The sequence below is a fragment of the Rhinichthys klamathensis genome, unplaced genomic scaffold (genome assembly GCF_029890125.1).
Source record: "Rhinichthys klamathensis goyatoka isolate OS25496 unplaced genomic scaffold, OSU_Roscu_1.1 h1tg000040l_1, whole genome shotgun sequence".
NCBI classification, from domain to species: Eukaryota; Metazoa; Chordata; class Actinopteri; order Cypriniformes; family Leuciscidae; genus Rhinichthys; species Rhinichthys klamathensis.
The window spans coordinates 6,826,137-6,970,315 of record NW_026606587.1 but is presented as its reverse complement, the minus strand read 5'-3'; the positions used below and the strand labels follow the sequence as shown (position 1 = coordinate 6,970,315).

The 144,179-nt window shown below is 41.8% G+C and overlaps 3 protein-coding genes and 2 long non-coding RNA genes across 5 annotated transcripts; 1 reads left to right on the top strand and 4 right to left on the bottom strand.

Moving 5' to 3' along the window:
* The first annotated feature begins 71,298 nt into the window (after nt 1–71,298).
* On the top strand, nt 71,299–73,686 carry LOC130081820 (uncharacterized). The gene is made up of 2 exons (XM_056246517.1): nt 71,299–71,503; nt 72,455–73,686. Exons 1-2 carry the CDS (start codon nt 71,305–71,307, stop codon nt 73,675–73,677), a joined length of 1,422 nt encoding a protein of 473 aa, XP_056102492.1. The 5' UTR covers nt 71,299–71,304; the 3' UTR covers nt 73,678–73,686.
* Nucleotides 73,687–81,224: 7,538 nt separating this feature from the next.
* Nucleotides 81,225–139,730, bottom strand: LOC130081996 (uncharacterized). The gene is made up of 2 exons (XR_008806732.1): nt 139,700–139,730; nt 81,225–81,429 (listed from the first exon to the last, which is right to left on the bottom strand). It is a non-coding gene; the product is annotated as an uncharacterized LOC130081996 (long non-coding RNA).
* On the bottom strand, nt 117,441–118,387 carry LOC130081995 (uncharacterized). The gene is made up of 2 exons (XR_008806731.1): nt 118,165–118,387; nt 117,441–117,894 (listed from the first exon to the last, which is right to left on the bottom strand). It is a non-coding gene; the product is annotated as an uncharacterized LOC130081995 (long non-coding RNA).
* On the bottom strand, nt 118,955–131,733 carry LOC130081991 (eukaryotic translation initiation factor 2 subunit 2-like). Its single transcript, XM_056246734.1, has 9 exons — nt 131,585–131,733; nt 131,103–131,280; nt 130,820–130,920; nt 129,653–129,785; nt 125,052–125,146; nt 124,780–124,928; nt 123,872–123,928; nt 123,700–123,785; nt 118,955–119,324 (listed from the first exon to the last, which is right to left on the bottom strand). Exons 1-9 carry the CDS (start codon nt 131,597–131,599, stop codon nt 119,149–119,151), a joined length of 990 nt encoding a protein of 329 aa, XP_056102709.1. The 5' UTR covers nt 131,600–131,733; the 3' UTR covers nt 118,955–119,148.
* Nucleotides 135,311–138,736, bottom strand: chmp4bb (charged multivesicular body protein 4Bb). Its single transcript, XM_056246737.1, has 5 exons — nt 138,452–138,736; nt 137,620–137,797; nt 137,426–137,540; nt 136,787–136,919; nt 135,311–136,313 (listed from the first exon to the last, which is right to left on the bottom strand). The coding sequence occupies exons 1-5, from the start codon at nt 138,633–138,635 to the stop codon at nt 136,249–136,251; spliced, it is 675 nt and encodes a 224-aa protein (XP_056102712.1). The 5' UTR covers nt 138,636–138,736; the 3' UTR covers nt 135,311–136,248.
* Nucleotides 139,731–144,179: the final 4,449 nt, after the last annotated feature.

Below are 144,179 nucleotides of genomic sequence, written 5' to 3'. Positions count from 1 at the left end.
TTTCAATACGTTTGAATTTAATGAAGAAGACAGGGACAAAATCAACCCTCTCAAGCAAAAGTTCAAGAACTATTGTGAACCTAGAAAAAAACCTACCTTACATTCGTCACATATTCTTCACGAGGGCACAAGGACTGTCAGAGAATATCGATTCATACGTCACTGATCTAAAGAACAAAGCAGAAGACTGTGAGTTCGCAGAACTGCATGGTTCTTTAATAAGAGATAGAATTGTGTGCGGCATAAGAGATGACACACTGAGAGCCAGATTGCTAAGAGAAGCAGATCTCACATTAGCAAAAGCTGTGGACATTTGTCGAGCGAATGAAATCACGTCCAGTCAAGTGAAAGCACTAAATGAAGAAGTTGACATGCATAAAATAAAGGCTGTAAAAATGAAACAGAAAAGTCATTGGATGCCAAAAGAAGTGCAACGTGACTTGAGTGACGACACAAAATGCAGTCGATGCGGTTACAAGCATGAGCAGAGAAAATGTCCCGCCTATGGTCAAACGTGCAGGCTATGCAGTAAAAAAAATCACTTCGCAAAAATGTGCAGAATGGAGCGTAAACAGCCAAGAAAGATGCACACGCTGGAACAGGCAGAAGAAGCTGACAAAAATGTGTTTCTGGGCACAGTGGACGTTCAAAGAAACAATGGGAAAAGTATTCAAGCTGTTACCACAAAAACACGAGAAGAATATGAAAAGTGGTCTGAATGGTTAAAGATAAGAGACAAGAAAGTGAAATTTAAGTTGGACACTGGTGCAGAATGTAATGTGCTCTCGTTAAAAACGTACAATTCGCTGGGTATAACAGAGAAGCTGAGTAAATCTACCTGCAAGTTACTTACATACTCTGGACACCAGATGTCGCCATTGGGACAGAATCAGTTAACGTGAGTACAAAGGTCAGAAACACATTATACAGTTCCAGATCGTTGAAAGAGATGCTCCTGCGCTTCTAGGAAGATCCACATGTCAACCATTAGGCTTGATAAAAAGGATACATGAAGTGTCTGTTGAAAAGGATGACATGAAAAATTATGAAGATCTGTTCAGTGGTCTAGGTTTAGGATGCATGCCAGGATATCATCACATCCAAATTGATTCATCAGTAAAACCAGTTGTACATGCTCCACGGAAAGTTCCTGTCGCACCGAAAGAAAGAATAATTAAAGAATTGCACAAGATGGAAGAAATGAACGTCATTGCAAGACAAACAGATCCGACTGATTGGGTGAATAACATGGTGAGAATTGTCAAGCCAGACAAAATTTGAATATGTCTCGACCCACAAGATTTGAACAAGGCAATCAAACGTGAACACTACCCACAACTCACAGTAGAAGAGGTCGTATCTAACATGCCAAATGCTAAAGTGTTTTTTGTGCTTGATGCTAGCCAAGGATTCTGGCAGATTAAATTGGACGATGACAGTTCCAAGTTGTGCACGTTCAACACTCCTATAGGAAGATACAGATTCCTGCGTTTGCCATTTGGGATATCTTTGGCATCTGAAGTATTCCAAAGAGCTGTAGCACAGATGATTGAAGACCTGGATGATGTGATAAACAGCGTGGATGATTTGCTGGTCTGGGGTGAAACCAGAGCATGATGCCAGACTGAGAAAACTGCTCAAGAGGGCAAGAGTGTACAACCTCAAACTTGATCACAAATAAAGTATATTGGTCATGTACTGACAGCGGAAGGACTGAAACCAGACGAAGAGAAGGTGAGAGCTGTAGTTCAGTTACCTACACCAGAAGACAAGCAAGATGGTAGTGGTGGTGGTGATGGCGCAGTGGATAAGACACATGCCTTTGGTGTGAGAGACCCGGGTTCCCGGGAATCCACTGTGAGACACCAATGTGTCCCTGAGCAAGACACTTAACCCCTAGTTGCTCCAGAGGCGTGCGACCCCTGACATATATAGCAATTTTAAGTCGCTTCGGATAAAAGCGTCAGCTAAATGAATAAATGTAAAAAAATGTAAATGTAAGATATTCAAAGATTTCTGGGTATGCTGCAGTATCTTGCCAAGTTTATTCCCAACTTGTCAGAAGTAAGTGCCCCGCTCAGACAGCTGCTGGAGAATGATGTTGAATGGTTCTGGGGAAGCGAACAAGAGAAAAGTTTTCAGAAACTCAAAACTCTAGCAACAAATGGACCAACGTTGAAATACTACGATGTAAACAAACCGTTAACATTGTCAGTAGATGCCAGTTCTGAAGGCATGGGTGCGGTTTTGTTACAAGATCAGAGACCAGTTGCATATGGATCAAGAGCACTCACAGATTGTCAACGTCGATATGCACAAATTGAGAAGGAACTGCTTGCGATAGTATATGGATGTGAAAAATTCCATCAATATGTATATGGGAGAGAGGTTCATGTAGAAAGCGACCACAAGCCACGGGAGTGCATCTTCAAAAAACCTCTACATCAAACTCCATTGAGACTACAAAGAATGTTGCTCAGACTTCAAAGGTACAATCTAAAAGTCAAGTACAAGCCAGGTAAAGAAATGCACATTGCAGATGCATTGAGTCGTGCTTACCTTGATGAATGCGACGAAGAACTGCTTGAAGAGGAGTTAGAGGTAAATTTCATCACATCTCAGCTGCCTGTGACGGAAAAGAAACTGCATGAGTTCAGAAAAGAAACAGCTGAAGATCCTGAAATGCAGAAACTGAAAGAATACAGCATAAAAGGATGGCCTACAGAAAAAAGGGCTGTACACAAAGACGTACAGAAGTATTGGACACACAAAGAGGAAATAAGTTATACATCCGGACTTGTGTTCAAAGCGTCAAAACTCGTAATACCAAACAAAATGAGAAAGCAGATGTTGGATAAAATTCATGAGTCACATTTATTGGCCGGTGTTACGTTCCACGTGGGGGTTTGTTTTGTTTTCACTAGTCTGTGCACGTTGGTATACTTCGCACGTGTTGATAGTATATGCTCATTATCTGTTTCTGTTTCTAGCTCACTCTTGGCTGGCAGGCTGCTGTGATTGGCCTAGCGGGACGTCACTCATCGTTGGGGCGGCGCCCGGGAGCCAATCAGAGTTGACCAGCTGGGTTCAAAAGGATGGCGCTTTCATTCATTCGATCTCTCGGAAGCGGCCATGAGCTCGTGTAGCGTTGTGAGGTTACTAAACCCGTGACTGGAGATTCATATAGTGATGTCTGGCTCTTTGTAGTGGAATGAGTTGGGTGCTGTATGCTTTGTTTATCTGTACCTTGATATTCAGTATGTTTTAGTTGTAGAGATCATAGTTTCAATGTGTATCCCAGTGTGACGCTGTGGGGTCCTGTAATTCGACTCTCTCTCTGGGAAAGAGAACGACAGGTCAGTATGCCGCGGTATACATAATGCCCGTAGTGTTTATTTGTTAGATACACTAGGTTAGGAGTGAGCGCCACTCTGTGTATGTTTTGTTAATAGTTAGCTTATTTAGGTGCCGAATGCACTGAAGATTCGGTTTTCTTTTCACCTTTTTCTTTGGTTAGGTTTAGGTTTAGTTAAGGCTTGTTTTGTTATATTCTGTTCTTTTCTTTGGCGCCACTTTTTGGTTCTCTTTCTTATTATTTGATTATTGTAAAATTTGTAAACATTGTAAATAGCACACTCATTTTTCATCCAAACTGGAACTAGTGGCTTCGGCTTTGTGACAATAAAATCCAGTTTGTTTCTCTTCAAGTTGAGTCTGTCATGGTTTTCTCTCCACCGTATTCCTCCATCAGCAGTACTAATAAAACAAATGTTGCGTAACATCTCCTAGACTTTAAAAGATCGTAACATTTAATGGGGGCTCGTCCGGGATAACTTTATATTTTTATTGTTTCCCGAGTTATTATTTACTGCTGATGTGAGTGGTGGAATGACCATGTTCAGTACTTTCCTTGTAGAGTGGTAATTCGCGAGGCAGTGATTAGTGGATGGGCTGGTTGATTGTATGGTTAGTGATTCTGATAAGAGTAATGGCTGATTTTGATTTAGACACCTTTTTGAGTGCACCTACGGTTGAGCAGTTAAATAAATGTAGGAAAGATGATTTACTGCGGATTGCTGCTCATGTTCAGGTTACTGTTTCGAAGCAGCGGCTTAAAAAAGAGATTAAGTTTGCTGTATCCCAAAGGTTGGTTGAACTTGGTGTTTTAGTGTTGCCTGCAGGTGGTGGGGAAGTTTTTCCTGGTGCTGATAGTCGCCTTGAGGAGGAGGAGCAGAGCGAGACGGCTGAGGTAGAGGGTTCTGAAGCCAAAGCTGTTTTGCCGCCCTTCGAACCTTTCTCGCCGGACTCAGATGAGTCTATAGGAGGTGATGCGCGACTGAAGGTTCGTATAGCGCGACTCCAGATGGAGACACGCGAACGGGCAGAAGTCCGTCGAGCGGATTTGGATTTTCGACTGGAAGTCCGCAGACTTGAAATCGAGGCGGAGACGCAGATTAAGCTGCGTGAACTTGAATTGAATGCAGCCAAAGTAACACCTGTTCCAGTTGTGCAACCTTTACCGCCCGCTGATGCTTCGGCAGGGGCTGGGCCGGTGAGAACCACCTTTGAGGTCAGTAAGCATATTTCCCTTGTGCCGCAGTTTCGAGAAACAGAAGTTGACTCATATTTTAGTGTGTTTGAGAGGATTGCTTCCATACTCCATTGGCCTAAAGAGGTTTGGCCTTTGCTGTTGCAGTGCAAGCTGACCGGTAAAGCTCAAGATGTTTGTGCTACGTTGTCCTTAGCGGATAGCGTGAATTATGAAGTAGTGAAAGCTGCGATTTTGCGTGCATATGAGCTGGTGCCTGAAGCTTATAGACAGCGTTTTAGGGGTCATAAGAAAAATTCTAGTCAGACTTTTGTTGAATTTGCAAGGGAGAAAGGCACTTTGTTTGACAAGTGGTGTACATCTAGTAAAGTGAATGATTTAAAAGACGTGCGGGAGTTAATTCTTTTGGAAGAATTTAAGAATTGTATTCCTGAACGTGTTGTCGTTTACTTGAATGAACAAAAAGTGACGTCTTTGTCTCAGGCCTCCGTTCTGGCAGATGAGTTTTCATTGACGCATAAAAATGTGTTTGCTGCTGCGCGTTTTGAGAAAGCTGCTGTTCAGGTGAGCTCGAGTAGTCCATCTCGACCAAAATCAGGTACTCCAAAATCAAAGGAAGATCGAGAATGTTTTTATTGTCACAAACCTGGCCATTTAATTGCCGATTGTTTTGTACTGAAACGAAAACAGTCAAGTTCTGTACCTAAGAGTGCTGGTTTTGTGAAACGGATTGATTCTAAAAAAATTGAGTGTAACGACAAGCCTGATTCCAGTTACGTACCTTTTCTGTTGGAAGGGTTAATTTCCGTTGCGGGAAATTCTGAGGAACGGGTAAGAGTTCAGATGCTCCGTGATACTGGGGCCATGCAGTCCTTTATTAGTGCTGATGTACTGCCGTTCTCGGAGCAAACTTTTTGTGGCAGTCATGTTCTAGTACAGGGCATAGAGATGGGTCTCGTTCAAGTTCCGTTGCATCAGATTCACTTAGAATCAGAACTATGTACGGGTTTTGTGAAATTAGCTGTTCGTGAACGTTTACCGGTGAGTGGGGTACAAATTATTTTGGGCAATGATTTAGCCGGTGGAAAAATTATGCCTTTGCTGGAAGTCTTCGACAAACCAGTGGCGCTCGAACAGCCTGATGAGTTATCCCAGTCATATCCAGAAACATTTTCAACTTGTGTAGTGACGCGGGCTCAAGCTCGTAAAGCGGATGCTGATGATTTGGCTACATCTTTTATCGCACCTATTTTTATCAGTGATGTTGTATCTGATGACGTTAAAGCTGTTGAGAATGCGCATGTTCCAGATACTATGAGTGTAAAGCTGCGCGTGACGCGCGAGAGACTTATTGTGGCTCAAAAACAGGATAAAAGTCTCCAGAAGTGCTTTGCTGCTGCTGTTTCCACAGAGAAAGCTCAAGAGAGAAAAACTGCATATTTCGTTGAGGACGATTTATTGATGCGTAAATGGTGTTCGGAGACTGGAGATGCTGAATGGAGTAGTGTGTATCAGATCGTGATTCCCTCATTTTACCGACAGCAAGTTCTATCTTTAGCTCACGATCACGACCTGTCGGGACATCTAGGAATTAAAAAAACTTATCACCGAATTTTGAGACATTTCTTTTGGCCTAGAATAAAAACTGATGTCACACAATTTTGTCGCACTTGCCGCACTTGTCAGATCGCTGGCAAACCGAATCAAGTCATTCCGTGTGCTCCACTTGTTCCTATTCCAGTGTTGGGAGAACCGTTTGAGCACGTTATCGTCGATTGTGTCGGCCCTTCGCCTAGATCTAAGACCGGTAATCAGTTTTTATTGACCGTAATGTGTACTGCCACTAGATTTCCTGAGGCGATCCCATTGAGAAAGATCACGGCACCTGTCGTAACTAGAGCACTTGTTAAGTTTTTTTCTACGTTTGGTTTACCAAAAATTGTGCAGACAGATCAAGGCACCAATTTTCTGTCAAAAATCCTTTCTCAAGTGTTGTCGAGTTTAAATATTTCCCATAGGGTAGCAAGTGCATATCACGCGGAGAGTCAGGGGGCACTCGAACGTTTCCATCAAACGTTAAAGTCAATGCTTAGAAAGTACTGTATGGAAACAGGGAAAGAGTGGGATGAGGGGGTACCATTGCTTTTATTCGCGATCAGAGAAGCAGTTCAAGAAAGCCTTGGATTCAGTCCTGCTGGACTAGTATTCGGACACACTGTCAGAGGACCTTTGAAAATGCTTAAAGAGAATCTATTATCTGTTGAGTCTAGCCCGAAAATGAACGTGCTGGATTACGTGAGTAAGTTCCGTGAGCGCTTGCATCAAGCTTGTTCCGTGGCAAGAGAGTCACTTGAAGTGGCTCAGGGTAAAATGAAGAGTCTCTATGATCGTAAATCTGTACAGCGTACCTTTAATAAGGGCGATCAAGTGTTGGTGTTGCTGCCTATGGTAGGGTCTGCTTTATCAGCGCGGTTTTCTGGACCATACGAGGTGGTAAGAAAACTTAGTACTACAGATTATGTAATTGGAACTCCAGATAGAAAAAGGAAGACTCGAGTGTGTCACGTGAATATGTTAAAGACTTTTTACAGTAGGGAAGCTGTTCAGAATGTGTCACTTGCAGAAGAAATCATTGCTCCTGTGTTATCTCCTGTGTCATCTCCTGTGTTCACTTGTGCTGCTGTCGAGATCACTGATCCGGAGGATGATGGAGTCGTTCTTCGTCACACACATCAACAATGTGCTCGACTTAAGAATTCTGAGGTATTGTCTGATCTTACATCTCATGTATCTCATTTATCTGAACAACAAGGATGTGATATTATGCAGTTGATTGATGATTTTCCTGCTTTGTTTAATGATGTACCTTCTCGCACTACAGTTTTGGAGCACGACATTAATGTGGGTGATGCTACCCCGATTAAACAGCATGCATACCGCGCAAATGCAGCGAAAAGAGATGTGATGCGAAATGAGGTTGAGTATCTAGTAGAGCATGGACTTGCTCGGTTCAGCTGTAGTCCCTGGAGTTCTCCATGCTTATTAGTGCCGAAGAGTGATGGCACAGCGCGATTTTGTACTGATTACCGAAAGATAAATGCGGTGACGGTGCCCGACTGTTTTCCTTTACCGCGCATGGAAGATTGTGTTGACAACCTCGGTTCAGCCTGTTATGTCAGTAAGTTAGACTTGTTAAAAGGCTACTGGCAAGTGCCTCTTACGAGTCGTGCTTCTGACATTTCTGCATTTGTTACCCCTGATAGCTTTCTTCAGTACTCGGTAATGGCTTTCGGTATGCGTAACGCTCCGGCTACTTTTCAGCGGCTTATTAACATCGTGTTGTCTGGAGTGCCTAAGTGTAATGCCTACTTAGATGATTTAGTAGTTTACTCGACCGATTGGATAGAACACATTTCGTCATTGCGAACAGTTTTCGAGCGTTTGGAGAAAGCTTCGTTGACTTTAAATTTAGCCAAATGTGAGTTTGGGCAGGCCACTATTACGTATCTCGGGAAGGAAGTCGGTCAAGGGGAGGTGCGCCCGTTAGAAGCGAAAGTTACGGCTATAGCTGAATTTCCTGCTCCAACCACTCGACGAGAGCTCCGTCGATTTTTAGGGATGGCTGGCTATTATCGTGGCTTCTGTAGAAACTTTTCGACAATTGCACATCCATTAACTGCGCTTCTTAGTCCATCCCGTGCGTTTCTATGGTCTGATGATTGTCAACATGCTTTTCGTACGATCAAGGATCTTTTGTGTAATACACCTGTTTTAGCCGCACCAAATTACGACACTGCTTTTAAACTTGATGTAGATGCGAGTTCTGTTGGTGCTGGATCTGTATTGATTCAGACGGGTGAGGATGGAATTGATCATCCGGTCTGTTATTTCTCACGTAAGTTCAACAAACACCAGTTGAATTATTCAACGATCGAGAAGGAGGCATTAGCACTTTTAATGTCACTTCAATATTTCGATGTGTATGTCGGATCGAGTAGCATTCCGGTCACCGTATTTACTGACCATAACCCTTTAGTTTTTTTATCACGCATGTATAATCAGAATCAGCGTTTGATGCGCTGGTCTCTGATTGTACAGGGTTACAACTTGGTGATTAAGCATAAAAAAGGTGTCGATAATATAATAGCCGACGCACTGTCTAGAGCTGCCTATGGTGGCATTTGAGCGAATGCATTTGATCAACTATTTGTTGAGTTAATCCATATAGTTGATTCTTAGGGGGGGAAGTGTTACGTTCCACGTGGGGGTTTGTTTTGTTTTCACTAGTCTGTGCACGTTGGTATACTTCGCACGTGTTGATAGTATATGCTCATTATCTGTTTCTGTTTCTAGCTCACTCTTGGCTGGCAGGCTGCTGTGATTGGCCTAGCGGGACGTCACTCATCGTTGGGGCGGCGCCCGGGAGCCAATCAGAGTTGACCAGCTGGGTTCAAAAGGATGGCGCTTTCATTCATTCGATCTCTCGGAAGCGGCCATGAGCTCGTGTAGCGTTGTGAGGTTACTAAACCCGTGACTGGAGATTCATATAGTGATGTCTGGCTCTTTGTAGTGGAATGAGTTGGGTGCTGTATGCTTTGTTTATCTGTACCTTGATATTCAGTATGTTTTAGTTGTAGAGATCATAGTTTCAATGTGTATCCCAGTGTGACGCTGTGGGGTCCTGTAATTCGACTCTCTCTCTGGGAAAGAGAACGACAGGTCAGTATGCCGCGGTATACATAATGCCCGTAGTGTTTATTTGTTAGATACACTAGGTTAGGAGTGAGCGCCACTCTGTGTATGTTTTGTTAATAGTTAGCTTATTTAGGTGCCGAATGCACTGAAGATTCGGTTTTCTTTTCACCTTTTTCTTTGGTTAGGTTTAGGTTTAGTTAAGGCTTGTTTTGTTATATTCTGTTCTTTTCTTTGGCGCCACTTTTTGGTTCTCTTTCTTATTATTTGATTATTGTAAAATTTGTAAACATTGTAAATAGCACACTCATTTTTCATCCAAACTGGAACTAGTGGCTTCGGCTTTGTGACAATAAAATCCAGTTTGTTTCTCTTCAAGTTGAGTCTGTCATGGTTTTCTCTCCACCGTATTCCTCCATCAGCAGTACTAATAAAACAAATGTTGCGTAACATCTCCTAGACTTTAAAAGATCGTAACAGCCGGGAATGTCAGATAAGATTGAGAAAATGGTATCTCAATGTGCAACACTCATCGAAACAGTCACACAAAAGAACCACTAATATCTCATGCCGTGCCAGACAGACCATGGGCAAAAGTAGGTACTGATTTGTTTCAGCACAATGGTTCTGAATATTTAATGTGTGGGAACTACTACTCCAAGTTTCCAGAGATTGCAAAGCTGAATGACACTACCAGCAGAAGTGTAATACTTGCAATGAAATCACTGTTTGCATGACATGGTAATATCATGTGGTAATATCAGATAATGGTCCACAATATGCCAGTCGAGAATTCAAGTGTTTTGCAGAGCACAAAACGTCTAGTCCGAGATATGCTCAATCCAATGGACAAGCAGAAAGAATGATCCAAACCTTCAAGAGAATGCTCACAAAGTCACAAGATGAGAATGGAGATCCATATATTGCGCTGCTGGAATACCGCAATACTCCACTAGATGGCATTGGTTTGTCACCGGCACAACTTCTAATGGGAAGAAGATTGAAAACTAAACTGCTAACTTCGAGCGAATTGTTGACTCCAAAAGGATGTAAGAAAGTTCAAGAGAAACTCAAACAGAGGCAGTCAAAGCAAAAATGTTATTATGACAAAAACACCAAACAGTTGCCAGAGATATCACCAGGAGACAAAGTGAGAGTGCAGCAAGGACAAATCTGGAATCCTGCAACAGTTTTGAAGAAACATGACTCGCCGAGATCGTATGTTCTTTGCACACCAGATGGAAGGATCTACAGGAGAAACAGAAAGCATCTGTTAAAGACAAAAGAACAAAACTTTCCATCAGCAAGTGATCAGCATGACTTTAACACCGAGCAAGAAACAAATGCAAATAAGTCAGAGAGAGAGATGAATCCTGATTTACCTGTCGTGGTGAAACAAGCACATCGAAATGGTTCAACTGAAGAACAGACAAAGCCAAACATCCTCACAAAATCAGGAAGAGAGATTAAAATTCCCTCTAGGTTTAGAGGCTATCACATGCACTAGCATTGAGTACAATGCATCAGAGTAAATGTTTAATGTTATACGTATTAATGCCTGTTTGTGAAAGCATTAGTAAACGTTGAAATAAGTTAAAGAGTTGCAGAAGAAAAAAAAAGGGGGGGATGTAATGTATTCTATGTAACGTGCAATACGTACTGGGTGACGTAACAGGAAATAAAGAAAGGAAGCGGAGAGTTCAGAAGCAACCTGCTTTGTTTAAGTAAAACAAACGATAATACACTGCACTTCTGCTTCCCTCAGCAGTGCAAAACGAGACTGAGAACTTCATGTATTTAAAATACATTACAAATACATTACTTCAACATTACATGAAGTATTTTGCTCAGTGTGCACATTACTCATATAAAGTCATTAACACTGTCCAGAAAATATTAAGCATAAAATGCAACAAATCCATAAACACAATGTATATGTTTCCTTAAAGAAAATAGCATAACAGGAACACCCGGTGGGCTGAATAAAAAGTGTGTGTGTGAGGTAACAGAGACAATGAAAATTACATTAATAAACAAAAGTACTAAGCGACCAAATCTTGACCTAACCTGTGTGAGTGCACTAGGGCTGTCAAAATTGCTCAAAAATGACGTTCGAATATTCCCTCTAAAAAAAAAACATATATTCGAACTATTCGAATATCTGGTTGCGCATTTTGTCAATGACGCGCATTACGTCAATAACAGGACAAATTAATACAAAGAGACACAACTACTTGTATAGGTAGTTTATTTAAGTTTAAACATATTTGACAACGTATTAACTTACACAAAACCAAGTAAATCAACTAATGGCCAAGACCGCAGACCTTACTCTCGCTCGCACTCGCAGGCACTCTTTCTCTCTCTCTCTCTCTCGCCCTCACGCTCTCTGCGCATAACGGTTTAAATGAACAACAATAAACAAATGCTGAGTGCTGATCAAGAGTTTTGTGCAAGCAATTTAAGGTCGCGACTCTTGTCCTAAATATAGCAGGCTTCATTCGGTGATTGAAACAAATATTATTAACATTAATTGAAGTTTTACAGTATATAGAACCGACATTGAACGCTCCGAGCGAGCTGTGCTGTGGTAAACTGCAGCTAGCCTGCTACTATGGCTATTTCGAGGGCGTCTGGCCACGCCCCCATTGGCGGGCTCTGACGTGTCTGATGTAATGCTAGCTCATTGGCGCACACGTTGGAGGCGTCCGTGCCATTGGATGTGCAGTTGACGCAGCACAGCCAATGAGTGAGCCAGACACTCACTGTGCTATCTGTCTGTGCAGCTGGAAAATGCGTTTTACATTTTAAGCTTCAGAATTTTGCCACTCGCAAAGCAGACAGCCGCGCCTCTGCTACCGCGGGCGTGTTTTCCACATGATTCGAATATTAATTTTCACCTTCGAATTTCTGTTTTTTAAAACTATTCGAATATATATTTGAATTTAGAATATTCGTTGACAGCCCTAGAGTGCACTGGAGTCCCCAGAGTGCATGGGTGAGGTCTGAACAGTAGTGTGTAAAGTGTCTGACAAATTGTCTGCCTGTGTTACAGTGTCATGAGTGTGGTCCGGTTGTCTCAGGACGTCCACAGCAGTCACAAGTTCAGAGTAATAAGTCGGGTTGTCCTCAGGCAAGACTGGGGAATCGTGAGGGTCACGGGTCACGCTTGTTACATCAGCAACATCCACTTCTGACTGACTAGGTGCAGACAACTCCGTGATCCATTCTATGGTTATTCTCTCAGAGTCCACAGGCTCTGGAACAGTCAAGGGTCTCTGTCCCTCTAAGACAGTCGGGGGGGCGCTGTTGGACACCGAGCATGTAGGACGTGTCTCCCTTTTGCTCCGCGAGTTTGTTTTTATTTTAACTTTTTAACACAGTTTCTTTTCACTGAATTGGCCGGCGTACATTTGTGACAAGTACTGGGTCAGTTTTGGTGTGTTTTGGGGGAATTTCAATCGACAATGTCAGCTGCACGTGGAAACTCGGCTTGCACAGGCCGTGCTAAGGCTTCTCCCTCGACTGAGCCCGCATCTCCGCCGAAGGTGGTCACGGACCCCGAGTGCGCGCCCAATTTGGATCACCTACGGGCTATGTAAGACCAGTTGAAAGAGGACATTTGCGGAAAAATAGACTCGCTGTCTTGCGAGCTTCGTGCGGACATTTCTTCGGTAAGAGAGGAGCTGAGACACGCAATTGAACCAATGCAACAAAAACTTAGCTCTCATGATCAAACTATCACAGAGTTGCAGCGCGCGTGCACTGATCATAGCGACCTGCTAACTTCACTGGATTCAACAGTTTCCACGCTGAAAGCCGAGGTTAAACTGCTGGCCGACAAATGTGAGGACTTAGAGGGTAGAGCGAGGAGGAACAACATACGGCTGGTAGGTGTGCCGGAGGGGGCCGAAGGTGGGCGCCCAACCGAATTTATTGCTCAGCTGCTGATGGACTCCCTCGGCCTGGGGGAGTTGCCCCTACTCGATCGCGCGCACCGCACTCTCCGATCCAAGCCCAGTGACGGTAAACCACCCCGACCCTTTGTGATTCGTGTGCACTTTTTTCACGTGAGGAATGACATTTTGCGCCGGGCTAGCGAGGCTTCTCTTCTCCATCAAGGCAAGAAACTGTTTCTCTTTCCTGACTACACTTCGTCAGTTGCGAAGAAACGCGCTGCATTCACGGATGTCAAACGTCTGTTACATACGTGTTCTGGAGTGAAGTTTGGATTGAGGTTTCCCGCGACTTTAAAGATCACTCTTCCCGGTGGAATTACACACACCTTTGAGGACCCAGCCATTGCAATGGACTTTGTCAAGGTGAACTTAAAGTCTGGTGTCTCTTCTGGAGCTACAGTTTGAAAGCGGCTGGCAGTTTGTTGGGTAAACTGGGGGTTAATTTAACCCAGTTTCTGATGTTAAGCTGCTTCTGATTCTGATGTTAAGCTGCTCTAGTTCGTGTCACTTTGACTTGAGTCACTTTTCATATTTTGCTACTGTGTTTGTTTATATATTTACTTTATGCTTTATTACAAACTCGCACAAGCACTACTGGTTTGTGCTGTTAACGGAGCGTGTTAGGATGTTTTTGGTAGTTTGTGGGATTTGCACGCGTCTTATTTGGGAAGACGCTTCAGCTCGTGGGGTGGTTGGTGGGTGTGGCAGGAGTTCTCCTTTTTCCTTTCGTTGTGTGTTTTGTGTTTTGTTTAGTCAGGTCGCCCATGTTTTAATTTATTTTTGTGACTGTTATACTTTCCATGCTGCAGTGTACACTAATAGGCCTTGACTGGCATGCAGCAGTCTAGGATGCCTCGACAATCAGGGACAGGACTCAAATTTGTTAGCTGGAATTGTAATGGTCTAAATCAGCCTATTAAACGTAGCAAAGTTCTTCACAATCTTCAACAATTAGGAGCCCACATTGTTTTCCTTCAAGAAACTCACTTAAAATCTTCCAGCCATATTAGATTAAAGGGGAGGTGGGTCAGTCAAGTTTTTCATTCTAGTTTTAATTGTAAATCTAGGGGTGTTGCAATTTTGAATCACAAATCGGTTCCTTTTGTGTGCTCTAATGTAATATCTGACCCCAATGGAAGGTTTGTTTGTAACGGGTCAGCTATATAATAATTCTGTGATTCTGGCTAATGTGTACGGTCCAAACTGGGATGATGACAATTTTTTCCATCAATTGTTCGCCAAATTACCTGACATGTCCACACATCTACTGATTATGGGGGGTGACTTCAACTGTTGGCTTAATCCGGTATTAGATTGCTCTTCTACTAGACCAGGAGTGCCCTCGAAGTCTTCTAAGACCATTTTATCCTTTATGGATGAGTTCTCGATCTCTGATCCATGGCGCTTTCTTAATCCGTGTGGTAAAATGTATTCTTTTTTCTCTCATGTACATCACTCCTTTTCTCGTATTGAGTATTTTCTCCTGGACAACCGCTTTCTCCATTCTGTTCAGTCTTGCTCTTATGATACTATTTTAATATCAGATCATGCCCCGACCACACTGGAGTTATTCATACAGGAGCGCGAATGTACGTGTCCCCCTTGGCGTCTCAATACGCGCCTGCTATCTAATGAGGATTTTGTTAAGTTTGCTTCTAATCAAATTGACTTTTTTCTTACTACCAACAGTACTCCAGGGATCTCAGCCTCCCTTCTTTGGGAGACATTGAAAGCATATATTAGAGGTGAAATTATTTCATACAGCAGCTATGAGAACAAACAAAGGAAAAAAATGAAAGGAATTGAGGTTACGAATTTCCCAGCTTGATAACATCTATGCTTCCTCCCCATCCCCATATATAAGGATCGTCTCTCTCTTCAGGCTGAGTTTGATGTTCTTTCTACTAAAGAGATTGAGGAGCTCTTATTTAAGGCTAAATATTGTTATTATGAATCTGGAGATAAGGCGACCAAACTGTTGGCCCATCAGCTTCGACAGGCTTCCTCCTCTCAGCAGATTTCACAAATTTACACTCCTTCTGGCGTCACTACTGATCCCAAAAAAATTAATGATAAGTTTAAACGGTTTTACTCTTCTTTATATACTTCTGAAGTTGGGTCTGATCTGTCTGCCCTGGATACTTTTTTTGACTCACTGGAGTTGGTTAAGGTAGATGCTGATATTGCTGAGCAGTTAGAGGGCCCAATCACCATAGATGACCTTAAACGGGCAACATTTTCTATGCAGTCAGGAAAATGTCCAGGCCCGGATGGTTTTCCGACGGAGTTTTACAAGACCTTTTTGACAAATTAGCACCAGTTTTGATAGAAATGTTAAAGGAATCTCTTACTCTTTTTAAATTACCTCAGACTCTAAATCAGGCCTCCATATCATTACTCTTAAAAAAGAATAAGGACCCTCTGTCTTGCTCAAGTTATCGTCCAATTAGTCTTTTATCTGTAGATGTTAAACTTCTGTCCAAATTATTAGCTATGCGACTGGAATCAGTTTTGCCTTTAATAATTTCTCCTGATCAGACAGGTTTTGTCCAGAAGAGACATGGGTTCTTTAATCTCAGACGACTTCTCAATGTTGTTTATAATCCTTCTACATCAATGGGGCCGGAAGCCGTAATCTCATTAGACGCGGAGAAGGGTTTTGACAGAGTGGAGTGGAACTACCTTTTCTATGCTTAGGATAAATTTAGTTTTGGCCAGGAGTTCATTTCTTGGATTAAGTTGCTCTATTCATCCCTTCAGTCAGAACTAATGACACCCATTCAGAGTATTTCCCTTTGCACCGCTCCACTCGTCAAGGCTGTCCTCTGAGTCCTCTTTTATTTGCTGTTGCTATTGAACCTCTGGATATTGCGCTTCGTTCAGAGCCACCTGGAATTACAAGATATGGTCTTGAACAGAAGGTCTCCCTCTATGCCGATGACTTATTACTATATGTATCCAATCTCTCTATCTCAGTTCCAGCTGCTCTTGGCATCCTTAGTTCATTTGGTCAGATTTCAGGCTATAAACTAAATTTGGACAAGAGTGAGCTGTTTCCTTTAAATCAAGGTGGCCAGAATGCTGCTCAGGGTTTCCCATTCAAAATTGTTCCTTTTGGCTTTAAATACCTTGGTATCCGGATTTGTGACCGATTTGAAGATCTGTTTGATTATAATTTTGCCCCTTTGTTAGATCAGATACGTATGGACTTTCAACGGTGGTCACTGTTGCCTCTTTCCCTTGTGGCCAGGGTCAATTCGGTTAATTCTTCCCAAATTGTCTTATCTCTTCCAGTGCATACCTATCTTTCTCCCTCAGTCTTTTTTTCACAAATTAGACAAATTAATCACTGAGTTTATCTGGAACGGAAAGGTCCCTCGTTTGCGAAAGGAGCTGTTGCAGAGACCTAAGACCCTTGGGGGCTTGGCCCTTCCTAACTTGAGGTTTTATTACTGGGCTTCCATCCTTAGAGTAATTCAGCTTTGGATTTCTCTGGAGGGGGCACCAGATTCTCCTACATGGTTGAGTATGGAGATGTTTTCTGTTAAACCTGCTTCATTGACTGCTCTCATCCACGCTCCTCTTAGCTTTTCTCCCTCCCTTTTTTGCAATAATATCTTAGTTAAATCCACTTTTAAAATTTGGAAGCAATTTCGACGCTATTTTGGGCTACAGACCTTCTCTTTCCTAGCACCTTTATCAGCTAACCTTGTTTTTCACCCTTCCTTAATCGATGGGGCCTTTTCTTTGTGGTCTGACTACGGCATCAAGGCATTTAGGGACTTGTATATTGCTGGTACATTTGCATCCTTCCAGCAACTCTCAGAGAAATTCCATTTGCCTAGGCAGCATTTTTTTCACCCCTCCAGGGGTTCGGGCCAGACAGCATAGACAGGAAATGTTCAGCTTCTGGGTCTCTGTCAGGGCAGGGGCCGGACACTGTCTCCCAATAGGACTCACATAGTTTAGACTGATGCAGGATGTGCCTTATAACATTGGTTCCTAGTATCAACTCATCATGTTGTCCTGGAACATCAAGCGTGGGGACTAACACTTTACAGCCATACACTTCCATTTCCACTTCAAAAGCACACTTTGGCTTAACACGAACTCCACCACATCCAACAAGTACAACATTCACATCCATCAGGTTTTGGTCTGTTATCACTCCGGCATCTCTCAATTTTGTCTCAGCTGCCTCACTAATGCTGCAAGCCATTGAACCACTGTCCAACATTCCGCCCATTTTCACTGAATCACCCATTATCACAGATGTGTAGAAAAGACTGTCACTGTTGCCAACTCTGTGAATGTTCTGATAAACAACAACAACTTCAGAGTCATTACATGAGTCTTTCACAGATGTGTAAACTGTCTCAGCATCAAACATATCATCGATGTGGGAGTCTAAAGAATGACCCGTACTAACTCCCTCTGGATACAGGTCCTCTAGTTTCCCTCAGACTGGGATTGGGAGGAGTTGTTAGCAGGGCAATCCTGTCTGGTATGGCCTGGAGCAAGGCAGACAAAACACAGTCTCTGTGCAGTGGGAAATGGTGATGTGACTGGACCCATTACAAACTCTACAAGCAGCTTCTCTGGGACGCCTGTCTCGCGCTGTGCACTGAAATCTCCCACCTCGGATGGGCTGGGAAATATTGCGCTGCTGTATTTTATCCATCATCTCCTGAAACATGTCGACCATTTGAGTGAGAAGTCTATCCTCTGACTGTTGGAGGTTTTGAGCAACACCTGGGACAGAGGCATGGCTTGGAGTAAGTTGGAGCTCACCTTGAAATGGGACAGGTGCTGGAGAAGAACAAGGAGGAGGATGACACCCATGGCGCTGAGCATGGAGAAAGGAAAGCGAGGGGCTCGAAGCATGGCGTTGCTCTGACTTTAAGGTGGTAGAGAGGCCTGCTCAGAGGTGATGGTGGTGATTTGGCTTTTCAGCTGAGCAGTGCCAGTTGATCTGCAATTACCCCTCAGCTCTCTCTGATAATCATCAATGCTCAGCTGAATATCACGTGAGGTCCACTCATTAATTGGCTTACACTTTAAGGTGCAGGACAGCTCTGGGTCGGGGCAGTTTTTGACAAACATGAGGGCCACATCATCATTCATATTCTCTGTCTGTTTCCCTGGTCTGTGTAACCCTTCAAGGGCTAGGTCTGCTGCCTTGTTCAGTCTAATCCAGTAGTCGACTGGGTTTTCCCTGTGTTTAGGTAGAGTAGCATAAAAGTCTAAAATAAAAGAGACATGAGGGAGCCTCACTGAAATAGTGGAGAAGCACATTGTATATCAGTTCTACCAGAAAGACTAAATAAAGTCTTTCTGGTAGAACAGAATAAATACTGTAACAATAAATACATTTATTGATAGCCCAGCAAGCAATAAAGTTCTTTGGCGTAGGCCCCATCCATAGCTCGCAATCAGTGTTGTGCTAGTTACTAAGAAATAGTAACTAGTTACAGTTACTAGTTACTTCATTCAAAAAGTAACTCAATTACTTTGTTGATTACTTACACCAAAAAGTAATGCGTTACTGTTAAAAGTAACTTTTTAGTTACTTTTTTAAAGAAAGTTCTTAAATGTTCCCATTAATGCCCTTTTATGCGTTATGGTCTATACAAACACAAAACTGACTTAAACAGAAAGTAATTTTTAAACACTGTTTTATTTAAGTCAGACCAGCACAAACTGAATATATCAAGGATTTCTGAAATAAATAACAAAACAAGCATTTTTAAAGCTAGTGACTTGTTTGCTTTCTCAAGATTGATATGTTCATGCAGCTGACAGTATACGTTTTTACCACTGTGGTTTTTACTGCATGAATTAATATTTGAGCAATACAATTGTACCTTGATCATTCTTGTTAGTTCATAGTAGGCCTACATTAACTAAGGAGATACAAATACATCTAACAATGAATGATACTTCTACAACATTTATTAACCATATTTAATGCTAAAATTGTAATCTTATTGTAAAGTGTTACCATTTATATGATTCAAGCTTAAAGAAGATGGCCATATTTAAATATCTGCAAAGGCCAGAGCATGTAGACCTATATTACATGTACAGTCTTTCACTTTATTTGCTTAAATTTTAGAACACTTGATTAGACTTGATGTCGGCTGCATGAACATATCAATGTAAGCAATCAATCACGTCACTAGTTTTAAAAATACAACTTCGCCGGCTAATGAATGCATAAAAGTGACCAGCTGGATATAAACTAATGCAAATAGATGGTAACAATTGCGACATAAAACATGTGGGTCAGGTCTGCGTGTGTTTTTGTCACATTGCTTTAATCGCTTGAGGTAAGTTAGCCGTTACTAATGTTATTCCTCTCAGACTCGACGGCAAGCTTCTGTTCTTTCTCTGCTGATGCAGCATCTAGTCAAAAAATTAATTACTTTATAATGATATGGCAATGTGTACTTAAGTGTTCTGTATTCATACCGTTTCGCTGTCTGTGTTTTAAATGCGCATCAAGTGCTCAGCGCTCTCCGTGCAGCTTGTAATCTCCGTGCTCGCGCTGCCTCACGTGTACGTAAACAACTCAGCCAGTGAGTTTGTTATGTGTCCTCAGGTGTCCTCTCGCTCTGTATAATGCTAGCAGTCTCTTCGGTGCTCTCGTACTGTGTAATGACAGCGCACACTTCTCTGCCACTCCAGCAACTAATTAATTTTAAAAAGTAACGGACAACGCGCCATATGGTAACGGAGTTAATTTATTTAAAAAGTAATGCGTTACAGTATTAGTTACTGTCAAAAGTAACTGCGTTACAGTAACGCGTTACTGCCCAACACTGCTCGCAATCCGAGGGTCCGGACTCCAGAGGTGGAAAGAGTAATAAAATATTCTACTCAAGTAAAAGTACTACTACTTCAATTAAATTTTACTTAAGTACAAGTAAAAGTACCGGTCTAAAAATCAACTCAAGTAAAAGTAAAAAGTAGCTCATTTAAAATTTACTCAGAGTAAAAGTTACTGAGTAACTTTTTTAACAGCGGGGGTGGGGGACTCTCCCGTGTAGGCTTGTAATGGTATGAGATTTTCACAGTATGATAACGTCTCAGAAAATATCACGGTTTACAGTATTAATCAATTATTAAATAAATAAACTGTATTATTAAATTATGGGTATTATTATTATTATTATCATCAGTTAAAATGACAGTTAAAGTTAAATTAAAGGGTCACTTCAGGATTTAGCATTAAGCTTTGTATCAGTAGAAAACCTGTAGTATTTTCGAATTACCGTGTCAAATTCCCGCTCCTCCGTGAGAGATACGAGACCGGTGCGTCTCACAGGTGTCTCTCATCGGTAATCACGCCACCGGCCTCGCGCCGTTCTCCCGCGGCCCTCACTCGTCCTGCTCGCCACAGTAAACATGACTCGTGCCATTCTCCCGCGGCCCTCACTCGTCCTGCTCGCCACAGTAAACATGACTTGTGTCGTTCTCCCGCGGCCCTCACTCGTCCTGCTCGCCACAGTAAACATGACTCGCGCCGTTCTCCCGCGGCCCTCACTCGTCCTGCTCGCCACAGTAAACATGACTCGCGCCGTTCTCCCGCGGCCCTCACTCGTCCTGCTCGCCACAGTAAACATGACTCACGCCGTTCTCCCGCGGCCCTCACTCGTCCTGCTCGCCACAGTAAACATGATGAATGGCGACTGTAGAACGCAAAAGCCGAATCCTGGACATTATGGGCGATCTCGAAAAACCCGGGCAGACTCATCACACTCAAACAAATGCCTTTTATTATAACAAACTTGAAACCATTTGTTTGTTTTGTTTATTAAAATTTCAATAAAACATGTCCAATCAATTAAATTTAATAATTGATAATGAATTAGATTAACAACTTATTTTTAACATTAATAATTTATTAAAATGTTTAAGAAAAATATTGTCCTATGAAATGTATTTTATTCAGAAAATGTATGTTTCTTTTTATGATTTAATCCAAATATATGATCAAAAACGGTTGTAATCAAATGTAAATTTAAAATTGTGTCCTTTTATTTTTTGGGGAAGCGCTGCAAAAACAGATTTACTAAATTAAACCATGGACAAAAAATATATTCCTTTAAATAATGTTTAAATAAAATGTATTGTTGTTATTATTATTATTATTTAGAGAAGTAGGCTACGTTCTATTGTATGCCTATAGTAATATATTTCTGTCCTAATTTCTCCTAGTAAAACCAAACTTTTATTTTGACGGGTTGTAGTGAAGACCAAAAGTGTAAAAAAGTGTATTTGACAATGGTTTATCTCAAATAAAATTATGAAAATGCTCATTAGGCGTTCTCTCAGAGCAGCTCTGGAAATGTTCATGTATTCATATCCTCAAATTGTTTGTGAGACTCTGAATGTCACGTGTACTTGAGTATGTAGTTAGTAGACAAAGCGGCGCAGCTCAGCAGAACAAATAGGGTTATATTTACATGCAGTATTTTTGTGCTTAGCTTAAATATTCACAGACCATGTCGCGATTGGATTTATTGCACAGTTCTACTTTCCATGTATTCATCCATCCATTATTTTGTGTGTTTTACGTGACATCTGCGTTATGTAAATTTCATTTTCATGACTGGATTCCGGGGTTCCCTCTGCATCACGTAAATCGGGACATACCTTGGCTTTATCTGCAGGAGGGATGGTGTCCTATTATATATTCCTTTTGCAGCCACTTTGCGTCCACATTTTTTGCAAATTGGATATCTATCCTCGAGGACAACCACGCTTTTTTTTCTACAAAGTATTTTCATACTGGCCATAATTCGCTTGGTGCTTCGGTTTCAGCTTCAGCTGGGTCTGCGTCACCTTTTTTGCGCGTTTGTTCTCCCGCCCTTCAATCAATGCAGTAGTTTCCGGAGTGTGTTTTTTTTCTTTTCTTCTTGTATTATTATTTTTTACTCAGTAACGGATATGATTTCAAATGTAGCGAAGTACAATACTTCAAAGAAAACGTACTTAAGTAAAAGTAAAAGTACAGATTTTAAAAACTACTTAAAAAAGTAGAAGTACACAAAAAAACTACTCAATTACGTAACGCGAGTAAATGTAATTCGTTACTTTCCACCTCTGCCGGACTCTGCATTTCCTGCCTGAAGACGAAGGCAGGGGCGCAGCCGACCCCCTGTGAGGTATAGGAAGGGACCATCCTGGTGGTAGTGGGGAGGATGGAGGGGAAGGGACCATCCTGGTGGTGGTGGGGAGGATGGAGGTGAATGAAAGCGTCAGCATCTGCAAACTCAAACATGTGTAAGTACTGGTATTTTATACCGCAAGTATTAGACACGATTGGATAGATGAGAAGGTAATAAGTGACGTAGCAATTGAGTCTTCCTGGCAGAACTTAACGCTAAAGCTTCCATTTCTACCAGAAAGACTCGGGAGAATAAATACTGTAACAATAAATACATTTATTGATAGCCCAGCAAGCAATAAAGTTCTTTGGCGTAGGCCCCGTCCATAGCTCGCAATCCAAGGGTCCAGACTCTGCATTTCCTGCCTGAAGACGAAGGCAGGGGCGCAGCCGACCCCCAAAAATAGGTGGAAGATAATTCCACCAGGACGGAGCCCACCCCCAAAGAACGGTAAAGAAAAGTATACCCACCAGTCGTGTATCCTGTAGAGCCTAAAATAGAAAGAAAAGGGAGTTAATAATGGGCATGAACATGAAATGTGGAAAGCCTCGTAGCCAATAACTAATTAGTAAGAGACGACTTCATAGTGAGCCTGAAAGGTACTATGAGAAGACGTGAATAATGCATTTATGCATTTATGTTCTGCTGCTGTATGTACATTAGCATTTATCCATGCTGACGCTTTCATCCAGAGCGACTTATGTTTTGAGACGCACTTACGTCTGATCTAAACCAGTTTCCCTGTGAATGAGTTGGAGGGAAGCAAGTGTTGTGGAATAGTGACTTAAACTGAGAATGAGGCTAACTTAGGACATAGGGACAGGTCATTGGAACAAAAGCTGTTATAGGACCACAGAGAAAAGGCCACCTTGGCCATACAGAACCGGCCACATGGGACAAGGCCGTAACAGAACGCACAGAGACAAGGCCTCGATGGACCACGCAGAGCCAGGCCACCTTGGCCACACAGAGACACGGCCGCGATGGACCACACAGAACAGCCACATAGGGCCAGGCCTCATGGACCACACAGAGACAAGGCCGCGATGGACCACACAAAACAGAGCCACATTGGGCTAGGCCTCATTGGACCACACAGACAATGCCACATTGGGCCAGGCCTCATTGGACCACACAGAGCAGGCCACCTAGGGCCATACACAGAGCAGGCCTCCTTAGACCGGGCCTTATTCAAGAACCGCTATAAAGCCAAAACAATCTCTGTTACCTTAAATGATATGTTTATCTCTTTAAAGCTGCTTTGAAACAAATCCATTGTTAAAAGCGCTATATAAATGAAGATGACTTGACTTGACTTGACTTGACCGCAAACTGGCCACATTCGACCACATGGCCATGATAGACCACAGAGACAAGGCCGCCCGGCCACATGGCCTTGCTAGACCACAGAGACAAGGCGGCAATGAGCCACAACGGCCTCTAATGCCGCACATAGAACGAGGTAGACTGGACAAGGCCGCAAGGCCACACAAAACCAGGTCGCAAGGACCACAAGACCACATGGCCATTTTTTAGCGAGGCAACAATGCCTCAAGGCCGCTTGGTCACACAGACAACGGCCACTAGGCCACATTGAACCGCGCCACTAAGGGCCACAGACCACTAGCCATTTTTTACATACAGGACAAGGCAACTTTGTGCCACAAGGCCTCTAGACCCACACAGAGACAAGGCCCGCTGGGCCACAAAGCTGCTAAAGCCATACAGAGACAGAACCACTCATAGACAGGGCCTTAGGCCACATAGAACCAATGCCATAACTGGCCACAAGACCACGGGACAAGGCCACATTAGGCTACACGGTCACAGTAGACCGTATATCGTAAGCCCACACTGAGACGAGGTCACACAGGGACAACGGCCACTAGGCCACACAGAACCGAGGCCATAAGGGCCACAAGACCATGTAGGCCACACATAGGACAAGGCAACATTATGCCACAAGGCCTTGAGACCCGCACAGAGACAAGGCCCGCTGGGCCACAAGGCTGCTAATCCCACACGGATACAAGGCCAACGAGACACAGCCACTAGGCCACACAGAACCATGCCATAACTGGCCACAAGACCACGGGACAAGGCCACATTAGGCTACACGGTCACAGTAGACCACACTGAACATGTATATCATGCACTTGCATGATTTTTATTTTTAAAAAATTTTTAAGACCATAAAGACCACATGGGACAAGACCACAACGGCTACTACTGCCACATAGAGACAAGGCCACATTAAGACAAGGCCACTAGGCCACATATAGACGATGACTCATTGACCATTTGTAAATGCAAGCAGAATTTAAGACCAATTGTGAGAATGGATTATCATGGCACCACCACCAGTAGTTGCAAAGGTTATTTACCTGAACCGTTTTAGTGAAGAGCTTGCTGAGCTTCGAGGATGATTTTGAATCGGGTCTTATATAGACTCTAATGTAGAGGAAGACCATCTGCCCAGGATCTTAATAGCTGAAGTAGAAATGCCATGATCAGCTGCTGTAGTGGCTGCCCCGATCCTGAAGGAATAACCAGTATACTGGGAGGGAGATAGACTGCAGCTTTTGAGGACAGAAACTGATGAGTCCTGAACTAGGCTTAGAGAGAAGTGCTCCGTTAGTTAGGATAAAAGGAGGGGAATTAAAAAAATTAATCATAGATGAGAAGGGACAGAATTTATTACTAATTAAGCATAACCAACATCTTCAAGGTTACAACACTCAAAGTTCAAGCAATGGGAAAAATTGATTTAAGAATTGCTTTTTAAAGACTACAACAGCACTGAGAGGAGCTAACGGAATTCCTCCTGGGATAGTGCATCACAACCTAAATTTACATGAATCCTGCCCACGGGACATGATTTAAAGAATATCGAGACAGAATAAGCTAATTAGTGACTAGAGATAGCTACGATGAGCTACATAATTCATCAACGACCATTCGGAATGTTGTCTATATGTTGACACTTCTTGAGTCTCTCCATCTTGAATGATTCTGGTTGAACAAAGTGAAAAGTTTAAAATTGTTGGTGAGAGGTAATCGAAGCTGCAAAACGAGCTGTTGAAACTCCGACCCCTGTGCTGGGAGTAGCAGCCCTGCCACATCCAAAGGGATAGACAAACGATATGCTTAAATCACCTTCGAAATGACCATTCCAACATGCTATTCAAAATTATCTGTGGGGCATTCCGAGCCAAACCCCGCATACACACCAGAGACCCACCACATATCCTGCGAAAAGGGCACAATTATACACATTTTTTATCTTTGTGATACAATGTGATTGGCAGGCGTTTATCGGAGGTTTACTACAGGTCTTGGCTCTGCCTTAAGTAGCAAACAAAGAGAAGGTACGGTGAACAGACTTGGATAATTAGTATTAAAATACTTGCGTGAATTTGAATGCCTGCGAGCAAACTATGAATGGAAGAAATATTAAATTACGATTCGTAATTGTAGACGAGGAAGGAACAATCGGCCGTGATCAGGATGTGAAAACAGGAATCTGAAAAGAAAAGCAAACATTACTAATTTAACATAAACTCTGTTAGAGGGCAGGGTGATGGATCCGGGTTGCTGAAGGCCAAAAGCCGTCTGAAAGCCTGTAACAAAGAGTGAAAGCGTGTAGCTATGGCTTTGCATTGCCCGGAATAAGCGCAATGAAATTGAAGACGATTGATAGCCAAATTAAAATCTCAGGAATGGCATGATCGCCTAACAATAAGATCTGCCTTGATGACAACCATGCTTTGTTAGCACAACGATATAATATATTTTGCGACCACGTCAAATCCCTAAGGACGCTAACGACCGCTATAGGATGATTTTGTGAAGAGCGGACGAACGAACCTTGAGTGAGCTTAGAAGATTCATCTAGCCTTTACTGACCTAGATGTCCCAATCTGAGATTGGACATGCCCCTTTGACTAGTGTTTTTTTTTTTTTTTTTTTTTATTCTTAAACCGGCTAAATCTGACTTCTTAATACGGTACTTACCTGAAGTAAGGTGACTGCGTCCTGTCAAGAAGCTACTATCATTACCTAAATGATACTTGATCTGTTGTCTTTTGAGCGTAGAATCCTTTTCTCAGATGTGCAGCATATTCCTGACATGGCTCCCAAGTTGCTCTTTGCAGAAATAGCCCCATTCATCGCTGGCCACAACAACAGTTGAGACTCTTGAATAGAAAGATACATGAACATGTAAATCATACAGTTGAGCAAAGACAATGCCACTCGAGTCTCCTTCACTGATTAGTTCTGTTGATTGGTTTGACTTGATAAACTAATATGACTGTTAGTTCTACCAGAAAGACTCGGGAGAATAAATACTGTAACAATAAATACATTTATTGATAGCCCAGCAAGCAATAAAGTTCTTTGGCGTAGGCCTCGTCCATAGCTCGCAATCCGAGGGTCCGGACTCTGCATTTCCTGCCTGAAGACGAAGGCAGGGGCGCAACCGACCCCCTGTGAGGTATAGGAAGGGACCATCCTGGTGGTGGTGGGGAGGATGGAGGGGAAGGGACCATCCTGGTGGTGGTGGGGAGGATGGAGGTGAATGAAAGCGTCAGCATCTGCGAACTCAAACATGTGTAAGTACTGGTCTTTTATACCGCAAGTATTAGACACGATTGGATAGATGAGAAGGTAATAAGTGACGTAGCAATTGAGTCTTCCTGGCATAACTTAACGCTAAAGCTTTCATTTCTACTGAGTTAGCAGTTTTTGCTAAGGATATGTGGCCTTTGACAAGAGCATCCTTAGTCTGCATTTTTCTGTACATTAATGTGGAAATACCCATCACATAAAATATTTCTATCACACATATCAGTGATTAAGTAGTCACCAGGAAAGGTTGAATATTACAGCGATTGTACACATTTCCAATATTGTAGATCTAATTTTCATTAAGGGACTTATAATATGAATTTAAAGTAGGCCTAAATATGTTGAAAATAGTTGTTTGTGAAATTACAACACTTATGTAAATATGTAATTAACTGTCATTGTAGAGATATCCACTACAGTATGCATAACAGCCAAATTAACAACTTGCTCTCTTTAGCTCAGGTTTATTTATTTATTCATTTATTTATTTATTTATTTTTAAACCAGTTACTCAGTTGTTAGTGGGTATTTGCAAACTGCTGATATTATTAGATCACTGTACTGTGGAATATCGGTGACGCGAAACTTGCTTACACTTGCCATGAACATTTCCCCTTTAAAGGCGAGCTAACCGGCCCCGTTGCATTCTGCAGATCAGTAGTAATCATGAACACGTACGCCACGTCACCGTGGACTCCAATTTGAACTCTGCCGCAACGGAGAAATACTTACCTGGATGAAGTTTAATCATGATAGAGGGGACATATTAACAGTGGCTGGTGGAAGCGCCTACCAAACTTGAAAAACCGACTTGAAAGCCTTGGAAGTGGAGCTTGAACTTGAACCAGCGAGAGAAGATCGCCTCTCGTGACTTGCAGAGTTGTTGATTCATGTCGGTGGATCGGTGATCTGCGGGATAATGCACCCGTGCAGACAGCGAGGTTCTTTTGCTGGACAAGTTGTTGAGGATGACATAGTTCTCTTCCTGCCGGATTATCCTGGCTGAGCTGACGCTGTTGAGGCTTTTGATGACGTGAAAATGGAAACTGATTGGTTACCCAGGGTGTTTTAGGCCTAGAGAGCAGAACTTCTCATGAGAGGCCTTGGCTGATCAAAAACTCTCCGAAGACCACTGTGCATACGAGGAGATGCGGCACTGAACGCGGGAACCTCGACGTGTAGCAGGAGATACAGCGGGACATATCCATCGTCGGAACTCAATAATAGTAAACAATATGCGTGTCCTGAAACATGTTGGCTGGCGACTGAACGAGAGCATGAATGAAAGCGTCAGCATCTGCGAACTCAAACATGTGTAAGTACTGGTCTTTTATACCGCAAGTATTAGACACGATTGGATAGATGAGAAGGTAATAAGTGACGTAACAATTGAGTCTTCCTGGCAGAACTTAACGCTAAAGCTTCCATTTCAGGTTTACGTTTAACATCAAGTGCAGGATCACTACGCTATGTCGTGTTCACAACATCTCTGGCCTTGCCCATTAAATGGCTCATAATTTCTTCTGCTTGGTCATGCACAGGAATCTCTTGTTTTCTTTTAGTCATGTCAATCCAGTGTGGGAGGACTGAGTTTTTGTCAGTGTCGTCACCTCTGAAAGACTGAAGTCCTTTATCAGATTTAAGATGGACTGTCACATGTGGGAGGTCATGTCTATTAACATTACAGTGTGTGTTCTGGTCGGGAGAAGTAGTCTGATGGTCACCAGTCATGTTTACAACCCCAGCTGACATCAGCTTTGTTAACAATGGATTCACCTATTTGAGCACCTAGCTGCCCTACCATATCTGTGAGATGGCAAATGACATCAGCATCACTGCCAGGTGTGGAAGTGTGGGGACCATCTCTAAGATACCCACTAACAGGAGTACATCCCGGGCTCTGACCTAACCCTGTATCTGTATAACCAACATTTATACACTTGGAATGTCCCACATCCCTACTGTTAGTAATATCATGGAGCCAAGCACCCCTACCTTTTGGCAAACTAGGACTAGCAAACGTATCCATTGTTATTTTTTCATCTGCTTTCAATTTATCAAATGTACTTGCGTTGTGTATATTCATAAAGAAACAGAGAGGAGTAATAGCAGATTAATCTGAAGAACAAAAATTATGTATACAACATTAACAAAAGTCACCAATAAACTGATTTGAAGTTTCAGACACCCTAACCCACAGTTTTTTTTTTGTTTTTTTTTTGTTTTGGTCCGTTTTGCTTTGTCGTTTTAACCTGACCACACAGTAATCTTGATTGCAGAACAGGATCCACGGCGATAAGCATCAAGCTGATCTGTAGATCCAACAGGTCACGGCACCAGTGTAACCCACGCCCTGTTACACTGGTGCCGTGACCTGTTGTCACGGCACCAGTGTAACAGGGCGTGGTTAGGTAATGTGAAGGACGACTCACGAGATGACTTCTTTTCACAATTTATTGGCTCCTGTAGAACACAATGCACATTAATTGCCTTCTGGCTTCCTCTTACTGCACTTCTGCTTCCCTCAGCACTGCAAAACGAGACTGAGGACTTCATGTATTTAAAATACATTACAAATACATTACAAATACATTACATAAGGTATTTTGCTCAGTGTGGACATTACTCATAGAAAGTCATTAACACTGTCCAGAAAATATTAAGCATATAATGCAACAAATTCATAAACACAGTACAGAAAATAGCATAACAGCAACACCCGGTGGGCTGAATAAAAAGTGTGTGTGTGTGAGGTAACAGAGACAATGCAAATTACATTAATAAACAAAAGGAAAACACATACCTGTAGAACACAATGCACATTAATTGCCTTCTGGCTTCCTCTTACTGCACTTCTGCTTCCTAAACATACAAAAATACAGTGTTTACTCTACACAAAAGGGACACAAAAATCTCCGACGAGCTACATTGTTCACATGACACGGCCCGCCTGCCGTGGTAAAATGGCGGCTAGAAAGTGAATATGAAAACACTGCTAAAACTTATTTTAACGGTCAAACTAACACAAGACTGCTACGTAGCATTATTGTATTAACATCAGACAATATGCATTGAAAGTTATAACTTAAATGATTAAATTTCCAAAGAAAACAGTACATTAGCCCAGCAGCACATTTCTACACAACTTAAGCTTGGTTCACACGGCAGGATAATTAGGCCGATTTTAGCCCCGATTTACCCCTTCCGACAATCTTAAGGATGCTCCAATTATCGTAAAATAATCTGATCAGATATTCCTGCCGTGTGTGGTGTGTTAACACTGCTCACATCTCCAATCTCAAATCGGGGATATCCAACATGTTGGATTTTTTTGGCCCGATTTCTCCTTGTGTGTGGTGTCCCCCGGGGACAAACGAGCACGCAGCCTGTGGACTGTGGCGTGTAGCCAATCAGAAAGCGAGGCAACGAGGCGCCGAGGAAGCACCGGGAAACAAAATCAAAACAGCCGGCGGCATGGCGCACCAGAAAGTCCGGTGGACGTCGGAGATGGAGGACCAACTCGTCGACCTGTGGCAACACCGTGATTGTTTGTACAACGTTTGTTTACTCTGAAGTCACGTTTGATCTCGAGGGATTTTGCGAGATTTTCCGTCTGACCTGGGAATGCTCGGGAGTCAAATCGGTTTGTGTGTGATGTGTTGATTTTGCCGTGTGGCTGCGCACTACACACTGTACGACCAAAACTGTTAGACCCGTGATTTTTTATCGCCGTGTGTGGGGTCTCTCAGGTTTGGAAAATCGGCCGACAATTTTAAAATCGTTCCGTGTGAACCAGGCTTTACCCTCAGCAGTGCAAAATGAGAATGAGGGAGACGGAGCACTACGGAAGATTAGGAGGTACAGAAGGGATAGTGTGCAGGTAGGGTCATTTCCACAGGAAACATTCGCAAAAATAAAGATAAATAAAAATAACTCAATGAGATAAAATTCACAGATATTCAATAAAATCATTAAATGATAAATAAATTTCACAGATGCTAATTTGAACATAAGAATTATTAAAGTGCATTTTTAACTCCGTTACACCATGTTTTATTATCGAACGTAAAAACATCATCGTGTTGTACATGTATATAAATTTTGCATTGAAAGGTTGCCTACCTGTCTGTAGTTCATATTTTACATATTTAACAGGTTTTTGTCTATATATATACACTCACCGGCCACTTTATTAGGTACCCCATGCTAGTAACGGGTTGGACCCCCTTTTGCCTTCAGAACTGCCTCAATTCTTCGTGGCATAGATTCAACAAGGTGCTGGAAGCATTCCTCAGGGAGTTTGGTCCATATTGACATGATGGCATCACACAGTTGCCGCAGATTTGTCGGCTGCACATCCATGATGCGAATCTCCCGTTCCACCACATCCCAAAGATGCTCTATTGGGTTGAGATCTGGTGACTGTGGAGGCCATTTTAGTACAGTGAACTCATTGTCATGTTCAAGAAACCAATTTGAAATGATTAGAGCTTTGTGACATGGTGGAAGTAGCCATCAGAGGATGGGTACATGGTGGCCATAAAGGGATGGACATGGTCAGAAACAATGCTCAGGTAGGCCGTGGCATTTAAACGATGCCCAATTGGCACTAAGGGGCCTAAAGTGTGCCAGGAAAACATCCCCCACACCATTACACCACCACCACCAGCCTGCACAGTGGTAACAAGGCATGATGGTTCCATGTTCTCATTCTGTTTACGCCAAATTCTGACTCTAACATCTGAATGTCTCAACAGAAATCGAGACTCATCAGACCAGGCAACATTTTTCCAGTCTTCAACTGTTCAATTTTGGTGAGCTCTTGCAAATTGTAGCCTCTTTTTCCTATTTGTAGTGGAGATGAGTGGTACCCGGTGGAGTCTTCTGCTGTTGTAGCCCATCCGCCTCAAGGTTGTGCGTGTTGTGGCTTCACAAATGCTTTGCTGCATACCTCGGTTGTAACGAGTGGTTATTTCAGTCACTGTTGCCCTTCTAATAGCTCGAACCAGTCTGGCCATTCTTCTCTGACCTCTGGCATCAACAAGGCATTTCCGCCCACAGAACTGCCGCTCACTGGATGTTTTTTCTTTTTCGGACCATTCTCTGTAAACCCTAGAGATGGTTGTGCGTGAAAATCCCAGTAGATTAGCAGTTTCTGAAATACTCAGACCAGCCCTTCTGGCACCAACAATCATGCCACGTTCAAAGTCACTCAAATCAACTTTCTTCCCCATACTGATGCTTGGTTTGAACTGCAGGAGATTGTCTTGACCATGTCTACATGCCTAAATGCACTGAGTTGCCGCCATGTGATTGGCTGCTTAGAAATTAAGTGTTGACGAGCAGTTGGACAGGTGTACCTAATAAAGTGGCCGGTGAGTGTATATATATATATATATACACGCATACATTTTAGTCTGGCACCAGTTTAACTAGTAGCTACAATATGAAGTTTATGCAACAATAACATGCTTACTATTACGAGTGGAAATGTCATACCTTAAAAATCTTTCTCATCTTCAAATCACATTCTTATAATTCTTCTGAGGTAAATCCAAGTTAAACAGCACAGCACAAACACAATGTGTCTTCCAAACTCGATGAAAAGCAGAGGAAAACTGAAGTCTCTGATTTTTTGTTTTGAGGTGATGGGGCGTTTACAGGTCTGCGTTCCTTCAAGTGGACGATTTGCATGTCAATTGCTTGTGCGCGCGTGGGTGTGGTCACATTAGAGCTGATGAGGACGAGTTTGAGAAACTGTACATCTCGATGCTTTCATACAGATAACTTAAACAGAGAATATTTTTTTGAATATGATTTACATCATTTAAAAATAGAGAAAGCTTTGTAAAGACATGTCTCAAGTCTATGTGACAAACATTCGTTACGGGTCATTTTCTGTCGAGTCTCAGAATGAACTTCACATTGAGAGAGACGGCAGAACGCCGTCTTTATTTATATTCTTTATATTTTCTTTATTTTACGAAAAACACAATATTTTGTTTTTAATATGAGTGTACACAAATAAAAGAAGACATGTAACAGTTTTGAATAATGTATAACACTTGCCTCTATGACAAAAATCGACGGAGTTATTTGAGTCTCTTTAGCACTGATAAGAAAAAAAGCGAGCTGGTCGCGCCAGCGATAAAACCTGTGTGCATAGAGCAGGTTTTTGTAGTTACGTTTTAAGTTTTGCATTGAAACTTAGTAGCAAAAGGTCTTTCTAAAATTGTCATCATTTCTCATCCTCATGTCATTCCAAACCCATAAGTCTTTTGTTCATTTTCGGAACACAATTGAATGTATTTTTAATTTAACCTTAGACAAAAACTTAAAGGTTTAAAAAGGTCATAAAAGGCAACATAAAATAAATCCATAGGAATATAAATCCATAAGCGGTCTTATACAAGTCTTTTAATAAGATAAAATGGCTTTATGTAACTTTGAATGGAGGGACATAAACCTCAGGGGTTTTTATTAGGTGTTCAAGCACGAAGTGCTGAAAACCTATTGTAATTGTAAGGGTTTTTATTATTATTTTTCTGCTGTAAAACGCATTGTGCAGACCAAACCGTAAGTGCTGGAGACTTGAAACCTGGCCAGATGGTAGGCCTCAATTTGGGGAGAACATATGGAGAGTATGAGCCTGATTGGCCCATAGGTGGCGCTACAGCAACCAAAAGTACTAAATTGATCATAACTCCTAGGCCGTTTGACTTAGACTCAAGGTTTTTACACCACTGTGATCCTTGGCTCAAGACGGACAATTTCAATTTAGGCAAGAAAAAATTTCTGCTTTGTCGAATTTTGTCCAAAACCTACTTTTGCGAACTAGTCCCTGGTTTTTCGCCCGATCGGAACCAGACCAGTCTAGGACAATTCTCTGGACTCTCTAGATCAATAATTATCGAAAAAAAGTTGAAATTTTGCATTTGGTTGGCTATAACAGGGTCATTTAGAAAATGGTCCGTGGCAAAATACAGTCAAAAGCCAATAAATCCTAAAGGAAATTGATGAGCATATGTGACATAACATCATTAACAAGCATGCAAAGTTTTATGGAGATCGGACCATAGGTGGCGCTATAACTGTTAAAAAGCTTTAAAACCATATATTTCCTATGGTAAATTGCCTGTATTGGCTGTAAATGGTGTTTTCCATCTATGATCATATAATGTTCATATCATAATGTTAAAACCAGTGCAGTACAATTCTCTGGACTTTCTAGATCAATAATTATGAGAAAAAGTTGAACTTCTGCATTTGGATGGCTATAATAGGGTCACTTCTATATGTAGCCATGACCAAGTGTCCCTGAAAGCCTTTATCTCTTCAATGAATGCTCACATCTTCTTAAAAACAATTAAGAACATGTGACACATGACTAAATAATCATAAAAAATTTCAAACAGATCGGACAAAATATGCCAATATAACAGTTAAAAAGGTGAAAATTATATGAACATAATGGCCTATTAAGCCAATAAGTGGTGTTTTACTGCCCCCCACTGTTTAAAATAGTAATTTTGTCACACTACTCAACTATAATTCATATTTAGACTTTATAAATTCACTATTTTAACATTTACAATCACATTTAGTCAAAAATCATCTATTGAAGTATTAATATGACAATTGTGTCACATTGGATCCTGAAGTTCAAAATGTCTGTATCTACAACAGAATGAGTGAGTGTAGATTAAATAATAGGGATATCATGGCATATTGTATATGTAGGCTGTAATACCACTGTTGTCCACTAGAGGGAGCAGCAGTATTAGACATTTTGAATCGTTTTTATCAGCTTTCAGCATTGGCTAACAAAACAATGCTTAAAGCATTTTTTTTTAAATTAGTTTTATATTATTACATTACAAAGAAATATGTGAAATGCTTATAGACCATTAAAAGAGATTTTCACAATAACATATCCCAAAAATGTGTGTGTGTGTGTGTGTGTGTGTGTGTGTGTGTGTGTGTGTGTGTGTGTGTGTAAGCATGCATAAATGAAGTTCCTAAACGTAAATTAGGGAGGAGCGAGCCCATCCAATCTTTCAATCAACAAACAGAGTATATAAGCAGCCGCTTACCTCTCCCTAGTATCAGCTGTTCCAGTATTATTGTTGCTTCATGGAATAATGTCCGACATCCCGGAAATACAGCTCTTCCCGTCAGACGACGAACTGTCGAGCCTTCCCGAGACTCTGACAGCCTCACCCCGTGTAAGATCGGAAATCACGGATCATCTCCACGAGCGTTCTGGCCGAGAAATCCAGCGCTCATACAAACCACGCTCCAAAAGACAACGCTCTCCTCCACCTTCAAGACCGCCAGTTTTAACTGTGCCTCGTCCGTCTTCTCAGATTTCATCTCTCCACGCAACAGCCGCTAATACACCGATTCCACCCATTTCGAAATGTTCAGTCAACAGCCTACGTCAAGTCCTTTCCAGTTCTGGAATCCATTTCTCCCGCAGATCGTCTAAAGTGCAACTTTACGATCTCTTCATCAGTTCCTTCAGTTCCAGCACCGGGCATCCTGATCCCACACAATCTCAACGCGCCGATCCAAAGGCTACCGGCAGCGCCGCGGCTCGCACTTCCTCGTCCGCCGGTATTTCCACCCGGCCAAAAACAGCGGCCGCAAAAAATAGTTCCGCTTCTTCTCCAGCTCCAACAAACTTCATCCAGTCAGCCCCACTCCCCAGGCAAGAACCAAACTTTCAATCACTTTTCTCAGCACTCCCATCTGCTTCTCCAGCTTTTTCTAATCCTCTTCATAACCCTTGTGCCAGGCCACCTTCGCACACGGTTACATTTCTATCATCCCCAAACCAACCTACCCAAAGAGCGGATCCTAGCGTGAGGTTGCCTTCGCTAGCTATCCCCCCTCCACCCCCTCCTCTTTCCTTCCATTCCAATTCACCCCATTCCTTTCCTCCCACCTCTATCTTCCAATCATATCCTAATATCCTTCCCAGTTCACATCCGAGCGTGAGGCTGCCTCCGCAAAGGACTTCTCCTTTCTTTCCCACAAACCTTCCCATTCCTCCAACTTCAGCCCATGCCAGCCATTTTGGACACCAGCCAGTAATGGGACCCTCCGATCATCATTTATCTACTTTTCCCAACACTCACACCTACTCTCCAGGTACAATCCGCTTGCCAGCCCATTCACTCTCCACAGCAGTCCATCTTCCAGCTCCTCCTAATGCAGTGGCCATGGAACCACCTCCAGTTTCAGCCCATCTCCGGTCCTTAATTCTATCAGGTGCAGATATCGATCTTCCTTCTCTACTGACTTCCGTCCCCCTCAATGAATCCCACCGCTCGTTTGATTGCGGCCCATTAACCATCAATCTTAAAAATTCTGTACAACCTTTAAAACGAGTTCTCACACTCGCAGAATTCTGCATCGCTTTTGCTAGATATACTGAAGTAATTTGCACTTCATTTCCAGCCAGACGCAAGGAATTAAACGACTACCTCTCCATTATAGCAGAGCTCAGTCTCTCTTTCGGAGGTAGTCATTTTTATACCTATCATAAGCTTTTTTCAGCTAAATGTGCCGCCCGTGTCACCCACTGGAACCAGTGTCCTTATTGGGGAGCTCTGGACCTCGAACTTTACAACAGAGTCTTCTTAGGCGTTCGGAGCCTTTCTTGCGCCATCTGCAGGTCCATTATTCATTCTACTTCAGAATGTCCCCAAACCAACCCAGATCATCCAACCCATCCAGCCCCTTTCCAAGAAAAATCCACCGCCTACGTCCCTCAACCAAGGAACGACCGCAGTCAGATATTTACCTCAGTTTCAGGTAGACAAGTATGCAACAGCTTCAATTCCTCAGGTTGCAACAGACAACGATGCCGCTTCCTTCATGTCTGCAATTTCTGCGGCGGAGCTCACGCCCGTTCCATTTGCCCCGTGCGCCGCTCCTCTGCTAACCTCAATAAAAAATTTCAAAAGTACCTGTCTAGTCCAATCATCATTTCATCACTAGCTAGAGAACTACACAACCATCCAGACAAAAACTTCACCCAATTTCTTCTTACAGGCCTGAAAGAAGGTTTTGACCCCGGCTTGGTAAGCATACCTGATTCCAGCCTGATTTGCAACAACCTTCAATCCGCGACAGCCGAACCCGATATAGTGGAAACCCTAATCAAAAAAGAACTAGATTCAGGATTCATGATCGGCCCTTTTGATTCTCCACCTTTCAAATTATTCCGTATAAGTCCTATCGGAGTAGCCACTAGAAAATTTTCAGGCAAAAAACGAATCATCATCGATCTCTCGGCTCCCCATGGAAATTCCCAACCCAGTATCAACAGCCTAATTCCTCTAGACGAATTTTCACTGCACTACCACGACATAGACCAAGCAATATCTCTCATAAAAAACGCCGGTTCCGGAGCCTGGCTAGCAAAGGTCGACATTACATCGGCCTTTAAAGTCATGCCAATTCATCCAGATTTCTGGCACCTTTTCGGCATTCGTTGGCACGAAAAATACTACTTCGCAGTGCGGCTAACTTTCGGCTGTAAAAGCAGTCCCAAAATTTTCGACATGCTTTCAGAAGCACTCTGCTGGATTCTACAAAACAATCACGCAATCCCGTACCTCATCCATCTCCTCGACGACTTCCTCGTCATCTCACCAAGTAATTTCCCTCCAGCAAAACACTTAACCGTCATCCAAACAGTGTTTTCCAAACTAGGAGTTCCCCTCTCTCTCGAAAAAACCGAAGGCCCTTCTACGTCATTGGAATTTCTTGGAATCCTCCTAGACTCTGTCAAATTCCAAGCTTCTCTCCCCAAAGAAAAAATAGATCGCATAATCACAATCGCATCAAATTTGCTGGAAGCTAACCATTGCAGCAAGCGCGATCTGCTTTCTCTCCTAGGCCACCTAAACTACGCAATGCGCATAATTCCCCAAGGCCGGCCTTTCATTTCCCATCTGCTAACTCTCGCTACCTCAGCATCTAGTTTGGAAGACATAATTTCACTAAGCCAACCATGTAGGGCAGACCTGAAATTATGGATCTCATTCCTCAAACAATGGAACGGGATTACCTTCTTCTACACCGACTTCGTGTCCCGACCTTGCGACATCACCCTGTTCACTGACGCTGCCCCCTCCAAAGGTTTTGGAGGTTTCTACAGAGGACGTTGGTTTGCCTCAACCTGGCCTCCTGAGCTAACCAATACACCTCAAACCGCTGATTCGACCGCCCTGTTCGAGCTATATCCCATAGTAGTTGCAGCCTATCTATGGGGATCCGAATGGTCAACAAAAAACATCCTGTTCCACTGTGATAATTCCGCCACCGTTTACTGTATCAACAAAAAACGTTCCAATGCTCCAAAAATCATGCCCTTTCTAAGGCGCCTCATTTGGATCTCTGCCTGTCATCAATTCATCATCAAAGCTGAACATATTCCAGGTCACAAAAATGAAATAGCTGATGCTTTATCCCGTTTTCTTTTCCAGAAATTCAGAACATTGGCTCCGGAAGCAGACTCCAATCCAACTCCAGTTCCACCTTATTCAGAACTCATATTCCTCTAGACCATCCCCTCAGTCATCTCCATACCCTATCCATGAATACCATCCTACAAGCTGTTTCTCCCAGAACGCTTCAAACATACTGGACAGCTTGGGGTTCTTTCAAAAAATTCCACAGAGCTCACAACATGGTCTTTCCAGAGTTTTCCCTCCTCTCAATATCCTCCTTCGTCACATACCTCCATCACACCACCTCAATTAAACCAGGATCAATCAAAGTCTACCTCAGCGGAATTCATTTCTTTTTTAAGCTACTCCATGGCCAACAGTGCCCCAACATTTCAAATCCCCAGATTTCTCTCCTCATCAAAGGTTTACAAAAAACCAATCCCCCTTGTCCAGACTCTAGACAACCTTTAACCATCGACATTCTCAGCACCTGCCTAACCACTCTCCGCTCAGGTCTTTTTTCTCCCATCAAAGCAAGAACCCTAGATGCCATGTTCAATTTGGCTTTCTTTGGTTTCCTCAGAGTCTCAGAATTTACCATCAACTCAAACTTCAACCCATCCATCCATCCCACGTTCTCCGACCTCCAAATAATAAACTCCGACACCATACGTTTCAACATCAAACAAAGCAAAACCGATCAATTGAAACATGGTCATTCGATTTTCATCTTCAATTTGCCAACCCCTATCCAACCATACCAGTCCTTAAACTTTTTTCTCCACCAGAGGAAATCCCAAATCACCTCTTCTCTCGATCCTCTCTTCATCGATGATGATAACCTCCCGGCCTCCAGACATTGGTTTCAAAGGAACCTCAAATCCATCCTCAACAGCTGCGGCATCCCAACCAAACAGTTTTCTTCACATTCCTTCCGAATAGGTGCAGCCACCACAGCAGCACAAAGGGGCCTTTCCGATCACCAAATCAAAATGCTAGGCCGATGGTCATCCCACGCCTTCGAAACATACGTTCGTTCAGATCTACATAACATTAGACAAGCACAACAAGCACTAGCATCCTTCTGAATCTGGACCGCCTCTCCCTACTATTCGCATCTCCCCGCTTACCTAGCCCCGCAGGGCGTGTTCCCATCTGGATGCAGTGAGAGCTCTCCCTTTTCGGATGTGCGTGACCTACCACTCCTGGAGTGGGGTCTCCCATCCGAATCGCCGTGTGGGCTCCCCCGTTCAGATGCATCATAGGCTCTCCCGTTCGACTTGCTGTGTGGGCTCTCCCGTTTTGATTGCCGAGTGAGCTCCCTATTTATACATATGGGGGGGGCTCTCTCCTTCGAAACGCAGCGGGAGCTCTCCCGGTCGAATCGCAGTGTGAGCTTTCCGTTCGGGCGCCGTGGGGGCTCTCCCTTTCCGAATCGCTGTGTGATCCTTCATGTTTTTAACCATGGAGGCTCTCCCGTTCGGATCGCAGTGTGGGCCCTCCTATCCGAAAAAAATCAGGACTGGAGGTACCAAGGATCGTACGTCCCTCGAACGCGACGGGCCATTATGTCTTTATGCGATCTTCGCCCCCTGCATCAGAAGGATGGTAGTTCTGCATTTCCTATGTATACCGTAGGCTCCCTCTTGCTGCGTAGGGAGTTTCGCTTCAGACACCGGTGGCCCGTTCGCCTTTAGGGACGAGGACCTTCTTCCCCATTTGTGACATCTGGAAGCCCCATGTGCTCTAACTCCATGGGGCTCCATGTCATGGATGTGGCAGGGCGTTCTCCAACCTCGTACTCAAACCTCCAGTCCCAAGATACTCCCGCAGGAGTCATTTCTGAAAGTCACTGCCGCAGCAGTGCAGCGGTGAGATGTACCCCAGTCAAATTTCCACAAGCCCATGTCGTTTCACTCCACAACGAACGCAGGCACACTCTTTAAAACACAGCTCCCGCCGGAGCTCCACTCATAGCCCCACATGGTGGGCATAGTAGGGAGACGCAGTTCCAGCCAGGAGCCCCTTTAAACATATCACTGCCGCAGCAGTGTCCATCCATGCTCCATACAGCTTTCAATTTCCACAATTTGTGCCAGGCCACCTTCGCACACGGTTACATTTCTATCATCCCCAAACCAACCTACCCAAAGAGCGGATCCTAGCGTGAGGTTGCCTTCGCTAGCTATCCCCCCTCCACCCCCTCCTCTTTCCTTCCATTCCAATTCACCCCATTCCTTTCCTCCCACCTCTATCTTCCAATCATATCCTAATATCCTTCCCAGTTCACATCCGAGCGTGAGGCTGCCTCCGCAAAGGACTTCTCCTTTCTTTCCCACAAACCTTCCCATTCCTCCAACTTCAGCCCATGCCAGCCATTTTGGACACCAGCCAGTAATGGGACCCTCCGATCATCATTTATCTACTTTTCCCAACACTCACACCTACTCTCCAGGTACAATCCGCTTGCCAGCCCATTCACTCTCCACAGCAGTCCATCTTCCAGCTCCTCCTAATGCAGTGGCCATGGAACCACCTCCAGTTTCAGCCCATCTCCGGTCCTTAATTCTATCAGGTGCAGATATCGATCTTCCTTCTCTACTGACTTCCGTCCCCCTCAATGAATCCCACCGCTCGTTTGATTGCGGCCCATTAACCATCAATCTTAAAAATTCTGTACAACCTTTAAAACGAGTTCTCACACTCGCAGAATTCTGCATCGCTTTTGCTAGATATACTGAAGTAATTTGCACTTCATTTCCAGCCAGACGCAAGGAATTAAACGACTACCTCTCCATTATAGCAGAGCTCAGTCTCTCTTTCGGAGGTAGTCATTTTTATACCTATCATAAGCTTTTTTCAGCTAAATGTGCCGCCCGTGTCACCCACTGGAACCAGTGTCCTTATTGGGGAGCTCTGGACCTCGAACTTTACAACAGAGTCTTCTTAGGCGTTCGGAGCCTTTCTTGCGCCATCTGCAGGTCCATTATTCATTCTACTTCAGAATGTCCCCAAACCAACCCAGATCATCCAACCCATCCAGCCCCTTTCCAAGAAAAATCCACCGCCTACGTCCCTCAACCAAGGAACGACCGCAGTCAGATATTTACCTCAGTTTCAGGTAGACAAGTATGCAACAGCTTCAATTCCTCAGGTTGCAACAGACAACGATGCCGCTTCCTTCATGTCTGCAATTTCTGCGGCGGAGCTCACGCCCGTTCCATTTGCCCTGTGCGCCGCTCCTCTGCTAACCTCAATAAAAAATTTCAAAAGTACCTGTCTAGTCCAATCATCATTTCATCACTAGCTAGAGAACTACACAACCATCCAGACAAAAACTTCACCCAATTTCTTCTTACAGGCCTGAAAGAAGGTTTTGACCCCGGCTTGGTAAGCATACCTGATTCCAGCCTGATTTGCAACAACCTTCAATCCGCGACAGCCGAACCCGATATAGTGGAAACCCTAATCAAAAAAGAACTAGATTCAGGATTCATGATCGGCCCTTTTGATTCTCCACCTTTCAAATTATTCCGTATAAGTCCTATCGGAGTAGCCACTAGAAAATTTTCAGGCAAAAAACGAATCATCATCGATCTCTCGGCTCCCCATGGAAATTCCCAACCCAGTATCAACAGCCTAATTCCTCTAGACGAATTTTCACTGCACTACCACGACATAGACCAAGCAATATCTCTCATAAAAAACGCCGGTTCCGGAGCCTGGCTAGCAAAGGTCGACATTACATCGGCCTTTAAAGTCATGCCAATTCATCCAGATTTCTGGCACCTTTTCGGCATTCGTTGGCACGAAAAATACTACTTCGCAGTGCGGCTAACTTTCGGCTGTAAAAGCAGTCCCAAAATTTTCGACATGCTTTCAGAAGCACTCTGCTGGATTCTACAAAACAATCACGCAATCCCGTACCTCATCCATCTCCTCGACGACTTCCTCGTCATCTCACCAAGTAATTTCCCTCCAGCAAAACACTTAACCGTCATCCAAACAGTGTTTTCCAAACTAGGAGTTCCCCTCTCTCTCGAAAAAACCGAAGGCCCTTCTACGTCATTGGAATTTCTTGGAATCCTCCTAGACTCTGTCAAATTCCAAGCTTCTCTCCCCAAAGAAAAAATAGATCGCATAATCACAATCGCATCAAATTTGCTGGAAGCTAACCATTGCAGCAAGCGCGATCTGCTTTCTCTCCTAGGCCACCTAAACTACGCAATGCGCATAATTCCCCAAGGCCGGCCTTTCATTTCCCATCTGCTAACTCTCGCTACCTCAGCATCTAGTTTGGAAGACATAATTTCACTAAGCCAACCATGTAGGGCAGACCTGAAATTATGGATCTCATTCCTCAAACAATGGAACGGGATTACCTTCTTCTACACCGACTTCGTGTCCCGACCTTGCGACATCACCCTGTTCACTGACGCTGCCCCCTCCAAAGGTTTTGGAGGTTTCTACAGAGGACGTTGGTTTGCCTCAACCTGGCCTCCTGAGCTAACCAATACACCTCAAACCGCTGATTCGACCGCCCTGTTCGAGCTATATCCCATAGTAGTTGCAGCCTATCTATGGGGATCCGAATGGTCAACAAAAAACATCCTGTTCCACTGTGATAATTCCGCCACCGTTTACTGTATCAACAAAAAACGTTCCAATGCTCCAAAAATCATGCCCTTTCTAAGGCGCCTCATTTGGATCTCTGCCTGTCATCAATTCATCATCAAAGCTGAACATATTCCAGGTCACAAAAATGAAATAGCTGATGCTTTATCCCGTTTTCTTTTCCAGAAATTCAGAACATTGGCTCCGGAAGCAGACTCCAATCCAACTCCAGTTCCACCTTATTCAGAACTCATATTCCTCTAGACCATCCCCTCAGTCATCTCCATACCCTATCCATGAATACCATCCTACAAGCTGTTTCTCCCAGAACGCTTCAAACATACTGGACAGCTTGGGGTTCTTTCAAAAAATTCCACAGAGCTCACAACATGGTCTTTCCAGAGTTTTCCCTCCTCTCAATATCCTCCTTCGTCACATACCTCCATCACACCACCTCAATTAAACCAGGATCAATCAAAGTCTACCTCAGCGGAATTCATTTCTTTTTTAAGCTACTCCATGGCCAACAGTGCCCCAACATTTCAAATCCCCAGATTTCTCTCCTCATCAAAGGTTTACAAAAAACCAATCCCCCTTGTCCAGACTCTAGACAACCTTTAACCATCGACATTCTCAGCACCTGCCTAACCACTCTCCGCTCAGGTCTTTTTTCTCCCATCAAAGCAAGAACCCTAGATGCCATGTTCAATTTGGCTTTCTTTGGTTTCCTCAGAGTCTCAGAATTTACCATCAACTCAAACTTCAACCCATCCATCCATCCCACGTTCTCCGACCTCCAAATAATAAACTCCGACACCATACGTTTCAACATCAAACAAAGCAAAACCGATCAATTGAAACATGGTCATTCGATTTTCATCTTCAATTTGCCAACCCCTATCCAACCATACCAGTCCTTAAACTTTTTTCTCCACCAGAGGAAATCCCAAATCACCTCTTCTCTCGATCCTCTCTTCATCGATGATGATAACCTCCCGGCCTCCAGACATTGGTTTCAAAGGAACCTCAAATCCATCCTCAACAGCTGCGGCATCCCAACCAAACAGTTTTCTTCACATTCCTTCCGAATAGGTGCAGCCACCACAGCAGCACAAAGGGGCCTTTCCGATCACCAAATCAAAATGCTAGGCCGATGGTCATCCCACGCCTTCGAAACATACGTTCGTTCAGATCTACATAACATTAGACAAGCACAACAAGCACTAGCATCCTTCTGAATCTGGACCGCCTCTCCCTACTATTCGCATCTCCCCGCTTACCTAGCCCCGCAGGGCGTGTTCCCATCTGGATGCAGTGAGAGCTCTCCCTTTTCGGATGTGCGTGACCTACCACTCCTGGAGTGGGGTCTCCCATCCGAATCGCCGTGTGGGCTCCCCCGTTCAGATGCATCATAGGCTCTCCCGTTCGACTTGCTGTGTGGGCTCTCCCGTTTTGATTGCCGAGTGAGCTCCCTATTTATACATATGGGGGGGGCTCTCTCCTTCGAAACGCAGCGGGAGCTCTCCCGGTCGAATCGCAGTGTGAGCTTTCCGTTCGGGCGCCGTGGGGGCTCTCCCTTTCCGAATCGCTGTGTGATCCTTCATGTTTTTAACCATGGAGGCTCTCCCGTTCGGATCGCAGTGTGGGCCCTCCTATCCGAAAAAAATCAGGACTGGAGGTACCAAGGATCGTACGTCCCTCGAACGCGACGGGCCATTATGTCTTTATGCGATCTTCGCCCCCTGCATCAGAAGGATGGTAGTTCTGCATTTCCTATGTATACCGTAGGCTCCCTCTTGCTGCGTAGGGAGTTTCGCTTCAGACACCGGTGGCCCGTTCGCCTTTAGGGACGAGGACCTTCTTCCCCATTTGTGACATCTGGAAGCCCCATGTGCTCTAACTCCATGGGGCTCCATGTCATGGATGTGGCAGGGCGTTCTCCAACCTCGTACTCAAACCTCCAGTCCCAAGATACTCCCGCAGGAGTCATTTCTGAAAGTCACTGCCGCAGCAGTGCAGCGGTGAGATGTACCCCAGTCAAATTTCCACAAGCCCATGTCGTTTCACTCCACAACGAACGCAGGCACACTCTTTAAAACACAGCTCCCGCCGGAGCTCCACTCATAGCCCCACATGGTGGGCATAGTAGGGAGACGCAGTTCCAGCCAGGAGCCCCTTTAAACATATCACTGCCGCAGCAGTGTCCATCCATGCTCCATACAGCTTTCAATTTCCACTCTTTTGGGGGGTAACATACTTTAAGCTTATAGGCATCCCGTATTTGATCACGTTATTCTAACTTGCTGTCCCAAATATTTATTCAACACTTTTGGGGGGTATATCAGAGCTCGAGTTGAAGCTGCTTCATCGAGCCCCTCTCCAGCGGACAGCAAGCCAAATAAGTTTAACCTAATATCTTAAAGATTTTATGGGCAAACGAACTCGTTAAATGAAGTTCCTAAACGTAAATTAGGGAGGAGCGAGCCCATCCAATCTTTCAATCAACAAACAGAGTATATAAGCAGCCGCTTACCTCTCCCTAGTATCAGCTGTTCCAGTATCCCTCCACCTCCCCAAACTCCACCTTCATCTTAGGTACCTTGCCCTTTAATTAACAGGTCCTACATTTAGCCACTGGGGGGTATATCAGAGCTCGAGTTGAAGCTGCTTCATCGAGCCCCTCTCCAGCGGACAGCAAGCCAAATAAGTTTAACCTAATATCTTAAAGATTTTATGGGCAAACGAACTCGTTAATGTATTTAACAACTGGTTCGCTTTTGTGCAGAATACCTGTGAAACCAAGTAGTTCAAAATGAAAGTGAGCCAATAAGTGATCTTCTACTGCCCTCTGCTGGCCATTTTATTATTATTAGTCTTTTCACATGTGCTTTTGCATTCATATATATAGACACTAAAAAATCCCCTATATAACAATTACTATTATAACACAATCATATTTTGTCAGAGTTTATCACTTCAATTGTTCTGATGCTCCACATACTTGCTATCAACGTGGTAAATCATGGTAAATAACGCTAGAAACATGGTAAATAATAGTAAATAAGATAAATCATCCTAGAATCATAGTAAATCATTCTACAATGTGGTATATCATGGTAAATCATCCTAGAACATGGCAAATCAAGGTAAACTAAGATAAATCATGGTAAACTATGGTAAATCATGCTAGAATCATATTAAATCATACTAGAATGTGTTCAATTGTGGTAAACCATACTAGAACAGGGTAAATCATGGTGAATCATACTAGAACTTGGTATATCATGGTAAACTATGGTAAATCATGCTAGATTCATGGTAAATCATGAAAAAGCACACTGAAATGTGGTATATCATGGTAAATCATGCTAAAACATGGTCTATTCCATCTATGATGTCAGTGGTTAAATGCTTGCTACATAAAACTTAATGTCTTTTGATGCTTTTGTGCTTAAAAGCCTTAACTGCTTGAATGCTGCTAAATGCTGCTTGCAGATTTAATTTTTATATATATCTTTATCTGTTTTGAAGATGAACATAAGTCTTGTGGATTTGGAATGACATGAGGGTAAATAAGTAAGTGACTGTGATATAGCTCGGAGTTCGTGTGTGGGTGATGGAAGGAGACTCGGGGCCGGCAAGTAGTGGAGCTCGTGCACTTTATTAATGATGCTCTTTCACAGCGCTTTCTAGCGCTCTCAGAATTAACTCAAAACAAAACACTTAATTTCACATGTAAGGCAATACTCTTCCCGCTGACTACAGCTTCTCAGGTTACCGACGAGGCAGCACTCTTTCCACTGTTCACAGCTTCACAAATCATTCGTCCCGATCGACAGCGTGCACGAGCTTCCAGTCTCTCTCTCTTCCTCGTTATCAGCGCAGCCCGCTTATATGCGGTCTCCTCACGCCAATTACTGAAATCACAAACAGGTGTTTGTCATTTGAACTTGACCCACTTACTCACCGCTCGGCTCCGCCCTCGCTCTCCCGCTACAGACTTCGCTGAACCACGCCCCCCTCACCACATACCCCCACCGCCCGTCTCAGGCCGGGGAGCCGTCCGGCCTGCAGCCTCCCCCCCCCCCCCTCCCCCTCCGGGAGAGGAAGTCAGCCACCGCCATCTGTGCACCCGGCCTGTGGATCACCTTGAATTTAAAAGGCTGTAAAGCTAGATACCAACGGGTGATCCGTGCGTTGGTATCTTTCATGCGGTGGAGCCACTGCAGAGGAGCGTGGTCCGAACAGAGGGTGAATTCTCGCCCCAGGAGATAATAGCGGAGGGTGAGGACGGCCCATTTGATGGCAAGAGCTTCTTTCTCAATGGTGCTGTACATAGTCTCTCTCTTTGAGAGCTTACGACTGATGTACAGCACCGGCCGTTCCTCACCCTCTATCTCCTGGGACAAGACGGCGCCCAGCCCCCTGTCCGACGCGTCAGTCTGTAGGGAAAAAGGGAGAGAAAAGTTAGGAGCCTGTAATAGCGGCCCGCCACACAGGGCAGCCTTTATCTGGGTGAAAGCCTGCTGACACTGCTCCGTCCACTGGACGGTATCTGGTGCTTCCTTTTTAGTTAGATCAGTCAGCGGGCTAGCAAGGTCCGAATAATTAGGTACAAACCTTCTATAATATCCTGCTAGCCCCAGGAACTGTCTAACCTCCTTTTTGGTCTTAGGTCTTGGACAGGTCGCAACTGCTGCCGTCTTATCAATTTGGGGACGCACCTGCCCATGTCCCAAGTGAAAGCCCAGATACCTGACTTCCACGCGCCCAATCGCACACTTCTTTGGGTTGGCCGTGAGCCCCGCCCCTCGCAGCGTCCTGAGGATAGCTCGCAAGTGCTGCATATGCCGCTGCCAGTCATTACTATAGATGATAATATCATCCAAGTATGCCGCGGCATATGCAGCATGCGGCCGGAGGATTCTATCGTGAAAGCGTTTTTTTCTTTAGTCATTGGAGACAAGGGGATCTGCCAATAACCCTTTGTTAAATCCAGTGTCGAGTAAAATCGAGCCGTACCGAGCCGATCAAGCAATTCGTCCACCCGTGGCATTGGATATGCATCGAACTTCGATACAGCATTCACCTTACGATAATCCACACAGAACCGAACTGAGCCGTCAGTTTTAGGCACTAAAACTATCGGGCTCGCCCAGTCACTGTTGGATTCTTCTATTACTCCTATATCCAGCATAGCCTCTAATTCAGCCTGAACTACTTTCTTTTTATGCTCAGGCAATCTATATGGCCGGCTGCGTACTACCACACCCGGTTCGGTCTCAACATGGTGCTGTATGAGGTTTGTTCGACCAGGGAGGGGCGAGAACACATCAGCAAACTCTGTCTGTAAGTTTCGAATGTCAGCGATCTGGGACGGTGAGAGGTGGTCTCCGCAAATGGCCAGAGCGGAGGATTGAGACTTTGAATTCGCCTCTGGCCCGAGATCCTCCTCCCCACTCACTACCGTCGCCAGCATCGCTGACTCCGCCTCATTCCACTTTTTTAACAGGTTGAGGTGGTAAATCTGATGTGTTCCGTCCCTATCTGATCGAAGGACCTCATAGTTGAGATCCCCGATTCGCAGTGTGACCACAAACGGTCCTTGCCACTTGGCGAGTAATTTAGAGCTGGATGTGGGAAGTAATACAAGCACTTTATCTCCCGGTGCAAATTTACGTAGTTTAGCCCCCCTGTTGTACAGCCGACTTTGTTTGTCCTGGGCCTGTAACAAATTCTCCATAGAGAGCTGCCCCAACGTGTGGAGTTTTGTTCTCAGGTCCAGGACGTATTGAATTTCGTTTTTGCTATTCGAAGGTCCGTCCTCCCAAGCTTCCCTAAGTACATCCAGCACCCCGCGGGGCTGGCGACCAAAGAGCAACTCGAAAGGGGAAAACCCCGTGGAGGCTTGGGGGACCTCGCGTACAGCGAACAAGAGGGGTTCTAACCACTTATCCCAATTTTTGGCGTCTTCCTGTACGAACTTACGAATCATGGACTTCAACGTGCGATTAAATCGTTCTACCAAGCCGTCTGTTTGTGGGTGATAGACGCTGGTACGAATCGATTTAATACCCAATAATTCGTGTAGTTCGCGAATTGTGCGTGACATAAACGCCGTGCCCTGATCGGTGAGAATCTCTTTCGGGATTCCCACCCGGGAGATTAATTGAAACAGTGCACTCGCAACACTTTTAGCAGAAATGTTGCGAAGCGGCACTGCTTCGGGGTATCGCGTTGCATAATCCACCAGAACTAATGCAAAGCGATGCCCCCGTGCGTATCGTTCTAACGGCCCGATGAGGTCCATGGCAATCCTCTCAAAGGGGACCTCTATTAATGGAAGGGGGCACAAAGGTGCTTTTCGGGTTGGCCGGTGGATTCACCAACTGACATTCACGACAAGACGCGCACCACCTGCGCACATTCTCGTGAATGCCTGGCCAGAAAAATCGGGTCGTTAGGCGATTCAGTGTAGCTGCTTGCCCTAAATGCCCAGCCATCGGATTACAGTGAGCCGTCTGAAAAAGCATTTCCCGGCGGCTCTTTGGAACTAACAACTGAGTTGTATCTTGTTTTGTCTGGGTATCCTGGGTCACCCGATACAACTTATCTTTTATCACGGCAAAATAAGGATACGAGAGCGGTTGGTCTGGGTGGACAGGCTGTCCGTCGATCACGCGGACCTGATCAAACGCATTTTTAAGCGTTTCATCTCGGGACTGTTCCAGAGGAAAATCATCGCGTTCAAAAAGGATTTCCCTTTCTGAAGCGCTCCGTTCCTCTGAGACAGACCCCGAGGGTCCCGGCACAGCCTCTCCAACCTGAACCACCGCTCTCTTCTCCTGCCTTCTTTTTATCCCAGAAGCACCCGTACATAAATAAGCCAATAATGTTTTAAACCCCGGCCAATTGGTTCCCAAAATCAACGGGTGCTGGAGGTGCTGGTTAACTGCCACCTCTACACTATGCTTTTTCCCCCGAAATTGGATAGTGACTGGCACTAAGGGGTAACCCACCACCTCACCGTGCACACACCGCACCTTAACCACGCGGCTCCTATCCAATGCCACTGGATGAATCAAACTTTGATGGATGGAGGTCTGGTTACAACCTGAATCCACCAAAGCTTGATAGGTACCCCCCTTTACACTTACCGGTATCTGGTACAACCCAGCTTGATCGGGGGCAACCTGTGGCGCGTCGGGGAACCTGACCAGCGTTCCGATCTCCATCACCGGGCACCTATCCACGAAATGCCCAGGGTCCCCGCAACGCCAGCAGGCCGGCCCAGGCCTCCCCGCCATCCCAGTGGCGGGAAGTGGGTCAGGTGATTGACGTGAGGAGAGCGCAGGGGCCGGGGTTGGCGGACCGCCAACCATCGATGGGGTTCCCCGGGGCGGCGCACGTGATGCAGGAGCCGGATCAGCTGCAGGGCTGGTCCTCCAGCGGGGCGCCGGGCGTGGTGGGAAGCCACCTCGGGACCTGGGAGCAGGGACAGGGCGAGAGAGAGAGGGAGAAGAAGGGAGAGAGAGAGAGAGAGAGATGTCGGTAGGGGTTCGCCGACCCCTGGGCACGCCACCAGCTGATCCTCTGCCAATTGGATGGCCTGGCCCAGCGACGTCGGGCGGTGGCACTGGACCCACTGTGCGGTCTTCTTTGGCAGACGGGCGATGAACTGTTCCAGTACCACCAACTCGATGACTCCATCGACGTCGCGGGCCTCGGCCATCAGCCATCTGCGGCACGCGTCCCGGAGCTGTTGCGCAAAGATAAAGGGCCGGCCGGATTCCCCGAACTCCATAGAGCGGAACTGCTGACGACTCTGCTCCGGGGACCGGCCGACCCGCTGAAGAATGGCGCGTTTCAAGTCTTCATAGACCAGGAGGTTGCGGACTGGCAGCTGCTGGGCGGCGATCTGCGCTTCGCCCGAGAGCAGCGGGATCAGACGCATGGGCCAGCTCCCGGCCTCGGCTGACTTCTCAAAGAGGTCCAGGAACGCCTCCGGGTCGTCCTGTGGACCCATCTTGTGGAGGGGAAGGGCCGTGGCCGGGGCCGATGATGTAGACGCCCGAGCCTCCCGGTCTAGCCAGCTCCGGAACTGCTCGCGGTCCTCATGCTGGGTCTGGAGGAGTGCCTCGAAACGGCGCTGTTGCTGATCCTCCATCTTCATCAGAGCCTCCTGGTGTTGTTGGTGGAGTCCCGCGAGCGCGTTGATGATATCCGCAAACGGCGATGACAGAGTGGTTCTGGCGGCGGCTTCTCCTTCCATCCCGGGTTTCGGCACCAGTGTGATATAGCTCAGAGTTCGTGTGTGGGTGATGGAAGGAGACTCGGGGCCGGCAAGTAGTGGAGCTCGTGCACTTTATTAATGATGCTCTTTCACAGCGCTTTCTAGCGCTCTCAGAATTAACTCAAAACAAAACACTCAATTTCACATGTAAGGCAATACTCTTCCCGCTGACTACAGCTTCTCAGGTTACCGACGAGGCAGCACTCTTTCCACTGTTCACAGCTTCACAAATCATTCGTCCCGATCGGCAGCGTGCACGAGCTTCCAGTCTCTCTCTCTTCCTCGTTATCAGCGCAGCCCGCTTATATGCGGTCTCCTCACGCCAATTACTGAAATCACAAACAGGTGTTTGTCATTTGAACTTGACCCACTTACTCACCGCTCGGCTCCGCCCTCGCTCTCCCGCTACAGACTTCGCTGAACCACGCCCCCCTCGCCACAGTGACAAAATGTAAATTTTTGGATGACCTAACCCTTTAATATACTCCATCTATCACGGTTTATGAATTCATTGTTCCCTTCTTGTCTCGTGTTGCTGTTGTTATGTGTGTGTGGGCGCTTGCGAGTGGGCGTCACCACTCATTCCAGCTGATTAGCGATCCAGCTGATCGTACTTCTCTCACCAGCTGCATCCTATTCACTCACCTTTAAATGCTCATCGCACTCTCCTCTCTTTGTCAGATCGTTGTTTGATGTCCGTCGTGTGTGTTGGACCTGTTCCAGTCGGCGTTGCTGTTTGTGTTCTGTCCCTTTCTCTGTTCTCCTGGCTCACGCTCCAGTCACTGGATTACATCACCATCCACTTCACATCAGACTTCACATCCACTTCACACAGAAAAAGTCTCTTGAATCCTGGATCGCTGATCGATTGCTCCTGTCTGCCTCGCTGCCTGCTGTGTGTTTGTTTGCTTCGAGGTTGTAAGCTCCGCCTGAGCCTCGTATTTCTTTCTGTTTTGAGCCATCATTTATCATTTACTATCATTTCTAGTTGTTTATACTACTAAATACAGCTTACCCAACATCTGAGATTAACCTTACATCTCTAGCTTCCGTTACTGTTAACACAGCACGCTAACTCGCTAACGTTAGCCTGTTAACGCTCCACCCGTGCGATTTATTTATTTATTTTCTCTCGCACGCCCGCGCCTTTGAGTTCATAAGTCTAGGTAAGTAAGAATCAGTCAACAAACACGGTGAGTAATGTCTTGTCCTGTTATTGTCACCTGTGTCACGTGTCATATGTTTAGTATAGCCTTCTCCGATGGCAATATAGGATTTATATGTGATAAATGCAAGGAGACAGTCAGGCTGACGGAGAAGATTTCAGAACTAAAGACACGCATCCAAACTTTAATTGAGGATGGTAAGAATGCTAGATCTTTAGATAGTGTTTTGGATGCGCCTAGCATAGTGAACTCTTTACATGATTCGGTTCCGGCTGAAGTAGAGCCGTGCAGCAGGGCAGATGGGTGACTGTGAGAGATCACCGCTCTATTCGCGGATCAAAGAACCACTCTTCCATTCCGATTCCCATAACAAATCGATTTGCCCCACTCAGTGAAACACCCACTGAGAATTCTGTTGATTGTGCCCTGGTAATTGGTGATTCGATCACACGGAACGTGAAAATAGAGACACCAGCCACCATAGTCACATGTTTGCCGGGAGCCAGAGCGCCTGACATCAAAGCAAATTTAAAAGTGCTGGCTAATGCTAATCGTAAATTCTCTAAGATCATTATTCATGTCGGCACTAATGATGTTCGACTCCGCCAGTCGGAGATCACCAAAATTAATATTAAAGAGGTGTGTGAACTCGCAAGTATGATGTCAGGCACTGTAATTTGCTCTGGCCCCCTTCCTGTTCGCAGGAGTGATGAGATAGTTAGTAGATTGGCCTCACTGAATCGCTGGCTGTCTGAGTGGTGTCCGCAAAATAATGTAGAATTCATAGACAATTGGAAAAGTTTTTGGGGCAAGCCTGACCTGTTGAAAAGAGATGGTATTCATCCCTCCTGGGATGGTGCTGCTCTTCTCTCTAGTAATTTGGCTCATAGTCTTAGAGCTAAAACATGACAATCTGGGGCTCAGGTCAGAAAGCAGACAGACTGGCTAAACCGACCGTCTGCTAGCGGCCTCACGTCACCAAGGTCAGATAAATCCCATCACATAGAGCCTCTTTCACCTAGATATCATCATATAGAGACTGTGTCTGTTCCCCGAATTTGGAAATCCAAAAAACGTCAGGTTAAAAATGTAATTGATGTTCAACAAATAAAAAACAGATATAATACAGATGAGCAAATGATAAAGCTTGGGTTGCTGAATATTCGATCCCTTACTCCAAAATCACTCATAGTTAATGATATGATTTCAGATTATAATCTAGATGTGCTGTGTTTGACAGAAACCTGGTTAAAACCAAATGATTATATTACTTTAAATGAGTCAACCCCACAAGATTACAGTTATAAACATGAACCTCGTCTGAAAGGCAAAAGGGGAGGTGTTGCTGTAATTTATAGTAATATTTTCAAAACCACTAAGAAATCTAGTTTTAAATATACTTCTTTTGAAGTGTTGGTTCTTAATGTAAAAATATATAGTGTAAACGATAAATCACATTTGAGAATTCTGCTGGCTACTGTATACAGGCCACCAGGGCACCATAAAGATTTTATCAAAGAATTTGCTGACTTTCTATCAGAATTAGTATTGGCTGCAGATAAAGTACTAATTGTTGGTGATTTTAATATACATGTAGATAATGAAAAAGATGCATTGGGATTGGCATTTAAAGATATTGTAAACTCAATTGGAGTTAGACAACACGTGTCAGGACCTACTCATTGTCGTAATCATACTCTAGATCTAATACTATCACATGGAATAGATGTTGATGCCGTTGAAATTCTGCAGCAGAGCGATGACATCTCAGATCATTATCTAGTCTCATGTAAATTACATTTAGCCAAGGCTGCAAAGCCGACTCCGTGTTATAAATACGTTAGACCTATAACTTCTGCCACTAAAGATTGCTTCAATATATCAATATCAATAATCTTCCTAATCAGTTTCATCATCTCAGCATCCCAGATAGCTTAGAAGAACTCGATATTGCAACAGAAACTTTTAACTCTCTCTTTTCCAGCACTTTAGACGCAGTTGCTCCATTGCGCTTAAAGAAGATTAAAGAAAATAGTCCAACTCCGTGGTACAACGAGCACACCCAGGCCCTTAAGAGAGCAGCCAGAAAAATGGAGCGCAACTGGAAGAAAACTAAACTAGAGGTATTTCGGATTTCATGGAAAGAGAGCTCGATTGCTTACAGAGAGGCTTTAACCCTTAGGGGACCAGGGTGTTTTTGGGGCCCTTGGGATGTTTTGACAAGCACTAACATTTGTGCTTTTTTCAGTTATTTATAAACATGTTAATGGCAAAGGTGTAAATTCACTCTATATAGCGCATACGGGGCTACCATAATATATCAGCAACATGTATGTACATGTTTGTATTTTTAAGAGAATAATGTTTATGTGTGGTTATTGAAAAAAATAAAAATGAAAGTTGCTGAAATAAGACCACAAAACACACACTAAATATGTGTCCACAAGACTTTTGACTAATGGATGTTGTCGCTTCGAGTTCTGGCTTCAAAATGATGTGAAAACCATCCTGCCTTATTGTTCACATAAAGCAAAACATGAATTCATACTTTGTATGACAGTTTTTTGGTCAGAAGAGGTTTATGCGAGGGGGTGGTAATGGCCTATCAATATTAATGAGATTCAGACCAGGGGTGTGACAGACACTCTCCCAATGGCTAATGGCCCATCAAGTGAGGCAGCCTGAACCAAGAATGAGAGGAGATTCAAAGGTTTTTCAATCTGTTTTATTGTAATTCCTCTATATGGAGAAACTAAATGTTCTAAATTTGCTCTAAGCAAATCAAATGTGAGTAAAATAAATAAATAATCAGTCGGCTATAAACAAAGCAATTGTGAAGTCATACAGGCTCATATTGTATTAACACTAAGTATAAACAAAATTGAACTAACATCTGTAAAATTGTAGGTAAATATGTACTTTCTTTCTGATTTCTGACTGTGTTGCTAAGCGCACTCCGAGTTGCAGGCGGAGGTAGTGATGGAACTACATTCCTTTTTTTTTTTTTTAAGTTGAGGAATATTATTACATAAATATAACCATAGCAGCATTAGTCTATAATGAATAACTGATGTAAATAATTTTAGGCGAGTGCAATAAATATGCGTGTCAATGGGCCATTGCCGGAGAGGCACACCGCAAACAAAACACATTTGCGCAAGTCATTAACTGGGAGCATTAATTTGCGAGCATGCATCGTCAATGATAATAATGAGGCAGCATTTAAACTAGTCAAAATATAATCTAAATATCTAGTAGGCCTATTTTCTAAAATAACTTCTACATTCTAGCTTTCATACACAATGATCTAAACATATCATTTACACATACAAATTTCCTAACTGGGGTTTACAGTGCGTAGCATGCAAAAAAAAAAAAAAAAAAAAAAAAAAAAAAAAAATTCTCTTTAACACGAGATATTAAATTCATGGTATAGATATGCACTTTCATTAGATCGTGTTGAATATATCAAATGTCAATACTCTGGATGGCAAGTGGAAAATAGTCCACCCAGTATAATATGTAAGCTACATGTTTATATTGAATAGCTTGTCAACTAATGGAAGTAAGACTGCTTGTCAACTAATGGAAGTAAGACTAAATACTTACTCATACGAAATTCTATCCACGGCTCGATCAAACGGTCGTCATCAGAGTCGCGCTCTTCTTCTGATGAAAATGTGGATTTTTCGTCGCTAGTATCCAGGCCGAGCTGAAGAGCTTCTAAACCGGTGTATCGTGCCATCTTCCTAACGCGCAGGTGAACTGAATGATGAAACTTGAAGCCTTTAATGCATTTGCTTGGGGGCTTTTACCTGTTTTCCATAGATGGCTTAACACATTATCTTGTGAATAGCGCGCTCCGGGAGTAGGCGTGAACGAATTAAAGTGAATGAGCTCGTAATGAGCTCGACTGGAATCGCTCTATTTTCATACAGATTACAGAAGCTGATAATATTTGTTTTTAATATAAATGACTTCATTTAAAAGATGCGATCTCTAGCTTTATGCCCGTGGGTATGTTTGCCTGTTTGACTGAATTTTCGTGGAGTTACAGATCATTTCCGAACACGTTTCAAATTGGAGTTCGCTGACAGAGAGACCCACTGAGCAAGCGACGTCTGTGGACATACAAAACAGGTTGACATCACGTCCGTCCGTCCAGGCCATGATCTGAACGTCCATTGACAGCCAGAATTAGTCGATTAATGACACTGAGAAATGATGTCCCATCAGGCCATAATCTAAACGTCCACTGACAGCCAGAATTAGTCGAGAACAGACGTTCATACTGGCTATAATCTGGACGTCCGTTGACATCCAGAAAAAGTCAATAAACGACTTGAATAAAGATGTCCAATCTGGCCACAATCTAAACGTCCACTGACATCCAGAATTAGTCGAGAACAGACGTTCATACTGGCTATAATCTGGACGTCCGTTGACATCCAGAAAAAGTCAATAAACGACTTGAATAAAGATGTCCAATCTGGCCACAATCTAAACGTCCGTTGACATCCAGAATTAGTCGAGAACAGACGTTCATACTGGCTATAATCTGGACGTCCGTTGACATCCAGAAAAAGTCAATAAACGACTTGAATAAAGATGTCCAATCTGGCCACAATCTAAACGTCCACTGACATCCAGAATTAGTCGAGAACAGACGTTCATACTGGCTATAATCTGGACGTCCGTTGACATCCAGAATTAGTTGATGAATGACGTGAATAAAGATGTCCAATCTGGCCACAATCTAAACGTCCGTTGACATCCAGAATTAGTCGATGAATGACGTGAATAAAGATGTCCAATCTGGCCACAATCGAAACGTCCACTGACATTCAGAATTAGTCGAGAACAGACGTTCATACTGGCTATAATCTGGACGTCCACTGACATCCAGAAAAAGTCAATAAACGACTTGAATAAAGATGTCCAATCTGGCCACAATCTAAACGTCCACTGACATCCAGAATTAGTCGAGAACAGACGTTCATACTGGCTATAATCTGGACGTCCGTTGACATCCAGAATTAGTTGATGAATGACGTGAATAAAGATGTCCAATCTGGCCACAATCTAAACGTCCGTTGACATCCAGAATTAGTCGATGAATGACGTGAATAAAGATGTCCAATCTGGCCACAATCTAAACGTCCACTGACATCCAGAATTAGTCGAGAACAGACGTTCATACTGGCTATAATCTGGACGTCCGTTGACATCCAGAATTAGTTGATGAATGACGTGAATAAAGATGTCCAATCTGGCCACAATCTAAACGTCCGTTGACATCCAGAATTAGTCGATGAATGACGTGAATAAAGATGTCCAATCTGGCCACAATCTAAACGTCCACTGACATCCAGAATTAGTCGAGAACAGACGTTCATACTGGCTATAATCTGGACGTCCGTTGACATCCAGAAAAAGTCAATAAACGACTTGAATAAAGATGTCCAATCTGGCCACAATCTAAACGTCCACTGACATCCAGAATTAGTCGAGAACAGACGTTCATACTGGCTATAATCTGGACGTCCGTTGACATCCAGAAAAAGTCAATAAACGACTTGAATAAAGATGTCCAATCTGGCCACAATCTAAACGTCCGTTGACATCCAGAATTAGTAGAGAACAAACGTTCATTCTGGCTATAATCTGGACGTCCGTTGACATCCAGAAAAAGTCAATAAACGACTTGAATAAAGATGTCCAATCTGGCCACAATCTAAACGTCCGTTGACATCCAGAATTAGTAGAGAACAAACGTTCATTCTGGCTATAATCTGGACGTCCGTTGACATCCAGAAAAAGTCAATAAACGACTTGAATAAAGATGTCCAATCTGGCCACAATCTAAACGTCCACTGACATCCAGAATTAGTCGAGAACAGACGTTCATACTGGCTATAATCTGGACGTCCGTTGACATCCAAAATTAGTTGATGAATGACGTGAATAAAGATGTCCAATCTGGCCACAATCTAAACGTCCACTGACATCCAGAATTAGTCGAGAACAGGCGTTCATACTGGCTATAATCTGGACGTCCGTTGACATCCAGAAAAAGTCAATAAACGACTTGAATAAAGATGTCCAATCTGGCCACAATCTAAACGTCCGTTGACATCCAGAATTAGTCGAGAACAAACGTTCATTCTGGCTATAATCTGGACGTCCGTTGACATCCAGAAAAAGTCAATAAACGACTTGAATAAAGATGTCCAATCTGGCCACAATCTAAACGTCCACTGACATCCAGAATTAGTCGAGAACAGACGTTCATACTGGCTATAATCTGGACGTCCACTGACATCCAGAAAAAGTCAATAAACGACTTGAATAAAGATGTCCAATCTGGCCACAATCTAAACGTCCACTGACATCCAGAATTAGTCGAGAACAGACGTTCATACTGGCTATAATCTGGACGTCCGTTGACATCCAGAATTAGTTGATGAATGACGTGAATAAAGATGTCCAATCTGGCCACAATCTAAACGTCCGTTGACATCCAGAATTAGTCGATGAATGACGTGAATAAAGATGTCCAATCTGGCCACAATCTAAACGTCCACTGACATCCAGAATTAGTCGAGAACAGACGTTCATACTGGCTATAATCTGGACGTCCGTTGACATCCAGAATTAGTTGATGAATGACGTGAATAAAGATGTCCAATCTGGCCACAATCTAAACGTCCGTTGACATCCAGAATTAGTCGATGAATGACGTGAATAAAGATGTCCAATCTGGCCACAATCTAAACGTCCACTGACATCCAGAATTAGTCGAGAACAGACGTTCATACTGGCTATAATCTGGATGTCCGTTGACATCCAGAAAAAGTCAATAAACGACTTGAATAAAGATGTCCAATCTGGCCACAATCTAAACGTCCACTGACATCCAGAATTAGTCGAGAACAGACGTTCATACTGGCTATAATCTGGACGTCCGTTGACATCCAGAAAAAGTCAATAAACGACTTGAATAAAGATGTCCAATCTGGCCACAATCTAAACGTCCGTTGACATCCAGAATTAGTCGAGAACAGACGTTCATACTGGCTATAATCTGGACGTCCGTTGACATCCAGAAAAAGTCAATAAACGACTTGAATAAAGATGTCCAATCTGGCCACAATCTAAACGTCCACTGACATCCAGAATTAGTCGAGAACAGACGTTCATACTGGCTATAATCTGGACGTCCGTTGACATCCAGAATTAGTCGATGAATGACGTGAATAAAGATGTCCAATCTGGCCACAATCTAAACGTCCGTTGACACCCAGAATTAGTCGAGAACAGACGTTCATACTGGCTATAATCTGGACGTCAGTTGACATCCAGAATTAGTCGATGAATGACGTGAATAAAGATGTCCAATCTGGCCACAATATACACGTCCACTGACATCCAGAACTAGTCGAGAACAGACGTTCATACTGGCTATAATCTGGACGTCAGTTGACATCCAGAATTTGTCGATGAATGACGTGAATAAAGATGTCCAATCTGGCCACAATATACACGTCCACTGACATCCAGAACTAGTCGAGAACAGACGTTCATACTGGCTATAATCTGGACGTCAGTTGACATCCAGAAAAAGTCAATAAACCACTTGAATAAAGATGTCCAATCTGGCCACAATCTATACGTCCGTTGACATCCAGATTTAGTCGATAAATGACAGAAAATATGTTAATCGAAACATCAACAAATAAAAAAAAAAGACGTTCACGATGGCTATAACCAGAATTGACAGTAAAAAAGAAAAAAGAAAAGAAATGGCAGTGGTGAAGAGACAGCATGGCTAAAGGCTGATTTTTTAATTATTTTTTAAATTATTATTAAATGCTTGAAGAAAACTACAACAAAACACAAAAACATTAACAACCATCGTCATTGTCATAACATTACAACCGTACTCCAGAGTCCCTCAGTCCAGACTAATTTCCTATATCTTTCAATCCAGATTAAGTGCCAAGTCCTAAAGTGTTCTTACAGAAAGAAGGGTAATGTCATTCTTAAGTCTTTTGAGAGAGCACTTATCAAACACTTAAAGGTATAATTTCTCTCATTTTGTTAGTATTTATGAGGTAAAGTTCAAACTTTTTTTCCACGGAATGTCACTTACAGAACCATTCCAATAAGAAATTAGGCTACATATGGCATAGAAACAGACTCCTACCGAAACAAGACAAAATTTTCTTGTTGTTTTTTTATTTAGATGAAGAAAGGCATGATTTACCTACAAATGTCTTACACAGATCCACTGAGCAACAAAGAGATGGAAAAAGAAAATCCTTTATAAAGCATGATAACTCCTTGTGGCACTGCATCAGCCAGATTGCAAACTCTTTTGGAGTAACAGGAATTCCATGCTTTACCAAGAACTCAGAATAATTACAAATTGAACCATTTTGATTGAAAAGTTGAGATACAAAAATAATTCCGTTACTAACCATCAAAGAAAATTGATTTATGTTTATACAGTAGGTCCTTATTCCAAATTATATTAGAGTATATAAGATGAGGGACGACATTTGCCTAAAGGAATAATTTGACGGGGTTATTCATTATTATAATTACAAAAATGTTAAACCCCCTAGTTTGGAAAAACATAACATTAGGATCAGATTCCAGATAGAGGCGGGCTTAATAAAGTTTTTTATCCAATTTATTTTAAAGGTGTTGTTTAAAGTGGTAAAATCAAGAAAGTTGAACCCCCTTCTCAATGGAGTTACAGATTTTCTGACAAAATGGCTAAATGCTGCATTTATGTTTCTGCTTCAAATCAAGGACATACTCCCGCAGACCCGTCTGCGTAGCTGCGAACCCCCCTCCGAGCCCCGCCGTTGCTCGACGTGCGCACCTCCAAAAATGTGTAACCCTATCTTTGCGTTGAGGCAGGCCCCAAGGACTTTGTCAACTCGTCCTGTATGTTGATAGTCTGTGTTAAGCAGCCTACTGTGGGGTGTAGCAGTCACTGACTTTGCAAATAAACTCAGACATATTTTGGTTACAATAACGGTTATTCGTTTGTAATATGTAACATTTTGAAATTAGCACTTCGCCAGCAAGCAGTTTTTTTTGGGCAGTTTTTAAAGTTTGCTTGCTAACATAAACTGGCTGGCAGACACCTTGCAAATAACCTCACACTTATCACCTAGCGTTATCTGCATTTATTATCACCTTTCGCATTATGCGAAAGGGTCGCGAGCGACGCCTTAGCTGCGTGGAGTTGATGCTAGCTAAGTGTGTCCATGTAGGCCTATGCATCTTGGCTATAATGTTTTTTTTTTTGTATCACTATTGTGTATTGCATTTAACCACTGTAAAAAAAAAAGAAAGAAAGAAAATAAAGTAGGAATTTACAGGTAACGGTCTCTATTTTTATTTAAAGAATTTTGCCATTTTGTCATTATACAGTGAATATTTTACAGATATTTGCTGTAATTTAATGGTCCACAATTAAATTTACAGGTAATTGTCTGTATTTTTACAGGGTTATTATGTGTAATTTTACATAAAATATTAAGTAATATTTTACAGATTCTTTCTGTGAAATTAGAAAACAAAGAAAAGAAGGTAGGCCTATAACTGCAGAAATCAGCCGTCATTTAACATTTCCTTGAAGATCATTAAGCATGTGGGTGTTAAAGTGAGTTTTAAGGTTAAATAATAGTATTTATACATACAGTAGGCTACAGTTGGCAGACCTATTGAATCCCAGCCGGCACATGACCGACCTTCAACGTTGAAATGGTTGAAATAATGTTTAATATTAAATGGTTGAAAAAGGTTAACAAAAACACTTCTAAATCAACGTTGACATTTTTTACAAGATCTGTACGTTGAAACAACGTAATGTTTTCAACACCATACAACAGAAATATCTGCATTTTAAAGTATTATCATGATAATTAGCATTTAATGGTTTTTTGATCATAACTCTTCAATGTATGTTAAAATATAATTGTTATCATTAAAAATAATAGTTTCACCCACAAGAGAGCAGTACAGCAGAAACCTTTTGCCTTATGTGATTTTGTGTGAATTTAAAGGGATACTCCACCAGTTTTTCTTATTAAACTATGTTATTCCCTTAACTAAGACGAGTTGATACATACCTCTCTCGTCTCAGTGCGTGCACTATATCGCTCTGTATTGCCGCAAAACTATTGTAGTGGCAATTTTAATGATATTCATTGATCTTTAGTAAAATATAGATGATTCAAAGAATGTCACATGTGTGTCTCACTTGTAGTGAGAGAAGATTCTGTTTATGTACCTGGGGAGGCAGAAGAGGGAGACACTCCAGAGAACAGACGAACAAGGACCTCTGACCTAGATGTCAGAAGGCCATTTTGGGTGCAGGGGGGCTTATTGGGCCAACTAGTGACGTCTATGGAAAACTACTGGGAGGAAGGCTCTGGGGGGAAGAAGGCCTTGAAACTAAGATAAAAGCTAGTTCAGTCTGTCTGGGGGGTGTGTCACTCTTCTGCACAGGGTAACAACTGTGTATTAGACTGCTCCTATTCTTGCAAGAATAAATACTTCTATTTTATATAATTTGACTCTGAGTGTCTCTTACGCAGTGATGTTTGTTTGAGATGAATTTTTGCCACAACACTTAGCACTTAGCTTAGCCCATGCATTAAATATGGGCCAAGCAGAGAAGCGACCAAACACTTCCACGTTTTCCCTATGTAAACACAGTTACTCGAGTAGTGTAACTTGACCTGGGCTGGTGACACAAAATAAACCGTTGCGCTTTTCTAAGCGTTTAAAATTGATGACTATATTATATGGCGGAATACCATAACAAGTGCTTTTGAGCAGTTCGACTTGGCGCAATAATATCTTCACTAGTGAAAAGTCCTCTTACCGGCTCCCGCTTCCTCTCCCCCTCCCTCTGACATTTCCGTCAATACAACCAACGTGACATGCGCCGGTAGTAGTAGTTCGAGCGGAGTTGACGAAGTAACAGGTTGTTGGAAGCTAGTTAGCATTCTAAACAGCACAGGCTCTCAATTTCGGTCGGCATCTGTTCGCAACAGTCACACTTGCACCACCAATTGCTGTTTGCCCGTGGTCTTTCGCCAGCTCCGGTCTGTTCTGGATCATATCTTTCTTTCCTCTCACGGTCCATAAGAGCTAATTCCTCCTCCGTGTACTCGGGTTCAAACAGATATGGCTCTGGGTCTTCTACAAAGAAGTCATAATCATCTACAAAGTCCGCCATTGCAAATGATCTGCAGTTTGCTAATAGCACAGGTAGTAAAAGCCACGTTGGTTGTATTGACGGAAATGTCAGAGGGAGGAGGAGAGGAAGCGGGAGCCGGTAAGAGGACTTTTCACTAGTGAAGATATTATTGCGCCAAGTCGAACTGCTCAAAAGCACTTGTTATGGTATTCCGCCATACAATATAGTCATCAATTTTAAACGCTTAGAAAAGCGCAACGGTTTATTTTGTGTCACCAGCCCAGGTCAAGTTACACTACTCGAGTAACTGTGTTTACATAGGGAAAACGTGGAAGTGTTTGGTCGCTTCTCTGCTTGGCCCATATTTAATGCATGGGCTAAGCTAAGTGCTAACATAGTTTTGCGGCAATACAGAGCGATATAGTGCACGCACTGAGACGAGAGAGGTATGTATCAACTCGTCTTAGTTAAGGGAATAACATAGTTTAATAATAAAAACTGGTGGAGTATCCCTTTAAAATTTCGTCTCTTTGCCAAAAAGTTTAGCCTACACGCTTATGTTTTACTTTGAGCATGATTGGTTAATCTGTCTGTCTTCCAGGAAACTGTCCAATGAGAATGTGCGCGCCCTGCGCGCCTATTTTAGGTTTGAAAATACGTCCGTTACTCGGTCCGTCGGTCGGTGTGAGCAGCTGGTGTTTGCGTTGTGATTACTCGGTCAGACCTCGATGGATTATTTTATATCTGCTTGTTAAATTCTTAAATTTTGAGTTGATAAGTCAATGAAGAACAAACGCTGGAATGTGAAACAGAGGAAGCTGGGTCGTATGTGGTCTGTAAAAATACTGGCGATATCAGGTAAGAAAACATTTTTCAGTCCACATGTATACGGGCTTACTGAAACCAAACGTCATAAGATAACGTTAAATAAGTTATCTCTGTGTGTGTTTTTGTACTGCTTCACCATTAGCGCGATATTAGCACGTATTTCGACGTAACATTAGTACCATCTGACATTGCTGTGTTGTGTTAATGTTGTCAGCTAACTTAACAAAACGCATGAGAAGTAAAAAAAAAAGCGTGGGAATGAGTAGTGATAAAACCGTCATTTATTCGTTAGAAGTATGTTTACATAACCTCTTCAAACACTGATAACGATATTGAAAAGATATTTGTTTACTTTTTTTTTTAGATCAAGAAATACAATTTTAATCAGTGGAGAAAACCCAACAGAAAGACCCATTCACCACCTTACAGTAAGTCAATTTTACCCACTGTTCGAAAACCTACACTGGGATTAATAGTATTAAGTATGATTTTCATCTTTAAAAGACATTTAACGTTACTGGTAGAAAGTCTGAGTGACTTTTTGTGCTTTTGTCTTTCTTCTGCTGAAGTGGTGCATTGAAAGGGGATTCATCATGTCACCTTCATCAGTCCTTTATTTAATTCACTGGAAAACATTGAGGGAAAGGTGGAGGAGTATTCTTTAGCTGCTACATTGCACTATCACTTCTGGTAAGTATTCATTGACATTTTGTGTTTTTTATTTTATTTTACTTATTTAATAAATTACTTTTAATTAGTACAATTTATGGTTAGGATTCTGAATTAAAACAGTTTAATGTTTCTCCACAAATATTATCAGAAATATACGGACATTACAGAGCCCCCAGGGGTCAGGCAAAAATTGTTGAAACAATATAAACCTGCATTGAAAGATATAAGTCAAAGTAGGGCTGGGCGATATGGCCAAAAAAAATTATCACGATAATTTTTTTATATCAGTCGATATCGATAATTATCACGATAAATGTCAAATCTTTATTTCTTTCAAGTTTAATGGCAGATTTTTGCTCCTAAGTGAAAGTTGTAGTGTGTTAATTGTGGTTTTAAACTACTCTTTATTGTCAGAACATATCATGACAAACACTTGCCAAACATATATTTCTTAGTTTCTGCATGTGCTAAAGGGGGATATTGTTTCAAGTCTTGAAACAGGTTTGTGTTGCCTGACTTTGATGGCACGTATCTTCAGCACAGTTTGCAGTGCAGGCTGCAATATTAATATTACATGTTTTATCTCGAAATGCATATTTAACAGTGAGTTGACAGTAAATCTGCATCCTAACTCAAGCTAATACTATGTTAAATTTATGTTCATTAACAAAAACAGTAACATTTGTTAAAAAAAATTTAACAACCACATTTTTATTTGGTAAAATGTAATAATCTGTCTGTTTGAGTTTTATTAAAATTAACCATTGGTTACCCAGTATAATGCATTTAGATCATGATAACCACAGATAAAACCAGGCATAGCCTATAGCACCTCACTATCATGGCAAAATTTAACTTTATTTTTTTATGGTATTTGTATGAAAAACAGTAGCCTAAATACATGATTAAATACTGTAATTATATTCCATTAGTCCTTTAAATACATTGTCTACATTAATAATAATACAATACAATTCAATATGTATATCCAACATTTCATAGTGCAGCTAATATTACTAGGCTAACGTTACAGTAAATCCATGGTAAATGGATTCAGTATCAATTCAGATTGTCTGTATCGTTGCGAACAGTGTTTCTCCTGTTTGTCAGCGCTATCATCTGCCTTTAAACTGGTTTAAATCATAAATCACCGAGTCATTTGTGTTCTTCGCTGAATTCAAGCGCTTCTCACTGGATCTCGTGAGCGAGACGAAACGCGTCTGCTCTAGTGAGCTCGAGCTGCCGTTTGGACTTTGAGCCGAGCGGATAAACGGTCCGTGAGGCGCGCGCGGTTCAAATGAGTTTTGTTACGCTTTTGGCGCATAAACATTATCGAACATTTATCGACCTCTTGATATCGTTTTATCGAGAAAAATTATATCGCGATAATTATCGTTATCGTTTTATCGCCCAGCCCTAAGTCAAAGAGCAACAGACCACTACCCTCTCAGCTTAACACCAAAATTAGTTGATTTCTTCATCTAAGGATGAAATCATGACCTTATGATTATATTAACCGTAACTGACACATGGGTGTAATATTACATTTTTTACAATTCCAGCTTGGGGCTCTGAAGAATCGCTTGTGTAAATTTTCATCTGAATACATCAAATAGGTGTTTTAGAATGGATAGTCGTGTTGTATACTTTGTTTTCTACATACAGTAGGCAGGCCTATTGAATCATAGTCTTTTAATCTTGTCTTGCAAATAGATGCTCATTTTGATCATCATTTGTATTATTCTCCCCTAATTTTATGTATATTTGATGTATTTTATGAATATTTTTCCAAATCTGCGTTGCTGCACGTTGCGTGGTTTTGTGTGTGTGTGTGTGTTTATTTAACACTTAAATAAAGTCGTTATTTTTGTTTGTTTTTTGCGCACAAAAAGTATTCTCGTCGCTTGATAAACTTAAGGTTGAGCCACTGTAGTCACTCGGACTATTATATTTATATTTCAATCCCTTAGAAGCCTATGGAGGAGTGAGACAGCTCTCAGATTTATTCAAAAATATCTTAATTTGTGTTCCGAAGATGAACGAAAGTCTTACAGGGTTGGAACAACATGAGGGAGAGTAATTACTGACAGAGTTTACATTTTGGGGTGAACTATCCCTTTAAGCTCCGGTCGATTTATGTAAACTGCTCCTCAGATCTCTGCAGGGTAAATCCAGACAGCTAGCTAGACTATCTGTCGCACGACTAAAACAACTTTTGAACGTGCACGTTCCACCAAAAGAAATTCCTTCCCGAGGCTATTTTGCAGCTGCACCATGGCTTTGCCTCATGCTTAGCGACGCCCAAGACGATTGTGATTAGTTAAGAGAAGTGCCAATAAACCACGTTTTTCTGCAATCCCAGAATGCCGCGCCGAAAACGCGTACATGCTAGAAATAGAACCGACACTTATTTTTCACGCGATGACATATTAATGTTTGAAAGTCTCTAGGTTTTGACCTAAATGGAGATATAAATGTAATTGCACCTGTCAATACAGAACAAAATATTCTGTAGCCTATTTTGCCGTCAATACTTCCAAAGTTGTCTTCAAATCAAATCAGTATTTGTTTAACATGAAGTGTACTACTGCTTGAGTGCAGTAAATCAATTGGAAAGACAAGTCTAGCAGCAGCAGCGCAGCATCAGACACGTTTCTGGTGTGCAAAGACATAGAAAACGCCACAGCCACACAACAGAAACGCCAGGCTCATGCGACGCAGCCAGTGTGTAGCCAGCCTAAGGCTGACGCTGGCTAATTTATGCAGCCCGATGTCCATCTCAGCCAAGCAAGAGGTCTGATGTATGTAGAGATCTGTATGGTTATATTGTCGTTTTCAGTGGAAGGTAAAAATAGTATGGCTGTGCATAATGCCAATGCTCTCTATCAAAATCACTTTGTTTTTTGTAATTTATTTTGAATTCCTGCAGAAAAAAGTTAAGTGCGTGTGTGTGTAATAATTGCATGTTATTTTTGTCTTGGATTGGATTAGGCTCTTCACCAATAAGCTGATGACCCTATTCAATATGAAGGGGAAGGGCAAAAAAGATGAAATTAGAATTGAAGACAAGAAATAGTTTTCAGCAATAAAAGGTAAGCTTCATATTATGGTAATAAAAAAAAGTGTGTGTGTGTAAATTAGGTGGGCATAGATTATTTTTTTTAATCTAGATTAATCTAGATTAATATTGAAATTAATCTAGATTAAAATGGCTCATTTGAATTCTCCCGAAGGCATTCAGAATATGTGTGCTACCCAAATAATGACTAAAAGTAAGTCTTTGAGAATAGTTTGCCTCGCGTAGGGATGTGCATTTCTGCCAAAAATGCCATTCGACAATCGAGGAGCAAAAGTCGAATATCGTAATAAAAAAAAAACAAAAAAAAAAAACCGCAATGACAGAAAGGGAGGCCAATTTCATCTTTAGCGATTTGTCATCAAACAAACTGTTTATTAATTGAACAAGTAACATGTTTTCGTCCTTTTTTTTAACATAGTAGGCTAATTGGAAGAAGAAAAAAAACAATACGCACGACAGTCCGTTTTTGCACCGCCAATGCTCGTTAGATCAAAAAATAATGTCATATGTCATAAGAATTTTATGTGAACCTGCCTTGTTACTGCAATAGCCTCATTTTAAAACAAATTAGTTTCAATCAATGTAAACTATTCGTGTGATTATGCCACTGCGCAATACACGCGCAATACACACACAATGTATTACCTTGAATGAAATGAAATCGAATGTATCGTCCTGTGGAATCATTCATTCACAGACAGCTTACGAAGATGTTCAACTAATAAAGATCTTCATCGCTGGCAAAAATATGATGCATTTGCAGATTTGCATTCACTAGACTAGACTGTAGATCGGCCACTTCATCCAACGCTCTTGATGCTCTTAAATCTTCCTGTTTCGACTCCGAGTGTGAATTGAAAGCGCTTCAGACGATTCAGTGCACGAGGAACTGAACAGATCAACTGATTCGCGAACCGATTTAGACAGATCATCTGACAACTTGTTTGATGAAGTCTTTGAACAGAATCGACTCAAAAGAGTGATTCATTTGTAAATGAGCATCGCTCATGCCCATACAAGGACACAGCGCGCTTGGAATAAACTCATTTAACAACGTATTGCATTAAAATAAAGTAACGAGAGGACGTCGCCCAACGTAACAAAGTAAAAGTACACCTTGTGTCCCTGACAGGAAAATACCCTACTGCGCGATCTGTGACAGTAGGCGCGGCGTCATACTACACATTAGAATTGCGCGAAAATATAACGATATTCGAAAAAGCTATTTATGATCCCAACCCAACTTTGATTAACGGCGATATTTTTTTTATCGCCCGATAAGAGTCTCACGTTAACGCAGCACGTTAACGCCGATAACGGCCCAGCACTAGTGTAAATATATGTAAGGAATAATTGACGACGGGCCGTTGAATTATTAGAAAAATAATGCACACCCGAGGTGGTAATGCGGTCACGACGCGAAGCGGAGTGGCCGTTACACCTCGGGTGTGCATTATTTTTCTAATAATTCAACGGCCCGGAGTCAATTATTCCGCTTATACTACAGTTACCACACCTCGAAACATTGTTCAGATGATGTAATTCTAGACGTTTGTCAAGTTTTTGTCATTAAAACGCTCTTGTATGAAGGACTAATTTCTTACGCATCTAATCCCATGCCTCCGTTGCTAATTCCAAAACGTCATTTTAGAGTTAGTAACGGAGGTCTGAGCCACAGACAGCAGACTAATGATGGGGACACACTTACGACTTGCTGAAACATCCGAAGACTGACTGTTTCCATCGACTGCAGCAGGTTCAGGTTCAAACACCGACTGTGAACACAGACTGAACGCGCGTTTGGGCATGATCAGTCATAAGTATCAAATTACATTCATAACCGGCCTTACAATAAGTGTGTCCCCGCTTTATGTGGCCTAGTTATTAATGCAGTTATTAGAGATAGAGAGATGTTGCAAATAATAAGACAGAAAAGCATGTGCGTCAATATTATTATTTATTTATTAATTCAATTCGTTTTAATTCGTTCATTCTTTTTTTTCTATTATTGACAGTAGACTAGCCTAATAAAATAAACACAAAGCCCTTTTAATAAGTAGGCCTATCAATAATTATTAATTTGTATATTATCTGGAATAATTACGAAAACCCATGCAGCAGCAGGACTATCAATTTATTTATATATTCAGTTTAATTTTCTATTGACAGGGTATCCGCGGGTCCTTAAAAAGTCTTAAAAAGTCTTAAATTAGATTTTAAAAATTTATGGCCTTAAAAAGTCTTAAAAAGTCTTATTTTGACTTATGAAAGGTCTTAAATTTTCAATGGCAATTTGAGTTAGACATATCTAAATGTTTTCCAAATTAAAACTATCTAATTAGCGTACTTTTTTATTTACTATTCGTTCTTTGTGGATTTGCTCGTTCACGTGACATTTCGCGTCACATTCGCGCCAGCATTACGTCTGTCTCCTGCACGCGAAACAGCAGGAGAGGAGAAGAAAGCTGGTTAATTTCAGTTCAATTGTAAGTTCATTCTTTATGTGCGTAGTGGTGTGCGATGTGTATTGTCTATTATGATATTGTAATCATTGTTTTACTTTAACGTTAACTATGTACGAGGGCGCACTGCGAGCTGACATCGCATTTGTCTCTCATGCTTGCTTTCACTGCGTGATGTGTCAGTGCAGTTATAGGTATGTTCCCTAATAGACGTATAAAGTTTTTGTATTTTATATATCATATGTTGTTATCATACAATATTACATCAGCAAGAGGGCTGTTTTCTCGTGCACAATAGCAAATATGATATTTATTTTATATAACAGTTAAATTAACATTGTTACATTTTATAGACCATTTCAACGGCTATTTGTAGATGGAAGGAAGTGACGTGTTTGGCCCTCAGACGTTTCCGGTTAGTTACCGCGCACATTCAAAACAACAGACGGGAGGCGTTTTTTATGGCAATTGTTCGATTTTTTTCTTTTTCATTTGATAAAACATGTCAAAATTTAAATTAGGGGCGTGCTGTTCGGTTGTTGGCTGTTCTCTCAGGCCCGGAACTAACTTGCTTTCGGAAATCAAAGCGTTTAGATTTCCGAAAACCAAAAACCACCGTGACGCCTGGATTGCGGCAGTGAAGAGAGAAGGCTGGATACCAACTAGCAACTCTAGGATATGCAGCACACATTTTATCTCTGGTAAGTAACTTAAACGGCATTTGTGTCACTAAATAATTTGTATTTCTATACGTTAACTATTTAACTATGGTGAATAATTATTGAGCTAGCAGTTTGGCTCCGTCATTGTTTTCATATGTAACGTAGATAGCATGTAACGTTAAATAGCTAACGTTAGCGTTTTGATACGTTTGCAGTGAAAAAGCCAGATTTTTATTTCCGTTTCATTTCTAAATGTTCTGTGGGCTATATACTGTCTATGGCTATAATTAGTAAAGTAACGTTAGCCGTACATTAGTTATCTATAGCTATCCATTCAGCTGACAGCAGTGTATAACACTTTACAATAATGTTTTATTGTGTAACATTAGCTAACTGCGTTATTTCACAAAATATAACGATAAACATAATTTTTCATCACTTATTAAGCTTGTTTAATGTTAATTCCAACATGCACTAATGCATTAAACAATAACAGTATGGTTATTTTTTCATTGCTCATTAACCTGGTTAATTTAAACATTTACATTTAATCATTAGCAGATGCTTTTATCCAAAGCGACTTATAAATGAAGAGAGCAATAAAAGCAGTCAAATCATCTTATATTAAGTATTAAAGTAATACACTTTTATTACAAATATGTTTTTAATTATTGTGTTTTAAAGCTTTAACCCGATTTTGCCATAGGGCACTAACAAAGCTGTACATTATGAACTTGTGAACAATTTTGCATGTAACGTTATTAGACTTGCTGTAAAATGTTAATTGTTTGTTCATGATACCTAAAATATTACGAATACAAGACCCTTTTTAAAGTGTTACAGTGCAGTATGCAGTGGTCATACTGATAGCTAGCTAGCTAGTTTATTGATGATTACATTAAAAGTGCTCATGGTCTTTATCTATCCTTAACCAGTGATGTACAAAATATATAACCTGTCCCAATAATGTTTTTCTACTTGTGTCTTTAGGAAAGCCATCAGATGATCCTCTAAATCCAGATTACATACCATCAAAGCTTCCTCACAGGCCTGACACCTCCAGAAAAATGGACCGATATCAGAGGTCTCTGAGACGAGCATCAGAGGTCTCTGAGATGAGCATTGGAGTTCAGCCTACTGAGGAAGTGCAGGACATGGACATAGATGTAACACAAGTTAAGTCCTTCAATGATATGTGTGTTGGAACAGATCTCACTATGAGTGATATTGAAGATATGCAGAAACTGAACACATCTTACAAAGAGCAAGTGAGAAGCCTAGATTCAAAGGTACAAACTCTCACCTGTGAGAGGAAACAACTGAAATCTGATGTGGATTTAAACGATGATCAAATCATTCACTTCTACACTGGCCTTCGCTCATCCAAAGTGTTTTTTGCCCTTTTGACATATCTCACCACTGCTTGGAGTCCGAGAACACAGAGTCCTCCAACACCTCTCCAGTTTTACTTGGTATTAATGAAACTGAGACTTGGCCTCACTCATAAAGATCTTGCCTTCAGGTTTCATTGCAGTTGTGCAACAATCTCTGCAATATTTCACGACTGGTTGAATGTGATGACACAGCGTTTCAGCTCTCTAATTCATTGGCCTTCTAGGGAAGAGATTAAAAAAAATCTTCCTGCCCTGTTCAAAAGCCCCCCGTTCAATTCAGTGAGGTGTATCATAGACTGCAGCGAGATTTTTATTGACCGACCAACATCTCTCAGTGCAAGAACAATGACATACTCCAACTATAAGTCCCACAACACCATCAAATTCCTGGTTGGCATCAGTCCAACAGGGTCAATCACATTCCTTTCCCAGTCTTGGGGTGGTAGAGCCAGTGACAAAACAATCACAAAATCATCTGGTTTAATTGATCTTTTGGAAGAGGGAGACATTGTCATGGCTGACAGAGGGTTCAGTTTCCCTGAGTATTTTGCTGCGAAAGGAGTCCAGCTACTCATACCAGCTTCAACCCGTGGAAAGACGCAGCTTTCAGGACAAGAAGTGTCTGTGTCACGTCAAATGTCAAGGTTGAGGATTCACGTGGAAAGAGCTATTGGTCGAATTAAAAAGTACTGCATTTTAAGACAAACACTCCCCATAAACTTGGTGAAGCGAAGATCAAAAGACACAGTGGCAACTGTAGATAAAATTCTTTTGGTTTGTTCTGCATTATCTAATTTGGACAAATCATTAATTCGGTAAAAAAAAATACATGAGACAATTCAAATACAAGTGGTTGAAAACCTTTTATTTTGTTATTAAATGATTGTGTACAGAATTATGTATATCTGTTGTATATAGATTTCTATTGGATTTATGTTTGGTCTTTAAATATTATTATTTTTTCTACTATCTACAATTATTAAACATTTTTTTGTTAATGAGAATATTTGTTGTCCTGCAATTGATTGAATGTATTACAATTATTAAAATAACAATTCTAACAAATTACTTGGAAGGTTGTGTATGGATTCACATTTATTTAGATTATGGTGAACACACAGAACAAAACCATTGCTCACCAGGGTGCCTTTTTAAGCCTACACATCTCAGATGAAACACCTTGTGACAGACAGAGCACTGCGTGACACATGTTTTAGACCTCCTTTTACACAAACAGGAAGTCTCTGCGATCAGAAATTGTTTCATCAGTCTGTTTGTGCAAATTTCTGTGAGAATGTGCTGTCTGTAGAAGAGGTCCAGTTTTGTTCTGATCTGAGCCCAGTACTCTTTAGAGAACTCTACTTTCTGAATGTGGCAGTCCTCTTTTGTCCAAATGACAAAGAAAGATGTTTCCAGTTCACACACTGCCATTTGCCCCTGAACTTGTGCATAGTATGCATGGTTATGTTTAAGCTCAAAGTTTTTTCCCAGACAGAAATCTTTGTTCTTGATCGCATCAGTTATGGACATATTTGCATACTTAAAGGGGCATTTTATTTCAAGTGTTGCACGTGGGCAGCACTTGCAATGGACTATTCCATCTGGGCTGGCTCCTAAATGAGGAAACTTTGGATTTACTACTAACCCTATTTCTTCTACTATCAAGCTGTCATGACAAGTCATCTGGTTTGAAGTAAATGCTTCTCTAGCTAGTTTTTCATTATTCTTTCCCCAAGCTAAGGCTGGTACATTTCTGCTGGATGTGTAGCCCATGATTTTAGATGTCACGCTAGCTTGACTTGTCTTGCTTCTTAACACTTCATTAAAGTGGCTAGCGGTGATTCTGCCCTGTCTCTGCTCAAACCACTGTTCACAAGAGGACTGCCCCAGTGTATTTTCTTGGAGGTGCTTACAATTCAGTTCATTAAAGTAAGTAGGGATGGTTTGCATGATTTTATCTAGCTCATTTTGTAGTTCATCTTGTGACAATAAACTGTGCTTCTCATCAAAAAACTGTGTGAGGGGCTTTGGCAAGTTTGTTGCATCTACAGTGCTGTCGGTACAAGGTGCGTCACCCGGAACTGCTGTGTGTGATTCCTCCCTAGAATCTGCCTCAGCTGTAGTCAGAACATCAACCCTGTCTGTGTTCTCCTGCTCTCCCTCCAGACTGATCTCATGAAATGGCGTATGTATGACACGCCAATTCGTATTTCCATTTTTGGCGTGCTATCAACACGCATAATCGCTTTTCAGCGTGTTTATCAACGCCTTTGACTTAACGTTATATTACTGTATTATGTACATATAAATATATGACCTACCCCAACCCCGTCCCTAAACCTACCCGTCACTGGGGTTAATACCATTTATGAGTCTTCTCCTACCATCCTAGGAAAAGAAATATCGCTCCACAGATGTAGAATATAGATTTTGCTTCGTTTCGCTCGGACATTTAACGGCGTACACATACACGCGGAATCACTCGGACGTTTAATGGCGTAGACATACACGCAAAAGATTTCGGCGTGGACATACACGCGGATAGCTCAAAATGCGTATAGATAACACGCCACTTGAATTGAAAGTGGCGTGTATGTTTACGCAAAGTCATGATGTCATGTTGCTCCCTCAGATGCAGTGTCTGTATCACTACCTACAGTTATAGTGGTAAACAGTGCACAGTCTGGGATTTCATTCTGAAATCAGAATCACATTAAGTCATAGTCAAATTTATTTGTGTAGCACATCTCTCAATACAGATAATTTCCAAAAAAAAACATAAAAGAGTGAATGTATATGTTGAGGACGGTATTTGCATATCTGTATTGCAATTGGTTTACATTATTTGATAACACTTTTTAGAATATGGTTCCTTCGTTAATGAATACCTACACAGGAACAAATGAGTAACACAATATTAACAATCTAGTAGCTTATAAAAACTACTTTTCTATGACCTGGTTTGTCCTTAAAAAGTTCTTATTTGACGATTCAATCTATACAAATGCACTCATATATACTGTATGTGTATGGAAAAACATGAAATGTGTTCTTACGGTATTTATTTATTTATTTCACAGATATAGTTAGATACTTGTATGGTGACTATATCCATATATGTATTCATGTATGTGACTATATCCATGCAAACCATATAGGAACATGTGTTTTGCATATATTGTCATCAGGTTTCTGCAAATTCCTTACCTTCAATGACTTAAAAAGCATGCTTGGTGAGACCGGTGTGACTACACTGTGTAAGATGGGCTCCCTACTCTGAATTGCTCTTTGTCTGACAGGCTTGGAAAAGTCTATGTCTGCTACTGGTTTTGGATCAATCTAAAACAAAGTAGGATTATACATTTACTGCGAGTATCTACTTTTATATAAAAGCAGCAACACACCCCTTATGAAAATTAACTATGGTTATTAACCAAGTGAAAAAGAAGTCTAGTAACTATGTTTTTGTTTCGTTTTTTGATATTCATTTGTATAACCACAGTTTTATTATAAATGCCATGGTTAAACTATGGTTAGTGTTGCAAAACTATGGTTCATTTTGTGGTTACCATGGTTTAACTACAATAACCATGTTTTCTATTTGCAGTAAAACCATAGTTCATTTTCATAAGGGATGTGATTAGAATTTTTAATTTAATATGAATTAGACCAAGAACAACAACAAAAACACGTTAGCCAGAATTGAATTGCATGCACCTTCTTGTTTATTCGTGACCACATGCAGGGCTCAGATGTCACAGATGGAGCATTCAAACCTTCTCTAACACACTGTTCCACAGCAACCAGGATGGCAGCAACATGGCTACACACTTCACCTAACCTAACCACAAATATTTCCAAACGTATGAAATAATTAATTAGGCTATGCAATAGGTAATAATATAATACAACAATTCGTTTACTAGAGGATTAGCAATGTGATTTATTATTTGAATAGACATATTTACCCAGCCATGCAAGTGCAATGCCCACTAATAACCTCCCCGGTCACCTTAGCAACGAACCACGCAGAGTACGTTTTTGACAATGTCTGACTTGCTCCAACTTCGCCAAATACAAGACAAATGTCGTCCACATTGTAGGAACAAATGTTTCCAACTTTTCCACTAAGGAAATAGTTGTAAGCATCTAGGCTACGATATGCCTTGACCGCTTCTCTAGTGTATACACACTCGGTCTCAACCAGATAATGGTACACGTCTGGATACGACACTTCAGGTAAATGTTTTACGTTCTGAGTGAATAGTTGTCGCCTCAGCGTCTGATTTAAAGGATCCGGTAATTCCACGCTATCGTCTATTTGAATTTTTTTTTAAATATCTTAACTGTTCTGGTTTAGCTAGACTTAAAAAGTATGCGCTAGTCATTTTGTTTTGACAGCTCCGTGGTTTAAAAATGGAGACACCGGAAGTGCTTCAGGGCCAGACATGCGCAGTAGCGTTCCAACGCATTTGTTATTGTTTACGTCCTTGAAATGGTCTATAAACAATATTGTCAATATTGTTTGTTTTCCCTTTATTTCGCTGACGAAAATTTCAAAATGAAACCGTAGCAGAGTCTCAATGCAAAAGACAGCGATGATTTCTGACTGAAATCCGCGTTTTGAACGAATCATTTTAACGATTCAATGAACAATCACTTGCAGTTCCTGAATGAATCAGCCGTTTGAACAAATCGTTTGAATGAATGACTCCCTGAGACAGTGACTTGCCGCCACCTACTGGCGGGTTTAGTTTCACATTTAAAGAACCCTGTAATTAAAATGTTACAATTAGAAATCAGTTCATATTTAAATATTGAATTAAGAATTGAAAGAATTGAATATATCATAGCTTTATTTATGCAATTGTAAATGGAGTATAAATATATTAATGCCAGTTCTGATGCTGCTTCTGTGTCTCCTCTGCACTGCAAAGATGGATTTTGATTTAATGATTTAATATAACTGGTAACAGTGGTATTGTGTTATTATTCTAATATAATTTAATTTGAATGTTAGAATTTGACATAAAAGGTGATGCATACCTCTAAGTAAAAAAAAAAAAAAGTCCATATATGGGTGAAAATGCCCCTGGAACTCAATTTAAGGTTGCAAATATTGCCCTTTAATAAAAAAATGTTAATTCCTTTCACTGCTGTGAACTGACCACTGCATAGAATATGAAAAATATGAATATCTTCGTGAGTCAGCTGTCAACAACAGGCCTAAACCAGCCATGGTACCAGTACACAAACACAATCAGTAAAATATCATCTAATTATCATCAACAAAACTTTGAAAATATTGAGACATTTTTTTTTCAATATTGCGCACCCCTAATGTAAGGTATTAATTTTGATTTCTTCAGGTCTTAAAAAGGTCTTAAAAAGCCTTAAATTTGACTTTAAAAAGTGTGCAGATACCCTGATTGATTATAGATAGGACTATATACTTTTTTTTAATTCAAATTAAACTGCATGTGTCCATTGATTGTGAAGTTAGACATCGAAAATGGCAGATCAAGCGCATGGGCTGCATGTTTTTTCTTGTTATGAATTGTATCCTATTTCCGTTATGACAGTTAACTATGCGCAGTGATATGGAACTGTAATGCGGTCAAACCTGCCTGGAACTACTTTAGCCGTGCGTTTCCCTGAAAATAATTGCACACCTTAGAACGTTCTCAACCATTCAGAATCAAGCATTCAACAGCCCTGTAGTATAAATATATATATATATTAGGGCTGTCAACTTTTAGTCGTTTAGTCGACTAATCGGTCGATGCCGTCTTGGTCGACTGACATTCTCATTGGTCGACCAGTTGCATTTTTTTTTTTTACCAATAGAAATAAATTTTCATTGATTTACTCCTTGATATTTATTCCTTTATAAGCAGTTATATATTACTGTATTAATTAGCCTATGTTTTATCCCCAACTTTAAATGCTGTAATTTAGGCTATTTTGTAACAGCGCGACAGTTTTGCGCACACACGTAGAGCACTCGGGAACCGCACCTGTGGCTGGCTGCGCTGCTGCTGCGGCGCGGACGCGCTTGGAAAAAAACGAGCTTCCATTATGAGCGCACATACCATGGGCCTACATTTGAAATAACGAACTTGAGCACACAAAAGGCGCAATATGTGAGCAGGCCCTTTAACGGCTTTATTATGCTGACTCAATAGATTGTGTTTTCTTATGTTTTTATTTGTACACTTGACACGTTTGAAAATAGCCTAAATAATGTAACAAAACGAAAATAAAACTATATGCCTTCCTAATACAGACAATTATTATTAGGATTGTTTTTTAGGCTATTTGTTTTTTGTGTGTGTTTGTTTTAAAACGCCTAGATTGGCTGGACAAAAGTTAACCCATAGCTTCGAAAGTAAAGAAGAATATACAGCCTGTATAAACGAGAGCTTTTGTTTTGTTAGGATTTTTCATTATTTGGCTGCTAAAAGTTAAATTTTTTGTAGTGTGTGGTGTGGTCAGGTGCGCGATTGTGACTGTCACTATAGACCTAGGACAGAGCTCCTCACTTTGCAGTTAAAAAAAAATCACTTAATTTTCAAAGAATTGTATTATTATTATTATTATAGTTTTATGTATTATTGATGTTTTTTCGTTGTTGTTTTATAAATGCTCTATGACAATTGTTTAATAAATGTTCAATCAAAATGCAAAACATCGCGTTTTTTTAATGTATTTATTTATTTCAGTCGACTGATCGTTGCGCAGGACAGGACTTTGGTCGACTAAGGATTTCTTTGGTTGACTACAGCCCTAATATATATATGTGTGTGTGGAATGCTTAATATCAGGCTCGATGTAATTTGACTTGATTTGTGATTTAATAACGATTTCATTTAATTGATTCGAGTACTCGAATTTTCATCTATGTATACTATGCATCTCTGCTGCAAGCTAAACCACAACAGTGGCATTTGTATTTATTTATTTTACATGTGGATTTTTTTGCTTTGATTGTAGCTGCTGTCATGAAATGGGACCCAGCTGCTACAGAGGCCCAAATAAAGTCTGCTGCATCTCATCATCTGAAACATGCCTGTTTGGTGGTGGCTATAAATGAATAGCCTTATTGTGCCTATTGTGGACCTTATAGCAGCCACATTTTGTTAATTGTTTATTTTATTTATAACTTTACTAGGGGTGTCACGATTCTCCAAATCCTCGATTCGATTACATTTTCGATTCTAAGGTCACGGTTCGATTCGATTCTTGATTTTTACATTTATTTTTTTAAAGCCGAAACCGGCCAATCAGGATGCTCTCTGTCTTACATGCGCTTCATGAGGCACACACGCAAGGTCTCTCGCTCTCTCCCTCTCTGCCGTGGGCGCGCTATACGGTTTGGAGCACAGTTTTTTCTGTCTCTCATGCTCGCTCACTCTAGATTCCGGGAGTTTTAATTAATTTGCAGGCATCAGGGAGCTGCTATCAATATGCGGGAAACTTGGGATGTCTGCAAACTGTGGCTTTTTTGAAGCGCGAACGTTGTCAACATAACTCACTGGAAATCCCAAAAACTTCCAGCACTTCAACACGCGTGTTTTTTCGGCTTGGTTTGGCTTGGTTTCGGCTTGGTTTTTTCGTTTTTTTCGACCGGACGTGGCAGCATCGACGATTCCATTTTTTAATTCGATGTTCGAGATTGTGAATTAATTTCGATCGATTTCGATTTAAAATCAAAATCGTGACACCCTTAAACTTTACTGTTCTGGCTTTTAAGTTTTATTATGTTATCGTGTTAATTTATACTTTACTGTTCTGGTTTTAAGTTTGTGTAAAATTGGTAATAAAAATATATTTTGAGATTTAAATAATTGATTTCTTGGAGTGATCAGTTTGGTTTACAGGAAAATGGTAAGCAGTTTATTACAATTATATTGATAAGATATAAAAATGCAAGACTAGTATATAGACTACACAGTTATTCAATTTAATATTCAATATTATCAATATTCTTTAAAATCTAATTTAGGTCTGTGTGTCTGCAATTTCATGACACAACAACCATTAACAATGAGTAATTGGGGTTTTCTCAGTGAAAACTAACTCACTGACACTGTTTTGAAGTAAACATTTTTTAAAGTAGGATCCTTGCAAATATGCACAGATGGGATTACCATGTCAGTATGGGTCTTGAACAGTCTTTGACATTTCTACTACAGAAAATGTGTCTAATACAACTTTTATTCTGGCTGCCTTTAGATGTCTTAACAATTATGTCTGTAGCACGTCTTTAATTGACGTCTAAACGTCTTTAATTGACGTCTAAACAATGTCCTGAAAAGACGTATAAAAACATTCATTCTGGCTCCTATGAGGACGTCTTCTGGATGTCAAGTCAAGTCAAGTCACATTTATTTATATAGCGCTTTTCACAATACAGATTGCATCAAAGCAGCTTCACAGTGATAACATGAAAGTAGTACAACACAGTTCAATAATATTGTTGAATATTAAATATCCCCAACTAAGCAAGCCAAAAGCAAGGCGACAGTGGCAAGGAACCAAAACTCCATCAGATTGGATGGAGAAAAAAACCTTGGGAGAACCCAGGCTAGTCAGGGGCCAGTTCTCCTCTGGCTAACAATCATAGCTTTACAGTAAGTGCATATCAGAAAGTACCTGGAAAAAATACATTTAGTTAATCATGTAATATTTAGGGGATAACATATCGCCGGCGTTGAGTCGTCTCTTCGCAGGCGTTGAGTCGTCTCTTCACAGGCGTTGGTCTTCTCATCACAGGCGTTGAGGCATCCGAAATCCCCGTGAGAGGCAGGATACCAAACTGGAGCCTACGAACGCCATTTTTCTCGGGACAAGCGTCCCGAGATAACAGCAGAAAGGCAGATGGGAAAAAAATTAGCATAGCTGATGTTCATAATGATTTCCATTACACGGGAGTAGGTGTTAGAAAACCATAATCTCACAACTCTCCGCAACCCAAACTCTCCGCAACCCAACCGCAACCATACGGACCGACCCGTTTGTCTATAAGGCTGTCGAGCCCCACTGGTGCGTTAAGCAGTTTCAGTGGCAAACGGTTCCGTATGGCATAGCAGAGGACTAAAAGGTAAGCATTATGTGAATGCTTGACTAAAGAGACACGTCTTTAGTCTAGTTTTAAACTGTGTCAGCGAGTCAGAGCATCGGACCGTATCGGGAAGGCTATTCCAGAGTTTTGGAGCTAAATGCGAGAATGCCCTCCCTCCTTTCGTGGACTTCGATATCCTAGGAATGACCAGAAGCCTTGAATTTAGTGATCTTAGAGAACGCGGTGGATTGTAGGGCGAAAGAAGGTCCGTTAAGTACATAGGAGCTAAAACATTAAGGGCTTTATAGGTCAGTAGTAGTACTTTGTAATTGATACGGAACTTAATAGGTAACCAGTGCAGAGATGATAGAATCGGTGTTATATGATCATATTTTCTTGATCTAGTAAGAACTCTAGCGGCTGCATTTTGCACTAACTGTAGCTTGTTTATTGAGGATGCAGGACAACCAGCTAATAAAGCATTACAGTAATCTAGTCTCGAGGTCATGAATGCATGATGTCTAACAATTACGTCTGTAGCACGTCTTTAATTGACGTCTGAACAATCTCCTGAAAAGACGTATAAAAACTTTCATTCTGGCTCCTGTGAGGACGTCTTCTGGATGTCTAACAATTACGTCTTTTAGACGTCTTTAATTGACGTCTAAACAATGTCCTGAAAAGACGTATAAAAAACTTTCATTCTGGCTCCTGTGAGGACGTCTTCTGGATGTCTAAAAATTACGTATTTTAGACGTCTTTAATTGACGTCTAAACAATGTCCTGAAAAGACGTATAAAAAACTTTCATTCTGGCTCCTGTGAGGACGTCTTCTGGATGTCTAACAATTACGTATTTTAGACGTCTTTAATTGACGTCTAAACAATGTCCTGAAAAGACGTATAAAAAACTTTCATTCTGGCTCCTGTGAGGATGTCTTTTGGATGTCTAACAATTACGTCTATAGCATGTCTTTAATTGACGTCTAAACAATGTCCTGAAAAGACGTATAAAAAACTTTCATTCTGGCTCCTGTGAGGACGTCTTCTGGATGTCTAACAATTACGTCTTTTAGACGTCTTTAATTGACGTCTAAACAATGTCCTGAAAAGACGTATAAAAAACTTTCATTCTGGCTCCTGTGAGGACGTCTTCTGGATGTCTAACAATTACGTCTTTTAGACGTGTTCTAGACGACTTTTTGCTCGCTGGGGAGTGAAGAACTCGCATCATGTTAATTTTTCATTATTTGGCAAAAAGCAAAATACTTTATTTTTATTGTGAGTATACAGAAAAAAAATAGAAACTGAACAGGATCGATTGATGTATAACACGAACATGAAAGATAAAAATTAACAGAGCAGTTTGAGTTTATTTTGCATTGCTAAAAAAAAAAACGAGCAAAACGCGCGGGCGCGTTTCTGGTCCCCAGAGGGTTAAAAGCTGCTAGATCTGCTTATTTTTCAACCCTATTAGAAGAAAATAAACATAATCCTAGGTATTTATTTGAAACAGTAGCTAAACTAACGAAAAAGAAAGCTTCAAGCTCAGAAGTGTCCAAGCAACACAGCAGTAATGACTTTATGAACTTCTTCACTTATAAGATCGACAATATTAGGGACAAAATTATAACTATGCAACCGTCTACCACAGTATCGCATCAGACAGTGCATTGTAGTCTCCATGAGGAAAAATTTGATTCATTTATTGCCATAGGACAGGATGAATTTTCTAAACTTGTTAAATCATCTAAATCGACAACATGTATGTTAGACCCTATACCGACTAAACTACTGAAAGAGATGCTTCCAGAGGTCATAGATCCTCTTCTTACTATCATTAATTCGTCTTTGTCTCTAGGATACGTACCAAAAACCTTTAAGCTGGCTATGATAAAACCGCTTGTTAAAAAACCGCAACTTGATCATACAAAATTAGTCAATTACAGGCCGATCTCGAATCTGCCTTTTCTATCTAAGATATTAGAAAAAGCAGTATCCTCACAACTGTGTTCCTTTCTAGAAAGAAATGATATCTGCGAGGATTTTCAGTCAGGATTCAGACCGTACCATAGTACCGAGACAGCTCTCATCAGAGTCACAAATGATTTGCTCTTATCATCCGATCGTGGTTGTATCTCTCTATTAGTGTTACTTGATCTTAGTGCTGCATTTGATACTATTGACCACAACATTCTTTTAAATAGACTCGAAAATTATGTTTGCATTAGTGGAGTTGCACTAGCATGGTTTAAATCATACTTAACTGACCGTTATCAGTTTGTAGCAATAAATGAAGAGATGTCTTATCGATCACAAGTTCAGTATGGCGTACCACAAGGCTCACTACTAGGACCGCTGCTGTTCACTCTGTACATGCTACCATTAGGAGATATCATTAGGGAACATGGAATTAGTTTTCACTGTTATGCCGATGATACTCAGCTGTATATTTCTTCACGCCCCGACGAAACTTACCAATTCACAAATTAACGGAATGCATAGCCGATATAAAACATTGGATGACTAGTAATTTCCTACTACTAAATTCTGAAAAAACAGAGATTCTAATTATTGGACAAAAAACTTCCACACGTAATAACCTAGAATACTGTCTAACACTTGATTGCTGCTCTGTTAAGTCTTCGTCGTCGGTTAGGAACCTGGGTGTGCTCTTTGATACCAATCTCTCATTTGAAAGTCACGTGTCTAGTATCTGTAAAACCGCATTTTTCCATCTTAAAAACATATCTAAATTACGCCATATGCTCTCATTAACAAATGCAGAACAATTAGTTCATGCGTTCATGACATCAAGGCTAGATTATTGTAATGCTCTACTGGGTGGTTGCCCTGCACGCTTAATAAATAAACTACAGCTAGTTCAAAACGCAGCAGCTCGAGTTCTTACCAGAACCAGGAAATATGACCATATTAGCCCGGTTCTGTCAACACTGCATTGGCTGCCTATTAAACATCGTATAAATTTTAAAATATTGTTGATTACTTACAAAGCACTAAATGGTTTAGCTCCGCAGTACTTGAGCGAGCTTTTAAAGCATTATAGTCCGTCACGTCTATTGCGATCTCAAAATTCCGGCCAGTTGATAATACCTAGAATATCAAAATCGACTGCTGGCGGTAGATCCTTTTCCTATTTAGCACCAAAACTCTGGAACAGTCTTCCTACCATTGTCCGGGAAGCAGACACACTCTGTCAGTTCAAAGCTAGACTAAAAACACATCTCTTTTGACCTAGCATACACATAATACATTATCGACTTCTATAATTCAATGTTAGGCTGCATAGATTAGGTCAGCCGGAACTGGGAACACTTCCCTTAAATCCAGATGTACTCGTTACATCATAAGACGAATGGCATCTACGCTAACTTTAGTGTCTTTGTTTATCCCGAGGTTTTCCTGCAGCCTGCCGGATTCAGGCCGTATCCAGATCTGACGAAGGAGATTCGCCTGGACCCGATGACAATGCAGTGCTGAAGTGTCAACTATCCTCTCCCTATGGAGGATCCCTTTCCCACTCTACAGATAAAGCGTTGTTGAAAATCCGGTTCGCGTACCCCGAAGTGATAAAATAAAATTCTGTATCAAATTTATAGGCAAGACAAGTAGTTTGTTTAGGCATGGTTTGTAGGGAAATTACAAACCTGCGCACACATATTCAAACGAATATAACTATAGAATCAATTTTTAATGCGCATGTGAACGCCATCAGGTCACAGGTTCGCGTTAAAAGTCTGTTTAGAGAGAACGCTGTCGTCTTAGTGGCCCCTAATGTAATAACAAATGATAATTTTGCTGGAAGTGAATCAATCAAAACCAACTTTAGCCGGAAATAACATTATTCAAAATCGCTATAAAGCCAAAACAATCTCTGTTACCGTAAATTGTATGTTTATCTCTGTAAAGCTGCTTTGAAACAATCTCCATTGTTAAAAGCGCTATATAAATGAGGATGACTTGACTTGACTTGACATCGTCTCATCACTTCTTCATTCCGTTGCTGACCATCTAGTCCCTGCGTCACCAGTCATCCTGAGATCCTGGAACTTTGTACTTCATTCACTTAAATAAAGAGTTGTACTCGCATCCTTGCTTCCGTCTCCTTGATCATGACCCGCAAATGGAAGCAGCGAGCAATTCTACGTCATTGGAGGAATTTGTGAATTCCAGCATTCTGCGCATGGACAATCAGGAGAAGAATCTGAACGGCACGGGCTGTGCAAGCACTGGTGACGCAGGTGTCCGAGCTCACCCAGCAATTACAACATCTGCGAGCTCCCACTGCGCCACCCACACCGTCCGTTCCTCCCACCCCACCAGAGTGCGCTTCCCAGTCAGAGCCCCGCCTACCGGTTCCTCAATCCTACGACGGTGAGCCAAGCTTTTGTAGAGCATTTCTAACCCGTTGCTCAATGGATTTCTCTCTGCAGCCTAGAACCTTTCAAGGTTGCTTTCGTGCTCCCTTTATTGACTGGGAAAGCTGCGCTATGGGGGACGGCGGTGTGGGAGAACCAGGATCCATGCTGCGCCTCGTTCCAGACACTCTCCGCCGAAATGAAGAGAGTATTTGATCGAGCCGTCGCCGGGAGAGAGGCGGCCCAGATGCTCGCGGAACTCAAACAAGGAGAAAGGTCGATGCCAGATTACTCGATTGAGTTCAGGACATTGGTGGCAGAGTGTCAGTGGAACGAGGAGGCGCAGTGGGACATGTTCCTGCATGGGCTGGCTGACCTCGTTCAGAGGGAAATCTACGCCCTGGACCTACCCACTTCGCTCAATGGACTGGTGGATCTGGCTCTTCGAGTGGATGCACGACTAACCAGGGTCGAACGACGGGTTGGGAGGAGCCGAGAGTCAGCGGTCCAGCGGCGGGGACGCGGTCAGCCCCGTCTACGATCACAAGCCCATGCAGGTCGGGCGAGCTCGGCTTTCCCGGGAGGTAACTTTATGGACCATTCATTTGTGCAAAGATTTCAAGTTTCCCTTTTACCCCTCACCTGTAAGATAGCCATACATGCACTCAACGGTCAAGATCTACCCACCTTCTCCCTCATCACCGGACCAGTCACACTCATCACGTCAGGCAACCACTCTGATACACTTACATTTTATATACTGGACTCTCCACCCGCACCCATTGTTCTTGGACACCCCTGGCTCATCGAACACAATCCCAAAATTGACTGGCAGCAAAGATCAGTGTTGGAGTGGAGCAGTAAATGTCATGAGTCCTGTCTTTTGTCTGCCTGTTCGTCTGTTGTTGTCTCTGTGTTTCAGGAGGAGGCAGTGGATTTATCTAACGTGCCCACGGAGTACCTAGGCCTGAAGGAGGTGTTCAGTAAGTCTCGTGCTGCTTCTCTTCCTCCGCATCGTCCCTATGACTGTGCTATAGATTTACTGCCAGGTAAGTCTCCGCCTAAGGGCAAGTTATATTCGCTTTCTGTTCCAGAGAGGGAGGCTATGGAGAAATATATTTCTGATTCTCTAGCAACAGGGTTCATCCGCCATTCCTCTGCCAAGTCCAGATTCCCGTAAGGCCCTAAAGAGGTTTCTGGGATTTGTCAATTTTTACCGGCGGTTTATTCGCAACTTCAGCCAACTAGCCACGCCTCTGACCGCTTTGACCTCCCCCAGAACTACGTTCAGGTGGTCAGACACAGCTGAGTCTCCTTTGTTTCAGCCCCCATCCTCATTGCCCTTGATACATCACGTCAGTTTGTGGTGGAGGTCAGAGGTGGGGGTAGATGCAGTAATATCCCAGCGTTCTCCCACAGACGACAGGATGCACCCGTGTGCGTTTTTGTCTCATCGTTTGTCCCCTGCCGAACGCAATTATGACATTGGTAACAGAGAGTTGTTGGCAGTCAAGTTAGCGTTGGAGGAATGGCGTCACTGGTTAGAAGGGTCGGGGGTACCTTTTATTGTCTGGACCGATCATAAGAATTTGGAATACATTAAAACCGCCAAAAGATTGAACTCCAGGCAGGCTTGGTGGGCACTTTAAAACCCAAGAACATTAAACCCGATTCTTTGTCGCGCATTTTTGTTAGTTCCGAACGAGACTCTATTTATCTCCATACTCGTATGGGAGGTCGAATCGAAGGTCAAGACGGCCTTAGAAGGGGTAACGCCTCCGCCCGGTTGCCCACCGAATCGTTTATTTGTGCCGGAGGGATTACGGTCGGACGTCATTCAGTGGGGTCATTGCTCCAGCGTGGCTTGTCATACAGGCAAGTACTTTTTAGTCAAGCAACGATTCTGGTGGCCACTTATGGCTTGTGATATTCACAGTTTTGTTTTGGCTTGCTCGGTTTGTGCCACTGGTAAGACTTCCAATCGACCCCCAGATGGGTTACTTCAGCGGGCCTGTCCCTTCGAGACCCTGGTCCCCAGCCCGTTCTCATCCCAAGGTGTCATATACTGACGCTTTTGCCAAAGCGTCTATATCCAACGCACATGGCACCCTTTAGCGTCAATATGAGACGCAGATATATGGCGCCTCCTAGTGGTCTAACCCTAACACTACCCCAGACCTAAACCTACCCATAACCGCGCGTTATATTGACACTAAAGGGTGCCATGTGCGTCGGATGTAGACGCTTTGGCAAAAGCGTCAGTATATGACGCCTTGGGATGAGAATGCGTTGTGGTCCCATATCGCACTAGATTTTATTACCGCCCTCCCGCCCTCCCGCCCTCCCAGGGTAACACGGTCGTTTTGACTGTGGTGGACCGGTTCTCGAAGGCAGCTCACTTTATTCCCTTACCCAAATTACCTTCAGCTAAGGAGACAGTGTTGACAGTCGTAGATCACGTCTTTCGCTTACATGGCCTCCCGATGGACGTGGTCTCCGACAGGGGACCCCAGTTTGTGTCCAAATTTTGGCGAGAGTTTTGTAAATTACTGGGAGCGACTGTTAGTCTGTCCTCAGGGTTTCATCCCCAGAGCAATGGCCAAACCGAGAGAGCCAACCAGGATCTGGAGAGGGTGTTGCGATGTTTGGTTTCCAAGAATCCTTCCTAATGGAGCCAACAACTGTCCATGGTGGAGTATGCCCACAACGCGTTACCAGTGTAATCCACGGGTCTATCTCCGTTTGAGTGTAGTTTAGGTTACCAGCCACCAATTTTTCCCTGTCTGGAATCCGAGGTTGCGGTTCCCTCCGCTCATGCCTTCGTCCAGAGGTGTCACTGCACTTGGACTAGAGCCCGTGAGACTCTACTCCAGGTGGGGGCGCGAACCGAGGCTAAGGCCGATCGCCACCGGTCAAGGCCTCCCGTATACGTCGTTGGTCAAAAAGTGCGGCTTTCTACAAGGAACATTCTTCTCCGCTCCGTTTCTAATAAACTTGCTCCCAAATTTATTGGCCCGTTCACTGTCACCAAGATCATTAGTCCGGTGGCAGTCCGCCTAAAATTGCCTCCGGCGTACAGGAGGATTCATCCCGTCTTTCACGTATACAAAGTTAAGCCCGTGTTTCATTCTCGTATTAATCCGCCAGTCCCGGCAGTCATAACCAATTTACACATTCACTATATTGTTTAACATTATTGGTGGTTATTTAACCTCTGGGGACCAAGAACGCACCCGTGCGTTTTGGCAGATTTTTTACACATAGCAGAAAAATAGACTTAAACTACTCCATCATTTCTGGTCATACAGAGTTATGAAACATATAAAAAAAACTGTTAAATGGCTCCTTTTTTATGTGCCCACCTACAATCGAAATAAAATATTGTGCTTTTGTAAAATAAAGAAAATAAACAGGGTGTGGGTTCTGCCTCTCCGTGTCCGTGAACTTTTTTTTCTGGAGCACGTCTCTAAACTTAAAAAAACTCAGCTAATACTATTCACCCAGACATGAGCAATATATGTTTATGATCATTTAAGTTTGTACTTTTAAATTATCTAATTTAAAACTAAAGTAAATATTCCCTGTTTATGTAATCTATATAAAAAGAGAGATGTGCCATTCTCATTATCGTTCTCGCATCTCATTATTGCGCTAATGTGACACGCCCACGGAGAGCGCGCGCTATTCAAATGCTAATGATCTGAAGCAACACATTGAGACGTGTAAAACGCCCATATAAACTCTGTAAACACACTTTATTTAGTCAGATTAATGTACTGTCGTCTTGCGCGGCTGTGAGGAATAATCCTGGGACATTTACCTACCTCAGAACAAGTGCTGGTTTATTTTCACTTCGAGGAGCGAGCTGAACTGTAAGTGTTTTATTCTTGTGCTTTGTTCTAATCGCGATATATAATGACGTTAGTGTCTGTAAACGCAAAAATAGCCTACTGTTTAAATTTGAATCATGTTTCTGTGTGTGTGTGTGTGTTTGACTAGTTTAGGATAGATTATAAAGTTTTAACTCTAAAATAGACATCAAATAAGCTTTTGTTAGCAGTTTCTGCTCATATGTTAAATATATAGTATGTTTTGTCAAAAATAAACGTATCAACTGTTATAGTGTTTGTTCCAGCTAGGCTATATCAAAATAATGAATCCTTAACTTTGAAATATGTATAATAAAAAATGTATTGGCATACTTTAAAAAATAATACTTTATAAGAGATTTATGGAAAAAGACTATTTTCTTTTCAAGATGTTTCCAACTCTAACTTTGAACCAATTCTATTGAATGGCCATATAACCTATTTGAACAGAATTTGTTTCCAGGTATGACTAAAAATGTGCTTTTGACTTTCATTTATATTTTGATTATATATATATATATATATATATGTCTGGGTGTGTGTATATATGTATATATATTTTCCTTGCATTCTTTCTTGTGACACACCTGAATGAAATGAATGCATCTTTGTCTTCTCAGGTGAGAATCACCTAATTATACATGAGGGGGTTGGGCCGTTCACGCCCATTCGCATATTGCCTTTCAAAAAAAAAAAATGTTTTTCACAATTTAAAGCAATCTATGGTGTTATGTGAATGATTAGAAAGGATGATTTTCATATCATTTTGAAGCAAATACTCTAGGCCACAACTTCCATTAGTCAAAAGTCTTGTGGACACATATTTAGTATGTGTTTTGTGGCCTTATTTCAGAAACTTTAATTTTTTAGTTTTATCAAATTATGTCCACACTGTATCGCAACTGTTCAGATCCGATTTGTGTGTCCATGCAGCTCTTGGGCAATATGGCAATGACGTTGCGTTGATGGAGGGGTTTGCATTTGCAATAGAGATGTTGTCTTATTTAAATTTTACAACATGGAAACGTGTAGCCGCCGCGCTGGACTATACTGCGTATTGAGCTGCAGAACTGTAGGAGGCTGTTATGTACAGCTTTTTTCCGCGCTCTTGTCTGCGCCGGTTTCAAAATATGCTTCAGAAATAATAATTTTCTGCTCGTCCGGCACTTTACAACAACACAGCATTGTTGCGGCAGCGACTTTCAGCATGTTTCCTCTAACAACGTCTGACATTTACATTTTACGTAAATGTCAGAGTCACATACCACGCGAAATCCGATCGTTCAGACTGAAGCCGATGTCCTGATATGTGATTTGAATAGGATTTCAAACCACATATGGATGTAGCTTGAAACGGATTTCATGTGCTTTTTTGGACTGACAATCTGAACGGGATAAGAAATAAGAAATTTTATATTTCTTATAAAAATTATAAGAAATTTCTTCTTATAAGAAATAAGAGATTTTTCTGATCCAATAAAAATTGGATTTTATTTTAATAGATAAAATCTTATCTATGTCGGGATAAGAAATAGAAGGAAGAATTGCAGTACGGGCTAGAGAAGCTAGCTCGTTCGGACCTTTACCACATATTAACTTTAGTTTGTCAAAATTTTGCGCTCTCTCCTGCTTACTAAGTCCTTCTCTATATGATTTCGCACCTACCATGTGTTTTTTCCGTGGTTTATTAGTGTAACAATGTGCTCAGTAGTACATAAACAGTGCAATCCATGCTGTTGTTTACATCCGAGTGCCTCCATAATGGCCGCACATCCGGGTTACCGCCCAGAACGTGACGTCGGTGAAAACCCTCTATTTGTCTCGGTCAGGTCTTATGGACAGAGTGAGAACTACTTGGAAGATTCCTTTGGATGGCGATGGCGAGCCTCCCAGTGTGATCTTGAAGAGACGCAGACCAACTCATCGAACACTTCCCCTGGTGGTAGGAAAGTATCAGTCGCCTGAGCTGGTACACACACTTCATCCAAAAGTGCCAACTTTCCTCTTAAACAAGGAAACTGTCACAGAACTGGTGACACACACTTTAAAGGGTCAGCTAGCGTTAAATTGAAGCTAGCAGTAATGGGTCTTTTGTCTGTGGAAAACTACTGGGAAGCTCTGCAGGGACCTTGAAAGAGCAGTATAAAAATTGCCCATTTCTGTGTCTCAGTGTCTCACTCACTCCACAGGGTAACTGCTGTATTGGCGACTGTACTTGCAAGAATAAATACTTCTCTTTTAATGATTTGATTCCGAGTTGTCTCTTACGCAGTGATGATGTTTACCAGAATTTTTGCCACAACAGGGGATTCCTTTTGTCGGTGTAAAACAGGTTTCCCGGGTTCGTTGATTGGATGGCAGTCTTGAGATTTCTCTGGGTCGCCGTGACAACGGCGGTTGTATGCAGGCGAGCGGGTTGTATCACCGGCTCGTTGGCTGCGTAATACACATCTGCAGTAGCCATGACTATGGGGACTGGCAGAGCGGAAAGCTTTGACGGTGGTCTGGCCGCGGCGGGACTTAACCGTCTTTTCCTCCTTTGAGCTGCTAGGACTTCGCGGGCTCCGGTTTCAGCGCGATCTTAGGCCGGGTTCCCCGCAGGGGAGGCGGCCTGTGACGGCTGGTCGAGCGCGATCTAGGGCGGCCGCCCTGTCGTCGCTGCGAAGATGGAGGCTGAGCTGGACGCTGAGTGGAGCTTCGTGCAGGCTGGTCCTGAGGGCGGCGTGCGGCTGAGCTCGAGAGTCGAGGCAGGAAAAGGCCTCTGGGAGCGGCGCTTCTTTCTGCGCAGCCCAGCAGAGACAGGCAGAGTGACAGCTTCATCATTGAAAGCTTCAAGTCGAGCCCGCAGGATCGACATTGAAAGCTCCTCGCACTCAGGGCAGCCGCCCAAAGAGAGCGCGATGGCTGCCTGCTCACGGCCCAGACAGAGAGCGCAGATTAGATGGCTGTCTCCGGTGCTGAGCGGGGCTCGGCACGAGCCACAGGAAGAGCGAGGCATTTTGACAAAAACCCCTCGCGCTCTTTTAGATAGAAAGTGTGCGTCGAGGCAGGAAAAGGTTCATAGCCTGCGTGGTCTTTTGTACCTCAGAGAAGCGGTCTACGATCCCGCTAACTGCAGGGCCAAAGAGGCCGGTGGGGGAGAGCGGGGTGTTGAGGAAAACAGCCCGCTCGGACTCCCTCATGTCGGCGAGCGTCAAGTAGAGGTGCCTCTCTGTGACGGTCAGCGAGGACATTCCAAGAGCCTGGGCAGCGGATTTAGTAGCGCGAAGGGAGAGATCCGTCATGCTGCGCAAATCCGTGATGGAGGCAGGATCCGGGCCTTTCTCATCCAGCTCACGGAGGAGATCGGCTTGGAGGATCTGTAGGACTGCCATGGAGTGCAAGGCTGAGGCAGCCTGTCCGGCGGCGGCGAAAGCGCGGCCGACAAGGGCTGATGTAGTCCTGCAGGCTTTGGACAGGTTGGCAGCCTTTGAACACCATCCAGAAGCCGGGCAAAGGTGCGCTGCAACCGCTTCTTCCACTGGGGGGATGGAATTATACCCCTTCTCGGCAGCGCCGTCAACCTGTGAGAGCGCCGAGGAGACATGAGAGTGAACTCTCGCGGAGAATGGTGCGTTCCACGATTTTGAAAGCTCAGCGTGGAGCTCTGGCAGGAAGGGTGCAGTCCTGGATGCGGGTGCTTGGCGGCGGCGATGAAGAAAATAGCCGTCGAGTCTGTTCGGCGCGGGCTCTTTAAGCGTTGACCACTCGAGGCCAAGTTGGTCGACGGCCTTGGTGAGGAGGCGCAGGAGTTCCGCATCCACGCCGGCCCAAATACGGCCGGACTCCTGGACTGACGAGGAGGCAGAGTGGTGTGAACTGGACCATTCCTCGATGTCAGAAGCCAGGATAGAGCAGCTGTCAGTGGCAGCGTCCTCATCCACTTCATCCCCTGAGGCGGCGGCGGCACGGGCGGGAGCCGGCGGAGAAGGAGAGAAAGAAGCTCGAGGGAAGGGTTCCGGCGAGCTTTCAGGTGCCACATCGGTCTCCGGTGGCCTCTGGGAGCGGCGCTTCTTTCTGCGCGGCCCAGCAGAGACAGGCAGAGTGACAGCTTCGTCGTTGAAAGCTTCATGTCGAGCCCACAGGGTCGACATTGAAAGCTCCTCGCACTCAGGGGAGCCGCCCGAAGAGAGTGCAATGGCTGCGTGCTCACAGCCCAGACAGAGAGCGCAGATTAGATGGTGGTCTCCGGTGCTGAGCGGGGCTTGGCACGAGCCACAGGAAGAGCGAGGCATTTTGACAAAAACGTTGACAATAAATACAAAATTAAGGATAATTTTTTGGCTTCAGATCTCGAGAAAAGATGACTTTACCCGTAGCGTAAGCAACTTACGCAATATGAGAGAACCTCTCGTAAGAGAGCCACTTTTATCTGCAAAAATGTATTTAATTATTTATACAGGTAAGTTGACTGAGAACAAGTTCTCATTTACAGCAACGACCTGTGTAGGTGTACAGTACAGTAAACAAGCTAAAGTAAAATAAAAGCAATTAAAAAGAAGAGGCAAAACAATCACATAAAAACAAACACAGTCAGTAATAAAATATCCTTAAAGCTCCTGTAGGTAACTTTTGAAAACATGTATTTGCTAAAACTGTCATTATGTCCTGACAGTAGAATATGAGACAGATAATCTGTGTAAAAATCAAGCTCCTCTGGCTCCTCCCAGTGGTCCTATTGCCATTTGCAAGAAATACACGCTCCCGGTCAGAAACAACAAATCAGAGCCGAGAGGAGTGTCTTAGCAGTGTCAGTCACGCTCGTGTACGCGCTGATCACACCCCTCTCTTGCACAGCGCGAGCGCCGGAGCGCGAGCCGTCGTTCAAACTCAAGATTGCCGGCGTGCTGCAGCTGTGCTTATGACGGAGAAACAACCTAAACTGCCAATTCTCGAGTGGCACCTGCTCATAAAACAAAGAGGTAAAAGGAAAAAGACTGATGACGATAAACAAGCGAAAAAGAAATAATTACACAGAGCCCATTGACTCGGTGTCAAAACTCTAGCCGCATAACATGTAGATAAAATGTCACGCACTCTGCTAAGCAACAATTGAAACCTGCTAATTCACTGGCTTGTCATGTTGCTGAAATAATGTACTAGCACACCTTATCTAGCATTATATATCGCTAGAATAATTACTTACATGCTGTAACGTTAGTTACCGTTATATTAACGTTATCTTACTAGCTATTTATAACTTATAGAAAGAGTGCAACGTTATAAAGTTACATGTAGGCTATTGGAAAATACATAATGATTTGAGGACCAAGTTTGTAGTCAAAGTATGGGCAGGCCATAGTCAATGTAAAGCATATTATTGACGTTTAGTCCCTATTAGTGAATGTGCCATATAACTTTTTATCCGCCGTCATCGGTGGCCCTGTTTACTAGCCTGCGCGTTCACGACAGGCTCCGCTGTGGAGGACGAGCTGTGGAGGGAGGGCTGTAGCGCAGCAGAGAGCAAGGGGGTGGGACCTGTAAGTTGTGCTTGTTCAAATTTTCAGGCTAAGTCAACGTTTTCTCAAAACTCCCTACTGCAGCTTTAAGTAAACGTCTAAAATGCCATAAAGGCACCAGATCATTCAGTTTAATAGTAATTCATTCCAAATGTGAGGGGCAAAAAAATATACTTTAGTCTCACATGTCTGTTGATATAATTTTAATATCATGCATTTAAGGCAATTGTTAGGGTTGTTTGTTTGTTATTGTTGTGTTTGTGTTATTTTGTGTACATATTTTTTAACGATTTAGTAACTTTATATATATATATATATACACTCACCGGCCACTTTATTAGGTACACCTGTCCAACTGCTCGTTAACACTTAATTTCTAAGCAGCCAATCACATGGTGGCAACTCAGTGCATTTAGGCATGTAGACATGGTCAAGACAATCTCCTGCAGTTCAAACCGAGCATCAGTATGGGGAAGAAAGGTGATTTGAGTGACTTTGAACGTGGCATGATTGTTGGTGCCAGAAGGGCTGGTCTGAGTATTTCAGAAACTGCTAATCTACTGGGATTTTCACGCACAACCATCTCTAGGGTTTACAGAGAATGGTCCGAAAAAGAAAAAACATCCAGTGAGCGGCAGTTCTGTGGGCGGAAATGCCTTGTTGATGCCAGAGGTCAGAGGAGAATGGCCAGACTGGTTCGAGCTGATAGAAGGGCAACAGTGACTGAAATAACCACTCGTTACAACCGAGGTATGCAGCAAAGCATTTGTGAAGCCACAACACGCACAACCTTGAGGCGGATGGGCTACAACAGCAGAAGACTCCACCGGGTACCACTCATCTCCACTACAAATAGGAAAAAGAGGCTACAATTTGCAAGAGCTCACCAAAATTGCAGACTGATCTCATGAAATGGCGTATGTATGACACGCCAATTCGTATTTCCATTTTTGGCGTGCTATCAACACGCATAATCGCTTTTCAGCGTGTTTATCAACGCCTTTGACTTTACGTTATATTACTGTATTATGTACATATAAATATATGACCTACCCCAACCCCGTCCCTAAACCTACCCGTCACTGGGGTTAATACCATTTATGAGTCTTCTCCTACCATCCTAGGAAAAGAAATATCGCTCCACAGATGTAGAATATAGATTTTGCTTCGTTTCGCTCGGACATTTAACGGCGTACATATACACGCGGAATCACTCGGACGTTAAATGGCGTAGACATACACGCAAAAGATTTCGGCGTGGACATACACGCGGATAGCTCAAAATGCGTATAGATAACACGCCACTTGAATTGAAAGTGGCGTGTATGTTTACGCAAAGTCATGATGTCATGTTGAAAATTGAACAGTTGAAGACTGGAAAAATGTTGCCTGGTCTGATGAGTCTCGATTTCTGTTGAGACATTCAGATGTTAGAGTCAGAATTTGGCGTAAACAGAATGAGAACATGGAACCATCATGCCTTGTTACCACTGTGCAGGCTGGTAGTGGTGGTGTAATGGTGTGGGGGATGTTTTCCTGGCACACTTTAGGCCCCTTAGTGCCAATTGGGCATCGTTTAAATGCCACGGCCTACCTGAGCATTGTTTCTGACCATGTCCATCCCTTTATGGCCACCATGTACCCATCCTCTGATGGCTACTTCCACCATGTCACAAAGCTCTAATCATTTCAAATTGGTTTCTTGAACATGACAATGAGTTCACTGTACTAAAATGGCCTCCACAGTCACCAGATCTCAACCCAATAGAGCATCTTTGGGATGTGGTGGAACGGGAGATTCGCATCATGGATGTGCAGCCGACAAATCTGCGGCAACTGTGTGATGCCATCATGTCAATATGGACCAAACTCCCTGAGGAATGCTTCCAGCACCTTGTTGAATCTATGCCACGAAGAATTGAGGCAGTTCTGAAGGCAAAAGGGGGTCCAACCCGTTACTAGCATGGGGTACCTAATAAAGTGGCCGGTGAGTGTATATATATAGATAAACATGTTTAACATGTTTATTTTTACATTCTCTCTTTTTGCATTTGTAATATTTTTTTTGACCTCTTAATAGATCTTGTATCAATGAAGTAACTATAGATTTGATAAAAAGGAGCAGATCTTTTAAAATAACTAAAAATGTTAACATGTTCTTCATTTTTAATATTTTTTGTATACATTTTGGAACTATTTAGTAACTTTATATATATATATATATATTAGGGCTGTCAAATGATTAATCACGATTAATCACATCCAAAATAAAAGTTTGTGTTTACATAATATATGTGGGTGCACTGTGTATAATTATTTTGTATATATATAAATACACACACATGCATGTATATTTAAGAATTTTTTTTTATTTATATATAAAATATTTATATTTATATATAATATAAATTATATATAAATCTATATACAGTATATACATGAAAATATTTCTTAAATATATACAAGCATGTGTGTGTATTTATATATATAAAATAATTATACACAGTGCACCCACATATATTATGTAAACACAAACTTTTATTTTGGATGTGATTAATCATTTGACAGCCCTAATATATATATATATATATATATAGATAAACATGTTTATTTTTACAGTCTCTCTTTTTGCATTTGTAATATTTTTTTGACCCCTTAATAGATATTGTATCAATTAAATAACTATAGTTCTCTTACGAGAGTATCTCTCGTACTGCGTAATAGCTTTACGCTAGGGGAAAAACTCTTTTCCATGAGATATTGAAGCCAAAAATTATCCTTAATTTTTTATTAATGTAAAACGCTTTGCAGCAGCAAGCAGACATAGGCGAAACAGCTCGCGCGCCTATTGGTTGCTCTGCGGCAAGTGCAGCAGCCTATCGAGAGATACTCTGCGTGACGTAATGACCAATGGCGGCAATTCACGCCCATATCGTCACGTCCCGCCAGAAAGGGCGTGGTCTCACCCTATAAATATGCTCGTTAGGCTGGTACAAGCTGATTTTTATCTCTTCAGCGACGCACACGCTTTGCTGGATCCGGAGTGAGAAGCCGCGCCGTCGAAGCAAGCCTTTCAGCGGGACGAGCTCTGGAGTCGCTGGCCTCGCCGCCTTCAACTGCCGTACCTGCTGCGCTTTCCGGCGTTCTATATCCTTTTTATACTCTGTGTATCTTTACTCTGCTGAGAGTGTTTGCTCGCTTACTTGACGCGACTCACACTTCTCTTCACAAAAGAGCTGCGTCTTTTTAAAGATGCCTTCCTGTGGCTCATGCCGCGCCCCGCTCAGCGACGGAGACCGGCACGTCATCTGTGTTTCCTGCCTGGGTGAGGATCACGCGGCTCTCGCGCTCGCTGACGGCGGATGCCCTCATTGCGAGCTTTTTGCGAGCCGCTAGCGTTTCCCGCCAGACCACTGGTAAGAGAACCGGCATTGAGACTGAGCTGATGCGTCTGCTCTCTCAGGCCGTGGAAAGCATCGGCCTCGATTTGGGAGGCGCCCGCGCAACCGCCGCGCAACAGACTGGACGGACGCTTTCTCGGAAATGACGAGGCTCCGTCAAAGTCAAGGCCCGCGCCCTTCCTCCCGGAACTTCACGAGGAAGTGACTAAATCGTGGAACGCCCCCTTCTCCGCCAGGCTGCGTACCTCTGCCTCTGCTGCTTTCTCCTCGGTGGATGGCACGAAGGACAGAGGATACCTTTCCGTTCCTCCTGTGGAACCAGCTGTAGCGTCTCATCTCTGCCCGCCCTCCGCTGGACGGCGCGCTCACACGACGCTACCATCTAAAGCCTGCCGAGTGACGTCAGCCATGCACGGACGCGCTTACACCGCCGCCGGGCAAGCAGTTTCAGCGCTGCACACTATGGCTATCCTGCAGATCTTCCAGGCCGACCTTCTCCTTAAATTGGACGAGGAAGGACCCGGAGCGATCTGCGTGGCGGACCTGGGAAGCGCTACAGACCTCGCTCTTCGCGCTGCTAAAGCCGCTGCGCAGGCCATAGGACGAAACATGGCCTCTCTCACCGTGGCTGAGAGACACTTATGGCTGACGCTGTCCGAGATGACGGAAGCCGAGCGCTCTGTGTTTCTCGACGCGCCCATTTCACCAGCGGGCCTCTTCGGATCCGCCGTCAAAGATTTCGCGGACAGATTCATGGAGGTGCAAAAGACTTCGCAGGCCATGAAGCACTTCCTTCCGAAGCGCTCGAGCTCCGCTGCAGGCCGCTCAAAACAGCCGTCTGCTCGCAGTTCTCAGCCGCAGCCTGCACCGCCCGCCGGCGCCGCGAGACCAAAGACCGCGCTCTCGCTCTGCTGGACGCCGCCCCCCTCAGCGCGGGCCCCGGCCGAGGATTGAGATCAAGCCCGAGGCCTCAAAATCAGATCCCGCTGCGGCCGGATTTCCACCAAAACTTCTCGCTCGGTCAGTTCCAAGCATCGCGACTGTCCCAGTGAATTTCGCAGTGAGCCAGCCGGTGTCTCAGCCCGTTTGCCTGCGCACAAAAGCCGTTTTTACGGCTACCCAGATAAATCCAATAAAGAGTGCATTTTCTGGTGTTCCGGCCACGGCCGATGGTGTTATGAGTGTTGTAAGAATGCCCACCCAGTGCCCATTCCCTCACCCAGACACAGCCCGCCATGGTGCAGGGCTAGCACAAATAAAATCGACTCAGGTCGATTGTGCAAACAATGTAGTGAACGCGCCCATGTCACCATGCCCGCTCACACTGCATGCTGCGTGTCCCTTGGTTTCTGTAAAAACGAAACCAACACACATTCAGTCGGCTCTGACCGACAATGTTTTCAGTGTAATAAATGTGCCCGCAGTCCTGCGCCCACATTTTCTCACAGACACGCCGAATCCTACGGGATCTGCCCCGCTCACTTTTTCTGCACAATCTGCCATAAAAAAGCTGAGCGCGGCCAGGCCGCCCGCTGTGATCAGCGCGCCCCCCGCCTCGAACGCTGTAAACATGGTGTTGTGTTCCCAGTATACCAGGGCTCTCGAGCTGCCGTTTTGCCGCGACCAGAGCCCGGATTTCATTCTGCCTCTAGCTATTCATGCAGATGGGTGGTCAAAGCTTCCCGGGGTATCAGAATGGGTGCTGAACACTATAAAGAGAGGCTATTCGCTACAATTCGCTCGACGCCCGTTATACGGCGCGTGTCGAAACTACGGTGAAAAACGAAGTGTCTCATCTACTTCGTGCCGAGATAGCGAAACTACTGAGCAAAGGGGCTATAGAACCTTTATCTCAGGCTCAGAGCGAAGGGGGCCTATACAGCAGATATTTTCTGGTACCGAAAAAGGATGGGGGTCTCAGACCCATTTTAGATCTACGACAGCTGAACAGAGTGCTTGTGAAACGCCAGTTCAGAATGCTTACGACCAGGAAAATCCTCGCGCAAGTGCGCCACGGGGACTGGTTTATGTCGATAGATCTGAAAGACGCCTATTTCCAAATACAAATAGCGTCCCATCACAGGCGATTCTTGAGATTCGCCTTCGAGGGCCAGGCATATCAATACACAGTCCTGCCGTTCGGCCTGTCCCTAGCACCTCGTACATTTACGAAGTGCATGGACGTGGCGCTCGCACCCCTGAGACTTCAGGGCATGCGAGTCCTGAACTACTTGGACGATTGGCTGATTCTAGCTCGATCACGATCGGAGCTCATAGAACACAGGGCCGCATTACTCGAGCACCTCGAGGAGCTGGGCCTCACAGTCAATTGGGCGAAGAGCTCACTGTCTCCCAGTCAGAAAATGTCCTTTCTGGGAACAGTGTTGGACTCGCTATCCATGACAGCACGCCTGTCACCAGAGCGCGGGCTAAATATTCAGCGCGTCGCGAAATCCTTCCGCCACGGCGCGATAGTTCCGCTCAAAAGGTTTCAGAAAATGCTGGGGCTGATGGCCTCAGCAGCCTCTGTACTCCAGTTGGGCTTGCTCCGCATGCGCCCACTGCAGATGTGGCTGAAAGCGCGGGTTCCACCCAGGGCATGGACAGCGGGTCTGTTTCAGTGTGGGTCGACCTTCAGTGTGTTTCAGCTCTGGAACCTTGGAAAATAACAGACTGGTACCAGTCAGGTGTGAGTCTGGGGACCGCTTCGAGTGTGAAGGTGGTGTCTACGGACGCCTCCACCTCGGGGTGGGGAGCACTGCTCGAGGGCAGACCACTAGCTGGCCTGTGGTCAGAACGGGAAAAGCTCCTTCACATAAACTGCTTGGAGATCTCGCGATCAACCCCAAGATGGCTGCGTGAGCGACGTGCTCGTCAGGTGTGGTCTGCTAAACTATATATTTTTGGCCTTCATGCCCTAATCCTAAATCGTATTATTTCGCAACAAATTGATTTCGAACTGATCCTTTGTTTGTTGCAAAACTTCCAATCATTCAAACCGGGATCAGCGTGTCTTGAGTTCACTATGGAGCAAACACTGATTTCCAATCAATCAATCTGGGATGCTATACAGCAACTGAAATTGGATATGTTTTCCCATTTTGACGCGAAAATGGATAATATCCAATCGGGCTTACAAACAATACAAGGCTCGCTGTCCACACTTGGTGATCATGTGTCTGAACTTGAACAAAGAGTAAGCTCAAATGAAGATAACTTAACTGAACTACAAAAGCATGTCAAAACATTAGTGAGTGAAAACTCTTACTTGCGTGAAAAAGTTGAGGATGCCGAGAATCGCAGCAGGGCATACAACCTGCGCTTTCTGCATATTCCGGAAAAGTCGGAGGGCCAGGACATCATCGGCTTCATGAGAGGTCTTATCCAGCTACTTTTGGGGGAAGAGAACTTTATAGTTCCTCCAGTCATTGAGAGAGCCCACCGTTCTCCCACTGTGTTACAAACAAATAAGCCGGAAGCTGGGACAAGGCCAATCCTGGTGAAATTCCAACTAATTCTACGTCTTTCACGTGAGAAGAAGGAACTAAAGTATAAAGGCAACCGCGTCCACATTTTTCCTGATTTCAGTGCTGGCATTATCCACAAACGTCGGCAGTTTGATGACATCAAGAAAAAGCTCCGCGAGCTGAAGTTTGAATATTCTCTTCTATATCCTGCCATACTGAGGATCATCGCAGCGGGGAAAGTAGTCCTTTTTAAAAATGTTGGAGATGCGGAGTCTTTCCTTCGGGATCTCGAGGCTCACTCCCAGAATGACTGATTTCATTCGTCTCATTGAACTTGAGGTATAAGACTAACCGAATGCATCTCGATGCTGTTGTTATTTTGTGGCATGAAAGGCAATATATTTATTGAAGTGAGCTACCTGTCTCCCGGGCCGATTCGCCTAATTTTTGCCGTTTCCGGTCTTGTATGTTTTTATTTGACTTGTTTATAATGAGATCGGCCAATACATTATCCTATTTTATACCATTAATGGCTGGGATTCAGCTTGACTCAAATGTTTATTTTTGTATGTTTTTATTTTATTTCTTCTCAACATTAACCTTTCACTTCACATAATTATATTGAGAAATTTAGCAAACTGTATCTGTATTTTGTTATGTTTTGGCCTAGCCAGTTTGTGATTGTGTGTGTTAACGTGTGTGTCTGTGCGCGCGTTTGTGTGTGGTTGTGTGTGTGTGTATGCTGCTCTCTTTCACTTTCGCTTTCTCCCCCCAACCTCCAACCCTTCAACCCTTTTTCCTATGTCCTTGAATAGTCAACATGGGTAAAGACTTATTTGTCATTCATCTGAATATAAGGAGCTTGCCACATAAAATTGATCTCTTAAGGGCCTGGTTGGTCTATAATAAACCAAATGTTATAACACTGTCTGAGACCTGGTTGAATAAAAACATATTAGATGAGGAAATTAAACTGGATGGTTATATTTTGTATAGAGCTGATAGGGGTACTCGTGGAGGAGGGGTAGCCACTTATGTCTCCTCAAATTTATTATCTGAGTTTATAGCCCCTAAGGAAAACCCTGTATACTTTGAATGTCTTTTTGTTAAAATTAGTTTTCACGTAAATAAACAGCTGATTATAGGGAACATCTACAGACCTCCAAACTCTCCTACAGAGTCAATACACTGCATAGGCACTACTATAAAATCTGTGGGTAGCTCAAACGAGATGATTATCCTTGGTGATTTTAACATTAACTGGTTAGATCGTTCATCTCTAAATGATAGAAATTATTTTGAAAGCTTAAATCTGACTCAACTAATTAGAGAACCTACTCGGGTTGACCATAGATCCAAATCTTTGTTGGACTGGATTTTGGTCACCCACTCTAACAGGATTACTGAAACCGGTGTTCTACCCGATTGCTTTAGTGATCATTCCATGGTTTTCTGTGTATGGAAAATTAGAATACCACGCCTACCACCTAAGGTGATCAGGGTAAGGCAGAGTAAACATTTTAACACTGAGTTTTTTATCCAAGATTTATTAGATATAAATTGGAACAGGTTTAACCTTATTCCTTTTGTTGAAGATGCTTGGAATTTTTTCTATACAGAAGTGCTTAAAGTAATTGATAAACATGCCCCTTGGATATCAGTCAAGGTTAAGGGCCGACATTTACCATGGATTGATGTTGATTTAATTCATCTGTTTAAACAAAGAGACAAGGCATGGGTAAAGTACCGCCTGTCAAAGGATCCATCAGACGGGGCTGTATATAAACAATTAAGAAATATGTGTACGACTAAAACAAGGAATGCTAAATCGAATTATTATACAAACTTTCTATCTAATAATTTCAATAATCCTAAGAAGTTTTGGAAAAGCCTTAATTCTTTATTTAAAAATTCCACTAAAAGCATTGCTACCAAAATCAAAGTCAATAATGATGTTATCAGTGATCCTTTTGCAGTTGCCAATGCTTTCAACCAACACTTTTCCTCCATTTGTAGTTCACAATTTTCTAATTTCTCCTACTCTAGTCCGGCAGATGAGTTTAACAGTTCCTTCTCATTTGCTAAAATAAATCCTACTGAAGTTCAGCAAGCAATCTCCGAACTAAAGTCAGGTAAGGGTACTGATCCCGATGGCCTGGAGATTAAGTTTATTAAGCTCGCATCTCATGTACTGGCATTTCCTTTATCAGATTTATTTAATTTATCATTATCCACCTGTGTGGTTCCATTAATGTGGAAGTCTGCCAGAGTTACACCAATACATAAGGGTGCCGATGCACTTGATCTTAACAACTATAGACCTATTTCTATCATCAGTAGTATAGCAAAAGTCTTTGAAAAAATCATATTTAAACAACTATTCAAATATATTAATGATTTCTCTATTCTGTCTCCAAATCAATCTGGTTTTAGACCAAACTTCTCTACAACTACTGCTCTTCTAAAATTTACCAATGATGTTTCATCTTCCTTAGACAATAACATGTCAACTGGTGCAATATTTATAGATCTCACTAAGGCCTTCGATATGGTCGATCACTATTTGCTTCTCGACAAATTATATGCGATAAGCCTTACCAAAGATTCTCTTCTCTGGTTTAATTCCTACCTCCACTGTAGACGACAGCGTGTTTCTTTTTGTGGTTGCGTATCACAGTCCTTAATAATGGACAAAGGTGTCCCTCAAGGCTCTTCCTTAGGGCCTCTTCTATTTTCTTTATTTATCAATGATCTTCCTCTAATTTGCTCAGACTGTTGTATCCATCTATATGCAGACGACACAGCGATCTACACATCTAATGTGTCTGTCTCTAAGATTCAATCCTCATTGCAATCTAATTTTTATGCCATTCAACTTTGGTTCCAATCCAATCATCTTCTATTGAATAAGAAAAAGTCATATAGCATATTGTTCCCCACCAGATCAGCTTCAATGAATCAAGATAACAAACTTTTACTCAAATTCCTAGATGATACTCAACTTGTACAAGTTGATGAACTTAAATATTTGGGCCTTTGGCTTGACTCACAACTCTCCTTTAGGTGTCATATCAACTCTGTTGTTAAAAAGATTAATTGTAATTTACGAATATTGTATCGCTCTATTAACTGTTTCACTCAACTGATTAGACTAAGAATTGTGTCACAGTTAGTATTTCCCATATTAGACTATGCGGACATTGTCTATCAAAACACATCAGAATCAAATTTGAAGGTATTGAATGTTGTTTTCAATAATATATGTAGATTTGTGCTGAGATGTGCTTTTACTACTCACCACTGTGTAATGTATGACTCACTGAATCTATTATCACCAAAAGCCAGAAGACAGTATCACTGGTATCAGGTCATTTTTAAATGTGTGTATTATAATTATCCTTCTTACCTGAAGGAATATTTACTTCCATATAGACCCAGCTATAGATTGAGACACACTGAATATCTCTCCTTCATTATGCCAAATATCTCCAAAGAGAGTGGTAGACGTGCCTTTAAATTCAAAGCCCCCTCAGACTGGAATAGCCTGCCTGGGTCTCTAAGATCTCTCACATCATTGTGTTCCTTCAAAATATCTCTCTTTACTTACTTGCAAGCAAACTGTTGCTGTAAATGTTTTCCTCATGCATGACTGGACTTTTGTTTTTTATACCCTTTATATCTGGGATACTTATTTTTATTTTTATTTTTTATTTTATTTTTTTTATTATGTGTACTTATGCGAGTATGGGTGTAGGTACGTGTATACATGATGTTTGTATATATGTATGTATAGACATATGTGTATGTAAGCCAGGGCTAAATGTTGTTATGCATCTTAATACTGCAATATGTTTTACTCATGGATTTGTTTCCAATAAGGAGTTGGTGGGTCGGGCGAGGCGGGATGAGGTAGAGCTTTAGTGTGAGTGAATGTATATGTGCTGCATTATCTTTGTCTTTGTCTCGAGGACCCCCTCGAAAACGAGATGTTTCATCTCAAGGGGTTATCCTCAACAATAAATTCAATTCAATTCAGATGATAGCAGTCGACAAAGCGCTACGGCGTTTTTGTCCCCAGATAACAGGCCACCACGTCTTGGTCCGGTCGGACAACATGTCAGTGGTGGCGTACATAAATCGCCAGGGCGGCGTCAGGTCACGAAACCTTCACAGGCTGACGGAACGCCTCATGGTCTGGGCTCAGCACAACCTGCTCTCACTGAGAGCAGCGCACGTGCCTGGTCACCTGAATGTGGGACCAGACAGACTGTCCAGGAACAATGTTCCAGCAGGGGAATGGTCGCTGCACCCGCAGACGGTCCAGCTGCTGTGGAAAACGTTCGGCAGAGCACAGGTGGACCTATTCGCGTCCCACGAAAACGCTCATTGCCCAGAGTTTTTCTCGAAAAGCAAGGACGCGCTGGCTCATGTTTGGCCCCGCTGCCCCCTGTATGCTTTTCCTCCTGTCTCGCTCCTGCCTCAGGTGTTGGAACGAATCAGGGAGAACGGATGCCCAGTGCTGCTCGTAGCTCCGCTCTGGACAAACCAGACGTGGTTCCGTGCCCTGATGCAGCTGACCAGCACTGCCCCATGGCCTGTACCATTGAGGAGAGATCTCCTCTCTCAGGCGGAGGGCTCGATTTGGCACCCTCGCCCGGAGTTGTGGTCCCTGCACGCATGGGCTATCAACGGGTACCCGCTAGCCTCCCAGAAGGAGTGTTAAACACGATCGCGCAGGCTAGAGCTCCGTCTACCAGGCGGCTCTACTCCTCGAAATGGTCTGTTTTCTCTGCATGGTGTCAACCCCGGAGCTTTTCACCTGTGGAATGCGGGGTTTCGGAAGTGCTTTCCTTCCTTCAAGAGCTACTGGATAAGGGCAGGACCCCATCCAAGCTCAAAGTATATGTGGCGGCCATAGCAACGTTTGCAAAACCGGTGTCTGGCCAGTCGCTGGGGAAAAACGACTTAGTCGTGCGTTTCCTTAGGGGAGCTCGGAGGCTGAACCCTCCCAGGCCCCCTTCAGTCCCGACGTGGGACTTTTCCACGGTCCTGGAGGCCATGAAAGGCGCCCCGTTCGAGCCAATCCAGCTGGTGGACATGAAACACCTGTCGTTCAAAACAGTGTTTCTCATGGCTCTCGCTTCAGTGAAGCGCATAGGGGACTTGCAGGCGCTTTCAGTAAGCGCGTCGTGTATGGAGTTTGGGCCTAATGACTCGAAGGTCATTCTCAAACCTAAGCACGGGTATGTCCCGAAATCCCTCAATACACCGTTTAGGGCCCAGGTAATTTCCCTGTCCGCCCTTCCGGTTCTCAGTGAGGAGGAGGACGCGAGTCTCCTTTGCCCCGTCAGGGCATTGAGAGCTTATGTGTCACGCTCGTCTGTTTTCAGACAGACGGAGCAGCTTTTTGTTTTGTTTGGCGGGCGTTCCAAGGGACTCGCCGCCTCAAAACAGAGCCTATCCAGATGGATAGTGGATGCCATTGCGCTCGCTTACTCTGCAAAGGGCCTACAGTGCCCCTTGGGTGTCAGAGCGCACTCCACGAGAGGCGTGGCCTCTTCGTGGGCTTGGTCGAGCGGGGTTTCCCTGCAAGATATCTGTACGGCCGCGGGCTGGGCCTCGCCGTCTACATTTATAAAATACTATAACCTGGAGGTACCCGCCTTACAAGCTAAGCTTTTGGCGGTCTAAAATTCAGTGCTAGCCCCATGAGTGTTGACACACGTATGGCCACCCAGATCAGGCTGAAAGCTTTCACCCTGGCTGCGCGTTTTATTGTCATATGATAGCCCCGCTGGGTGCTTTTTTATAGGGAATGACGCTTCCAGCCTCTCTTCCTCCACTCTATGTGAGTTTATGGTGATTATGCACTACATGAGCCCTGGGCTTCGGCCCTTGGGACTTTGGTGTTGGATCCCTGTACGCACGGCGTGTTGCATTGTGTTCCCCTAGCGTAAAGCTATTACGCAGTACGAGAGATACTCTCGTAAGAGAACGTACTCGGTTACTAACGTAACCTCGGTTCTCTCTAGAGAGGGAACGAGTACTGCGTATCTTGCCGTGCTTGGAATACGCTCTGGTTCGCTTCAGCGATAAAAACCAGCTTGTACCAGCCTAACGAGCATATTTATAGGGTGAGACCACGCCCTTTCTGGCGGGACGTGACGATATGGGCGCGAATTGCCCCCATTGGTCATTACGTCACGCAGAGTCTCTCTCGATAGGCTGCTGCATTTGCCGCAGAGCAACCAATAGGCGCGCGAGCTGTTTCGCCTATGTCTGCTTGCTGCTGCAAAGCGTTTTACATTAATAAAAAATTAAGGATAATTTTTGGCTTCAATATCTCGTGGAAAAGAGTTTTTCCCCTAGCGTAAAGCTATTACGCAGTACTCGTTCCCTCTCTAGAGAGAACCGAGGTTACGTTAGTAACCGAGTACGATTTGATAAAAAAGGGCAGATATTTTAAAATAACTATTTACATCAACTAAAACAAACTTGTTACTAACTAAAAATGTTAACATGTTCTTCATTTTTAATTTTTTTTAAACTATTTAGTAACTTTATATATATAAACATGTTTAACATGTTTATTTTTACATTCTCTCTTTTTGCATTTGTAATATTGTTTTGACCCCTTAGCTAGATTTGATAAAAAAGGGCAGGTATTTTAAAATAACTATTTACATCAACTAAAACAAACTTGACTAAACTAAACTAAAAATGTTAATTTTATCTGAAATTCAGTTTTTCTTAAGAATTATCCTCACGTCTGTTAATATAGTATAACATTACAGATTTTTGGCCATTGTTATTATTTACATTTTTATTTTTACAATCTTATGTAGGCCTATATTCTATTTTTTTTTTTTTTTTTTACCACACAACAGATCTTGTATCAGTTTAGTAACTTTAGATGGAACTTTAGAGGAAAACAGGCCAGGTCTTGAAAAAGATCTACTCATATAACTATAATATTTACAGCATTAGCTTTCTACTCATTTTAGAGAATTCTGTTACAAACTCATCCATGTCCAGCTCATGTGTTATTGCTTTTTCATGAGCTAAAAGCACAAGGTTTTTTTTTTCTCTCATGAAGCATTGTTCGGCGGAATGGTGTCAAAATTCTTGCCAGAGTAGAGAATGAGCACTCACATGAAGCAGTAGAGACATCCATGACCATAGCAGATACATACAATTTATGAAGACCTGCAAATGCATCTTTGTATTCCAGCAAGAGTTTGCAAACAGCAGAACATTCAGCATCAGTTGTTTTTTTGGACAGCATTGGTCTGGCAACAAGAAATTCATTCTGGAGTTCATTTTTTGCAACCCCTGCAAGAGAGGCTCAAGCAACTGGATGTCATGAAATTTTTTAGATTTTGTTAGAAGCTCATTGACTGCTAAAAACTTCACAACACCTGCCATGCTTTTTATGTAATAGCGATTCTTTTCTATCTGTTGGGGGCCGAGCAAACATGCTACGGTCTCCCCGGCCGACACTGTCGAAACGAACGTGTCATTTCCAGAGAAAGCAAAACCGAACACTCGACACGGAAAACAAAAGCATGCATCGTGATCTACAGAATATTCAAGACACGGCCGTGACTGATACCAAGCGGCCGAAAAGCATCTCTCTCTCCCTCCAAAAAGAGTTCGGGGGTACGATTTCAGAACCGGCTGGTAAGGATTTGCCCTGTTTAAATCATTTGAGACAGAATTGCTGCATCTTTGAGTGGGCGTATTTGTGCTTTTGACACCAACAGAAGCTGCTAATGAACTCGACTCAATTTATTCTACCTCATTGCCGCAAATGGATGAGGTGGTAGCTGTGTCCTGGAGACCTTTCTTTTGTCCTTTCGGGACAAGAAATCTGTGCATGTTGTGTTTTATTAGGCTACTATAGTGTAATCAAGTTCACCAACGTTAATAGTTATTCTAATAAACTTCACTGGCTGTTATTGTCGTTATATTGCTTCATAATTCAGCACGTTTACCTCAAAGGTTGCGAAGTGAATGAGCTAAGTCTGTCTCTCGGAGGGAAAAAAGGAGGGGGTTGGGTAGAAAATAGAAAATAACGTATCTCAAGCTGAATTGAATATCACACCAATTTTGTGATTGGCTGTTATGTGGTGTGGGGCCAGGGTGGGCCAAGCTTCTGACAAGGGGGTAATCCACCAGCCGGAAACTGAAGTCTCCCCGGGCGCCGCCATTACCGCAGTCCGCCGGATCCAGGCCGTATCCCGATCTGATGAAGGACCTGTGTCTGGACGCGACGACAACGCAGTCCTGAAGTGTCAACTAGTCTCTCCCCTGTGAAGACCTCCTTCCCTTTACCTCTGTAACTTAATTAGCAAAGTCATGGTTTTGGGAAACGCACCCCTGGACCATGACATCACGGTTTACTCCAGAGCGTCTATACATATATATAAATGACCTAAATTAATAACTTTTTTAAAACAAAAATTCTTCTGAAAAAAGAAAGTCATATACACCTAGGATGGCTTGCGGGTAAGTAAATTATGGGGTAATTTTAATTTTTTGGTAAACTATCCCTTTTAGACACACTAGTTAATATAAGTATCAGTTCTCTTACGAGAGGTTCTCTCGTATTGCGTAAGCTAGCTTACGCTACGGGAAAGATTCATCTTTTCTGAGAAATTGAAGCCAAAAATTATCCTATAATTTTGTATCTATTCACAACGCAGTTCAGCTGCAGCAGAGCATGAGCAGGCTAGCTAGCAGCTCATTGGCTCGCTCACAGGGAACTGCTTAAGCCTATGAGGAGACACGGATGAACTCTCGGCCAATGAGAGTCTGACCTGCTCTCATTGCGTCAGAGCCCGCCGAAACGGGCGTGGCCAGAGAGTATAAATTCGCCTCTCAGGCTGTAAATTCTGATTTTTCATATCTTCAGCGAGGCTACACGCATCTGCTGATCCTGAGAGAAGCCGCCGTCGTGGAAAAGGCACCTTCTAGCGAGCATCTGGGAGTCTGAGGAAGCCGGCCGTCTTCGCCACCTTCAGCCGTCCTGCAAGCTAGTGCCATCCGACGAATTCATATCCTTTACCAAAAAGCTTCTTGTATTGTGTGTGTGTATCTAAAAGAGCAGCGAGCGTCTTTTTTAAGATGCCTCGCACACCTGCGGCTCATGCCGCGTCCCTCTCAGCGCCAGAGCCCGCCTTCTTCTGCGCTCTCTGCCTGGGACTGGGACACGCAGAGCTTTCTCTCGCCAACGGCGGATGTTTCCTCTGCGATTGGGCTTCTGTTGTTGACCCTGCGGGCTCGACTCGAAGCGTTACGCCGCCTCCCCCTCTCACCGCCTACGAGCGCTGAATGGGGGACGAGCCGCTTACAGCTGTGCCAACCGCGGCTAGCTTTCTTTACTTTACAAGAGAGCTAGCCCGGCCCCATGCATACGCGTCACCGGCAAGTGGGTTTATAGTGCGTTAAGTTCCGTCGAGGCCGAACTAGTCGCTGCTATCACACCCTCTTATCTGCTCGCGCTATTAAGCCTGTGTCTTCCCCCTAGCTCAGTGGTGGAACACAAAGCTTTTCGCGCCACAGACCCGTGTTCGATTCCGGCTCTCGCAGATAATTTTTTATGCAGCTCTGAGCTCTCGGCTAGCTTTCTTACGTTACAGAAAGCGGCCGCGCTCTCCCGCCTGCATATAACGCCGCTTCATAAAGCGTTTATAGTGTATCAGTTCCGCTGAGGCCGAACCTGTTTCTGCTATCACGCCCTCTTATCTGCTCGCGCTGTTATGTTTGTGTCTTTACCCCTGGCTCAGTGGTGGAACACAAAGCTTTTCGCGCCAGAGATCCGTGTTCGATTCCGGCTCTCGCAGATAATCTTTATGCAGCTCTGAGCTCGCGCCCAGCTCTCTTACGTGACAGAAAGCGGCCGCGCTCTCCCGCGCTCATGAGAAACGTTCTCATTTCCGAGCATAAAGCTGGACAAATGGGTTATAGTGTGTTAGTTCCGCTGAGGCCGAACCTGTTACTGCTATCACGCCCTCTTATCTGCTCGCGCTACTGTGCTTGTGTCATTACCCCTGTGGCTCAGTGGTGTATCACAAAGCTTTTCGCGCCAGAGACCCGCGTTCGATTCCGGCTCTCGCAGATAATTTTTATGCCGTCACAAGTCCAGCCTCTGCAGGCTAAAAATAGTCTCGTGCCCGCTTGCAGCGCTCACGTTTCTAACACGCACTTGCACGCGACGCGCGTCACAAGTGCAGCCGATTTCAGGCTATATATATATCCCGCTGCAGGCCGCTCACGTGACCAGCCTCAGCTGAGAAAAGGACGGCTATTTCTCACCATGGCTGAACCGCCATCAAGGTTTCGCCCTCTGTCAGTCCCCGTTCACACGGCTACTGCAGCAGTGTACACCGCCATCAACAAGCCGGTCTCTTTTCCCGCTTGCATGTGCACAAACGCCGTTTTCACCGCGTCCCAGAGAAATCAAAAAAAAAAAAAAGTGCATAAAAGCCTCTTGTGTAGAAAATGTGCCCACAACACTGTGTTCACTCATACACAAAACACTGCATGTGCACAAACACCGTTTTCACGGCGACCCAGAGATATCTCAAAAAGAGCATAAAAACCTATTGTGTAGAAAATGTGCCCACAACACTGTGTTCACTCATACACAAAGCACTGCATGTGCACAAACACCGTTTTCACGGCGACCCAGAGATATCTCAAAAAGAGCATAAAAGCCTCACGTGTAGAAAATGTGCCCACAACACTGTGTTCACTCATACACAAAAGCTTTTCAGTTCCCGTGTGTCTCACAGAGCCCACTCTCATAAAGCGGTTCCAACCCGCTCGAGTTTCAGAGTGCATAAGCGCGCCCACGAGCCCGTGTGCGCGTCCCACCTCTGCTCACTCTGTTACACGGCCCTTAAACTCCTCTCTGAGTGTAAGTCCCGCTGTCATAAACACTATGAGCGCGCCCGCGCGGCCCGCTGTGTGCAGCAACGGGGACCATGTAGCCATTCACCCCTTAGCGTTACGCTTCAAGCGTGGGAAGCTATTCCGGGAATTTCCCAGTGGGTGCTAAACACAATAAGGCTAGGCTATCGCTTACAGTTCCACCGCCGCCCTCCAGGTTTCCGAGCGCGGCTAGAAACTATTGTGAACCCAGAAGCAGTGACTCTGCTCCGTTCAGAGATAGCAAAACTATTGTGCAAAAGGGCTATAGAGAGAGTTCCTCTATCTATGAGCGAGTCGGGGTTTTACGGCCGTTATTTTCTGGTTCCAAAGAAAGACCGCGGCCTCAGACCGATCTTAGACCTCAGATTTCTGAACAGAGTTCTCATGAAGAGACCGTTCAAAATGCTCACTATCAGAAAACTCCTCGCGCATGTGCGCCAGGGGGACTGGTTCATTTCACTAGATCTGAAAGATGCCTACTTTCAGATTCAGATGAATCCCCTTCACAGGCCATTCGTACGTTTCGCCTTCGAAGGCCAGGTTTATCAATACACCGTCCTCCCGTTCGGCCTATCCCTAGCACCCCGCACGTTTACGAGGTGCATGGATGCGGCGCTCGCCCCCCTGCGGAGTCAGGGGCTGCGAATACTGAACTATTTGGACGACTGGCTGATTTTGGCACAATCACAGAGGGAGCTACTGTCTCATCGTACAGTTCTCCTCGACCATCTGAAAAGTTTGGGCCTCTCTGTCAACTGGACAAAGAGCGCACTTCAACCCAGTCAGACTATCTCCTTCTTGGGTATAGAGCTAGACTCGGTCTCAATGACGGCTCGTCTGTCTACACAGCGCGCGCGCCGTGTGCAGCGTCTCGCCGCATCTTTTCAGATGAACAGACTCACACCTCTGAAAACTTTTCAGAAGGCGCTGGGTTACATGGCCTCAGCCTCCGCAGTGCTCCAGCTGGGGTTACTGCGCATGCGCCCGCTTCAGTTCTGGTTGAAGAGCCGTGTGTCTCACCGCGCGTGGACCACGGGCCGCCAGCTGATAAAGGTAACGCAGACCTGTATCACAGCTCTGCAGCCATGGACCATGACAGAATGGTTTCAGCGGGGCGTTTCCTTGGGGACCTTTTCTCGCCGAAAAGTCATTTTCGACAGACGCATCCAACATGGGTTGGGGTGCGGTCTGCGAGGGCTCACCGGCCTTCAGCCCCTGGTCAGCTCAGGAGAGTCTCCTCCACATAAACTGTTTGGAGATGCTGGCGGTCGAGAACGCGCTCACGCGCTTTCTGACGCGCATTCACGGTCACCATGTGCTGATCCGTTCGGACAATATGGCTGTGGTCTCCTATCTAAAACCGTCAGGGCGGCGTCAGATCCAGAATTCTCTTCCGGCTGACAGAACGCATCCTAGTTTGGTCCCAGTGTCACCTGCTCTCGCTCAGAGCGACGCACGTGCCGGGCCATCTGAACGACGGTCCAGACAGTCTGTCCAGGAACCCCATTCCCCCTGGCGAATGGGAACTGCACACTCTTACAGTCCAAAAGCTGTGGCGAATATTCGGCAGAGCAGAGGTGGACCTCTTCGCCTCAGAAGAAAACACCCACTGCCCAATATTTTTCTCAAAACGCGAGGACGCGCTAGCCCAGACCTGGCCCAGCCGCCCGCTTTATGCATTCCCTCCGGTGTCTCTGCTACCACAGGTGCTTCAGAGAATCAGGGAAACACGCCACTCGGTGCTCCTCATAGCCCCGCGTGGGGAAGGTCAGACTTGGTTTCAGGAGCTCACTCAGCTGTCACAGACAGCCCCGTGGCCCATTCCAGTCAGAACAGATCTCCTCTCCCAAGCTCGCGGCACGATCTGGCATCCCCACCCAGAGCGCTGGGCGCTTCATGCGTGGGTGATCAACGACTACCCGTTGCTTTGCCAGAAGGAGTGTTAAACACGATCATGCAGGCTAGAGCGGCTTCTACTAGAAGGCTCTATGCGTCTAAATGGTCTGTGTTCTCTAAGTGGTGCACCGACAGAAACTTGGACCCACGGTCATGCGAGGTTCCTTCCTTGCTAGTTTTTCTCCAAGAGATGCTGGATAAGGGCAGGTCCCCTTCCACTCTCAAGGTGTATGTGGCAGCCGTCGCGGCGTTCGCTGAACCCCGGCGTGGCCAGTCACTGGGCAAAGATGGCTTAGTCATCCGCTTCCTCAGGGGAGCTAGAAGGATGAACCCCTCACGCCCCCCGTCGGTGCCGATTTGGGACCTTTCCATAGTTCTCGAAGCTATGAAAGCCCCCCCATTCGAACCGTTAAAAACCGTGGAGCTCAAATACCTTTCGCTCAAGACTATCTTCCTGCTCGCGCTCGCGTCAGTGAAGCGTGTGGGGGACCTTCACGCGCTGTCCAGCAGCGCTTCCTGTCTGGAGTTTGGGCCCAATGACTCCCTAGTCGTTCTCAAACCTAGACATGGTTATGTCCCAAAAGCGATTGGTACCCCATTCAGGGCATAAGTTATTTCTCTATCGGCTCTGCCTGCATCCAAAAGCGAATCTGACTCTAATCTCCTGTGTCCGGTCAGGGCACTGAGATTATACTTTACTCGCACTGCTCCGGTCAGACGAGCTGAGCAGCTTTTTGTTTCGTTCGGTGGGCGCACCAAGGGGTTGGCCGCCTCGAAACAGACTCTGTCCAGATGGATAGTTGATGCCATTGCAGCCGCATACGCGTCAAAAGACCTGCCGTGCCCTCTGGGCATCAGGGCCCATTCCACTAGAGGCATGGCCTCATCGTGGGCTTGGTCCAGCGGAATTTCCATTCATGATATTTGTGTGGCAGCGGGATGGGCTTCCCCCTCCAGCTTTATCAGATTTTACTATCTGGAAGTTCCCGCCTTGCAGGCTAAACTACTAGCAGTCTAGTATGTTACAGCTCTTCTGGTTGAGCTGCACTATAGGGAGTTATTCACGCAGACCGGTCTCGTTCTGTCCCTCCTTATTATGTGCTTATGTACTTCACAAATCCCCGGCCCGCTCCGCTGGCCTTTGTCACATGTACATATTTTATTCCCACTCATAAGGGTTCCCCGGGGTCCCCCCTGGGACTCATAGTGGATGCTTAGCACGCACGGCGTTGACCAGGTGTTCCCATAGCGTAAGCTAGCTTACGCAATACGAGAGAACCTCTCGTAAGAGAACGAATCGGTTACCTAACGTAACCTCGGTTCTCTCTAGATGAGGGAACGAGTATTGCGTTCCTGGCCGTGCTTGTGCTACTAGCGTTCTCGCTTCATTCTATGAAAACCAGAATTTACAGCCTGAGAGGCGAATTTATACTCTCTGGCCACGCCCGTTTCGGCGGGCTCTGACGCAATGAGAGCAGGTCAGACTCTCATTGGCCGAGAGTTCATTCGTGTCTCCTCATAGGCTTAAGCAGTTCCCTGTGAGCGAGCCAATGAGCTGCTAGCTAGCCTGCTCATGCTCTGCTGCAGCTGAACTGCGTTGTGAATAGATACAAAATTATAGGATAATTTTTGGCTTCAATTTCTCAGAAAAGATGAATCTTTCCCGCAATACTCGTTCCCTCATCTAGAGAGAACCGAGGTTACGTTAGGTAACCGATTCGTCTTTTCAGATTCAAATTAGACCAATCTACATTTTTATGACTGACTTTAAAAAGATATGACCAGTGTTGAAAAAAAAACGAATGACTAAGTTGCAAGACTAGTCTACGAAGTTTATGCAACCAGCCACAGAACTCAGGCTCGGAGACCAGCCAAGACCAGTAGCCAGTAACTTTGTTTTTGTTAGAAAAACAGTTTACAAACTTACTTTTTAGACTGTGGAAGATACATCAGCCTTAAAAAGTTCTAAGCTATATTGTCATTCAAAAGTTTGGGGTCGGTAATAAAAAAAAATGTTCCCCAAAAATTATAATATACTCTTATTATAATATAGTATATGTCTCTTATACTCCCATGGGTTGCATTTATTTTATCAAAATACAGTAAAAATTATAATATTATGAAACATTGCAATTTAAATGAACTGTTTTCTATTATATTTTAAATGTAATTTATTCATGCAAGGACAAAATTGAATTTTCAGCATCATTACTCCAGTCTTCAGTGTAACATGATCCTTCAAAATCATTCTAATATGGTGATTTGGTACTCAAGAAACATATCTTATTATTATCAATGTTGAAAACAGTTGTGCTGCCTAATTTTTGATACATTTTTTTCCAGATGAACAGCAAGTTCAAAATAACCGCATTTGAAATAGAAGTGATAGCAAAGATTTTTTTCTACATTGTTGCAAAAAAATAATCTATCAATTTAATGTATCCTTGCTGATTATCCTGTTAATCTGTAAATCTATTTTAAATCTTTTAATATGAAATACATGAACTACTATAAACAGGCATCACTTTCTCCATTTTCGAGATGGTCCTCACTGCAGAACACGAAATCCAGGGGGAGGAGTTGGATCCAGATCCAACTCCTCCCACCTTACATATACCTAAACCTACCCATCTCTGCCCCCTGATCCCTAATCCTACCCATATCCACTCCCTGATCCCTAACCCCACCCCTAATCCTACCCATCTCCACCCCCTGATCCCTAAACCTACCCATCTCCACCCCTTAGATCTGGATCCAACTCTGCCCCCTGGATCTCGTGTACTGCAATGAGGTGCTACTGCCATTTTCTATCAGCCAGAGTTGAATCTCAGTTGTGGCCCATACTGATCATCAATGCAGATGGCGATACTAGCTGATTTAGATCCAGATGTAAAGAAGGAATGCCTTGTTTGTTGTTGACAGAAACTGGCTGCAGAAATTCTATAATGTGGCTTTGCATATACAATAATTCATGAATGCATCAATAAGCAAGAAACAAATGCAAAAATAATCCATTTTGCTTACTTAGAATTTCCATGCTTACTTAAAAAAAAAAAATCTAATTTCAAATATGCAAACAAGCCTTTATTTCCATCTAAGGCCTGCGAAACATGCCCACACATTTGCTGTCTACTAAAGAAAACAGCACAATATGTATTTGTCTGTGTAATTAAATAGGAACAGAGTCCTCATTTTCTAGAGTTCAGAGGAGATTCGTGGTCACACTTTGCTGGATTCCTGGATCACAAAAAATTAGCTTGGATCCAGTCTGAACATTCCTGTATTCTTGTGCAATGACTGTCCCATAAAAACATAAGTTGAGATTTGGAGAATCAGTTTTCCTTTGATAAAACAAAGGTCAATATAAAAGGCTATGGTTCATTTTTTTTTTCAAAAGCAAGGAAGATGACATATGCCTATTTCTGGTTTCCATCGAATAATATCCTTGTATTTTTCTTTGAAAAAAATACTCCTCTGAGAGCAATATTCACTATATATACAGAAATATGTTCTGGTTATCAGATATGCTGAATACAGGGGGAAAAACATAATATTTCCAGAGGAAAGAGGTAAAGTAAGACGAGCAAATCAGAGGCAGCCTGTTCACTAAAGCACTCTAGCTTCAGAGTCAGATTTATTAATAAAATTACACTCAAAACCTTCTACAGACCACTCCTGAGGTCCAAGCCTTGGGTCATTCTACTGCGCTTCAGAGTAGAGCAGTGAGGACAGTTGTCAGCAGAGCATCAGTCTGAGAAAGAGACCAGAATAGGGTGCTTGTATTAGTTGGCTTTGGCTCGAAGCTGGGCTCTTTTGCCAGTGACAGCCTGGAATCCAGTCTTGATGCTGGCTACAGAGCAACGTGAGTGACAGGTTTCACACTGCAGGAAGTAGAGACGCGTGTCCTTCTGCAAAATTGTATCCGGTGAGCGGCAGGTATGACAAGTCACATATTCCTCTGTGAAACAGAGAAAAGAGAAAATGCCTTGTCAAAAATATATTAGGTAAACTAAATCAGAGTCCTGCACGTGAGGTAAACCGCTAATTTTGATGTAACGGGTGGAATAATATTTAAATTGTCATTTGTATTGCTCATACATATCGGTACCCACTGATGGGCAGCTGCTTACAAGTGGTCCCGTGCTTATTTGTGTTCGCGCTCTATAGTCTGAAGACCGTCAAATGTTTATAATGTTTCAACGTGGTTTAGCGTTGAGCACAGCAGCGTTTGCGAGCTGCCTGCAACTGTAGTGATTGACAGCTTCAGTCCATCTGAACATGGTCAAATTAAATTATGCCATATTTGATGAGAGGTAATGGCACAGTACATAACACAGTCAACTCCTGTTGAACAATAAAACTAAAATACTGATCAATATAGTGTTACAAGTTCATATATATATATACGTATATATCATATATATGTGCATCAGAGTTTCCGCTAGAAAAAAATGGTGCCGGTCAGAGTGACCGGCAGAGGTTTCGTTTAACGGACACTTTGATGATATGCCGGTCAAATATCGCCTCTTAATTAGTCAAGTTGAGGAAAACTGGAGGCAGGCTATGTAACTTAAAAAATGACATAATCAGGCCGTATAGAATGCAACAATGTTATTATTAGCCTAACTTTCAAATAGACGGAAAAAAACATGAACGTCCGATTGGCATCAATCAACACCAATTGTTTTTTACTATGGTTTCACTTCACACACATTCACTTTTTGAAACATTGAGGCACGGATGTACTTAATACAAATAAATAAAACATCTCCAGTTAACTAGCAGATCATTCATTTAGTTCGCTATTAAATAAGAGATCTAGCGCTAAAATCAGTTGTTTTTGAAATCAAGCCTGGCGCTCGTGTCCGCTGCTATCAGTTGCATGGACGACGCGCTGCGCGAGTTGCGCAATCTTCACTCGGACGCGCGTTTCAATCTATCGCCGTTGCGGAGACTCTACACAGGCGAAGCACTGCTACTTGGGCGCAGAGATATCGCGCAACACCTGAAATAAAGCTTGCCACAAAGAACCGGCAAAAGTAATTATGCATGAAACATTTGAATTGTTGATAAATTGATAAAGTTGACGATGCAGACTCGCCATCTTCGCAGTAGTGAACGCGCCTAGAGAGAGAAATGCACACTTCATATTGTCCACTATATTTGCTTCTTATTTATTAATCCAGGCAAATTTGTTGACGAAACATTGATTAAAATGAAGATACAATTTATACAAAACGAAATAAACTTTAAAGAAAGGCTTTCTACAAAACAAAACTAAATAAGTGGTCAAAATCTGACCCATTCCAAATGTTTTCCGATATATTGGTCATCTTATGATCCTATCTTACTCATCTCATGCGGTTCCCTTTTCATATAATCAACATAGATGAAATAAAAAAATAATAACATTATATTATTTATAAATATGAAACGTATGTTTAAGTTTTTTAACTTATAATAAGCGTCACACCGCTCCGCTTTGCTCACATGCTCTGGTGTGTAGCCTAATGCATGTGTGCGTGCATGTGGTGGAGGGGTACGATTTTCGAATAATAATCAACCCAGCGAACTTACAATTTATACAAAACGAAATTTTCAAGCAAAAATAATATTGGATCTTAATTTTAATCAATGTTTCATCAACAAATTTGCCTGGATTAATAAATAAGTAGCAAATATAGGCCTAGTGGACAATATAATCAGGACACGGAGGCGTCGGCGCGTGCACACTTCTCTCTATAGGCGCGCGCGTTCACTACTGCGAAGATGGCGAGTCTGCATCGTCAACTTGATCAATTTATCAACTTTATCAATAATTAAAATGTTTCATGCATAATCATTACTTTCGCCGGTTATTTGTGGCAAGCTTTATTTCAGGTGTTGCGTGATATCTCTGCGCCCAAGTAGCAGTGCTTCGCCTGTGCTTCCAAAAATGCATTTGCCCACCTATCTAAATGTAGGGGAGACCGTGAATAACCCCAATTAAAAAAACAAACAAACGGTGGTGTGTTCCTTTAAGGCTAGCCTGCCTGGGCCTGGCCATATTTGAAACGTCTCACTCAATCGTTCGTTGTTTAGGTCTATATTACAGCCGTTCTAGGCATGCGCTTTATTTGAAATGCAGCATGCGATGTTGTTTAATAACTTTCAAATGGTAGAGACTGTTCCTTTATAACATAGCCAAAGGTCGGTGTATGTTTGCTTTATACATTTTACGCACATGCGACCAAAATTTGTAAGGGTGCGACGAGAATTTTTCCTAGGTCGCACCAGTGTACCTAACATTCTCGCATGATCACATCCGCTGCCTCTCCACAAACAAGTCTTTTGTTCTCCTTGCACGCATGGTTGGATCATATCGTGGTCTAAACCAATCAGAGATAGAGATTGGGCGGGTCTTTGCCTCTGATTGGCTGTGGTTCAGATATTCCTGTAGGACTAAAATGCTCCGTGCTGTGTGATTGAAATAAATTGCGATCTGTCACCTGAGCACCAGAGAATCAGTTACGGCAATCAGCAACATCAGCTAAATAAACGCAGGAAAACAGACGACGAACTTTTAAAAATGTAGGCTACTTGAACTAGGTAAAAAATATTGATTTCTCGATTTTAATCGATTCTCATTGTTTCGAGCATCCCATCCAATAAATCGCAATAATCTTTGTGCTTTGTTACTATTGATATGAAACAAAGTCTCAGATTTCAAATTAGGTCCATTTTCTTACGAAATTCAAAAACATAAATAGTGTTTTGACGCTGTGGCGTGATATCGCTCAGCTCAGCTCAAGAGAAGCAGCAGCGCATGATCTTCTCTTCCGCCTTAATACCAGTTACAGCGCCAAATAAACATGAACGAGCATCTGAAAGTGTGTTAAAAGATAGAGTACAACTTATCGAAATCCGTATCATGTCACATGGAATCGCTCAATCAGTGTTTCAACCGTGGAAAGACGTCAGTAAAACGCTTGTAAACAATGTAATGTAACGTCACATTTACCTCAGAAAAAAACATATCCAGTGACCATAAACTCGGTAGCTAGCTAGAAAAATTAACTCTAGAGGAGCATTGTGCCTAATATATGCACCATATTACATATTCATTATCATTTTTAATGTTTTTCAATATTGAATGCATGTTGTTTGAAAAAAATCTGGCAAGTTTTTATGCAGCCACCATTTAAATGTTTATATTTCATATAACTTTATTATTATAAAAATAAATAAAAGTGTAATTTAAGTGTTTGTGTACAAATCAGGTAATTTTTACCTTCAATATTATAGTAGGCTAATGAAGCATAGTGGGCTACAACTGACTCCCAGTTTACAGCATTAGTTGAGATTTGTTTTTCTTGAGAAAATTTGCCATGTATTGTACCTGATATCCAAAATAATCAATATTGAATCGAATTGTGAATTTTGTTTCAATACCCTGCCCTAACTTGAACAATGTAAAAACAGCACTTATTTTTTTTTTTTTTTTAAGATTTATATTTTTATATACAGTATAATTGTTCTTCAAATAAAAAAAAAAACTACACCTTATTCTTGTTTAAAAGCATTTACATAATATATATGAATGTATATGGAGCGTGATAAAAAGGTGACCTTGAAATTGTGGTGTTAAAGGCGACGCGAGACGAGGAAAAATTTGAGTGCACCTAATTTTTGTGCTGGTGCACCTAAATAAAAAAGTTAGGCGCACCAGTGCAACCACGGCAAAAAGTTAGTCTGGAGCCCTGCAACATAATGGGAGACGTCAGTTCAAAAGAGAACAAATTGTTGGTGTGCGAGACGCTGGCTGATAATGCACCAATTCACACACATCAAGGCTCAGGGTTCGTACAGATACTGTAAAATGAAATTCCAGGACTTTCAAGCACTACTTTTTTGGTTTCCAAGGACTACAGTTAGAGATCTCACTTATCAAACAATATCTTTATTATCTTATAAATTCTAAAAAAGGTGAACAGCTGTATCAAATATAAAAACAGATATATGAGCAATATCATGCTCATAGCCATGTGAAATGGCATATCTATATAAGATGGGCTGCAGCATTAATTTAGCGTGAAAATAATGTATTTGATTTTTTTGTTGTTGTTTTTTGTGTGAAAAACAGTTAAGTCAGTAAAGGTTTTCCTCCACCAGCATCAAATAAAGCCCTGGCCACTGTTCTGGAAGAGGAATGATAAAAAAAAAAATCCTACACTAATAATAAATGATTGTGGTCTAAAACTAGGTGTTTCAGTTTCATTGTCCAACCCCTGCACATTAGCATGTAGAATTGGTACACCAGCTACATATTCATACATTCAAAATATTTGACTTACTTATATATCTTCTCAAGACATTCTCTATTTGCTTCTGTTGAAAGCGTCCTTTGATTACAAGCTGGTTATTTCCATCTATGGAGCCACTAGATATAAGACGACATCTCTTTAGTTACAGAAAAAAATCACATTTTCACATCTGACAATTATTGAAAAGCAATTAATAACTCACCTTGTTCCTAACTCGGCTAACAAGAATGCCAAAAGATGTTTGGGCTGTCGATGCAACCTGAATATGAAAAAGTAAACATGCTATGGTTTAATAGACAAAATTAGGCCAATATATTAGAATCACTGGTTTGATTAAATTCATATATTGGTCAATATCAATAAAAGTGTCTAAATTAAAGAAAAGGAAAACCCTTATTAGAAAGGTACTGTTTGCACCATGTTGGTTTCATAAACTCACAAACTTTTCCATTATCCTCACTCTGAATACATGCGTGTACACACCTATTTCAAGAAGATTTTAAATATATTTTTCAATGTAAAAAGTTTTTTTTTTTTTTTTTTACAAATATCATAAATTATAATTAAATATTTTAATTTATATTTAATATATTTTAGTAATTTATTAATACAGAAATATCATAAGATTTGTCATTTTACAACCTGAACTAACCTTGTCTTGACAATTTTAAAATACACCTTGAGACAGTCATGAGGGTCATGTTTTTTCTTTTTTTGCATTTTAGTGCATTTGCTTTGTTTGGCCGACAAATCTTTTTCAAATATTAATTTGAATGAGTATTTATTTTATTATCATATCAGGACAGTTGTATCACCCTGACAAGTCCCTTTAAATTGAATCTTCAGAAATTAAAACATGCTTCAAGAAATTTAAAAAAAATGCTTGTATTCAAGTCATTGTTAGTATGATTTTTTTTGTGCTGCTCTAATGTATTTTCGAATAAATAAAAAAGTAGGACAAAAATAGCGTAATGTGTGACTAACCCATATATCATCCATTGCACCATTTCCTAGAAAATACATTCAGTCAAAGGTTTTTTTAAGACCATTAGCATTCCTAGTTTTCTCTAGAACCCAGACTCAGCAGACATGCTAAGTGTTTGCACTCACAGTTTGCAGATGTCAGTGAAGTTTACAAAAGATGTTTTCTTTGTCCCAACTCGGACCACCTGAGGCGGCTTCATTACAAACTTCCTCTTCTCTCCTGCAACCATATCAGGGTTTTTCTCCCTCATGATGTTAAACACCCGGCTCAACAACTGTAAAGACGCAGACAAGTAAATGTAATAAATTAAAAGAAAACTATGTCACAAACACTGGGTAGAGTGATGTATGATATTGAAGAAGAGAGAAAGTACTCATCATATGAATCAACTTCATACCTCATCATAAGTGTAATCTCTCTCTGAATCTGCCCATGCTGGGCCTGATTGTGAAATGAATGTGATGCCTTCTGTGCTTTTATCATCCTCGATGACTGTAATAAAATATATGTGAAGAATTCAGACATTCACATTTTTAATCAGCACAAATTAAATCTTTGTCATAATCTTAAAGATTAGAAGATTCATCATTTGAAACAGTACATCATGTAGTGCATTAAACACCTGGAAAAAAAAACAAATTATTTTTCCCCTGACATTAATGTCAATGGCCCTCATTTATCATTCTTGCGTAGAAACGGGCGTATATATTGGCGTAAGATTATGCTTACACTCCTCTCACCGCCTGATTTATGAAGCTGTGCGTACCTTTGAAATCCAGGTGTACGCAATGCCTGCCCTTGATAAATCCCGCGGCTGAAAACGATCGTCATTAGAATAACACGCCCCTATATATTCAAGTCTCCGCTTCCCCCACGCCCTCATTTTACGCCATGGACACACGGAAGACGGCACAGAAGAGAAACTTCTCCGACGTGGAGCCGAAATGACCTATCACAATGCATTATTTTACAGCACGTCTTTTGAATTAGCATTCAATTTCGAATCACGTCACATGTATTGGGGTGTACAATAGTGATGATGATGAGGATGATGATGATGTGATGTGGAGTACCATTCATTCACATTAATAATTGCATGACAATTTGTAATATTCTTCTTATTATTATGATTTTTATTATTAATGAAGCTTATTGTTATTTAGAAGAAGAACGTCGTTATTATTATTTGTATTATTATTATTATTATTATTTAAAAGAAGAAGAATGTATTTTTTATTATTTTGTCAGTCTGAATTATTTTTTGGTCATTGAAAGCCTTTCGTTACCGAACCCAGTCCGTGCGCACCTGCCGGGCCAAACCCTGAAACGTCAGGGTAAAGCGCATAGGCTCGCAACTGAAGGAATACATATGGCTAAAAATCAAATTGCTTTGGTAAAGTCACACAAATTAAACATTGAAGTCCATGTTGCACAAAAATAAACACTGAAGTTTATAATTACTATGTTGTTGTTGTTGGTCATATTATCATATCTTGCAGTTTGTCAGTGCATTTTGTGGTGTTAGGAATTGTTTTTCTGCGCATTTCCGCACTAACTCAAAACGTGCGTACACCACCTCCTGAGCTGGTGTAGGATTTGAGCGTGCCGTACGCCAACATCCATATTGATAAATCTCAAAGTCACCGTGGTTTTGGGTGTACACCAGGTGTACGCTGGAAATTTGGTGTACGCACTTTTGATAAATGAGGGCCAATGTCACTATTTATACAAGCACAATTTAAAACAACAACAGTTGAACAGTGTGCTGTACATAGCATAATATAGAACTCAATAGAGTATAATATTAGCCTGGTTAAAACCAGACCATTCTCAGTTGTAACTGAGTTATGGTCTGGCAAAGCGTCATAGACAAATCATTTCCAGAGCGGCGTCACCAACGGACATCGCGGTCCGTTGGTGACCAACAGACCGCAAACCTAAAACCAATCAGAGCGATGAAGGAGATGGCGTATGCAGAGCGGCGGAGAAATATCTCAGAAAGTGTTGTTCTTTGCTCGGTTTTTAACAAAAAGGAAACGTTCAAATCGCTTAAAAGAGACGCGATAGCTGATTCGAACGAGTGATGTTCGACGGCGGCATCCATCTTTGTAATGTAGGCTACAAAATCTGCTTCAAAATCCCAGCGCTGTCGTCATCGTGTAAAGCCCGGCCCAACGTTTCTGATTGGTGCCTCGATTTCGACGGATTGGAAATGGGCTTGAATTTTTGCCAGACTAACTTTCAGAGCAAATCTAAATTTGCTGGAAGTTGTCTGGGTTTTCCCAGGCTAGTATAATATAGAACTCAATAGAGATTCCAGTCAAAATAGGCACAGCATCATTGATTTAAATCTATAGAAAACAAATAAGATTTAAGTTGATTAAAAATTAGGGATACACCGATACCGATCGATACAGCACACGTGTCATGTGGATTAAAACTAAATTAAAACATGAACCGCTATCTGATTTATGTATAGCGAATGATTTCCTACATTATTTCAAAAAGTTTCATGAACGCAAACATCCGAAGCGCGTGCCCCAAGAATCTGCGTCTCAGACAGCGCATGAATACTGAATTGAATTCTCTTTCACATCTTGCGCTTGTATGGACGAATTCACACAAAATTAGGTAAAAACTATTTTTTTTTTTTACCAAAAAATATTTTACCAAAATTTTTTTACCAAAAAAAAAAAATACTATGAGTATCCTAGTAAACATAGTCGGTTATATCTCAAGTGAACGTAGACAGTAGCCTATTCATATTGGACCCATGCATTCGGTCATAAAGGGACAGCAGTCTAATAAACCTGCTGCTGTTTTAATGTTAATCAAACAAAGGACAAAGAAATCACTAACTGCTCTTAACTAAATACCTTTTGTAACTTTATAAAGATCCATCTATATTTAATTTATAAAGTAATGAATATGTAGTGTTATTTCACATTTGATTACTTTATTCAAATTTCTGTACCTCAAAACTACTGTTAGAGCTACCTGAAAAGAAAACAGCCGTTTATTTCAATTGTAGCCTTTCTTTGTTCTATTGTATATTTTTGTGCTATTTGTAATTTGATTATTCTATCTTATTTTATTACTGACCGTTTACTTGTCTTTAATAATGCTTTAAATTTAAATTAATTAGGCTAGTAGTTTTGCTGTAGTATCAAAATTGGAATAGAGAATTGTGATATTTCACTGCTTTCTAAACATTTGAACCACTGACCCAATCCTCAGCACTGAGCCCTGCTGAAGCGGCTCTAAATATGCACTGTACTATTAAATGAAAGATAAAATATAATAGAGCAATAGAATGAACAGTGAAAGTAACGGAAGCTCATACAATACATTTTAGCAGGCTTAATTAAGCATGAAATTAGGCTAAAAAATTAGCCAACTAATATGATTTATATTATTTTGGATTCTCTAGCCGATACATTTAAAAAGTATAAATGCAGTGAAAATACAGGTATTGGTACTCTATATTGGCAAGTACCAAAAATGAAAGTATCGGTATCAGACTCGTTCTGGAAAAAGTGATATTGGTGCATCCCTATTTTAAATGATCTACTGATGTAGCAGTTCTAATAGTAACAGTAACAGTTTTGGCGAAGCTACTACAAATGCCAGGTCACCTCTAAAATTTAATTTTGTCCTTGGAACCTTTTGTCCTTGGTTTGAGGATCTCAGAGACCTCCCCGAGCAATGTTCTGACAAGAGATCAGTAAGATAACATGTTGCCATGCCATTTAGAGATTTGTAGACCATTAAAAGAACTTTAAAATCAATTCTGTAGCAGTCTGACAACCAGTGTAATGGAATTAGGGTAGGTATTATATAGGGTTGCCAACCGTTCCGTATAATACGGAATCGTTCCGTATTTGACACATAAAAGGCTTGTTCCGTATTGAACTGATACGGAACGCACTTTGTTTCGTATTTTTGAGAATCAATTCAGTGCAAATCCATGACAGACGCATAGCTTCTAATATATATGTCAGACAGACTATGATGAATGAACGAAGACCCGCTGCTATAATGGCAAATTCGGGGACTTGGCGCCACCTTGACGGGCTCTGACGTGTAATGACGTAGAGTTGGCTCATTGGTCGCACGTCAGAGGCGCCCGCGTCATTGGATGTGCAGTTGCCGCAGCGCAGCCTGAGCGAGCCAGACCAGAGCCATAGAGAGAAAGCTCAATGTGCAAGCTGTGCAGCTGCAAATGCATTTTACAGGCTTCAGTAAATCGAGTAAAATGTGTTTCCGAAGACATTTGTAGGCTATGATAAAAAAAAAAAAAAAAAAAAAAAAAAAAAAAAATTTGCACCGGAAAGAACATTCTAGAAGTCTAATTCTATTGAATAAGTTCGCACAAGGCTACAGAAAACTGTTGTGTTTATTTTTCTTCAAATGCAGTCTAAGCCGATGAGTTTCGAATGTTATATGTTGTATTTGTTTAAGTTAAAAATAAAACGTATTATAATCTAAACAAATACATGGTTCATTTTTGGCAAAATGATCATGATAGCCTTTATATATCTGTGTGGTTAAGTCTTGTATATTGATTTAGCCTACTTTGCTATTCTATAAATATATAGGCCTAATAAGTTGCATTATAATATGATATAAAATGTATGAATTTCAGGGGGCATGTCACTACCTACCACATACCATCGCCCCCCCCCCCCCGTTCCTTATTTCCATTTCAGAAAGTTGGCAACCCTAGTATTATATGTTGATGTTTCTTGACACCAGTCAGGAGCCTAGCAGCTGCATTTTGTACCACTTGTAGCCTAGAAAGAGTAGCTTGACTAATTCCTATAAAGAGCGAGTTGCACTGTATTTCAAACGTAAGAAACTTAAACCTGACATTATAAATATAAAGTAACACAAACAGGATCTGAATTATTTTTCTGTAACTCCTAACTTTTATATTCACATTTTTTAAATAATATTATTAAGCAGCACATTCTAACTAAATGAAGTGTATGTTCATACCATCCTCTTGTTCCACAGTATCTCTCTCCTCAACAAATTCCACTTTTTTTGCTTTCTTTTTTTTAGCTGGAAGCATCAAGTCCAAATCATCTTCCTCCATTATTTCCTGCTGGTCTCCCTCAATTCTCAGCTCCTGGTCACCAATAAAATGAAGAGTCAACAGCCGTTAGAAGAACTATCAAATACAAGAAAATATGCTTAATGGGCATCACATTAGTGATGGGAAGTCCAATTCTTTTTCCACAAACTGATTCTTTTGGACAGTTTGTTTTAATAAACCAGTTAAAAAGACAAAGACAATGCACACACAATAGGGCTTTTCACCCTGCACTTAAACCCGAGTTATCATCGCTCTAAAACCTGGTTTTAACCCAGGCTAAAGAAGCATTTCACACATTTTAGAAGCGGTGTTAGCACCGTGTTTTACCCAGGGTTACGGGGCTTTTGCGGTGTCAACACCGTATTGCGGTGCCAAACGTGTACAGTGTGAAATGAGGCAAGTTCTGGAATGTTACGGCTAGATGCTTTGCAACAGACAGCCAATCAAATGCCTCATATTCATGTTTTATAGTCACAGAAACACTGTGTGTTGCTAAACAGTAGGCTATATTTCAGTGTTTGAGTGGAACATTTTTGAATAGTGACAGAACACATGACAATTGGAGTTAAGAAAAGATCATTACATTCTTACCTTTACGGTAAAAAAAACTCCATTCAGTATATACCCGATAGTATCGGCGGGCAATATATAAATGAGGATTCGCAATGCAAGGCATTCGTCCAATTCATGACACTCACTGACACCGCAAATTTGAGAAATGTGAGAAAAATGATAACCCAGGATTCAATTTACCCAGGGTTTAGAATGACCCAGGGTTAACCATTTCAGGTGTGAAAAGCCCTAATAAGTGCATTGTATCAAATGATTAATTGTAAACGCTAGTACACAGTAGTTAAAGACAGTTATTATTAAGTGGATCCAATTTTTTAAATAATAATATTAGTTATGCAGCACACTCTAAGTGAATTAAAGTCGATAATAAAACGGATATGCAATGGGGAAGAAAAGACCAAACTCTGGTAGGAGGTGAAAAACATTTCATGTGTATTGCAAAGAGTGAATCATTAAACAATTCCCAGACAATTTCCTTATAAACAACTGCTAACCTTTATGCCTTCTTCAATGTCATTTTCAAACACCTTCTTTGGTTTCTTTTTCTTCTTTTTCTGATTAAAGAAGTTCAGATCATCTAAATCATCCGAAGGCTCTGTAAAGATAGTTGGAGAAAAGGGTCAATCTCAAATAATACATTATTTACAAACTCCTTCACACAACTTTTCAAGGTTCTGGTTTAAATACATTTGTTGAGAAACATGACTAAATCTAATGCCACGGTACAAGAGAAAAACAAAACACTGCATTGTTTATGGGAAAAAAATGGCCTCTCACCCTTTTTCTTGATGTCATCATCTTCAGGGTCCATTTCTCGCTCCTCTCCTGCTTCAGGCTCAACTTCTCTCTGTTCAACCTGTTGGGCTTCCTCTCCAAGCCCATCGCCATCTTCGTCGAGCATGAAGGGCTTCTTCTTCTTCTTTTTCTTCTTTGATGTAGTGGGGTCGAATAAAATCTGAGGACACATAGGGCACCAGAATCATTTGCTAAAGCATGCCTCGCTGTGGTGAAGTAAATAATACTCACCCGTTTTTACTACTCAAGCAATGTTGAATGTTCTTTATTAGTTTTTGCATTTTATACAACTAGAATTAATACGTAATAATGCGATAAAAAAACAGCACATGCAGCCTAGAGCACGTTATAGGCAACACTGTAACTGCTCTCAAATCTATTCCAAAGTCACAGGCACAGCATGATTGAACATTTCCACTAAACTGTGGATATTTACAAAATATAAAAATAGACCACCACAATACCTCGTCTTCTGACATGATTGAATTAAATATCAATGCTTTTCGTCCTGGTAAATATAGTTCACACGGTTAACTACTCTCATCCACTGTCTTGCATCAGCACAATCAGCGAGCTAAGCGCGCAAGCGTTCTTTCTTCCGACGACAAATGATTACATCATCTCCACGTCCACGACAACACCATGCGACTTTCCATGACTGCGCCCGAAATTGCTACTTATTTTCATAAACAGTAAAAGAAGCTTATTTTGAATGAGTAATTACTTCACGAGAATCACGACCGCTAAAAAAAGTATGTCAGTATGAATGCTTGTAATATTAATGTAATCTGGACGTAGCCTACTACATTCGACATGGCATGTTGTCGTTTTTTTCTTTTAAATCATAAAATGGGCTTTATTAATTTGAATTTTTTTTATTATTATTTATTAAATGCCAGTCACATTACGAATAATAAACATGATAATAGTCCAACATATAATATCAAAATATTAAACAAATAGCCTATATAGTATATAAACTAGTATATAGTTTATACAAACAATATAGTATATAAACAATAAGTAAAAAGAAAGAAAAAAGAAAATATATATATATAAACAGAAAAAGGAACAGGTATGAGATCATCATATAAATACCATAATAGCTTGATATAGAGACCTAGTGCATTTTGCTTTGCTATTGTTCAACCCAAGTAGCCTAACTTAATCTAATTTTTCATATCTATCTGAAATAACAAAAAAAATTGTTTTCCTTTAGCCCATTTTTGTTTATGTATATGGAATTTCCCCATAATCAAACAAAGATTAACAATTAAGGCGACACTTGGTCGTAATCTTTGTCTATTAAAATAAAAATACATCTCTTTCAGAAAAGTAAACTTTAATGTTTAATGTAATAAGCATTCAAAGGAAACATTCCATCCAAATCTATCCAAAACATTTTACTATAAATGCAATTAATAAATAAGTGGACAACACTTTCTTTCTCAGTCCCACAGAAATCACATTTAACATCTACATCAGAGCAAAACCTAAGAAAAAGAGTTTTAACAGGGTACCTTATTTGAATGCAATATTTTTTTTTTTCAGCAACCATGCATATATCAAGTTAATGTTCTCAACTTTAGAATGCCAGTATGTTTTAGAATATATTGGGCTGTTTTCTGTTTGTAACTTCCTTATAAAGTAATTATTCCATCTTCTATCAGTAAAAGTAACTCCTTTAATTGAAACATCAGGTCTGAGACCCACAGTCTCCTAATTCACATTTCCTTTAAACAGACATTTTAAACCGGATGGTATAGCATCAAATACAATACATTCTTTATTCTTTAATATTATACCTTTGAATAAATTCTACATAGGTATACCCCATTTTCATTAAATAACTTTTTGACAAATATAGTGCCATTATCAACCCATTTTTAGGTTTTATGTTTAAACATTATATATCTGTTATTCCAAATTATACATTTGTTTGGAGAAAAAATATGTTAAGATAAGCATCCACGAGAGTAGCATGTGCCTGTGAAAATTAATTAATCTACTGTAACTGGAATCTTACTGATTGTGATTTCAAAGTTGCATTGCAACAGAAAAGCAAGCCCACCCATCTTTTAAAAAATTAGATTAGGAATTAAATACCAACTTTTATTTTTGTATTGAAAGTAATGCTTGATCCATCTATTCTTTAAAATTGTATTTGAAGTGCTGAAATTAAGTACATTTAAACCTCTATAACCAACCAAATTAGTTAAGGTATTTTTTAATGTAATATTTCTCCAAATGAAATTGAAAAGATTCTAATCGACTTCTTTAATGATGTTATTCGGAACTTCTAGTGAAATAGCAGGACAGAGCAGATGAGATAAACATTCAGCTTTTGATTAAATAATTATTTTCTTCTCATTGACAAGTCTCTCATTAACCATAAATTAAATCAATTTTTAACTTTTTAAACAACAGATTGAATATTAAGCTGACCTTCCTTTTCATCTTTACATATTTTGATTCCTAAATGTAACAACATTCTTTACAGGGATGCCATTAATATCAAGAAGTTCACTATTTTTAATAACTCACATTTGTTTACATTTAATTTTAACCCTGAAACTGGTGAAAAGTTATTCAAAAAATCAATCACACTTTTTTTCTAATGAATCTCTAACAAATTTTAGTGTATCATAATTGACTAATCGACAGCATTTTATTTCTCTTTCTAAAATCCTGATTCTGTGAAAATTATATTTGTTATTGTAAATATTGTAATATTTGTATACGAGTCATTGTCTGAGTTACAAGTAAAAACAAAAAAGGAGATTGGGCATCCCTGTCTTATGGCTTTTTTTCTAAAAGAAATCTGGGGGTAGTGCCATGTGCAAGTTTTACTGTGCTATTACACCCATTATAAAGTATAAATGGCCCTTTTAAAGAAATTACCAAAGCCAAAAAAATCCAAAGTCTCAAACATGAATTTGTGGTCAACGGTGTCAAATGCTTTATAAAAATCTACAAAAAATATAAAACTTTCACTATCAATATACTCATTATAATCAATTAAATCTAGGACCAAGCGAAAATGATTACTTATACTGTATTGTCTGCCCTATATTGATTGGCAATCATTTATAAATGATTAAATGATTATAAATGATTGCCAGTGATTGGCAATCATTTATAATTTGTTCTAAGCATTTTTTTAAGGTTAGAGTGGCATGTTGTCATTATCATGTGACCTACCATTGTCAGTTATTTACTGCCATTCATAAATGATAAATTATCTACCGTGGCATCATGGGATAATAAAGTGTCCATCGTCTGCACACTTCAGAATCTCGCCGGAAGTAGGTCGTCCGGGACCCGGGTACTTAATTTTTTATTAAACAATATGTCATGTACAAACAACATTGCAACAAAAATATATCATTACAATATGACAGTAGGATAAGGTGCAAAAGTGCATAACAGAAAATAAAGTAAAAGAAAAAAAAAGGGAGCTAGGGTTTACTTTTCAATTCATATTCTTCTATTGTAGCAAAAAGTCTTTTTTGCATTTTTACTTTTCATCATTTTTTAGAGCATTTGTATAGGAAAGAAACTCATTGTGAAATACACAAAACTTAGGTTTTACTTTCTTGCCTACTCTTTTACGAGTACTGTGAATTCAGACTTCTATTGTCACATGGCCTTCTGTTTTTCGCCTATGATATAGTATAGATGCTATTTCAGGTGCTGCCAAAGATGTGCTTCAATTTAGATTTATAGTAATAATTATTATTATTTTGATTATTAGTTTGGTTTGTAGCTTCTTCCAAACATGTATGGCGAACACCATGAATCGAACATGTTAAACGAATTAGCAACTTTCTTTTCAGAAACAAACAGCCATGGTTCATCAAAAAAGAATCCACCCAAACCCCTTACCTACATTAAGGTAAAATAAAGAACATGAAAAGGGACTTGGCAAGGAATAACAAAAAAGACAAGAGAGGAATATACAGTATATACCACACTCTTCCCAGTAAATTTTATCGGTCAGCTGAGGGATTTTACAGTTAGTCATTCGAAGACATGCCATTTACGGTAAATTGAATCAGCTTGCCATTAAGTAAGGCACATTGTATTCATTGTATGCTTTTGAGTGCAAGAACCAAGACAGAAGTTACTTTTTTATAAATAATTTTAACAAGAGCTAAGGTAGATGCCACAGAAAGACTAACAACACCAAAGAAAAGGAATCCAAAAGTTTGATCTCTCAAATAAACGCCATCTGAATTTTTTCAAATATACACAAACACCAAATATGCCTCAACCTGAATAGATACAGCATTTTTCAAAAAAAGTATATGCTCCCTTATGAGGAAAAAAATGTAGTATTGTTTATTTTGTATGTTTTGAATAATTACAGTCATCTACTGCCAGGAGAAAGCCCTCAGCATATCAATGAATCAGACCAGAAAATATCTCAGTGGGAAAAGTCTGTTATTAAATAGGTCATTTTCTGCAACTATTCAGACACAGCACCAAACAATACATGATGGGCAGTCATATATATATATATATATATATATATATATATATATATATATATATATATATATAAATAATGAAGCTAATGTCAGTTAATCCGGGGTTTTTTGTTTGTTACCAAACCATTATGGCATTGTCAACAAGCTGTAAAAATGTTTATGTTGTTGGAAGTACTGAATAACATTAATCTAACAGAACACATTAAGATCAAAGTTTGAAGCAAACAACAGTACTGAACATATTTAATATATCAGACAAGATGAGAGAAAGTGAATATGAAACTTGTGTGTTGGCAAACATGCTAATTTCATGACAAATCAAAACAACCAGTTTCTGAAGTCAAATAAGAAACAAAAATTAGAAACATTAATGCATTACCTAAATAACAATGGCCAAATATTTAAGGGTCACGTCACATATTATGTCATCAGATTGTATTGTCTTATTTACTTTAAAAACCTGCTTCATATCCATTTTTGTTTGCAACTCTTGTTTTTCTAGACTTCTTTTAGCCATACTGCAAGAGGCATGGCAACTCAGAAAATTTGTTTTGTAGTGTTAACCCTCTGAAGTTACATGGGTTTGCCTACACAAGCCAACAAGGACAAGCAATGAAAGTCTGTCAGATTGGGTAAATTCACATGGCCCATGCCTTGAGTTCTTCCATGTCATCCTCATCCTCCTCTTCTCTCTTTTTGTGGGCTGGAGAAACACAAAGACAGATGGTTATTGAGGGTTTCCACAGAGGAACCTCTCTGCATGTTAGTATTAAAGACTATTAAAGTGGTATTCCACTTTTCTTTAACTTACCAAAGTCCAACTTCATATGTAAAGTTTTGATTTACTTTTGATTTAAAAGTATTTTTTAGTTTGTGAGATTCAAAACAAATCATTACTAATCTACAATAGTCAGTCAATAGATTGTTTGGTACAATAAGGTTCGTTAGTTAACAACCTAAGTTAACAGAAACTAAGAATGAACAATACTTCTTTAGCATTTGTTTAGCAAAGGTTGTATTTGTTAACATTAGTTAATGCACTGTGAACTAACATGAACAATGAACAGTTGTATTTTTATTAACTAACATTAACAAAGATTAATACATTTTTTAATAGACCTAGATCACATGAATTTTGGTACTATGTTGATATGTAATGAACAGCATGAAACTAACCGACAGCTGTTTTTTTGGGTAATGGATTTGAAGGCACACTGGGCAAGGGGACATCCTCTGTGCCACTAATTTCCAGCAGGTTCTTGTCCAGTTCCTCCTGTTCCAACTCCTCCAATTCAGCCAAGAGCTCATCCTAGAAAAAGCAAGAATCTTATTGTTCATTCAACATCTGTTAAAACTGCATTTGAAGAGAATGTTGGAGCAAAAAGCAATGAGGGATACATCTATGTAAAATGTATTAACAACCATTTCGCCTTAATCAGAGGGTTAGGTAGAACTGTTAACACATGCACTGTGCAACAAAAAAGTCCAGTAGTGAAAATACTTCTATTGCTATTTTTTCTATGTTGAACTGAAAAATTAGCAATAGTTAATTTCTAATTTCCTAGGTATCTGCTTCATTTTCCTTTTGCTTTATTGTTAGCAGCACATAACTTTACAGGTTTGTGTTAATCCTGATGATCATGTTCTCCAGCATGATTTAAGATGACCCAAAGAGCATCTTGTGCTTCAATGTAAGCAAAAACATTGAGTCACATGACCAATGTCACAAATGTTCTTAAAATAATGCCGTCATAATGTTTTTTATTCCTAAAACTTTCTGTTGGGGAGACACTGGAGACCACATAAAAAACTCACCTCATCAAAGTCTTCTCCAAAACCTACAGGTCTTGAAATGGCATCAGAAATCTCCTGTGCCAACTCCTGCTGGTCTGTGATGTCTTGCATGAGGTCATCCACTTTGTCTAGATCCCTGAAAACATTCAATAATATCAGTATGTGCTGCATTCTGTACTAAGGAATCAACAGGACATTTGAATCAGGTATCTTACATATTTTCATGGGCTGTCTTCATGGCCTTGGCAGCAAAACCCATGTTTTTAAGCACTTCTGTGTTTGTATTGGCATTCTCTAATGCTTCTCGCTGGAACTCAATAGTGGAGAGAGTTCCATCTATCTGAGCTAGTTGCTTTTCATATCGCTTCTTTCTTTTTAGGGCCTGTAAAGCAGCTTGAGAAAGAAAGAGGCAGACATGCACACCATAACTTAATGGTAAAAAATATAAATACAAATTATATATAGGGTTAATTCAGGCTAATTGGGACATTTTGCCATTCATCTGAATGGCAAAAAAGATATATATTTACATGCCATGAAAAAATAAAAATAAAATCACCTAGATTCTCACATATGTAATTAACTTTTTCCCAGGTTATCAATAAAGTTAACATTAACCATACCCAAACAAGAAATTCCCAGCATGTTGGGATGTTTACAATACACTCGATGTAGTTAACCATGTTCCCTGTTAATGGCTGTTCTTTCACAACCTATCACATGACACTAATCAGACGTAACTAAGTGATATGAAATCCGATCCTTTATTAAGTCAAAACTCTTTTATTCAGTTTCGTGACAGCAGGGATTTTAATGTTCCTATCTACGTTCTTCCATATATACGTTCTTCTACCCAACATAGATTTTGTTTTTATAAATCGACTTCATAGTTTCGATTATCACTCAGTTTAGGTCAAGTGACGCATGGGTGTAGCTACCCAACTATGCTGAAATCGACGACAGGTAGGGCGAGCGAAGAGGGTAGCTTTCTTTTTAAAGTTATTTAACACACATGTCAAAACGGGAGGATTCGTTTTTAATACATACCTCGTTTGTTTTTCGTGCCGTTTTTTTTTGCTGTTAATAGCTCCGCATCAATTTTTTGCTCTAAATACTCTTGTTTCTTGGTTAACATCTCTTCTGTCTCACGGAGTTTCTGAATAGCTTCTTGTGGATTTGGGCCTTTGCCGCCTTTCCCCCCACCGCCAAACAATTTGCCGAAAACGGACATATTATTTTATATTATCCGAGACTAAGAAATCCCTCTGAGTCTGTTTGTTTCTAGACACTACTGGTAACGTCAATCGCTGTTCCGTGTTCAGTTGTTGATTGTCTTACTTCCGCCTTCAGGCCTGGTGTCGTCATGAAACTCGTCATGGTCAGGCCACCTATCAACACTGCAGCTGCTGATAGCTGCTGTCAATTTGAACAGATATTTTGGAAACAATGTTTTTATTTATGCGATAAGTAATTTAAATATAACACTGACTGTAAAGGATACTAGATATATATATCATTTTAGGGCTTCGGGTCATTTTATAGTTTTTATTTTTATTTATTTTTTTACTTAACTTAGGTTATTTTATTTCATTTTGATAATATATTTTCTATTTAAAAAATGACTTTTTTTTTTTGATTTTTTGTTATTGTATTTACCTTTAAATTACTAGATTTGATCAATAAGTTATAAATAAATAGTAATTTAAGCACATTCCTCACATTCTTTCAACTAAAATTCAAAATAACTCACAATTTCATGCATAACCCTTTTAATTCAGCTCAAAATATCTTACATTGGGTGTCTTTGCCGACCTCTTGTGGAAAAAAAATATATATACAGGGAACTACACCTTTTCCACTGGTGGCACTTGCGCTACTAACTTTTTCAGTTACTGGCGCAAAACATGATTTGGTCGCACAAATTATTTATAGTAAGCCGCTCTCTGGATAATAATGAACAATAATGAAACTGTACTGCATTAGGGGTGGAACGGTACACAGAAGTCAAGTCAAGTCAAATATATTTATATAGCGCTTTTCACAATACAGATTGTATCAAAGCTGCTTCACAGTATCAATCAAAACAACTTAACAGTGTTTGTTTATTACTGGATAAAGACATCCAAGTTTGGTAGAGCTGATCAGTGGTATGATGGGTCATTTAATTTGAATATCCCCTACTGAGCAAGCCAAAGGCAACAGTGGCAAGGAACCGAAAAACTCCATCAAGTGACCCGATGGTGTCCTAAAAATCCATCAGATGACCCAATGAAAAAAAAAAAAAAAAAAAAAAACCTTGGGAGAACCCAGGCTCAGTCGGGGCCAGTTCTCCTCTGGCGTTTATGAAGTAGAGGCCGAATTTACAGTAACTGTAAGATAAAAAATTTATATGAATGCCTGGCTAAATAGATGCGTCTTTAGTCTAGTTTTAAACTGGGAGAACGAGTCTGAGCAACGAACAATATCAGGAAGGCTATTCCAGAGCTTCGGAGCTAAATGTGAAAATGCTCTCCCTCCTTTGGTGGATCTGGATATCCTAGGAATGACCAGAAGCCTCGAATTTAGTGATCTTAAAGAGCGCGATGGATTAGGGCGATAGAAGATCCGTTAAATAGACTGGAGCTAAACCATTTAGAGCTTTATAGGTCAAAAGCAATACCTTGTAATTAATACGGAACTTTATAGGTAACCAATGAAGTGATGATAGAATCGGTGTTATATGATCATATTTTCTTGATCTAGTAAAAACTCTAGCGGCTGCATTTTGGACTAACTGTAGCTTGTTTATTGAAGATGCAGGACAACCAGCTAATAAAGCATTACAGTAATCTAGTCTCGAGGTCATGAATGCATGAACTAACTTTTCTGCATCAGAGACTGATAGAATATTACGTAGCTTAGCAATGTTTCTAAGGTGGAAAAAGGCTGTTTTTGTAACATGAAATATGCTTTTCAAAAGACAGGTTGCAGTCTAATGTAACACCCAGGTCTTTTACTGTAGCGGATAAAGTAACAGGGCATCCTAATATGTTAAAGTCGTGCTGTGAAAGGTTTTGTGGATGGTTTTTAGAACCGATAAGTATTACCTCTGTCTTGTCTGGATTTAATAAAAGAAAGTTACGCGTCATCCAATCTTTTATATCTTTAACACAATCTGTCAATTTGGATAATTTAGCGTATTCATCTGGCCGTGATGAAATATATATTTGAGTGTCATCGGCATAACAATGGAAACTAATTCCATGTTTCCTTAGAATATTACCAAGTGGCAGCATATATATTGAGAATAATAAAGGACCTAACACAGATCCCTGTGGCACTCCATAGTTTGCCAAAGTTATGATCGATTTTTCTCCATTTAAGTAGACGAAATGGTAGCGGTCAGATAAGTATGACCTGAACCAGCTTAATGCTTGTCCTTGAACACCAGTGTAATTTTGTAGTCGATCTAAGAGTATTGTGTGATCTATAGTATCGAACGCAGCACTAAGATCAAGTAAAACTAGAACTGAGATACAGCCTTGGTCCGAAGCTAAAAGTAAATCATTTGTGATTCTAACAAGCGCAGTTTCAGTGCTATGATGTGGCCTGAATCCAGACTGAAACTTTTCATAGATGTCGTTTTCTTGCAAGAAAGAGCAGAGTTGAGCGGACACAACTTTTTCTAATATTTTTGACATGAATGTAAGATTTGAGATGGGTCTGTAATTTGCTAGGTTATTTGGATCTAATTGTGGTTTCTTAATAAGAGGTTTTATAACTGCCAGCTTGAACGTTCTTGGAACATGACCTAAAGATAAAGATGAGTTAATAATATTGAGGAGAGGCTCTTCCACTATAGGTAACACTTCTTTCAATAGTTTAGTCGGTATAGGATCTAATAGACATGTTGTTGTTTTAGATGAAGTGATAAGTTTATTTAACTCTTTTTGTTCTATGGTTGTAAAGCATTGTAATTGTTCTTGCGGGGTGATAATTGCGGCTGAATTATAAGGCGCGAGCAAAGATTGAGCGTTTACGATTGTGATTCTGATGCTTTCAATTTTCTCGGTGAAGAAATTCATGAAATCATTACTACTAAACTGTAACGAGGTATTTTGTTCAGACGACGTCAGTTTATTTGGTATTAAATAAAAACCTTGGATTATTTCGGTTGTTTTCTATTAGTTTGCGGAGGTGCTCAGCCCTGGCCGTTTTAAGGGCCTTTTTATAACGTGACATACTGTCTTTCCACGCAATTCTAAAGACCTCTAAATTAGTTTTTTTCCATTTACGCTCTAAATTACGGGTTTCTCTCTTTAAAACATACGTAGTATTATTGTACCATGGTGCTATACTTTTTTCTCTGACCTTTTTTAATCTAATGGGTGCAACAATATCCAATGTTCTAGAGAGAATGGAGCTCATAGTGCTAGTTAATTCGTCTAGTTCATCTGTTTGTTTGGGTTCAGGCAGCAGCTGAGTCAGATCAGATAAGCTATTTGAGAAATGATCTATGGTGGATGGAAGAATTGTTCTACCTGGTCGATAACGTGGCGCAGCATGACATATTACAGCGGTATTTAATATGCACCATATGTTACCATGTAATGGTCCGTGACATCATCACTTTGTGGAATGATATCTATATCGGTTGGATCGGTTCCATATGATATAATTAAATCGAGTGTATGATTAAGACGATGAGTTGGTCCGGTGACGTTTTGCTTGACCCTGAAGGAGTGTAATAAATCTGTGAACGCAGCCCCTAACGCATCATTTGAATTATCTACGTGTATGTTAAAATCTCCAACAATTAATGCTTTATCGACGTTGACCAATAGATCTGATAGAAAGTCTGCAAACTCTTTTAGGAAATCGGTGTAAGGCCCTGGAGGTCTATACAGGTCCTTCTCAAAAAATTAGCATATTGTGATAAAGTTAATTATTTTCCATAATGTAATGTTAAAAATTAAACTTTCATATATTTTAGATTCATTGCACACCAACTGAAATATTTCAGGTCTTTTATTGTTTTAATACTGATGATTTTGGCATACAGCTCATGAAAACCCAAAATTCCTGTCTCAAAAAATTAGCATATCATGAAAAGGGTCTCTAAACAAGCTATTTACCTAATCATCTGAATCAACTAATTAACTCTAAACACCTGCAAAAGATTCCTGAGGCTTTTAAAAACTTTCATTACTCAAAACCGCAATCATGGGTAAGACTGCCGACCTGACTGCTGTCCAGAAGGCCATCATTGACACCCTCAAGCAAGTGGGTAAGACACAAAGAAATTTCTGAACAAATAGGCTGTTCCCAGAGTGCTGTATCAAGGCACCTCAGTGGGAAGTCTGTGGGAAGGAAAAAGTGTGTCAGAAAACGCTGCACAATGAGAAGAGGTGACCGGACCCTGAGGAAGATTGTGGAGAAGGACCGATTCCAGACCTTGGGGGACCTGCGGAAGCAGTGGACTGAGTCTGGAGTAGAAACATCCAGAGCCACCGTGCACAGGCGTGTGCAGGAAATGGGCTACAGGTGCCGCATTCCTCAGGTCAAACCACTTTTGAACCAGAAACAGCGGCAGAAGCGCCTGACCTGGGCTACAGAGAAGCAGCACTGGAATGTTGCTCAGTTTTGCATGTCATTCGGAAATCAAGGTGCCAGAGTCTGGAGGAAGACTGGGGAGAAGGAAATGCCAAAATGCCTGAAGTCCAGTGTCAAGTACCCACAGTCAGTGATGGTCTGGGGTGCCATGTCAGCTGCTGGTGTTGGTGCACTGTGTTTTATCAAGGGCAGGGTCAATGCAGCTAGCTATCAGGAGATTTTGGAGCACTTCATGCTTCCATCTGCTGAAAAGCTTTATGGAGATGAAGATTTCATTTTTCAGCACGACCTGGCACCTGCTCACAGTGCCAAAACCACTGGTAAATGGTTTACTGACCATGGTATTACTGTGCTCAATTGGCCTGCCAACTCTCCTGACCTGAACCCCATAGAGAATCTGTGGGATATTGTGAAGAGAAAGTTGAGAGACGCAAGACCCAACACTCTGGATGAGCTTAAGGCCGCTATCGAGGCATCCTGGGCCTCCATAACACCTCAGCAGTGCCACAGGCTGATTGCCTCCATGCCACGCCGCATTGAAGCAGTCATTTCTGCAAAAGGATTCCCGACCAAGTATTGACTATTGAGTGCATAACTGAACATAATTATTTGAAGGTTGACTTTTTTTTTTTTGTATTAAAAACACTTATTTTATTGGTCGGATGAAATATGCTAATTTTTTGAGACAGGAATTTTGGGTTTTCATGAGCTGTATGCCAAAATCATCAGTATTAAAACAATAAAAGACCTGAAATATTTCAGTTGGTGTGCAATGAATCTAAAATATATGAAAGTTTAATTTTTATCATTACATTATGGAAAATAATTAACTTTATCACAATATGCTAATTTTTTGAGAAGGACCTGTATACGGTAGCCAATGCTAGAGATAATAGGGATTTTTTTCTTACATCTAAGAGCGTAACATTTAGCACAAGTACTTCAAACGAATTGAACCTATGACGAGTTTTCTGAGTAACATTAAGGATATCTCTGTAGATTGTTGCAACACCGCCGCCACGACCGATCAGACGGGGCTCATGCTTATAGCAGTATCCTGGCGGAGTAGACTCATTTAGACCGAAATAATCATTTGGTTTAAGCCAGGTTTCAGTAAGGCACAGAACATCGAAATTATTATCTGTGACCATTTCATTTACAATAACCGCCTTAGGTGTGAGCG

Coding starts and splice junctions, on each gene's coding strand:
- LOC130081820 (XM_056246517.1), top strand. CDS start 71,305: ATGTCAAAATTTAAATTAGGGGCGTGCTGTTCGGTTGTTGGCTGTTCT. Junction 71,504..72,454: donor CAGCACACATTTTATCTCTG/GTAAGTAACTTA, acceptor TTGTGTCTTTAG/GAAAGCCATCAGATGATCCT.
- chmp4bb (XM_056246737.1), bottom strand. CDS start 138,635: ATGTCCGTTTTCGGCAAATTGTTTGGCGGTGGGGGGAAAGGCGGCAAA. Junction 136,920..137,425: donor TTGGAGAAGACTTTGATGAG/GTGAGTTTTTTA, acceptor TGCTTTTTCTAG/GATGAGCTCTTGGCTGAATT. Junction 136,314..136,786: donor ACCCAAAAAAACAGCTGTCG/GTTAGTTTCATG, acceptor GTGTTTCTCCAG/CCCACAAAAAGAGAGAAGAG.
- LOC130081991 (XM_056246734.1), bottom strand. Junction 129,786..130,819: donor ACATTGAAGAAGGCATAAAG/GTTAGCAGTTGT, acceptor ATTGGTGACCAG/GAGCTGAGAATTGAGGGAGA. Junction 124,929..125,051: donor GAGATTACACTTATGATGAG/GTATGAAGTTGA, acceptor GCGTCTTTACAG/TTGTTGAGCCGGGTGTTTAA.